The following is a 144,179-nucleotide window of genomic DNA, read 5'->3' on the forward strand; positions in this document are numbered from 1 at the left end:
GCGCTTTGTCTATGTCGTCGTAAAGCTCATACAGCTCATCGTTCCATCGCCTGGGATATTCGCCGTTGCCAACGTGCAAAGGTCCAAAAATCTTCCGCAGAATCTTTCTCTCGAACACTCCAAGCGTCGCTTCATCGGATGTTGTCATCGTCCAAGCTTCTGTGCCATACGTTAGGACGGGCATGCTGAGAGCCTTGTAGAGTGTTAGTTTTGTTCGTCGAGAGAGGACTTCACTGCTCAGTTGCCTACTTAGTCCAAGAAATGGTTTGCAAAGTTCAAAAATGGCGACTTTGACGTCGATGACATGTCCCGCAGCGGCAGGCCTTTTGAATTCAATGAAGAACATCGCAAATCTTTGTTGAACGCAAATCACTGTTGAGAACGGTCGCCAAACGAGTCGTGAATTGGCGGAAGAAATGAACTTCGGTCATAAACCGATTCTTAATCACCTTCTTTCAAAGGGATTTGCCTCACGAACTCAACAAAAAAAAAAACAAAGAAAGTCGACTTCAAATTGCTTCTCAATTGATTGAGATGAGATGAGGAATGGTACCTATACCTCAATATGAAGCAAAGAAAGGAGTGGGTGGCTCCAGGAGATTCGCCAAAGCCGACAGTCTAGCCGGATCTTCATCCAAAGAAGATCATGATATGTGTTTGGTGGGACTGGGAGCGCATGGTGCACTAGGAAATGCTCGAAAAGAATGCCTCGGTCAACAAGAAGCTCTACATTGCGCAGCTACACCGCATCAATGAGGCTATTCAGTTGAAAAGACCTGATCGACATGGTAAAACCATACTCCTTCACGACAACGCTAGGCCCCATGTAGTACAAGTCGACAAATTCGCACTCCAACAGCTCGAATGCGAGGTTCTTCAGCATCCGCCGTATTTTCTGGACCTTGCGACGATCAGGCGTTACCTTCGATAACAAAGAGGTCCTTAAAAACTGGCTCAACACCTTCTCTGACACCAGACTAGGCGATTTTTGGCGGAACGGCGTCAACAAATTGGCGAGAGGTGGAAAGAGGTTACAAACAGCAACGGCGAATATATAATTGATTAACTTATTGATATTATTATTGTTTTTGTTTAAATACAAGTCTTCGGTAAAAATGCTACGAACTTATTCGCCAACTCAATGATTTTTTAAAATGTGGCCAAATTATTGCAGAAATTGACGAAAAAACAATACGATCGAGTCATAACCTCTACTTTGATAAGAAAACTTTAATTACAAATTTGTAATAACTAGGAAAATAATGCACTATATTTGAGTACAGGTGGTTATACATCAACTGTTTGAACGGAAAAATGCCGGATCCAATTCTCTTTATAGCTAAAAGATTAGATAATTTCCGAGTGACCACTCACGCATCATGAAACTTCATGAAAAAGACGACCAGTTTTATCAGATGTGTAGCAAAAAATAATAATAAGTATTCGACAGCTTCAGTTTTTTTTTTTAATAGAGATATTTTGAGTTTAGATGTGCGTAGAATTTCACCCTAAACTGATTTCACATAAATGAGAGTAGCCAGTAACAAATCCCCGTTGGCCGTTTGGTGTGACATTTTTGTCAAACCTATCTCATGTTCAAGCCCAGCGTGTCCTAGAAAATTTTGGAGCTTCATAAAATTGAGAAATCAAGCTCCTTGATACGCTCTACGATCTTCGTTAAGGAAAGGCACATTAATTCTGCCAGGGATGTTAATAATTCGTTCGCCGATACTTTCAAATCAAGTTTTGTTTGTGATGGCATGCCTTCTACGGAGGTTAAATCCTTAATTAATTTTGTATTATTGTCGCTATCAGTTAATGATATTGCTAATAGTACCTACTTCAAAGCTCAAAATCATCAAGATGTCCATTGATATTCTCTCAGTAATTTTGCTAAAAAACCATCCAGCAGTAGATGCTGCTGCACTGGAAACAATATTTAGTAAGTCGTTACAAGGGTAGTGAGCTTATTGGTGCTTGGAAAGTTGCTTCAATAGTGCCAAGTTTTAAAGTGGAGTGCCGCGTGTTAAATCGTGAAAGCTCAAATAATAACAAAACATCCAAATGTAGTTTCGGTTTAACTCGATACAACGTTCAGAACGATCAACCAATTTCTGCATGGACTTTTTTATGTCATCTAAGGGAATGTTCTTTAACACCTGTGTCACGGCTGCTTGAATGGCTGGAATATCAGCATAAAACGCACCTTTCATGGCAGTTTTCAATTTAGGGAACAGAAAATAGTCGCATGGTGATAGATCAGGAGAATACGGAGGGTGGTCGATGACACAAATATGTTTTTGCATCAAAAATTCAAGAACATTTTTGGTTTTGTGAGGTGGTGCATTATCATGCAATAAAAACAGCTGTTTCCCCTCTGGATATTCAGGTCTTACAGGAACAATTATTGGCCACAAACGATATAAAACTTGTAAATAGTATTCTCCATTAATAGTTTGACCTTCTGCAACAAATTCCTTGTGTACGATACCCTTGGAATCGTAGAACGTGATCAACATTGTTTTGGTTCTTGACTTCTGAAAACGCAATTTCTTTGCTTTTGGCTCCCCTTTCGTCTTCCATTCTGCAGATTGACGCTTAGTTTCAGGGTCATATTTGAAGCACCATTTCGTCACCAGTTATGATCGAATCAAGAAAATCTGGATCGTTTTCAGCTTTTGAAATGATGTCTTTACAATGCTCTACACGAGCGATTTTTTGATCTTCATTTAATTGGTGTGAAACAAAGCGTGCACAAACCTTTCTTTTACCCAAATCGTCAGTTAAAATTTTCCAAATAGTACCAGTAGATGAATTTAATTCTTCAGCCAACATTCTTACAGTGAAACTTCCGTCAACAGCAATGATTTCGCGGACTTTTTCCACCAATTCAGCACGATTACTTGCTTGTGGACGACCAGGTCTTTCATCATCATTCACATCTTCATGACCATTTTTAAATCGTTTAAACCAATTATATACATACATATGAACGAGCTAAACAATCATCACCATAAACTTTTTGCATCAATTCGTACGTCTCACTAAATGTTTTTCCAAGTTTAACACAGAATTTAATATTTGCTCTTTGATCCATTGTAGTTTTACGACACAAGCATACTGTCAATAAAAGGCGCGTAACTTTTTAACCTGTCAAACGATTTAGATGAAGCTGGCTGCGGTTGAAAGCTGACGTTTGTACCTTTTCAATATGATTTAAATAAAAAGTTCTGTTATTTATTGAACATACTGTGTATATGCGCTTGAATTGTCTACGACGGCATTTGCGGCCTTGGATGGGCTTATCTTTAATTTAGAATCAACAAAGAAATATTTTCTAGGTCGCAAATAATTTTTAAGGCCTCAGCATGATATGGCCCTCGTTTTATGTCTCAAACAACTAAAAAGTAAAGTCTCAACATTCCCTTGACGTTAAGGACGAAAAGACTTGACTTTGCCTACATGGAGTCACTTCTTCAAGGGTTGAATTACAACTATACCTTTGTGCAGCCGCTTTTAACTAAGTGAATTGCATGGAGTCAGCCTTATTTTCACTACAGGATACTAAGAGTGTGGGCATGTTTGTAAATTTTAAGCCATTAAACTTGTCTATTACGAATTCGACAATTTTACAAACCATAACTTGTCGCTTTCTTGCTATGAATTTTATACAATTTTTTCACGTCACACCAGAGTGATGCACATAAAGGGTGTTTTTTTAGAGGTTAGGTTTTCAAGTTGGCACTACTTTTTTCGTAGATGGTCTTTTTGACAGCTGTCACTTGATTTATGCTCAGTTTGGTTTGCGATTTCATAATGAATAGACTTACACCTGAACAACGTTTGCAAATCGTGCAAATTTATTACGAAAATAATGGTTCGGTTCGCGCGACGCATCGAAGAAAATTTTGTTCAGCGATGAAGCTCACTTTTGGTTGAATGGGTATGTCAATAAGCAAAAATTGTCGCATTTGGAGTGAACATAATCCACAAGCCATTGCTGAGACGCCGTTACATCCTCAAAAAGTCACTGTTTGGTGTGCTCATATTTCTTTAAAAATGAAGCCGGCCATAATGTTACAGTCAATGGAGAGCGCTATAGAGCCATGATTAATGACTTTTTCGTGCCTGAATTGGACGATATTGATGTGGACGACCTTTGGTTCCAACAAGACGGCGCTACATGCTATACAGCCAACGCAACAATCGATTTATTGAAGGAAACTTTTGGTGAGCGCATTATCTCGCGCCGTGGACCTGTGGCGTGGTCTCCAAGATCGTGCGATATAACATCGCTGGACTATTTGTTGTGGGGCTATGTGAAGTCGCTTGTCTACGCAGATAAGCCCGAGACGATTGACGTCTTGGAAGAGAATATTCGGCGCGTTATTGCTGACATACGGCCCCAATTGCTGCAAAAAGTGGTCGAAAATTGGGCCTCTCGGCTGGAATTTATTCGAGCCAGCCGCGGCGGCCACTTGCCCGAAATCATTTTTAAAACATAATGGCGAGCCCTTATCTTTATAATAAAGCTAAATTCTTGGCCATAACATTAAATTATATACGTTTTATTTCATCTTGAAAACCTAACCTCTAAAAAAAACACCCTTTACATACATATTTATGCTGCAGACATATCATATCAGCATATATACATATATGTGTAGTTGTATGCATATATTTGCACCGCATACGTCACTCAAGTCCATTTGCTGAATTAACCTGTTGCAGCAGTGTCAAAGTCACGAGCACCTAAAAGTTAGTGACAGCGTCTCATATACTGCTTACAGCTATACATACTTACATACATATGTACATACAGTAGAACGTGCTTAATTGCACGCCTTGAGAAAGCAAGCAAAATAATGTAATCAAGAGGAAATTCGGTTTAAAAGATTCAAATTTTATACACAGAGTGACTAATAAAACGCAGTACCCAAAAATGCAAAAAATGTTTGCCATTTGAAATTTTTTCGATTAATCTGATTTTTTTTTTAGAGATTAAATAAAATCAGCAGCCACTTTTACGCACTGGAGTCGCCAATCTCAACTCAAAGCGAATTTTTGGTGTGATTCTGGCGGCATGCCTCTTAGTAAATGGACCATGATGAGGTCCAACTCAACGCTTTTGCTAAGCAAGGGACGCTGCTCGTAGGCTCTACCAGCGAAATTTCATATTATTTGAGTTTCTGAACCTCTATATCTTAAGGTCCAAAAATATGTAGAGCAATCGTAAAGAAGCCAGAATAAAAAAAAGGTGCAATTCGCAAAATCCCATTTAAATAAGGTTGCTGAGTTTCGGGAAAGAGTGAGTGCCTTAATACATATATTTTTACATTTCGTGCTCTTTTTACTGGCAAAAGCAAATTCAACTTGCAAGGATCTGATGGGCACCGTTTTGTATGGCGACGGCTCAATTAAGCTCATTTGACAAAGCATAACTTAGCAAGGGGTGGATCGGTAATGATATGGATATGTCTATCTACATTTTGTGCAAGGTATTATGGATCGTTTTCAATATGTTGACATTTTAAAGCAGTCATGTATCAGAAAAAAATGTATAATGCTAACAACAACAACAACAAGATCATTAAGCACAATTCGGAGATTGCCCGAGCTTGGTTTATAGATAATTGTCCTCATGTATTGGATACGCCCTCCCAATCCACAGATCTTAATATTGTACAAACAAATCTGATGGTTTTGCAACACGGGAACAGGCAACATGCAATTGACAATGTGAGAAACATGGGTTTTCTAGATTAATTAATAATGTTCCTCTTTTGTTCTTCTTACAATACATATGTTTATCCTTTGGTATTCTTAAAATATGTTTGGATTTGTTCAGCCCTGTATGATTATTCTTAGAATTTACTTACATATTTTTATTTATTATTTGTGAATGAAATCATTCTTTAACTCGTTCTTGAAACTAAAACAAAAGAAAGAATATTGCGAGGCCAATCAAATCAATAGCACTTACATTTTTTGACTTTTCAATTTGGTCGGGCTCACGATATTATCACTTTTGTGTGAACGCATTAGATCCTCCAACGCGAACACGCACACACATGAGCGCGCAATATTTGTATGGGAAAAGGAAAATGGCTGGTTAGACAAAGTTGACATGTTGGCGGTGGTATTTTCTCCATAATATGTTTGTGCGTTAGTCGCGTATGACAGAGCCTTAAGCGTGTATATTTTATAAGTTCATTTCTGGAAAAATTATATGGATATTTAATGGCTAATCCTTCTTCGTTGAAACTTTTGTACCCGTCAATGTATCTGCTCCATTTATCTCTATTTATTTGTGAGTGTGGTATTTTACTGACCTTATGATGTCATTTTTGTTAATAGTTTTTTGAGTGATGATAGGTGCTGTTGTAGCAAATTTTGCGGCTTCGTCAGCTAGTTCGTTTCCACGGATGCCAACATGACTTGGAATCCACATTATTCTTATCTTAGTAGGGTATTAGATTAATGAATTACTGATCTTTTGAATAGTATGGTTTTTGTGTTGTATGTTAAGCAGTGCTTTTATGGCAGATAATGAGTCAGAGCAAATCAGATGTTTTCCTTTAATTACTTTACACGTATTAAGGGCTCCTAGCAATGCTTGAGTCTCAGCGGTAAAGATAGAGCTATTTTCATCAAGACGAAAGAGTTTTTCAAGTCGGAGGTCGCTACTAATAAATGAAAACGAGGTAGCGTGCTCCGTTTTAGAACCGTCTGTATAAATTAGATTCCAGTTTTGCAATCTGAATTTGGAAACCACTTCCTTAAACGTTGTTATAAAGGCTTGTGGATACTGATGATATCTGGTATGCCAGTCTCGGCATATATATTTTTTATAGGTGTAATGCGAAAAGCTCCTATGCTGTGTCTTGCTGCGGCACCCTTGAGTTTATTGAGTTGTCTTTACGAAGTGTTGCCGTATATAGCGAGACCATAATCAACTTTCGAAAGCACCAAAGCCTCTGTAATATTAATGGCGCTATTAGGATGAGCGCTACTGTGGTATGATGTTAGACATTTAATGAGATTTAATCGATTAACCTTCCTACGGTCTTCGGGTCATTTTTGACCCATTTCAGGAAAAAAATTAAGTTTTTTCAAGAACCAAATTTTTTCAGGACTTGATGTTTCGTGACTTTTTCTAATTTATTATATTTTATATAATAAGCGTAAAATTAAAAAAAAAATAATTTAGGCTCTGTCGCGTAGAAATTTTTATACATCTACGACCCTCGGGTCAAATTTGACCCAAAGTATAAATCAGACGTTATTTGAATTAAATTTATTTGCTAATTGCAAATTTATTGAGTTCACAGTAAACATAAATTTAAAAGCACGTGCTTTGTTTGGTTATTCGACTATTTATTTCGTAACGATGAGTGATAGTGAAAGTGAATTCTCTTTGGCCGCGTTTTCGGATGATGAGGAATCATGCTCTGAATTCGAAGATCATGTTGAGATTGCAGATTCTTCCGACAGTGATTTTAGTGATGACGAAAATTCTCTTGTGGCTTCTGAAATGATGTCGTCAAAAAATGGTCAAATAAACTTTTCAAAAACCCCTCTTATAACAAGTGCCGGAAGAGCTTCAAGAGAAAATATTATCAGCTTGATTCCTGGACTAACGCGTTACTCGTGCTCACGAATTACCGGAAAAGAAGTTTCTAGCATTGAACTATTTTCTCCACCTCCTTTGATACGTACGATATTGACCTACACAAACATTGAGGGAAAACGAATATACGGTGAAGAATGGCTGGATATTGAAAACATCGAACTATTTGCATTTATTGGATTGCTAATATTAGCTGGCGTTTTTCGATCAAGTAATGAAAGCTGTGAAAGTCTTTGGAACCCTGAAACCGGAAGACCAATATTCGCTGCAACTATGCCTTTGAAGACTTTCAAAAAAATTTCGTGAGTGATTAGGTTCGACAACAGGGAAACTCGAAGTGAACGAAGATCGTTGGATAAATTTGCTCCTATACGTGATTTGTGGAATCAATGGGTTGAGATATTACCTAAGCTTTACAATCCAACGGAAAACGTGACCATCGATGAACAATTAGTAGCTTTCAGAGGAAGATGTCCATTCCGCCAGTACATGCCAGCAAAGCCTGCAAAGTATGGAATCAAATTTTGGGTACTTTGTGATTCAACAACGAGCTATGTTTGGAACATCCAACCTTACACTGGCAAGGCAATCGGAAGACCCCCGAAAACAATCAAGGCATGCGTGTTGTTCTTGATTTGATTGAAGGGCTAAAAGGACATAACCTCACAACCGACAATTTTTTCACGTCTTATCAATTGGCACAAAAATTATTGGAGAAACGTATTACGAAACGTATTACAAACCCGAACTACCACCAGACTTAATGAACATAAAAAGAAGACCACTAAATTCATCAATCTTCGCTTTTACCGAACAAACAATTCTCGTTTCGTACATACCTAAGAAGAATAGAGCTGTGATTCTACTTAGCACTCTACACCATGATTCAAAAATTAGTAATCGTCGGGATAAAAAGCCAGAAATAATACTGGACTCCAATAGATGTAAAGGTGGTGTAGACACATTGGACAAAGCTGTAAGCGGTTACACTTGCAAACGAATGACAAAACGGTGGCCTCAAGTAGTGTTTAGTAACATAATCGACATTTGAGCTTATAACGCTTTCGTTTTATTCAAATCCGCCAACCACACCTGGAAAGAGGGCTGTCTTACAAAGCGCCGTTTTTACTTGGAAAACCTTGGTATGCAGCTCGTAACACCCTATATAAAAAAGCGACAAACTTTACCACGAGCATATTTTTCACTTGAAATTGCCAAAAAAATACGAAAGGAGTCTCAACTGGATGCACAACCATCATCATCAGGTCAATTTGGAAACACGTCGGAAAAGAAAATAACTAAAAGAAGTCGATGTCAACTATGCCCAAAAACTGATAACAAAATAGGATTAGTTTGCGACATTTGTAATAAATATATATGTAAACAACATTCTAAAACTATTACTTTGTGTACAAACTGTCTGAAATACTTTATTTCTTTTTTCTTTCATTATTAAATACACTTTTTATTTAAAGTTTTCGTTATTCATGAATATCTTTTTGTTATTGAATAAACGTTTTTGTTAAAGTTTGTATTATTCACATAAAAATAAAATAAAAATTTTCGTAAATATATTAGTATATAAGATTTGTAAACTTATTGTTAGTTTCTTATACAAGAAAGATTCAATAAATAAAGAAAAATGGAAAAAAAAATATATATTAAAAAAAAAATATGATAATGGAATAAATATATTTGGATTTTCATTTTTATTTAACATACCCATTTAATGGAAAAAAAACTAACAGTAAAAATAATCAAAAACCAAGTATAAACCTTGAAAATATAGTATTGGGTCAAATTTGGCCCGAAGTCCGTCCGCGTCAGTTAATTTGAAGACCGTAGGAAGGTTAAATAATGATATTCTTAAGGCTTCTATGTGTGCCGACCACGTATACTTATTATTAAAGACTAATCCTAGAGTCTTTAGTGACCTAACATTTTCTATTTGCTTATTATCTATAACGACATCGCTTAATCTACAGCCAGTCTTCTTACATACATGTAATAGTTTTGTTTTGGGAAATGATATCCGCGAACCAGAGTAATTGCACCAGTCCAAGTTTTCTTGGAAAATCGCCCTTAATCTGTTCTTGAATTCTTCCTCGCTCTTAATTTTTGCTAGCAGGTAAAAGTCATCTGCGTAAATACAATAGTTGAAGCATGGGTATCATTGGGTATAATGCTTGGGTATTGTTTTGTTGATCTGTTCTGTGCCAATTTGAAATAGTATGACTGACAATGGTGAGCCTTGAGGTATACCGTTTTCAAGTGGATAGGTTTTTGTATATATGCCGTTAATCCTAATACGAAACTTTCTGTTTGATAAGAATGAGTGAATATATCTGAGCAATTTTTGTCCTACTTTCCATTCCATCAGTTGATTGAGAATTGCATGCTTCCCAATACGGTCATATGCCCTTTCAAAATCGACTGATAAAATGGATATGTGGTGCCGCCTGGATATGGATTGTGCAATCTGGTTATCAATATGCAGTAGTGCATCTCGATTTATTTTAATATTATAGATTAACAAGAAAATTATTTTCATTATCCTGCAAGAACAGTCAAGTGTTGGAGCAACTGAGCACATAATACCGTAAGCATATATGTGAAGTCATTTCATTACAGATACATACATAAGTATGTAAATTTGTGGGGCAGGTTCATACGCACACATACGCATTCACATACATACAGTGGTACAATCGTAACAAGTTGAAATGAAGTTTTCTCCTCAAATGGCAATCACGACGGAAATGACATCGCAAGTGCGCTGAGCAACAACAATAAAAAACGAGTATTTATGTCGAACCGGTCGCAATTTTAGTGATTTATCCCACAAATTATTATTATCGATATTGCACACATTTTTGTTTTTGCTTTTCGTTTTTGCTATTGCTTTCATGTGCGCCTTTTCAATTTTTCTCATATGAATTTGTGATTTTTTGTGTGGTGCGCGGAAGTTGCAGTTTGTTGGTTATTTAAGAGACAAAGTTGGGCGTTTGCGAAACTGAGGTGGTTAAGTAAAATTCATGTTTTGGAATTTCCATACTCTAATCAATTATCGGAAAAAAATTGCTGTTGTTTATATGCGAATTTTTTCAAGGTCAGTAATAATTGTTTAAATTTTTAATTATATGCATTTGTGCTTTTCGCAAATTAATATTGGGGTTAACTGCATGCCATTTTGGTACTGCGAGTTTTTCTTTATTATTTACATATACGTATATATATATATTAATTGGCGCGTACACTCTATTTGGGTGTTTGGCCGAGCTCCTCCTCCTATTTGTGGTGTACGTATTCATGTTGTTCCACAAATGGTGGGACCAAACGATTTAAGCCGCGTACGAGCTGCAGAAGATTTCTTATGAGAAGCTTTGTCATGACAGAAATACACTCGAAGGTTTGTCTTTGTCTGCCGAGGTGCGACCACTTTTAGGAAACACTTTTTCTATCATTTGGTGTCACGTGTTAGCCCATTCGACTACGGCGGGCGTCAATACATGCATACATAGAATATCGTATAAGCTCACGATTGAATCAAAAAAAAATAACGACTTAACTTTTTAATATTTTTTTTACATTAAAGTTATAAGAGGTTAACTAAGGGGGCGTCCACAAAATACGTGAGATGTTTAAGGGGGGAGGGGGTCGAGTCAAATCTCATCTAATCTTACGTTGGAGAGAGGGGGGTCTCGTCAAATATCACGCAATTTTTTTTCTGATTGAAACAAAAAAAATTATACTATTGTATTTTGGTCCATTATCCAGATTGTACATGCTTAAGATTTAATCTTAAGCGTAATCATAGTATGATTAAGATCATTCACTAATTCGTTCGAAAGAAAATAATTTCATTCATACTTCGACGTTATATGTACACTACTACTGTCAAACCACCATATTTGTTTTATACCAAATAGCTCAATTTAATCTGAATTTACGGTACAGTGTAGCCGTCGTTTGTTTTCGCGCCACTATCAGCCGAACGCGCGACTCGAAGAACAAGAGTACGAGCTGAGTGGCAGCGACACACGGACAGGTTCCAACCTTCTTTGTTTATGCTTGTAAATGTTTTACTCGACTCAGTTCATGCTCTTACTAATTTAAAATGAGCTATGAGATTTTTATAACGCATACGTCAAAAGACACGTCTATAAGGCGAAGAAGTCCTGCCACGACGATGTGATAAAATTATGGAATACTGCGAAGCAAAAATTCCCGAAGAAAGAAGAGTTAATACATCACATTAAACATGAGATTGAACGGCTTCTCAGGGAATCCCCTGAGAGAAAAGTTCGGTCTACTTTAGCATTCCTTCAAAAGGTAGGTTAAATATATATTTTTTTAAGAAAATACTTTTTTTTTTATATAAAGCTTATTTTTACAATTAATAGCATAAAAAAAAACTGAAACAGTGAAATTCTTGATAAAATATGGTAAAATCTTAACTACAAAATATTAGCGCGGTCATTTCCTTCACTGTTTTCACATAATTCAAAATCAGCTTCTTGTGATCAGCGATGATGAGGATGAAGCTATGTCGAACACTACACCATCTAACGTACGTCCCACTCCAGCACAAGATACTATGAAGAAACAGATTGCTAAGCTGCATATGGAGCTTGACCTAAGTGCTGCAGCGCGCGCCGGAGTGATCTGCATATGATTCTTCACCTGCATATGATTCTGCCACCTCCATACCCTATCACTCAGGTTGATAGACGTTTGACAATTTCGGACTTTAAAGATGACGGATTCCTACGGATTCCGCCTACCGATTCAACCGCTGAATGCCTTCATCAGCACGCCTTATGATCTCTATTGCCCAAGTATACGTGATAATTTAGAGAAAAGATGCTGCAGTACATGCGGTATTTACTTCGCATCTATCACAAGAGCTGCAGAGCACAGGCGAGCAGCTCACATTGCACCAGCTAAGCAAACGCGTATGTTCCGCAAAGTGCGACCCTCACGGATTATCACAAGACGAGCTAATGAGTTACTGTGCGCAAGCGTCAACGGCTTAGAGTGGCTAGATCAGAACGAAGTTGAAGGAGCAGATGATTTTACTGAAAATCATATGGACAAGTTGGTCCCAATAGTCTCTCTTGAAACCGCGCATGATTCTCCATGGACTGAATTAGAGTAGATATTCTTGTTTTAATCGCAGTAGTTACGATTTAAGTCTTCTATTGTTAAATTTTTATTACACAAAATTAAAAAAAAACACCTCACGTAATTTATGGACGCCCCCTAAGCCGGTTGAGAAGGTTACAACGTCAGCTTAGTTTATGACTTGTTGAGTTCGGCCTCAAGCTCTAGTCCTGCTTGTCTACAATGCTGACTTCGACATATTTCAATTCCCCGGAGACGTACACTTGCTGCTTTACTCTACGTGAAGAATTCGATCCCAAGTTGTGACCTCATGCTCGAGAACTTTAAATCTCATGAATGTGGAATTTATTTGAAGATGTGTGCTATTGGCAAAATATTAAGTATTTTTATTTAACGCATCATATCTGATTTTCTTTGCCTTCGGACTACGCTTGCTCTGCACTTTCAAATGGAGTCCTTTGAACCGAAGTAGCGAAAATCATCCAAATAGTTTAAATTGTTTTTTACTGAATAAAATGGCATTTAAGTAGTCACCATCTATCATCTACGGATGACAGGAATATTTAAAAACTTATCATCACTGTTTAAATGATTAATTATCACGCAACGTTTTACAACAGGCAACACAAAATGCATGAAGCGTTAATGAATGGATGTCGTAATTTATATTGCAGCCATGACTAAAGATATTAAAAGCATTCAAATAAGTCTAAGTGGCATGAAATGTGATGTAAAATAGAATCAACATGCAAAGTGAAGAGAAAAAATGATCAACGCGACAAACTGCGAAATTGGAACACCACGACAATCGTCTGACCCGATAAAGGCGCGACAGGGGGTCACTTACCTTACTAGGTGCTATTTATTTAAGGTAATACTTATACCACTAAAACGATCATGCAGTACATTTTTTTACTCATGTTTGTATCTGCAGTGAGTTTCATTCAAAGCTAAAACATCAGGTTTACTTTTGTTTGCCATCTTAATGCGCACAAATCGAGCAAACTAAAACATTTCGCAGTCGCATCGTGCAGTGGCAGGGAAGTGGAAGAGGCAACAGATGTGATACAGCTGTTAAAAGGCAGAGACAAAATGCGCAATGTAATGTGTAGCTCTTCTTCTACTATTTGCTCATTTTGCTTTTTCTTTTCTTCATCCATTTGGTCCACTCTTTCGTTTTGCCTGGCTTTGGCGTTGATCAGGTGGTGGACTTTCAAACGAAAGTGAATAAATATTCGTTAACCGCATAGCGCACATGCATACATACATATGCAGATACATTTATGTATGTATTTGGGTATTTACAAAGTAAGCTGTTGGCGAACCTGTACGAATTGAAATCGAAAGTGCACATATGAGCGAGCAACCTATAGCGAAGTCAAATCACTAACTGCTGAGATGGTGTGATGGCGAGCTTAATATGCACCCCGCGAAGAAACGATCACAAGTCCGCGACATTTTTTATATATGGAGAAGATGCGCAACATCGGTACGGGAAAAAAATTATAAAAAATCAAAACGGATTTTTAATCTACTTGAAAGCTACACTTTATTTACTGCTAAAACTTAATAAGCTATAAAACTCCATTTCAATATTTCTAGAAATTCTAATTAAAAATTGTGGAGTTGGGCTGAAAACTTTATGGAAATTTACAAATTTTTGTTTGAAACTTGGATTTATATGGTTTTATTAAAAAATAATGTACAATAAAACAAAAACGGGATCTAGGCTGAAGAACTGCTTCAGGTTATCCCCGAAAGGCTCACTATGGAATCTCAAGCGCCTACCCGCCCGACCCGGATATTTGCAAAGAACGTGTTCAATAGTCTTTTTCTCTGCCGGATGCTCACAGCTTCTGTAATGGGCAATTGACGGAAGCCCAAGCTTCTCCGCATGAGTTCCCATCATCCAGTGACCGGTGATCACCGCTATTTGTTTGGAAATTGAATGGCGTGGAATCCCGGTTTGGATCTGAATCATGGCGTTGTCAGAACTTTGATCGAGGCTTGGCTATCGGAAAAAATGTTAATACTTTCCTTGCTCGCACGTTCCTTAAGGGGGGATTCCCATTTCAAACGCCAAAAAATACGGTTTTTTTACGAATTTTTATTGGGAAAACTATCAGTTGAATCTTTTGGAAAATTTACAGCCATATTTCTTATGCATTATATAAAATCAACTTCAATTTTTGGTCGATTTTCAGGAAAATTGTGGCTTTGACAACGCTCGAGGTGAAATTTCTATGAAAATTCCCGGTCGCTGGCCACCACGATAACTCAGCTCCAGGTTGTCTGAAAGGAAAAATTCAAATGGCATTTTACTCCTTATGAATATAGTTTCAATATGAACTATTGAAAAAATTTTGTTTCGAAAATTAATATAACTGCGTTGGTTGAAAGACAAAGTTTTTTTTTCGCACATTTTTTCCTCGGATTTTTATTTATAAAAAAAAGTCATGCATGTATCTTATTTTCCGTAGTTTATGATAGAGACCGATATTATTTTGAGATTCGTGTCAAATTTGACAGCAATCGACTGAATAGTTCTCGAGATATCATGGCGGCCGTATAGAAAAATGCCGTTTTGAGAAAAACGCATTCGAATATTTATGTGAAAAAAGGTATATATTTAAGACTCACAGCATTTTCGTGTTAATCAGCTGATCCAGGACCATATAGTACTCCCTCTTCCTCTTCAAAAAATTGATTTTGTATCATATGCTGACCCCGACGTAAAATTCGAGCTTCTTTCGTTGCATTAAGGCTCCGCCTGGCACACCTTTGTAGCTCGCGCGCTTTCTTAGTATTATGGAGCGCGCCGAGTTCATTGATCACGCATAACTTCGTAAATTTATCGAATTTTGTCATGAAATTTTGCACAGAGTTTTTTGCAAGTATAATAAACAAGAATCGGTAAAAAAAAAAATCGATTTTTTTAAGCAGATTGGGAGAAAACCCATGCTTCAACTCCCGATTCCATCAAGGAGCCGTGATATCATAGCCCTTCCGAAGAGCTTCCCGCCAAACCAGGCATCCATACGTTAAAATTGATACAACTTGTACATCCACAGGATTAGAAAGCTATACTGACCTTCTTTACACGATTTTCCATGTGTAACTTCCAATGGAGTTTGGAGTCAAGTATCAGTTCAAGATACCTAGCTTTTAATTAAAGCGTGTTTTCTTTATACCCACTTTTTATGTCGGGTATTAGTCTCGCTGTCCATCTACCATACCGTTCAGAGTTCCATCTTGCCTGCCAAAGTGTGAGCGTTTGAACTCTAATATCGGAGAAGCGTGGTACTGGGATTCCTGTGTTTTTTGCCTCCCATCTCCGTTTGCGCTCTTGTGCTAGAATATCTATAGGGATAGTTCCGCTGATAACTAACACCGTTGCTTCAGATACTGTTCTGTATGACAAAGCCACTCTGAGAGCACAGATGCGTTGCACAGATTGCAGAATTTTCCGCCGCCATTGCACCCTTAGCGAATCTGCCCATATTGCGCATACGTATAAGAGAATCGAGTTCGTCGTGTCCACTAAACCAGGTTTGCCATGAGCTTACTTAACATGCCGCTTACTTTGGCAGCTCTTGTAGCAGCATGGTTTATATGCGCCCGGTAGGTTAGCCTTGTGTCTAATTGCACTCCTAGGTACTTGACCACTCTTTTTGTCGATAAAGTGGCATCGAGTACTTGTATGTCTACTCCTAATGGGATACGTCTGTTCGTTAGAAGGATTAGCTCTGTTTTCTATGTGGCCAGCTTTAATCCATGGTCTTCTAGCCATGTCTGAACTCGGATCATCACCTGATTTAACTTCCTTTTGGCTTCGTCAGCGTTTCGGGCGATTATTACAGCTGCAACGTCATCTGTGTATCCCACTAAATGCACATCCTCAGGCATCTCTATTCGAAGGATTTCATCGTATCTTATATTCCAGAGTTCAGGTCCGAGTATTGATCCTTGGGCCGCACCTGCTGTTATTTGTTTGGTCTTACACCCTTCTCGCGTTTCGTATAAGAGCACGCGATTGCTTAGATAGCTGCGAATAATCTTCAATAGATTATTCGGGATCTTGAATTTTACCTTTAAGGTTTCAATTACGTCGTTCCAACTTAAACTGTTGAAAGCATTTCTAATATCCAGTGTGGCTGGTAATACTAAGCGTTTGGAGTATCGATTACCTGTCTGGGCATGTTCTACGATAGCTATTACATCTTGAATGGCTCCTAAGGTAGATCTGCCACTTCTAATACCATGCTGCCTGTCGGAGAGGCCGCCGCTGTTCTCTACGGCTTCGCTAAGCCTATGCTTTATCAGTTTCTCAAAGAGTTTTCCTGCGCTATCCAGCATACGTAACGGTCTATAAGCGGACGCTAATGTTGGGATCTGCAAAATCAATGGGTGTCCTTGCGAAGGAGTTTAATGCTTCTGAGAGTCTTATCCAACGAGTTGACAATAAAAATCTCCGGTATAAATCCTATGTTTGCGCAGAAGACAGTTTATGTCGGAGCAAAGACGAACACGTCTTGTAAACCAAATTAAACACTCTGAGGCGCCTCAGATTTTATGGTTTTAACAAAGACCAAAAGACCAACCGCAGAAATAACCAGAATACTGATAGATATGTTCTAATCTTAAGAAGGTTTCTGTTTTCATACACACAAAATTTCCAGCCGTTGTTATAGAATAGTTTTAGGTGTTGAGAGCAATTGAGAGCATGCTACCACACTTTTTTACTCAAGGATTTCGAGCGAATTCTGCTACATTTATTGAGGCTATTGAGACACTTGTGAAATCCTAGATTGATAGTGTACGTGGTGATAGCCCATACATCTTTCAGCAAAACTCTGCTTCTTCACACGCACCTGTATAATTCTTAGGTGTTTGGCCGAACTTCTCGGGATGCGCGTGTTGATGGAGTTCTACAAAGACCAAATGGTTTTTACCAGAAGCTATTTCAGCACGAAGCCTAGAACTCATATGGCTTTAAGAGCCGAAATCAATAGAGGTGATAGTTTTGCAATCTTTCCGAATAAAACGCGCAATGTTGTGCACAACTTAAGGCATCACTACCTAAATCCCGGATGGCGTGCATCTTTTAGAAGATATTTTGGCCAGCTTCCGGTGTGTATTACTGATGAAGTTCCACAAATAGAGGTAACCACAGCGACTAGCTTTTATGGCAAGCTTCTTCATGGCTGAAATCTTCTCGGAGTTTTGCCATTGCTTGTCGCTATTAGGAAAATTTGTTCTATAATTTCATGTTCCAAGTCTGAAATGGGTTTCGCAACCGGAGTCCATATTAAAACAAAAATATATGTAGGAAATACGCAACACCTTCAGGGAAGAAAATTTATCACAAAGCGACGAGAATTTCGAGCCACTTCAAGCTTGCACTTTATTATAAATACTAAAATTTAATGGGCTATAAAATTCGTTCCAAATGTTTGATTTTAAATTCTGATTAAAAAGTTACTGAAATTAAGGGGGTATTCTAGTCTAGAAATTTAAAAAAATCGAAAATTTTTTTTTTTTCAAAATTTGATAGTTTAACTATATTATTCAAAAATATCTCCCTAAAAGGATTTTTCAAAATTCGAATTATTTCCGAAATTACAACTATTTTAGTGACGCGACAGCTTGACTGGTTTGAGCGGACGCCGAACTTCAAAAGTGTTTTTCTCGAAACTACTTCGTTCGATACGGTCGGCACGATATCTCAAGTTCTAATCAACCGATTTGCTTGAAATTTGTCAAGAATATTCCTTAAATATATCTCTATCGTATGAAGCTCGAAAAACTGGAAATTTCAATTTTTTAATATGTGTAAACAATTCGAGAAAGCTTAAAAATAAGAGAAAAATCGACCTCAATTTTTTGAGTAGCCGCCATTTTATGGAAAATTTTTTTTTTCCGTTTTTTCTGGTTCATACGATAATGACATTCATATTAATTAAGAATTTGTATTTTTTTTTTTTTTTTCAGATGACCACAAGGGTAGAAATCGTGACGACGGGGGCACTGCATTTTTTCCCCCCCTTCCACTTCAAGGACGCATAACTCCATGAAAATTCATTTTTTTTTTGTTTTCAAATTTATTTTGTGTGCTCCTAATATATGAATAAATAAATGATAAAAAAAATGTATCGTAAAAATATCAATAGCTTTTTTTTTTATTCATCGTCAAAAAATGCTCGAAATTCGGGCCTCTAGACTAGAATACCCCCTTAAAGCTTTTTGTATTTTTGAAATCTAGCGTTATATGGAATGTTATTACCCAATTAATTTTCAGTATGAACCGCACCAGAACTAAGGTGATATGGGTACCAAATTTCACTGAGAACTCGATCATACCAGTTCAAATAGAATGAACAAATTTGTGGCACTTCATTCAGTCTAACAGTCTAATTGATAATTCAGGTGTTGATGTGCGTTGATGAGTGTATTTACTTGCATATTACCAATACTTAAGTGCCAATTTAAAATTTGCTCAAAACCAAAAATGTCGCATAGACGGCTGCTCAGCACTTGTAACCTATAAACACCTGCACGCTCCCCGGATTTGCATTCCCCTACACACTACCACAGCTATGAAGGATGTGCAGTTGCATAAATTTGGATTTAAAACTTGATTTGGTGGACAATCGAAAAAATTCGAGTCAAAAAATTCCAATTTGGCCTTACTGCATGACCAAAAAGCTTCAACCAAACCGGAATAGTTGGCAGACGTGAGCCAAGCCGGGTGGCTCTTATAGAAATTGTACAGTTGTTAATAAAAGCAAACAAAACACTAGACATAAAATAAAAACAAACAGAGAGTAAGAGTAAGAGTGAGAGTGAGAATGAGAATTAGAGTGAGTGTGAGAGCACAGTTGAGCAAAGTAGAAAAGCTTTCGCCAATTGTTGGCTGTTGATCGAATCATTCGATGATGGTCATGACGGCGCCGAATGAAAAATGCAGCGAATGAAGACTTTTGGAATTTCGACCAAAGCCAACCGATCATTGGACAAAGTGCAGCCGAGCAATAAACAGACGCGTACGGCAAAATAGCGGCCTGTAAAGTGCCGTGTACGAAAGAAAATGAAAGTGAAAGAGATTTAAAAGCGTGCAGAAAACAAAAATAAATAAAGATAAAGTTAAAAAAAAAAACAAACAAAAGAAAGAAAAAGACAAATGCAACATTAAAAACATAATCGAAGATAAACGAAAGTGTTAAGTGAAAAACAGTGAAGTGTGCGATGCGTTACATATAAGACAAGTTACATTTTTAGCAATTCAAAAACAGAAAAAAACGCGGCGACTGCGCGTAAAGTGTAAAAATATCAAGTAGCCAAAGGAAAACCACGCTTACCTATATAATTTTCCAAGCAGCAAACTAAAAATAACTTACCATAACAATTGCGGAACGTAACATTCGAGAAAAAATACATACAGCGCATGGGAATTTCTTCCGTTAGTGATTTCCTCATTACACCTGCTTCGTAAAACTTTGAGATTTTGAACACAAATTTGCGTGTTCACGTGAAATTACATCAAAAATCAAACATGCAAAACGTACAATTCGACGCGTGCGTAGCGCGTGCGTGACTAAATTGTGGTAGGCCTAGAAAAAGATAGCCAAAAAAGAAACTGTCAATTGTGGAATGAGTCCGATTTAAGGGCAAGGCAACGAAAGCGGAAGAGTACCTGCATACTCACACATATTTATATGTATCATAAAATAACACGGCACAAAGCAAGTGGAGTAAGAAGAGCAAAAAAAATTGCTTCAAATATCCGACGCTAGAAAATTCACTCAATCGTTTGAATATCTCTAGCTATGGCGGAAAGCACTGATCACTTCTAAGCTGTGACAATGTTTGCTTGAATTAAGAAGGTAAGCGCAGAGTGTTCTCCCAAAAAATGTCCAATTATTGAAGATTTCGAAATATAGTTTTTAAGGCGCTTACTTACCAAGTGCAGACAACCTAAACCTTAATTTTTGGCGACAAAATATAAAATAAAACACTTTCATGAACATCAAAATACTTTAGAAGTGCGAACAACTTTATTTATTGGGTATGGAAATAAGTTTCCGTTATGTCTTAGCCAAAGTTACGAATTATTAACAATTAAATAATACATGATTTTATGTGAAGTATGTGCCATTGGAAGCTATAACTTTACTCAATCTTTCAGGTAGCATACGGATTTCTCTGTCGAAAAATTTGAGTTCTTTTGACTTAATCCATTCATTGAGCCAGTTGGCGGTGCTCTCGTAATAAGTGAACCGCTCTCCAATAACGGCTGGCTGCATTGATTGGAACAGAAGGTAATCCGATTTCCCAATTCAGTCCCTCTAAATATTTCTGGACCTATTTAGCAACGTGTGACCTGGCGTTGTCATGCAGCAAAATCAGTTTTTCATGTCTACCGTCCCATTCCGTCGGCTTTTCTTTGAGAGCTCGATTAATTTTAGCTCTCATTAGCTGCAGTCGGTAATGATCGCCAGTGATGGTTTCAGATGGTTCAAGGAGTTCAAATTAGATGACCCTTTTGATCCCATCACTCACGTCGAAATTGCCACTTTAGAAGCGTCGAAACCACTATTTACAAATTGTATTTGATAGAGCGTGATTACCGTAAATATTGACCAATATACGACACGTTTCTGCTGTACTTTTTTTTAAAAGGTAATAATGAAGCATGACTTCCCACAAATGCTGTTTTTTCGGGACGATCGTAGACATCTTTGACTTCAGATAAAAAAGGTTCTTTACCTTCAAATCAATAATACATTACTAGAGCGAATACAAAAATAGTATTAGCAGCGACAGGGTGGAAACTTATTCCCATACCCAATATAAAAACGAAAATCATATATATTGAAATTATTCGGAAATTGTCCAATAAAAAAATAATAACTTAAAGTCATTGAACAGAGAGTTTTGGTGACATCTCTTGGAATATTTGCCCATATTTCTTCAGTTAAAAAGCTAGAGAGAGTCCAGAGGTCTGCACTCATTGGAATCAGTGGGGCGCTTCGAAATACTCCTACTCTGGCGCTTAATGTAATGTTAAATGTGGTACCTATAGACATCGCAGGCAGAATTGCCGCTGCACGTACCGCAATCAGACTTAGGGGCTTGGGCTATAAGCTCAATCTCACATATGGGCACTCAAGCATCCTCAGAAGCTTTGAGTTCATCCCCTCGTCGACGGATCAGTGTGTGCCCTCGCTAAGTCCAAGCGGAACCTTCTCCACCCATATTCCACCAAGGGAGGAGTGGACCGGGGGCAACACTTGGGTACAGGGCCTCGTTAACCTGTTCACGGATGGCGCGAAGCTGGACGATAGGGTTGGAGGAGGAGTATTCTGCAAAGAGCTCCCCATCAAATTCAAATTCAGGCTACCGGATCACTGCAGTGTTTTCCAAGCAGAGGTGGTCGCAATTAAAGAAGTAGCTGACTGGCTACTTACTTGCGTAATAACTATTAAGAAGGTAAATATTTACTCCGATAGCCAAGCGGCTATTAGGGCCCTAGGCTCTAGTATGGTGCATTCGAAGCTGGTCAGGGAATGCCTGGTCTCCCTCTCGATTGCATCAGAATTCTTCGACATAAAGATAATTTGGGTACCTGGTCACAGTGACATTGCAGGAAACTGCGAGCTGGCCAGACGAGGGTCCTGTGAGGTAATGTGCCCGCGAAGGGAGAGGATCGGGATCCACTTGATAGCCTGAGCTCTACTCCTGGAAGGATGGGCTCTGCACCAACTCAGCGAGCGCTGCGCAAGTACACGAACGTGTAGGGTCGCGAAGTCCTCCTGGCCACGTTTGGATAGGAGTTGTTCGAGGGATATCCAGGGGATGACAAAATGTCATCTCTCAAATTTCGTGGGCATCCTCACGAGGCACTATCCGCGAGGTATACATGCCGTGAGACTCGGAATTACTTCGAGTCCTTTTTGCGTCAGCTGTATGGAGGATGAGGTGGAATCATTTCAGCTGCCCAGCTTTCGCGGGACTAAGATTCAAGCGTCTTAGTTCTCACTTCTTTTCTGCGCCTGCTGATATAGCAGGTGTTGATAAGAAAAATCTGATGAACTTCATCAGCAGCATAAAGAGGTTAACACAGCCGCAGACTACTCACCGTTCGTAGTCTACAAGCACTCATATTCCCCATCCCTTCCCTTTCTCCCCTTATTTTTCCTTCACCCTCTTACAATGGTATCACAAAGGATCAACCAAACTTTTTTCGTCCAAGTGGGCTCTACTCTCTGGGCAATCATCACTACCTAACCTAATCTCTTCAATGGCTAATTTTAGATAATTTTTACCACTACTTTGCCGCGTGTGTAATTCTCATTCACACTTGTGAGCCCAATGGGGTTCAGATCTGTGATCTGAGGAGGATAGCGCAATGCCTCTTTTACATTGTAAAGCAACCATTTCCTTACAATTAGTTCAGTATGCTTTGGGTTGTTGTCGTGCATGAAGGTGAACGATGCTGGTAACTATAATTTTTCGACAATTTTGTTAATGCTTTCCTTCAATATTTCTAGATAATTCATTTTAGTCATAGTGTCATCAATAACAAAAAGGGGCCCATTCAATTTACCGTCACTGCCGCCCAACTTACAACATGTCCATGTTTTACAGTACCGACGATTAGCCGGATTGACCACTGTATCTTCCCTTGTGCGAGCATTTGACCTTATCCTATCGTATAATCCTTCTTTATCTTAGTCATATTTGAATTAATTTATGAAACTCTCAAAGTACTACTTTTTCTAAGAAAAGAATGGTTTCCATTATATATTTTCAATATATTAAATACTGTCGACTTGGGTATTTTCCAAATTTCCGCGATTTGGCGCACACTTCCCTCAAGGATGGTATTTCACGAATGGTCTTTTAAATAACTCGATGTTTGCTTATTTACCTTCGGTCTTAAAAATTTGCGACGTCGATGGCAAAATGTAAGAAATAAGACTAAATTTTGCAGTTCTATTATGAAAAAAAAATAACGGAATACTGTACAAAGTTCACTACAATATGCTAAAAAATTAGGAGAAAAAATGGATTTTCCAAAAAATTGCCATTGCCGAAAAATCCTCGCAGCTACCAGATAGATAAAATATGAAAATTTAACTATCATCCGTTATATTTATGTACCTAAAGCAAACACCTTCATTTTAATTTCCTCATTAGTTTTTTAAGTATTTTTTTTTGTTGTTCGTTGTTTCAGGATTTGCTTATAGTGTAGGTTTGAACCATTATGGAATAATTAACCCATTGCTGTACTTGAAAGAGGTTTGATTTATGTTTAAGAATTAAAAAAATTCTCTATACCTTTTTACAATGAAATGGAATATTTTAAATCATTGGAATGGAATGAATATTTATTTTTAACTAATCTAAAACTGTCTTTTTTAGAAACATATTGGACCAGCTTTTTTATCTGTTATGAGCTGGTATTTTGCTAGTTCAAGATCTGACAAAAATTGACATTTCGTAGGACATCGTCCGTGTTAAAAATTGCACTTTCTAACGAGGAAAAAATATACAGAGCACGAACTGGTTGAGCTGAAAAGAGAACTGGTAATATTTTGCTGCACAACTGGTATTTTTCCCTGCAGGGTAGCCATTTCAACTGTGCGAGTTCACATAAACGCATATATACACATACACTTAGGATCACCCACCCAAATATATGTAGAGGAAGTGCAATTGCATGCCTAACTTAACCACCCAATTTAGTGCGGCAAAATTGTGCAAAAAAAAAGAGCGGCACTAAAGATAGGCAAATGTGATCGTGAGCAATACGAGTGTGTTTTCTGCAGAAATAATTTGACGTAACTAATTTGTCGGTTGCATACTTCTTTACTCACTGTTGTGAATAGCAATAAAAGGGAATAAGTTAATTTACGCACTGCTATGGCAGACGTTGCCTCCCAACTAATGAGAAAACTAACTATTGCATTTCGATTTCGATGCTTTGTATGCAAAATGCAGCGAGTGGAAATAATTTGAGTGGGCAATTAAAGCTAAGCAATAAAATTTTGTTATGTGGGTCAGAGAAAGTTTGCGAATTTCGTGAGTTGATGGATGATTTACTATTTTGAACTATGGCAGACGTGAATTATGTTCTGCATAGAAAAAAAGTTAATTAATAATAAAAATATAGAGAGTAGTAACAATCAATACTTGAAAGGTATAAAAAATGCAGACATTTTTTTTTTATTCTACATAAAAAAAAAAATTTATTAAAAAAAAATTTAAAAAAGAATAAAAAATTGTAACAATCATAAAAAAAATTGATTAAAAAAAATTTAAAAAAAAGTATAAAAAATAGTAACAATCAATGCTCGAAAGCTATAAAAAATGCAGGTATTTTTTTATTCTACATAAAAAAACAATAATTAAAAAAAAAATTAAAAAAAAGTATTGTATAAAAAATAGTAAAAATCAATACTAGAAAGGTATAAAAAATGCAGGTATTTTTTATTCTAGGTACATAAAAAAAAATTAAAAAAAAGTATAAAAAATAGTAACAATCAATGCTCGAAAGCTATAAAAAATGCATGCATGTTTTTTATTCTACGTAAAAAAAAATTAATTAAAAAAAAAATTATTTAAAAAAAAAATTAATTAAAAAAACAATTTAAAAAAAGGTTTAAAAATTGTAACAATCAATACTTGAAAGCTATAAAAAATGTTAAAGCAACATAAACAGCATTTTTGATATTTAATTTGAAATATTTGCTCTAACTCACTTTCTAAGGTATTTTCGCGACCTTCTCTACTCGAAAACCATTTGTAGCTATTTTTTATGCACCTCACACCTTATTTGCGTGTCAACGCGTGAGACGCGCGCACATCACACTTTCATAAAAACTACAGCTACACATTATTCACTGCAATATAAATGTTTTATGACTATGAAAGCATGAAGTGGTGGTCATGGTTGTGGCGCATAGCTTTCCATAGAAAGGTTTACTGCCACACCAACCCAGCGAATCATCTCTGATAAACCGTGATGCCATTTAAAAAGCAAGTAATTTCTTTTAAGTGTCTATTATTTTTACGACATCAATAATTATTTGCACAAACTTCGATGTTGCATAACACAAAGCCGAAAATTTTGCTGAGCAACAATGGACAACAATCATCGCTTGTGCTGGGAATTGATGTCAAGTGTTGTGTGACTATGAAGATGACGAGTAGAGGGAGAGAAAGAGAGGGAGAGTAAAAGAGAAAAATGTACAGGAGAAAAATGTGACACACATGTTATTGGCGTTAGTAAATATAGTTGCCAGATTGTTTCGCTGACCCCAATTGAATCTCCGGGAAATCAATTTATTTGTGCATCATTTTTTTTTTTTGCTTCATGAACTGATAACTAAATGCAGCGCTTCAAGCTCTCGAGTGGATATATTATTTTATCATCATTTCTTGTCCGAAACAAAGCGTTATAGTTATTTGTTGTAGTTTTTTGCTATTTGGAATAGTTCAGTAGCTCAATAGTTCACAAACTCGCCCGGACTTTTTCTGTGGGCAACTGCGGGCGACCATAATGGTTATATGATTTCTTCTACGTTATTAATTATAGTATAAAATTTCAGACTTTTCACCCGTTTTTTCAACATTTCTGACGATATTCGTAGCAAATATTGGGTAGCCGAAAAAGTCTTTTCGTATTTTGTCAATAGATGTCCTTGGAGTCATCTATCTCCAGTGCTACCAATCACATTGTGTCATATCATATAGTGTTAGAAAGGTGACATTTTAAGCTTCATTTAACCAAAAAATAATTAAATTCGGAGAAGTTGAAAAAAAGTTATAGCTGTTCAAAAATTAGTGAAAATAATGAAGAAATTCGCTATATTTTGAAATTTTTGTATAAAAAAGGGAAGAATGCCACGCAAATCGCCATTGAAATTTGTGAAGTTTACGGAGACGATGCTGTATCAGTTCGTGTAGCACAACAATGGTTCGTTCGCTTCCGTTCTGGAAATTTCGATGTGAAAGATGCATCTCGCTCCGGTCGATCTGTCGTTGAAAAAGTCGATGAAATTATGGAAAAGATTGACCAGGACCGTCACATAAGCTGCCATGACATCGCCAAGGCACTAAACATTCATCATCAAACGGGTTTGAAGCATTTAAAAAAGGCTGGTTACAAAAAGAAGCTCGATGTTTGAAGAAAAGAAGCATGAATTGTCTGTGAAAAATTTAATGGACCGAATTAACATCTGCGATTCTTTGCTGAAACGAAATGAAATCGAACCATTTATGAAGCGAATGGTACCCGGAGACGAAAAGTGGATCGAATACGACAACAATGTGCGAAAAAGATCATGGTGCAAGGGTGGTGAAGCTCAACAAATGGTCGCAAAGCCAGGATTGACGCCTCGAAAGGTTATGCTGTGTGTTTGGTGGGATTGAAAAGGAATCATCCACTATGAGCTGCTCCAGCCTCCTCGAACGATTGATTCTTCACTTTACTGTCAACAACTGATGAGATTGAAGCAAGCAATCGAAAAAAAACGGCCAGAACTGATCAGCAGAAAGGGCGTCGTCTTCCATCAGGACAACGCTAGGCACAACACACATCTTTGATGACTCGGCAAAAACTGGGAGAGCTTGGCTGGGAAGTTTTGATGCATCCACCATATATCCCTGACCTTGCACCATCCAGAACTCCCTTAATGGAGTAAATTTGGCTTTAAGAGAAGCCTGTGAAAATTACTTGTCGCAGTTTTTCGCCGAGAAACCACAAAAGTTGTATACTGATGGAATAATGTCTCTAGAAGAAAAATGGCAAAAGGTGGTCGACCAAAATGGTACATATTTGGTTTAATAAAGTTCATTATAAATATAAAAAAAATGAGTTGAAGTTTGATTAGAAATACGAAAATACTTTTTCGACTACCCAAAGTATAGCTTTTCTTCTTTAATCTTCTAAATATACATAAGTATATCTCTACATACATATAAGCAAATAGCTTTCGCTGGTTGACTGGCTGCTTGAGGTGGATCAGCAGGTGTCTGACAGGTGTTTATTATACTTGACATATAGTCACACACACCTTATTTGATACAGATACGATTTTTTTGTAAAGTGTTTTATTTTTCATAACTTTACATTTTGCAAAAATGGAAAAAACAGAGTATGCAGAAATTTTATTTATTTTGTTTTATTTCATTTCTCACATGAACTTTTTAAGGTGTGGCAACAGATGGAAGTCGCTAAGTGCAAAATCTGATGAATACGGTGGATATTCCAACGATTCGAATAAATGCTCTTGTGATCAGACAAAATATTGATTACACTGCCCAACGCTTAGAGCTTTTACTTAATCTCCTTCAGTCACTCGACACATTTCCAATACGGTATCCTGTATTTTTTCTACGATTTCCTTCGTTGTTGCTGTTTTGTACGTACTTGACGTGCATTGGTTTCAAGGCCTGCACGACCACGTTTAAGCTCAGCAACCCAATACTCTGACACGTCCATAATAAATGGCTTCTAAACAAGGAATAAACTGAACTGAAGAGTACACCAAAATAACAAAAAAAAAAAATTTTGCCTAGTAACAACGCCTTCTCTAACAACTTTGTAGAGGGTGGGCCATACAGCGTTTGCTTTTTGAACCAGCTATTTTTTTGAGAATGGTAACACAAATAACATGTCAAATGTGTTGATAATTTACTCAAGGGTTTGATATTTACGAAATGGGACGCTATACGCTTCAACAAAATTGGGAAAACCTATTTCCAAAATGGTGAGTCTTCTTCTTCTTTTCTGATGAAGCTCATTTTCACATCGGTTGCTACGTCAATAAGCAAAATTGTCGGATTTGGGGATCAGAAAATCCACATGTTGCTGTAGAGAAGCAAATGCATCCACAACGAGTCACTGTTTGGTGCGGTTTTTGGTCTGGCGGCACCATCGGGCCAATTTTTCGAAAATGAGCGAGGAGCCGCGGTTACAGTAAATGGCGAGCGTTACCGTGACATGCTCAATGAGTTTTTGTTTCCAAAAATTGAAGAGGATGACATGGACGACATTTTGTTTCAACAGGACGGTGCATCTTGTCACACTGCCAAAGTTACACTCGAACTTTTGGCTACCGTTTTTGAAAACCGAATAATCAGCCGAAATTCCGATATCAATTGACCGCCTCGGAGCTGTGATTTAAGCCCGTTGGACTATTTTTTGTGGGGAGCCGTTAAGGACAAATGCTATGCGAACCATCTAGAGACGATTGCGACGATGCCTTAAAACACGAAATCGAAGTTGCCATTCCTGAAATTGGAGCCCAAACAATCGAAAATGTGCTTAAAAATTGGGTTGATCGAATGGCCTACTGTAAAGCCAGTCGTGGCAGTCATTTGAACGATATTATTTTTCATTCATATATGCAATGTTCAATCTTCAAAATAAAAAAGTTTGAAAAAATATTGATTAGTGTTCTTTTTATAGCCGATTCTAAAAGCAAATTTTACATGGCCCACCCTATAATAGGAGCATTTCGAGCATAAAGAGGTTTTAAGATACCAATGTAGAAGAACTGCGAACTACAAAGAGCTCTATCCGGAATATTAAACAAACTGCGCAACTAAGTTCAATAGACAACTCTCAATAGATGCCGCCAGTAGTGTGTGCTAGTCGATTCTAACATAACCTAGACGTCATAAACCAAGCTTAGACATATGGTAAACAAACTGCTTCGACACATTAGTGATTTTGTTTTGGTATCATATACTTTTGGTTTTGTGAAAATGTCTGATTTTGTGCCGAATAATCGTCATTTGCGGGTCGATTTTCCTCTTTCATTCGAAAAAAAACGGTGGCTGAAGCGCATCGAGAGCTACAAAAAGTTTATGGAGATGCGGCTTTAAGTGAAACAACGTGCCGAGATTGGTTTCCTCGCTTCAAAGATGGTAATTTTAATGTTGAGGACCGTCCGCGTGAAGGAAGGCCAAAAACCTTCGAAGACGGAGAATTGGAGGCATTGCTCGATTGTATGCTTAGGGAATGATTCAGAAACAGGGGACTTGGGTTCCTTATGAGTTAAAACCAAGGGAGTTTTCTTCATCACATCGTGACGGGTGATGAAAAATGGATTCATTACAGCAATCCAAAGAAAAGAAAGTCATGGGGACTGCCTGGTCATGCCAAGTTGGTGTTATTTATTATGAACTGTTAAAACCAAGCGAAACCATCACTGGGATCGGTATCGACTTCAATTGATGCGATTGAGCCGAGCACAGCGCGAGAAGCGGCCGCAATACGCGGAGAGGCATGAAAAAGTGATTCTACAGTGACAACGCTCGGTCTCGGCCATATTGTGCCAGATATTACGCCGTCCGATTATCACCTGTCCTATCGATGGCACATGGTCTAGCTGACCAGCAGTTCCATACATATGAAGACATCAAAAAACGGCTTGATCCGCGGATAGCCTCAAAAGATGAACAGTTTTACCGCAACGGTATATGAGATCTTCCAGAAAGATGGGGAAAAGTAGTAGCTAGCGATGGGCAATACTTTCAATGATTCACTTGTCACCATTTTTTTAGAATAAAGTTGTATTTTCATCAAAAAAAAAAACAGCGAGAACTTAGTTGAGCACCTAATACAATATTTTAAAAATATTGTGTGAAAATTTGAAGTGAATCCGGCAAATACTTTTCGAGTTATTCAACAATTATCAAAGTGCGCTCGTGCGTTCCGGAGGCGATAGCAAACCTTTTAATGTCTTTTTCTCAAAACTATGTTTCGTAAACTGGTGATTACTTATATATATATAATTGGCGCGTACACCCTTTTTGGGTGTTTGGCCGAGCTCCTTCTCCTATTTGTGGTGTGCGTCTTGATGTTGTTCCACAAAGGGAGGGGCCTACAGTTTCAAGCCGACTCCGAACGGCAGATATTTTTATGAGGAGCTTTTTCATGGCAGAAATACACTCGGAGGTTTGCCATTGCCTGCCGAGGGGCGACCGCTATTAGAAAAATGTTTTTCTTACTTTTGGTGTTTCACCGAGATTCGAACCTACGTTCTCTCTGTGTATTCCGAATGGTAATCACGCACCAACTTATTCGACTACGGCGGCCGCCCTATTATTCCTGTTAGTAATCTTTATATTTGAGCCAAATTGAAATTCTTCGAATGTGGCACCCCAATATGTGGATTACATTCGATGACGTCATAGATAGAGCCAATCTACGGATGGTGTGCCAAAATCAATCTCCAAAAGATATATTCACCATACCACTCAGCAGTGCGCCGCAGTCTTAATGTGTTTCCAACTTCACCAACCAGAGCCATACTAGCTGAAGCCGGATTCTCCTCCTTAGAAGAAAGGGTAAAGGAAACCACGCTGAAATTGGTCCCCCGCCTAATGAATACAGCAAATTATGTACTATTTAATTGTTTTAAAAACATTTTAACCCACAAGCGGCTGTATAAACAAATATCCGCACTAAGGCGCTGCGCAGCATTCTCCAAAAAATTAGATATTCTGCCTCCGAAAACATGTAACAAACCATCACGTCATCCTTGGTGGATCTTTAATAAATCAGCCATAAACGTTGGCCTACATCAGTATAAAAAGGCCGCAACTAGTCATGAAGTTTACAGAGCTCTATTTCGCGAGCAATTTGAAAAGTATACTCAAGACAACTGGAGCTTCATCTACACAGATGGATCCAAAACCAATAATGTTGCCACATTCGCCGTAGTTTCCAACACAGGATTAATCATATCAGGTGCCTGGCTTTTCGGTGGAACCTCAGTCTTCACAGCCGAAGCACTGGCAATCAAAATTGCTATTGAATATGCAACAAAACAGAAGGGGAAATTCGTAATATGCACAGACCGTTTATCATGCTTGAGTGGACTCCAAAGCGTAAACACCTCCAGTAGTCTAATTCAAAATATTAAAGCACCACTAAATACTCATCATAAAAAGATCAACTTATTATGGGTCCCGGGTCATGCTGGGATCCCAGGTAACGAGGCGGCAGATGCGGCCGCCAAACAAATCCATCTCCAACCCTGCCTTACTTTTGCAACATTTGAAAAACACAATTCGATTAGGACCGTTGCAGCATATATTCAAAGTGAGAAAGATAAGAATTCGAAAGAATTTTCATCCTGGTACAGCAAAGTTAACCCATCAGGACAAAACCCCCACTTTCCAAATAATAACACTCGGAGCCAAACCACTACCTTTATACGGTTACGAACACCTCCTCACAGGGAAACCCAAAAACACATGTCCTTGGTGTGGATCACTTTCCACGGTCCACCACTTACTAGATGAATGCCCCAATCTCCGAAGCCACAGGATCAAAATATTTGGCGACATTAAACCCTCCGCACTTCTTGAAAAAACTTCTTCTGAAAACATTCATAAAATATATAACTTTCTGAAACAATGTATGTCAATAAAGATTATTTAAACTCCATAATTAGAACTAAATCAACACAGGTATTATATACTTAAAGAATGAGTCGTAAGCCCTGGCAGCTAGTACTCCTCTATATTTAGATATAAGCATTTTGATATATCTAATAAATAATAATAATAATAATAATAACCTACGTTCTCTCTGTGAATTCCAAATGGTCACGCTCCAGCCCATTCGGCTACGGCGGCCGCGTTTTGATACTTTTCCCCAAATGGAGGAACCTTCTCTTTTATGACGCCGCCGATCGGCGGTTTTTTCATGGCCGAAATACCATTGCCTGCCGAGGGGCGAGCAATATTAGAGAAACCCTTTACTATAATAGGTAAGAAAATTGAGTAAATGATAAACCCAAAATATTAACTTAAACACATATATTTGTACACCAAATGTACAATTAGCGACAAAAATATTGAAACTGGCCATAAAACTGCGTACATAATTTATATCAGTTCAAAGTCCACAAAGCAAGTATCGTGGGAATAAAATTAACTTGCGTTTATACAGATCTACATATATATGTATGTGTACAAACTCGTATGCAAATACTAAAACAACCACAAGCAATGCAAACCCGTAAAATGACGGTTCAAGTTGAATAGTAGTCACTCGTCATATAACCGGAAAATGTTGGAAAGATGAAAAGTCAAAATATTCATTACTTTACTATTCATCATAAAACTGGCATGAAAAAGAGACAAAAAGGTAATAATTTATAGTCATATTTTCGGTAGACAAAGGGCTACATACTAAAATGGAAATAAGGTTTTTATGCCAAGGCACGTTCGAGGCTGCGGCTCGAGAAATATAAGAAAGTCGTTTCTCGCATTTCTTTTTGGTGCATGCATTGAGTTGTATTTTTTCAAAAGTGATGGATTGATTGAATAAAACAAAACAAAATTTGCATTTTCCTCGAAAATTAAAAATTTGTCAATTTGCCAAAAAACCATCATCCTTACGAATAAAGGACGATTTCGAGTTATACCACCTTGAGCTATATCACCAAAAGTTTCCGGAACAAACGCCAGGTGACGCTCTAAGCCAACTAATTTCAGTTCTATTTTTTTTTTGCTCGGTTGCCACATCTCTGATTAACCCTCCGTTGGACGAGAATTTAACATATTTTTATTACAGCTAACGAATTGAGCTTACAGGTAGCTTCCTAGATTTTATTATTCTACCGATTTAGGGATTTAACCTTTTAAAAAGTATGCTCGAACAGGACGAAAAAAGGCCAGACTCGGGTGTTGGGAAACTGTTTCGGTAATGATACTCTAAAAAACACAGCCGTTTACGAGTGGCATCAATAATTCAGCAGAGACCGTGAGGCCATCCAAGATGACGAACGTAGTGCCACGCCGTTGTAATCGAAAATTGATGAGCACATCAATAAAGCGAAAGAAAAGTTAATCGTTAACCCTAAATTAATCACCAGAAAGCTGGCAGAAGACCTGAACATTGCTATAGATCCGTTCAGGATATTATAGTTAATGATTTGGTTTATCGCCATGTTCACCAAAGACTTGATTTCCAAGGCTGAATCTGGCGCCACATGCATCAAACGCATCATTACTGCAGACGTGGGTTTATGAGCACGACAGCAATCCAGACAGAAGAGTGAGTAGAGAGCTCCGAATGAACAAAGACCAAAACACAAAGCACGACGTTTTCAGTCAAAAAATAAAGCGATGTTCACGGTTTTATGGATTAGAACGGAATTGCACACCACGAATTTTTGCCAAAAGGTCAGACTGTTCAAAAGAACTATTATTTGGTGCAAAAAACAAACGCAGAAAGACAGTTCAGGGCAGTATCTTCACGGTATAACTGGAAACCTGTTTGAATTACAGCCAAATCGGGACTTTCAGCTAACTCAAGATAGCAAAACGGCTGCCAGAACCTCAGTAACCTCATCTGCCCGACACTCAACTTTGCTACACTAATACTCAGAGTTGTTGTGGATGACAAGGGGAGCCCGTACGTACCCTTTGCGAATTATTGTATCAAATACCAAATGACTTAAACCACCAGTGTTTACCTATTCATCAGATTGTTTATTGATTTGTGCATTTGTTAGTTGTCTAATGCGTGAAATTCAATAAAAACCTTAAATCGAGCAAAAGGCACAAGTACTAGATGTGGTCGCACATGCACATACAAGGTGGCGCAAAATTAATTTCGCCATCTTAAGATGTTGAATATTTCAAAGCACTTTGCGTCTTTGAGTTGTTAAAAGCTTAATCAGCCCCAATCGACAGGGTTTTTTGGCCACGCGCTCCAACTTAGCCGTTTTCAATGAATTTTGTGTTCTCGCTTTTACTTTTGGGAGCCAAATAGACTGCTTATATACAGCTTTCTCGCAGTCTTTCGATACAGTCTCGCACAAGATACTAATTCATAAACTTTCTTGGCTTGGTTTACACTTCATCTTTCGGCATTGATTTCAGTTCTATATATAAGGTGGCGCAAAATTAATCACTTTATCCGAAGATTTATAATGATTGCAAATGATGTTGTACCCCAATCAATTTCGACACTTATGAACTAGACAACTGCAGTATACAAACAGGCAAGCAATGGAGTGGGGATAAAGATCAAAATAAAGATTTCTATCATTCAAAATATTTTTCTTCTATTTAGTAAAAGTTATTCAAAAACAAAATTCGATGATTAGTTTTGCGCCACCTTGAATGAAAGTCCAATACAAATTAAAAATTAACAAGGGCTTTAATTAAACTGTGCACACAAGCAAAGCTCCAATGCTGCCAAAAACCATTTCAGAAATCATCAATTAAGTCAAAACACAAAAACGTGTGGCTCAACTTAATACGCCTCTGTGCGGACTAACTTGACTCAAAGCCACGAGTGGGCAGCAACCAAAGTTGCGGCATCAATGTGCGCCAGTTTGTTACCAAACCACTACACACACACACACACACACACACACACACACACACACACACACACACACACACACGAACATGGGTTCGACGGTTGCAACACAACTGCGCCCATAGAAACTAGTCTACATTCATTCATTCATACACACATACATTCACAAAGTGTTCAAAGTGGCAAACGTGTGGCGGCAGTAATTATCAACCACACACCAGGGCCAGGCCATCAACATGCGGACATGGCAGCACAAGCGCCGCATCGCTTTCGATGGCGCGCTCAATGAATGCGGCTGCAACAGCGTCAAACAAAAAACTCAACCACGGGTAGCTGTAATTGTGGAAGACTCAAATAAAATATACCAACGCTGACGCTGTGTTTGTTGCTTTGCCTTTTCTGCAGCTTGAGGCGCTGTTGTGCGAACACATTCGATTCATTGACGCTGCGTTCCATTGTCTGTTGGATTGACGGCCGCCGACTCGATCGTTTGGTAATTTGTTTGTCGCTTTGCTTTGTCTGTGGCTTAGCTAACTAAATAGCTGCCCACTTGTTGACTTTGCGGCTACTGCAGCAGTAATCATTTACGATTTACTCAGTACCAATTGAGACGTTTTGGCATACAGGTCGTATACGTAACCGAAGGCGATTGTAGCGTTTGCAAGCCACACACCCGACGCGCTAATTGCATAAAATTTATTAATTTATTTCGGGTAATAACCAAAAACGAAAAAGTAGAGGTTTATAGTACAACTGAAAATTTATACGAATAATTCCAATAATAAGAGATAAATTACAATTACTAAAACAAAAATGTGTGTTTATATGTGCTGTGATCTATAATTTTTTGTACTGCGTTTTAATACTCGTAACATCAATAAAAAATTAATTGGAATTAGTTAAATTTGTGAGGTGAAAATATCTGGTTTTTGCGGCAATGAAATAATGAATAAGCATTTCTGCAGCATTTGGGGATTCGTATGAGCTGAAGCTGCAAATTTAAAATACACTTGTAATAACAGCACAACTATTGCGGATTAATTAAGACGAAATAATTTTTTTTTTTTTGTTTTGATCAAAAGTAAAATTTTTTCTCCTAGGTGGAAAATTTGGTTTGAATAAACAAAAATAGAGACCTGAAATTTTTGTTTTTAATGCAATTTCAATAATGGCAATAATATTGCGGATTAATTAAGACCAAAAATAATTTATTTTTGGTGATCAAGTGATCAAGTGAAAATTTTAAAATTTGTTTTGCTAGGCGAAAAATTTGGTTTTAGTAATCAAAAATAGTGGCTTTAAACGTTTTTTTTTTTTAAATACAGTTTTAACAGAAAAAATATTGGGGATTAATTAAGACCAGATACTTTATTTTTGGTGATCAAAAGTGAAAATGTACAATATAAGTTTTTTCTCTGAAAATTTGGTTTTAATAATCAAAAATAGAGACTTTAAATGTTTTTTGTGACATTCATGCGATTTTACTTTTTTTCTTCACCAAATGAGAGTAACGAACCCAACAAAAAAACTTTTCCTTACAAGTGCCGAAATTTGGAGTTCTATACAATTCTATGATGCGTCAAATGACAACGCGAGCGATTTTCTTACAAGGGTTTCATCGGGTAAAAAAAGGCCTATTTTCAATATTTTTTTTTATGTAAAAAATTATTTAATTCAAAGTGTTTTCTGTCTTATAGATACATATTTAAAGAATAATTTCGGAAATTATCAAAAAAAAAATATTAACCGTCATTTCCGGTGATCCCTCGAAAAACGGTGCGTCCGCGTTGTCAGCATAACTCCAGACAGGCTCATAAAAATGAAAAAACAAAAATAAGTGCTTTAGTTAAGACCATAAACTCGTGCTTGAACGAAGGAGCGAAAAAAAAGTAAAAATTGGAGTTTTGGCAGACATTTTTCCAAAAAAATGAAAATTTCGGTCAAATTTGCTTGACATTTTGTTTTTTTTTAAATAGTTGTAATTGAAAAAAAAAAAAAAAATCCTTCGTTCAAGCACGAGTAAATTGTATTTCGAAATCCTGTGTAAAATTTCATCAAGATCGGTTGAGTAGTTTTTGAGAACATTTGACAACCGACTTTGAAAACACGTTCCGAGAAAAACGCGTTTAAAGTTTTGAATAACAATAAAAGTGGCTTGGAGCGCACACCTTCCAAAGGCTGTATCTCCGAAACTATTATTCGGATCGACTTGAAAATTTAGGATAATATTCCTGAGATGTTGTAGAAATTAATAAGCCAAAAAAAAATAAATCGATTTTTTGAACCCATGTAACTACTTAACACGTTGGCTGCCACGTATCACCGGTGATCACAAAAAAAAACCTCCCCCAGGTGCCAAGTATCACCGGTGATCACAAAAAAAATCTACCCCCAGGTGCCAAGCAAAAAAAGTCATGTTCCCGTTTGAATTTTAACGAGATATTTTTACCAGGAATAAAAGTCACGCTCCTGACGCGTATGAGCATGTTTTTGTGCTGTGTTCACTGGTGACCACTTGCCGTTTTTTAAAACGATTCTTATTTTTTTTTTGAAATGTGATCACCGGTGATCACATTTCGAACAAGTAAATCAAAATAAATCAGTATTAAACTTGAGTTCATAGCGAGCAGTTGGTTGCAAATTACAGTGAAAAATAGTGAAGTGAAGTTGTGAAGTTATGAATTCCGAGGAAATACGTGATGCGTTGAATTCAATGGAAAATTCCAGTGTTAGTGGTGAGGATTTTAGTCCAGATGAAGATGAGTACATCCCAGATTCAGGCAGTGATACAAGGAGTGATGACAGTATTGATGAAGACCTCGATGTTAGTGCTACAAATGTTAATAATACTGCAGATGAAGAACAGACGGAAACTACGACAGCATGGACCTCGCCTGCTACCGGAGAGACTTTGAAAAATTTCGAAGAATTTACTAATCCACCCCAGGTTTTGCAATATGATGCCGGTACGCCATTTCAATATTAACGAAAGTTTTTGACCGATGAGATATTGGATATTATTGTTGAAGAGACAAATAGGAATGCAAACTCTCAAGTAACTGGCATCGGTACTCGCAGCAGCAGTAGGATGAATATGTGGAAAGATACTGATCGCCAGGAGATCATAGAGTTTCTGGCCATAGTCATGTATATGGGAATGGTAAAATACCCTGCAATAACCGACTATTGGAAACCAAGCACATTGTTCAAAAACGCATTCGTCCCACAAGTTATGGCTCGTAACCGGTTCCAGATCTTGCTCAAATTCATTCACTTCGCAGATAATGCCCAGTCCTCTGAAACAGTGTCAAAAACTTATAAAATGCAAATATCCTGATTTTCGTCAAAGCATTATCCTTTTCATGAGTGGAAAAGATAGCGCTTCAATAGCGCGCTCACCTCCGCAGGGAAACCATTTTTTAATAACGTCGACAGAAGCAACAAAGGATGGTAGGCGCAAGAGACATCGTTGCGGCATGTGCTATTCAGAATTAAAGACGACAAACTCGTCGTCAGTCGCCAGGAAGAAGGCCAAACTAGTGGCAACATATTGCACCCAATGTCGAGGGTCACCATACCTATGTCTTAAACATTTTCAACAACTACATTAAAATTAAAAACAAAAAATATAGTTTTTTCTGTTTCCAGAATTAAATTGAATTTTCTCATTTTTAATTTCGTATTATTTCAAAACTTTGTATTTTACTTTCATAGTATACTTCATACTTTTACTTCATAGTAGTAAGAAGATAAAATATTTTTTCTTTTAAAATAAACTTTCATTTTTCTCAAAACTCCTTCCGTTAGGGTCCCAGCCCATAAAATCTAGGGGCCTAGGCGTGTATCACTGGTGATACATTGGCACCTGGGGGTAGTTTTTTGAAATGATCACCGGTGATACATTGGCACCTGGGGGTAGGTTTTTGAAATGATCACCAGTGATACATTGGCAGCCAACGTGTTAAAAGAAACGGAAAGAAACTCACGTCCAGAATTGAAAAAAAATGATTTTAGTATTTTTTTGAGAATACCTAACTACGGCTAAATAAATGCCCGGAGGACTTCAAACCAAACTAACTATTTTTTTACTGTGTGAAAATTCATAACGTGCGAGTTTCCTAGATATATTTTTAGCTCTAGTTGACGTAGAATATGCCACTTAAGGGACCCTAGTCTGTTAAGTGTATCTATTCCGTGGAACAAATCGCAGTAATACATTCAATAATTAATTACAATTTGTTGTTCAAAATTGGTGTACAAATTTAAAAATGTTCCGCATATGGCGGAGTATAGTCTCTTCCAACGTCTTCTCTCATATGCCTGACTCCTTATTTGACATCAAAAACCAAAACTCTCGCTTTCAGTACGCATACTGTTTGGGAGCGCGTAGAAGTCTTCATTTGAAATTATGTTTGGTGTGTTAGATGACTATAACTTATTCTCTAGTTTAGACAATTTATTTTTGTCTTATTTAGTGTTTATAATTTATCTATGAAAATATAGTTCATTCTCCTACAAAAACTATATAAATTTAAGTTTTAAACTCAGTGAAAATTAAAAACAAAAAAAAAAAAATTTTCATCTCAACTTTTAATCAGAATTTCTAGGAATAATTTTGGTCACACAATTTTGGCATAATGAAGTCGAGGTTTGAAGTAGCTTAAAAAGAGCCTAAAGAGCTTAAAGAAAAATATTACAATAGCTTCTTCTTGATTGGCGCCATAACCACTAAAGCGATTTTGGCCGAGCAGTCGTTGTTTCATCGTCTACTCGCCGTCACCAACGTGCAAAGGCGCAAAAATCTTCCGTAGAAGCTTTCTCTCAAACACTTCAAGCGTCGCTTCATCAGATGTTGTCATCGTACAAGCTTCTACGTCATGCGTTAGAACGGGCATGATGAGAGCCTTGTAGAATGTTAGTTTTGTTCGTCGAGAGAGGACCTTACTACCCAATTACCTACTCGGATAAGAAATATTGAAATACGCATTATAAATCTGAAAAATTATCACCCAATAGACTATAAATTGCCGAACATCTAGCGGCCAACACTAATGTAAATTGCCAAACAAATATGTTATTCTTCTTGAAAACTTATGAAAAATATATTTATATATATAAGGTGAGAAGAAGAACTTCCTAGTAGGTTAGATTTGGCAGCCGCATCGCCGCATCGCATATAGAGACAACGATGCCACTTAGACCACGAAATGGGTCCGTTGTGAGCCGCGAGGGCTGGGCTACATTTTCCTCTCCATACTAAACCATCCTGAGCTTTTGACAAAGCGTTAAAGGTTGTTGATACCTAAAGTGTATAGATTATCTATATTCGTTAAGAAGTAGGATTTTAAAAATCGGTTCCTGCTTCTGGCTAGAGCTGGGCATGTGCAAAAAAGGTGTTGAATTGTTTCTTTTGCATGATTTTCTATGAGGCAATGTCCTGTGAGGGCCCCTACTAAGTTCCTGATTTGAAGTCTACTCAGTTTTATAATAGTCTTGGACAGACGTAAGTTTAGCCTTGGCCATGTTTGCCTAGCAATTTCACAGGTGTTAGCGCTAATCCATCTTTGATTTGCAGAATTGATTAGTGCGTCCTTGATGAGAAGCTTACAAGTTGCGAGAGGTATCTCCATGAAATTACTTATATCTGGCATACAGGTACCTTCTCTTGCAAGTTGGTCTGCCCTACAGTTCCCTGGTATATCTCTGTGGCCTGGAACCCAGCATAAGATTATACGATATTGTTTGGCCATCTCATTTAGAGATTGGCGACAACGTAAGACACTCCTTGATGTTGTTTGGAATGCATCCAGGGCTCGTAGGGCAGCTTGGCTCTGTCTGATAGAATGCAGATATCCGTTGATGATATTCTGTTTATCTTTAGCCATTTTAGGGCTTTATGAATAGCGTTTATTTCCGCTTGAAAAACACTACAGTGATCCGGTTGTTTAAAGGATTCACTAATAGAAAGCTCTTCGCAAAATAACCCTGCTCCTACAAGGGTGTCCATTTTAGACCCGTCCGTGTAGATCTTAACGGGTGTGTTGGGTGTTGGATCTTCTTCAAACCATTCCAGTCTAGAAGGGATTTTCATTAGGAAATTCCTTTTGAAGCAGAGAATGGGAGGGTGATAATCACAGTCACTGGGTGTATCCGTGTAGGAGTCTAAGATGGTTGAATGTCCATGTGTGAAAGTCTTCCATTGTGAGCTCGCTTTGAGCCCTACAGCGGAGCAGGCTGCTGAGTATTTGCAGAAGAGATGTAGGGGTGGCAGATGTAGCATGATATCCAAAGCCATGGATGGCGTGGTTTTCATGACGCCACATATTGCTAATTCCGCTGATCTCTGCACCTTATTCAATAAATTAGAATAGGTTTTTTTCTGCATAGCACACCACCAGACAGCATTTCCATATAGAAGAATGGGTCTGACGACAGCAGTGTAAAGCCAATGAGCAACCTTAGGTTTAATTCCCCAGGTCTTACCTAAAGCTCTCTTAGAGGCATAAAAAGCTAGGTTCGCTTTCCTGACTCTTCCTAGTAAGAAGTAGAGAAATGTTCAACATTCCACAATTCTACAATGGACTTTGAGTGGCAGTTCGAGAATTTAAAAGTACAGAACTTTTTTTCTGAAGTTGGCTTAGTTTTTTCGTATAATCACTCAGTAATGCCGAAGTGGATGAATTTACATAATATGTCATGTGGAATCTAGAAGTTGTGATTAATTTCCTTCCAGCGCTCACACCATTGATGGTTTGATGGTGGCATTAATTCCATGTCGGTATGCAAAAGTATGGGCCAATTATGCCTTTGGCTTTTTCCGGATGTAATGGAGACTTGTGTGATTTCTGAGAACATACACTAGGCTGGGTCGATTTGTGGGGAGGCAAAAAAATCGCCCATTGCTCTGTGAAAATCATATTCTAAGCATCAAAATAAGAAACTTTGCCGAAGGAACCATACCTCTAAAACGAATTCTGATGTCCCCCAATTTGGGTCGAACTTTTTAGTTTCTTTTCTCATGTAAAGGCCAAAAATGGTGATATTTTGAAATTATTGTATGGGGAACCCCCCAGGGGAGTTCCAGGGGTTGTGCCACTGGCATGGGTGGATCGGCCGTCCAAAGTTAATATAGTTGGGGTCGGTCATACATTTGGACTCGATTGGAGCATCTAAATGGGTCAAAGTTGGATTTTTCGTTCGATTTTTCGTCCTGGTGTCTAATCCAACTTATAATAAGAGTAAAATATGCATGAAGTTGAGATATGTATCTCGATTTTCTAGACGTAGACTATGTAGAGAAAATTCAATTAAAATCGGGGCATGTTTAGTACTTTTGGGCGCCGCTTATATGGGGACGACACACTGTGCACCTTTGTGATGCAGGTTGATATGGGTCTCATAAAACAAAGGCAATTGAATCACTTTACTTTATGTGAGTTATGTCAGAAATGAACGAATTGCCATTCTAAGTGACAGTCAGGCAGAACTTATGGCCCTATCGTCCTATGAGATCAAATCCTCATCGATCCTTGAGTGTATCGAGAAACTTAATCTAGTAGGAACGCACAATTTTATCCGGCTATTTGGGTTCCAGAACACAGGGGTATAACTGGGAATGAAATAACGGACGCGTTGGTGAGAGAGGCTGCCGCCTCATCTTTAATAGGATCCGAGTCCTTCCTTGCTATGGGAAAACGCACCAACTGGGAATGAAATAACGGACGCATTGGCGAGAGAGGCTGCCGCCTCATCTTTAATAGGATCCGAGTCCTTCCTTGCTATGGGAGAACGCACCAACTGGGAATGAAATAACGGACGCATTGGCGAGAGAGGATGCCGCCTCACCTTTAATAGGATCCGAGTCCTTCCTTGCTATGGGAGAACGCACCAACAAGGAGTTGCTTAGGAGTAAAGAGCTGGGGCTAAGTGAGGGTGGCTGGCACCAAACTATAGTCATCTGCACATGATCGGGATCTGGTCTACGGGCTTTTGTCTTTTCTGCGACCAATCTCAAGTGGCTCCAATGTACCTTCACCTTTAATGCAGCGCTACAGCGCGGAGGAGGTTGAGATATCTTGGCCAGAAATCTTGCAACCGGCAGAAAGGTACATACGCTCAATCCAATCCAGCTCCATCTTGAGTTTAGAAAGGGAAATGGGTCTGGATGAGGTACTGTGATAAATGGATGGCACAAAAGACCATGAGGTCGTGCAAACCTCATATAGAATCTAATCTAATCATTTTACTTTGATCCACCTCTTACAGGTTCTACTCTGTACTCTGTATGCCTAGACTGATTTTGCCTCTAAAAATGAAATGCTGAGCGCAAATGACCAGTACAACTAACATTTTTTAAGAGGATTTTCACTGGAGCCTGCAAATTTCACTGGCCAACGGAAAACTTTTTTTTCTCAATTGTGTAAAATTGACTCATATTTCCTAAAGCAGCTCATAGCTATTTGTGGATGCGATTGCGTTAAAAAAATGTCGTCTACAGGAATTATCTTTTGTTTTGTAACCAGCCACAAGCTCGTTGACATGAAGTAATGAAGGCAAGCAAGAGTTTGCCGTAAATGGAAATAGAAATTATTTATATTTGCGACGCTAGCCATAAAATCAGAAACACGCAAAAGGAAATGCAAAGAAAATAAGATAAACGGCTGATGTAAAAATGCTGTTGGAAAACTTGGTATTGCAACGATCTGCAATTGCAATGAACGCTCTTCCGCATGTGACGATACATCGAGGAGATAAGCGATTCGACTACAGGAAATTTGCAAAGGAAAGTATGGAAGTGACCAAAACAGCAGCAGCAGCCAACGGAGCCATACGAATGGACGCGATATGGCAATGAACTTGAAAAACATGTTCCTCCAACCATTTCGCAATAAAATAGAAAACATTTGACAAACAAAATAGTGCCGCCGACAAGCCAGCGATAGCCAACAGCCAGAAGATGGCGTAAAAAAATATTTATGCGCAAATATGAGTCCACCAACTGTAGTAAATAATTAGAGACTGCAAGTAAATGAAATAAAACAAAATGTGCAAAAACGATAAAAAAAAATATATTTATTGTACAAACAAATACATTTCAGCTAAACGCAAATGAAAATGAAATTTCACACACACATGAATCTGGCAAGAGAGTGAAAGAAAAATGAGACCACGCATGCGCGCGCGCGCACACAATACAGCGTCGTTTTGTGTGTGTGCGCGTCAAATTGAAACTAGTTCGTTGCCTAAGTCTTTTGTTTACCAGCCGCAGTAACCGCTCCTTGGCTGCATGACGCACGCCGCCGCCTGTGCAAATTGGGCAATCAATAACGCTAATGTTTGCACCAACGGTTTTTATTGTTATTATTATTACACCCTGTTGAGTTAGCTTATTGTTGCTGATGGTCGATGGTCGCTTTTTCATTTATTGTTGGCTCGTTTTTTGTGATTATTTGTTGGTTTGGTTGTTGCGCTGCTCGCCTAAATTAACATACGGCTGTTGAAATATTTACCTATTACTGTTGTTATTGTAGTAGTATTTACTTATTCGCGTTCATTGCAATTTACGCATACATCTTTTGTGTCCTAACTCGACCAACGCTGGTGTTGAGAATTGACAAACTGCAAAGATCAAATCATCTTAACAAACGCACCGCCAAAGGCCCAAATAACGAAACACAAAAAGAAAAAAAAAAATACATTTGGCCTATTTCTGAGGTGTAAATTTTTTTCATGAGGAAATGAGCGCCTATAATAATTTTGCCATTGCATAACAGGACCACCTTCGCGCTCGTTCGTTAGTTTAATGAAATTCAAATTGATTTTAATCATGCAATTGTTTAACGTTAGGAAATTAATTTTTATATGCATTTCTCGGCTATGTTGCCAGCGTTGAAATGTAGTTGAGCGCGTGCACATACACACACCCATACAGTACTAATTAATTAAATATTCATTATATAGCAGGAAAAATCAACGCCTTTGTCTTTGAGTTTCGGCTTAAGTTTCAAATAAAGTTGCACGCGATGTGGATTTGAAAGGAATTCTGATTTTCTTTTGGCCTGCTTCATAAGAATTCGCGGATATAAAATCGTTGCATACAATTAAAAAACCCTACAACCAAATTGGAAATAACTTAATAATAATAAATAAATTGAATAATTAATTAACAATTAAATAACTAATTTGATTGCAAATGAATTTAAAATAATTCTGCGCCTTTATTCATTTGAGTTTCCGCATAACTTGAATAAATTGAAAAGCATAACTTAGACGAAATGTTTTTATAGGATTTTTCAAATTGAAGGAGTGTTTGAGAAAAATGATTTTCTTTGTATCACCAGCTCTTGCCACCTACTACGTCAGTCGATGCATATCTAATGCCTGCAGTTGCGGAAATAAAAATACGGGCACTAAAATAATTGTGGTTTTTCCTAAGTACAGTAATTTATCAAAGCAAAGATTTGGAATATACTGTGGGCAAAAAGTAAGGTGAATTTGGTTGTAAAATGAAAAATCTTTATTTATTCTTTAAATCAATTTCATCCCCTTCAAAATAATCCCCTCTCGATGAAATACATTTATGCCAACGATTTTGCCAATCCCCGAAACATGCCAAATAGTCCATTTCCGGTATAGCCATTAGCACCTTCTTCGATTCAGCTTTTATCTCCTCAATCGACTCGAAACGCGTTCCCCGGAGTGGTCTCTTGAGTTTTGGGAATAGCCAGAAGTCATACGGAGCCAAATCAGGTGGATACGGTGGTTGCGGAATGATATGTGTGGAATTTTTGGCGAAATGGTCACGAAGAACGAGTGCAGTGTGAGACGGTGCATTATCGTGATGCAAAAACCAAGAGTTGTTGGCCCATAATTCTGGTCTTTTTAGACGAATTGATTCATGTAAACGACGCATAACGCTCAAATAATATTCCTTATTAACAGTTTGGCCAGGTGGAAGGAATTCATAGTGCACCACACCACAAAAATCGAAAAAAACTGTCATCATGGCCTTTATTTTTGAACGACTTTGACGTGCTCTTTTCGGTCTGGCCTCGCCTTTAGCACGATATTCACTTGATTGGTCGGTTGTTTCAGGGTCGTAAGCATAAATCCAAGTCTCATCTTCCGTAGTGATGCATTTGAGCTTGTCCTGATAGTCTGAAAGCATTGTTTCACACACATTAAAGCGACAACTTTTTTCCAAGAAATTGAGAGTTTTCGGTACCAAACGAGATTTGACTTTTCGTAGGCACAAATGGTCTTTCAGAATGGTTTTCACAGATCCTTCTGATATTCCGATCATATCAGTAAGGTCTTTAACAGTCAACCGACGATTTTTGAGCACTAACTCCTTCACTTTATTGACGAGTTGGTCATCTGTTGACGTCGATGGTCGTCCGGAGCGCTCCAAGTCATCAATACGTTCTCGACCCTCTTTGAAGTCTTTGTACCACTTATAAACATTTTTCTGCGACATTGTCGAATCACCAAATGCCTTCTGCAACATGTTAAACGTTTCCGCAGTCGAAATTTCATTCCGCCAACAAAATTTGATGGCACTTCTCTGCTCAATCAAATCAGACATTGTAAAAATCGAAAATTGCACTCTTGGTCGTTTGGTAAACACAAGCAAATATATTACTGATAACGACATTCACATGAAAGTTGGGCCAGATGTTATTAACAGTGCTGCCAACTCATGAAAACAATAACTAGAGCGAAATTTTAATCCTGCGAAGTTTGACAAATAAATTCACCTTACTTTTTGCCCACAGTAAATATTCAGTAAACTTTTTCTTCGTGATTGCAACAGGCCCATTTATATTTTTCAAGGCAGATTTTTGGTATTTGCGGGGTTTTTTTTACATCATCATTACAAAAAACATAACACCAAATTATAAATCATTTGTAGGGAAAATATTGTAATACTACATTTTTTTTTTTGTTATTCTCGAGAAACGACGATTCCTTGGCATATACCAAAAATCTGGAGGAGGGTTAAGGTAATCCTTATCCCCAAAGCTGGTAGACGCGGTCATGATACAGCGAAGGATTTCAGATCCATCAGCCTATCCTCCTTCATCCTCAAAACTGGTAGACGCGGTCAAGATACAGCGAAAGATTTCAGACCCATCAGCCTATCCTCCTTCATCCTCAAAACTGGTAGACGCGGTCATGCTACAGCGAAGGATTTCAGATCCATCAGCCTATCCTCCTTCATCCTCAAAACTGGTAGACGCGGTCAAGATACAGCGAAGGATTTCAGATCCATCAGCCTATCCTCCTTCATCCTCAAAACTGGTAGACGCGGTCAAGATACAGCGAAAGATTTCAGACCCATCAGCCTATCCTCCTTCATCCTCAAAACTGGTAGACGCAGTCATGCTACAGCGAAGGATTTCAGATCCATCAACCTATCCTCCTTCATCCTCAAAACTGGTAGACGCGGTCAAGATACAGCGAAAGATTTCAGACCCATCAGCCTATCCTCCTTCATCCTCAAAACTGGTAGACGCGGTCATGCTACACCGAAAGATTTCAGACCCATCAGCCTATCCTCCTTCATCCTCAAAACTGGTAGACGCGGTCAAGATACAGCGAAAGATTTCAGACCCATCAGCCTATCCTCCTTCATCCTCAAAACTGGTAGACGCGGTCATGCTACAGCGAAAGATTTCAGACCCATCAGCCTATCCTCCTTCATCCTCAAAACTCTCGAGTGATTGTTGGATGTATATCTCAGGGAAAAGATTACAGACACAACGATTTCACCATCTCAACACAAGCCTATCTCAAAGGAAAATCCACAGAGACAGCTCTTCATGAGGTTGTAAGTGCGATTGAGAGGAGCATGCAATACAAGCAATACTCACTAGTTGCTTTTCTCGACATAGAGGGGGCTTTCAACAATGTTACCACAAGATCCATAATTGAGGCTCTTAACATGTTAGACACAGACATACTAGGTCTCAACGAATGGATAGAGAACATGCTTAAAACTAGAATAATCATCGGTGAGGTAGGCAGCAGCACGATAAAACGCTCTGTCAACAGGGGAACCCCTCAGGGAGCAGTCTTATCCCCTCTGCTGTGGTTACTAGTCGCCAACAACATTCTTACCAAATTCAACCGAAAGGGAATTAAAGTAGTGGCGTACGCGAACGACATAGTGCTTATGGTTTCAGGAATGTTTCCAACCACAATCAGTGAGATGATGGAAGGAGCTCTGATATTACTCAGCAATTGGGCCACGGACTGTGGTTTAAGTGTAAACCCGAGAAAAACTGAACTGATGCTACGAGTATTCACCAAGAACACCAAGGTGCCCAATTTTAATCTCCCAAAACTAAACGGCGTCAGCCTCACGCTAACCAAACAAGCAAAATACCTAGGTGTTATCCTAGACCCCAAACTTAGCTGGAAGTCCAACGTAGAGTACAGGGTAAAGAAAGCGATAAGCGAAAGTGATATATATCACTTTACACCTGTAAGAGAATGTTGGGAAAAAAATGGGGTCTCCAACCAAAACTATCCAATTGGTCTTACACAGCCATTGTAAGGCCATTACTAACATAAGCGGCACCAGTTTGGTGGCCTGCAACAGAAAGGAAATACAACAAACCTAAGCTGAACAAGATACAAAGGACAGCGTGTATCTTAACTACAGGAGCGCTTAGCACCAGTCCCACTGAAGCGCTCAATGTACTAACACATCTATTGCCATTAGATTTACACATTAAAACAATAGCTACTTGTAGCGCGGTGAGACTCAGAGACATAGGAAGCTGGACAACAAGGTCGTACGGTCACCGTAAGATCCTCCTACAGGGACTCTCGCTGCTCAAAAACGGATCTGACTACACAGTCCCCGACCTCAATTTCAAGAAAGGCTTTACGGTACGTTTTCCACCGAGAACCGATTGGAGCAAAGGAGAGGTGATTGGAAGACACGATATCGAAATTGACACCGATGGTTCTTAGATGAACTGTGGTGTGGGAGCTGGCTTCCATTCGGAGCCACTCAACCAATCTCAGTCAATTCGTCTTCCTGATTATGCCACCGTGTTCCAGGCAGAACTTTTAGCGATCAGAGAAGCATGCAAATCCCTAGAGCTCTACAAGGAAGTTGGTGCAAGAGTAGCTATCTTCTCAGACAGTCAAGCAGCTATTAAGGCATTAGACTCCAACTACATTTCATCCAAACTGGTCTTACAGTGTAGAGAGGAGCTGGAACTGCTCAGCTAATGGCTTGAAATTACTCTGATATGGGTTCCCGGTCATAGGAACATACGGGGTAATGAGATAGGGGATGAGCTAGCAAGAAAAAGTTCGACACTAGACATAGCAGAAGCAGTGGCAGTCTCCACCCCACTGAACACATTAAAAGCATCCATTGCTTCACACTATCATGCTTTAGCCGAAAGAAGATGGAAGCAAATACCTACATGTATTACAACAAAAAACACATGGCCGTCATATAAAATCCAAAGGACGAATGACCTGCTAGGATGTTCTCGGCCAAACATTTCACGCATCACTGCAACCCTTACAGGTCATTCGAAAGTAGGGGATCATGCAGCTAGACTCAATCTACTTTTCAATCCTATCTGCAGAAGCTGTCAAGCGGAAGGGGCGAAGGAAAGTCTTTTCCACTATTTAAGTGAATATCCGGGACTAGCCAGGGCACGACTCCGATCCTTCGGTAAGCCTTTCCTACAGCAAACTAAGGAGAACTCAGACATCGAGATAAAGGATTTGCTGTTATACTTGGACCTCACTAAATGGATCTGACTTTGAAACAAAAAAAAAATACATCATCACACGAGGCAGTGTTAGTAAAACGGCGCTGGTCACTAATTAGGAGAATTTCAGTGGAAATTTTCAACCCCCTCAACAACAACAACAACCTTTTTTATTTCAAGCGCACCTGAGAGTACTGGTGGGTGTATTCATAGGGCACAACACCTGTGATCAGCATATGGCTACCATGGGAATCATTGGCGACCCAATACGGCTATCCTGTCTTGAGAATGAGGACACTGCATAGCATTTTCTGTGTAGCTGTCTGGCGCTTTCTAGAATCAGACTTAGGCTGTTGGGGCGCGATGTACTGTGTATGGATAAGGTGTATACTCTTCCTCTTCGGGATTTCTTAAGATCCATGAGTGAATCCAAAAAATTTGCAGATGAGTGGCCTCAAACCAATTTTTCCGTCTTGTCAACCATCTATCCAGTCTCTTTATCTTCTCTCTCTCCCCACTGTAATCTATCCTGGTGTGGTACAATGGTTTTCCTAACTCAGTGCTCAGACTGGTCCAAACCTCTACAAATCTGATCTATATTTCTTTTATACCTCTTTTATCTCAAATTTCTTCGAGGACCCAATTAAACTAAAGTATACATCTCTATCTTTTTCTTTTGCCTTATCTTAATTTTTATCTTTAACTTGACGTTTATCTTAATTTTTATCATTATCTTTATCTTTATCATTATTTCTATCCCTATCTCTGAATAAACTTTTTTTTTATACCTCGATCTCTATCTCTACCTCTATATCTCAATTTTTTTGGTAGTAGGAGGAAAGCATCGAAAGCCTAGATGGCCATTGTGGGTGCCAGTGTGAGACTTTAAGCCGAAGTAAAACTTCCTCTTGTTCTGCTGCACCAGTTACTGTGGTCTGAGGTCTGCCTTTCGGGCCCATTCCTTCTTACGCTACGCTAAAAGCACGCCATTTTTCTGCCTCGTCGCACTATGCCCTATGAGGATTACTTCTGTTGGGAACACATCGAAAGCGTTAAAGAGTTAATTTCTTTCGTTGTCAAAACAAAGGGCAAATAAATAGAACGCGCCTTGCACTTTCTAGTGCGTCAGGACAGACAGGACAAAAAGGGACGTTTTCTAAAAATGAAAGCGGTGCAAATATTTTTTGAAACATCCATGGCCGCTCAGCAATTGTGTTACATAAAAGTCAATTTTGCCGTGCTTTCTACCAAGCCATTTCGCAATGTCCGGTATTAGATTACAGGACCAGCGACCCTTTGTTGAATGCTCGCAGCGATGTTGCCATTATTTTATGGTATCCTTCCGCTTCTCTTTTTTAACGCTACAAGTCGTCTTCTTCCCCGTTTGGCTTGTACAACCTCTTCACCTTCTTGATGAGCAGATCAACCGTGATTTTTCTCGATATTACGGCTATCGTAACATCGGAAATCATGCGGTAAGTGCTCGCGACTCTTAACGCTCTAAGCCTGTGTGTCGCTTTTACTTCTTCGCATCGGCCCATATCGGTGCTGCATACACTATAACAGACGTGATTACTAAGGAGGGTAACTGACATTTTTCTTTGCGTGGCTCTTCTACATTTGGCATAAGTCTTGATAGAGCACTATGCACTCGTTCTAACTTTGCTGATATCAGCCACTACCGTATGCGCGAAATGGCATCATTGCATTTTATTCTCAGGGGTTCGAGACGTAGACTAACGAGTGTTGCTCCAGTAGGAAGATCGAGTCTCAGCACACCGTCGTACATGGCGTTCCATAGACTCGGTCTCAGTACAGAACCTTGCGGTACGCCGCCTGTCACCTCATACTGTCATAATCCCATCTTCCGTGTCATAGAAGAGGATCCTGTTTTTAAAATAGTCGCCAATAATTCGCAGTAAGTAGCTAGGGACCTTAAATTCTGAGAGTGCACCCATTATGTGTGCCCAGTTCGCCAAGTCTAACGCGTTTTTTATATTTAGCGTTACGATAGCGCAGTATTTTTTGCCAGATCTTCGGCTCTTACCACTTAGCGCTTCGGGTGCAATATCCATTATCGTGTTAATGGCATCCACCGTCGGCCGAGCTTTTTGGAACCCAAACTGGTAAGAGAATAGCCCACCAGGTTTTTTCAGGTGCTCCTGTAGTCAATTGCAGGTTATTTGCTCTAACATTTCCAACATGCACAGTGGACGGTACGATGAGGGTTGGTCAGGTGACTTCCCGGGCTTCAGCAAGAGTACTCACCGCTGTCTTTTCCACATGTCGGGGAAAACGCCTTCTAGGAAACCGTTGCAAAACAGCGTGACAAACAAGTCAAGTCTCACAGGGCTTTATAGTCCTGAATATTTTAGTTGACTCATATCAAAAGTTATCTTCAAGATTTTTCTGAAGATGAAACATAGCGCTAGGCATATCAAGAAGTTGTTCGTGCTACATTGCTTTTAGGCAACCCTATCTGCAGTACCGACGTCCAACCCAATACAGGAAACATGAATACTACACTGACCGCGCTCGTGAATATTTATCCAACCAAATGAGATATCAGCTACTTTTATGATACATAGGAGAGATACTATGGATTAGGGCGGGTAGATTTAAAAATCGCTCATTGCTCTGTGAAAATCGTATTCTAGGGATCAAAATAAGAAACTTTGCCGAAGGAACCATACCTCTAAAACGAGTTCTGATGTCCCCCAATTTGGGTCGAACGAAAAATCCCACTTTGACCCATTTAGAGTGCACCAATCGAGTCCAAATGTATGACCGACCCCCACTAACTTTGGACGGCCGATCCACCCATGCCAGTGGCACACCCCCTGGAACTCCCTTGGGGAGTTCCCCATACAATCATTTCAAAATATCACCATTTTTGGCCTTTACATGAGAAAAGAAACTAAAAAGTTCTACCCAAATTGAGGGACATCAGAATTCGTTTTAGAGGTATGGTTCCTTCGGCAAAGTTTCTTATTTAGCAGTTTTCCATTGAGCAAAATGTGGCTGTGCTTTACCTCAAAAAGGGTTTATTGAAGGAAGGGAGGTGATTTCGATATTGAATGGGGACTTCTCAGTTGACTCCAGATGTATGCAAGGAGTTGGACGTATACTCTTCAATATAATATAATATCAAACATTCGCTTCATTTGAATAAATTATAATATTTCCCACTTTCATATATCCCTTCATTTACATTTGCAAAAGTAATATTTCTTTAATTAAAATTTTCGACTACATTTAATATATTTCACAAGTTACTAAATTCTCGTTTCTCATTTCGTCACAGCTTCCTATATTCCACCACAAAAAATATGGGACAGGAGATATCTCAGCAAAAGAAATGTAGCATTGTTAGACGACACAAATCTCACCAACAAATACCGCAATCTCTCCAACCGCATCCACAACGAGAAACAACGAAAAATCTAAAACCATCCTCTAATTTCACTTCGTGCAACGGCAAATACACTAGACACTCACAGGACTTCACTAGCATCTACGCACCTTCCTCAAGCATATCGACCACGTCCACCAGTTCTACCGGCGACGAGCATTATCGACTCCGCCAAAAATACAATCTGAATAAGCAAACTTACGAAAAATCCCGAGTGGCGAAGAAACTCAGTCTCATCAGTAACAGCACAGATCAAAGCACCAGCACGTGCACCACCTCCACTCCTGCCAACACGTCTACCTACCAGAACACGCAGCAACCAAAAAAAGCGACGATATACGAAAATATTGAACAAAAACCCAGTCATCACAAACGCAAAAATTCTTCGAGCACAGATAGCGGCATTTACTACGCCTCCTGCCATTGCACATCCTCCTTTCTGTCATCTTCAGCCACCTCCACGTCATCGTTGTGCTCAACTAGCGCTTGCGGCTGCTCCACTTCAGTCGAGTCGTCGTCTAACCAATCGCGCACTTCGCTAGATCAAAAGAAAAACTATCTTTGTCGACATTTGTATATAAAATCCTATCTGGATATTTTGGAAGAGGACGAGAAGGCGCGCGCTGAGTTCAAGTCGGCACGACCAGGTGGTATACGCAACTATAAACCGAAGATTTTGGGTGAGACTGCACTGTCGAGCAGTGCACCACACAGCACTGGGTTCAGCATCAGCAGTAGTAATTTGAAGCTACGTGAAAAGTGTAAGGAGGATCCCTGGATTTGACAATTACTGAAAAATGGCATTTGGCACAATGACATCTTTGCTTGGCATGATCCCACTACTGGCGATCGGCATGAACTATTATCGCTACCAAAGCATCGATCCGGAGAACAAAGTGCAGGAGCCGCAAATGGTGAGTAAGTCAATATTTAGACAAAGTACAATTTTTTAATATATATAACCTTTTTTATATCAATCTTAGACGCGTCGCCAATATGACTTTATTGTTGTTGGCGGCGGTTCGGCTGGTGCAGTCATAGCCAATCGCCTATCGGAAGTACGCAACTGGACGGTTCTACTACTCGAAGCTGGCGGCGATGAGACGGAGATATCAGATGTGCCTGCGCTCGCCGGCTACTTACAGCTCACCGAACTAGACTGGAAGTACACAACAACACCTTCGCCCACGCGTCAATACTGTCAAGCTATGAAAGGCGATCGCTGCTTTTGGCCACGTGGCAAAGTGCTCGGCGGTTCCAGCGTACTCAACGCCATGGTGTATGTGCGTGGCTCCAAGAATGACTACAACCACTGGGAGTCGCTCGGCAACCCCGGTTGGGGCTACGAAGACGTGCTTAAATATTTCCTTAAATCGGAAGATGTACGCAACCCCTACCTAGCTAAAACGCCCTATCACGAAACAGGCGGCTATCTAACAGTGCAGGAGTCACCTTGGCGCACACCACTCTCTATAGCTTTTCTGCAAGCCGGCATGGAGATGGGCTACGAGGTGCGTGACATTAACGGAGAACGACAGACCGGCTTCATGCTTACGCAGAGCACCATCCGCAGAGGATCACGTTGCAGCACAGGCAAGGCGTTTATCAGACCAGTGCGTCTACGCAAGAACCTCGATGTTTTGCTGCATGCGCACGCCACCAAAGTGCTGATAGATAAAAACAAACGCGCCATAGGTGTGGAGTTCCTCAAGCATGGCCAAAAGAACGTCGTATTCGTGAGGCGTGAGGTTATCTTGTCTGCCGGTGCATTAAACTCACCGCAACTGCTTATGCTATCGGGCATCGGACCTGCTGATCACCTGCAAGAATATGGCATCAATGTTCTGTCCGACCTGCCAGTTGGCGATAATTTGCAAGACCATGTTGGTTTGGGTGGACTCACCTTCGTTGTGGATGCGCCACTAACAGTTACGCGCACACGCTTCCAAACAATACCGGTCGCAATGGAGTACATTTTGCGCGAGCGCGGACCTATGACGTTCTCCGGTGTAGAGGGTGTCGCTTTTCTAAACACGAAATATCAAGATTCATCTGTAGACTGGCCCGACATACAATTTCATTTTCTACCCAGCTCGATTAATTCGGACGGCGGTGAACAAATACGTAAAATTCTCAATCTACGCGATGGCTTCTACAACACCGTCTACAAACCGCTTCAGAATTCGGAAACTTGGTCTATCTTACCGCTGTTGCTGCGCCCCAAGAGCACTGGCTGGGTCCGGCTTAATTCACGCAATCCTCTACAACAACCCAAACTTATACCAAACTACTTCGCACATCAGGAAGATATCGATGTGCTTGTTGAGGGCATCAAACTAGCCATTAATGTGTCCAACACGCAGGCCTTTCAGCGTTTCGGTTCGCGCCCACACAACATACCGCTGCCCAATTGTCGCCATCACGAGTTCATGTCGGACGCCTATTGGGCCTGTGCCATTAAACAGTTCACATTTACCATTTACCATCCAGCGGGCACGTGCAAAATGGGTCCCAGCTGGGATGCGACCGCCGTGGTGGATCCACGCTTGCGTGTTTATGGTGTGTCTGGACTGCGCGTTGCAGACGCCAGCATAATGCCAACCATAATGAATGGGAATCCCAACGCGCCGGTCATTATGATTGGTGAAAAAGCGGCGGACCTCATAAAGGAGGATTGGGGAGCGCGGCCACCGCGTCGAGATGGATAAGAGGGAGGCCAAGTGGGCAGTTCGTTAATATATTGTACATACATACGTACATGCACGAGTATTTCAAATTAGCACTTTCGTTGTTCAATTTCGAGTTTCGCTAAAGCTTTCGCAAACTATGACTAGTCAATTTTTCTCAAATTTTTATTTTAATTTATTTGTTTTGGCATAAACTAATTTTTATACGAAATTTGCGAAATCATTTATCAGCCGCGTTCAATTGAACAATGTCGTGTATGTTTTATGCCAACTTTCATTTGCTATCATTGTAAATTCATCGCTGCCTACATAACTTCGATAGTACTTTTAAGACATCAAATCTATTTATGTATGTGGATAAGTTAAAAAAAGATTATGATACAACTATTTATTTATTAACTCAGATTGTAAATAAAACTGCAGAAATAAGTTAAATTCGTTTAGTTGTTGTTTTGTTCATCCCTCCTTTCTTATTTATCTTTGTTCCTCCGCCGGCGACTGCGGAATCAGAATATGCATGGATCTGCACACCCTGAACGTCGCTCATCCGGTGGTAGCCTTTATTCTCACAGGAGATAGCGACGGTTTTGTAACCTTTTCTAAGGCAACGAATTTTTGATAGAAGGTTCGGCCGTTTTTCATATTCGCCAGCTACTCAATCCCTTTGCACAAACGTATTTCGGTCTATAGTAGCTTTCTTCGAAAAACCTGAACCTCTCGCGTCTCAGCTGGCGTTGTGGCTGATCGCAGCTATGTAGTGCGATTCTGGCTTTTCGATGCCGAGATGTCCTTGTGAAACTAAATTTTTCCTACAACAAGATGACCATCCGACTTAAAGTTGGATCATTATATAACTAAAACTCTGGAAGCGTGCTTTCGGAACATGCTAGATTTTATTTCGCGTTTTTTGATAAGTGATACCAGTCATGTAGCCCACAAAAATCGGGCAAAATCCCTGAACCGCCACATCGTAAAACATCTCAAAAATTTCCACGGAATTCAAAACACATTTTTCAGCCGAAAAAATAATATTCATCTATACATATATGTAGGATTCTGCTAATCATGAAAGGCAATCCAACTTAGGAAGTCTATTAGTCACAAACGCAAAGATTAAATGGGCCATCAACACTTTTGGTCCTTATAAATCACCTGGACTAGACGGTATACAGTCCTGTGCAAAAAAAACCGGACAGTCTGAAAACTCCATTTTTTGAAGTAGTATGGATTTTATCAAATATGTTTGAATGTGGTTATATTCCATTGGGTTTTTAATACAAAAGTATGAAATAAAATCAATAAATTTCATACGTGTTTTTAATATTTTCATACTTTATTTGTTTTAGCATAGTCAATAGCGAATGTTTTATTATTAGTTTATCCTTATTATATAATCTTACAGCTAATTAATTCAAAACAAAATTAATTATTTCATTACAAATGTTATAATTTGAAGTTTTAATACTTAGTCGCACCGCCTTTCGCCTTAATTACCGCTTTAATACGTCTCGGCATTGATGTAACCAGGGTTTGCAACAATTCCTCCGAAATATCGTTCTGCCAAGTGTCCATTATAATGTTATCCAGGTCAGTTTTGTTCTTCGGCTTTTTTTCAGCTGCCTGCTTCTTTACAATGGCCCAGAGGTTCTCAATTGGGTTTAGGTCGGGACTGTTACCCGGCCATTCCAATTGGACAATTCCGTTTTTTCCCATAAATTCTTTTACCTGCAACAAATAAGGAATAAATCATTGGTTTTTTGATTCGACATTTAAACAAAACACTCGGGAGATTTAACAAAAATCATAACTTACTTTGTGAGATCGGTGGCATGGCGCAGAATCATCCTGAAATATAACGTCCGTTCTTAGAGAATACTGCTCCTCAATGACAGGTATTAAATGCCTATTTAAAATTGAAATGTAAGCATCTCCGTTCACCCGACCATCAATAAGAGTCAGTGCTTTCGTTCCGTCATAGCTGAAGCAGCCCCCATACCATTCTGCCAACTACAGTAGGCAGTATGCATCCAGTTTTATATCCTTCGCCAGATCTGCGCCTCACATGGTGGATACCATCCGATCCAAAGAGGTTAAACTTGGATTCATCCGAAAAAATCACATTCTTCCAGTGCACGACAGTCCAATTTTCATGAGTTTTGGCCCATCGGTATCGTTTTTGACGCATTTTTTCGTTCAAAAACGGCTTTTTTGCGGGATGTCTTCCTACAAAACCGGCATTTATCATTCTCCTACGCACAGTAGATGAATCTATTTCGACGCCAGTTGCATCCAAGAACTCCTTCCTGATGTCTGCCGAAGATTTGAAACGGTCCTGGATATACATCCGCTTAATCATCCGGTCTTCAGCAGGCGACGTCTTTTTTCGTCGTCCAGATCCTTTCTTTCGCTCCGTTGAAGCCGTTTCTGCAAATTTCTTTAAAAAATCGGCAACAGATGATTTGCTGAAGCCTACTTTAGCAGCAATTTGACGGTACGGACAATTTTTGCTATGATAGTGCAATAATTTGCCCCTTAACGACAGCTCCCGTTTGCTTCGATCTTGGCATATTTTTGATATTAACACTTGCCACGTATCAACTATTTCACTTATTGGTTAAATTATGATACAAATTAATTCAAAGCTGTTCTATTTATACACAAAAAAAGCTACTTACCGCCAAGAAGCTTTATACTCAAGCTATAGAAATTTAAATAGGGTAAATTAGTTGTCCGGTTTTTTTTTTGCACAGGACTGTATATCCTGTGGAATTGCAGAGATCACGGGATATTGCCTCACCGTTCATTAAAATCATCATTAGAAGTTGCCTTAACATGGGCTACTTTCCGCTAGGATGGAGAGACAAAAGTCTCCTTCATACCCAAGGCAGGTAGGTCCTCACACACTAACCCCAAAGAATTCAGACCAATTAGTCTTACGTCTTTCCTCCTCAAAATTCTAGAGAGGATAGTGGACGAGTACATACGGGGCGCTATACCAATAAATAAATTCTCCCCGGCGCAGCATGCCTATACCTAGGGGGAAATCTACAGAAACCGCCTTACACTCGCTTGTCGGGTTGGTGGAAAAATGTTTATCAGATAAAGAGTTCGCCATGGTTGCCTTCGTAGATATAGAAGGCGCCTTCAACAATATAAAGGCGAGCGCTATATTAAATGCTTTAGAAGACTTTGGAGTTGAACCACACGTTGTTGCCCTGATAGAAGCAATACTCGTCAGAAGGAAGGTAACGGCAAACTTAGGCAGCACTACCATACGCAGACAGGTCTGCAGAGGCACACCTCAAGGATTTTGGCGGTAAACTCGCTATTGCTGACCCTGGAGAGAGGAGGTTGCCACGTCACTGCATACGCAGATGACCTAACAATTGCTGTTAAAGGCAGATATCCTAACACCCTCATGGACATTCTGCGCTCTAACATCGCCACGCTTAGGAGCTGGACTGAGAGAGGGGACCCGCTATAAATCCCGCAAAAACTGAAATAATTCTCTACACAAGGAAACATAGGCTTCCTATAATCTCCCCGCTGGTCTTCAAGGGTGTGGAGATTCAAGTACTTAGGACTCATATAAGATAGGAAACTCACATGGAATCTAATATTGAGGAAAGAGTAAAAAAGACCAACGTTGCATTATATACTTGCAAAAGAGCGGTCGGTATTAAATTCGGGTTAACACCTCGCGTTACTCATTGGCTATATTCTTCGGTAGTTAGACCAATCTTAATATATGAAATACTTGTATGGTGGCCATCTACTCCAAAGGCGAGTTACGCTAAAATCATGAGTAAGTTCCAAAGAACAGCTCTTTTATGCATCTCTGGTGCTTTAAAGACTTCCCCAAACAAAGCGCTAGAAGTGCAAATCAATTTGCCTGCACTAAATCTCGTAGGAAAAAACGTGGCCGCCGCCTCGGCGCTTAGACTCAAAAGTATGGTGCTATGGAAAGAACGGCGGTTTGGCCACGCCTGTATTTTGCACACTCTGAACAGTCACAAACAAGAAATAGACTATTCTACTCCTAGACTTACCTTCGACAAGCTCTTCAAGACAAATATACCGTCAAGAAGGGAGTCGCAAACACCAAGGTCATGGAGAAGGGGGGAATTAAATTTTTATACAGATGGCTCCAAGCTAGACGATAAAGTTGGGTATGGAGTATTTTCGAAAGAATTAGGGCTGCAGACTACTGCAGCGTCTATCCGGCAGAGGTTCTAGCTATAAAAGAAGTGGCTACATACCCAAATTTGCATGCCGTAACAAAAACGCCTACAAACATATTCTCGGATAGCCAAGCGGCTATTAAATCAATGAATGCGGCTATATTAAGATCAAAGGTTGCACAGGAATGTCGAGCAGCCCTAAAGGATATTAGCGTCGTATTCAAGGTCAGCCTTATTTGCGTTCCGGGGCACAGAGACATTGTGGGAAACTGTAAAGCTGATGAGCTAGCCAGAAAAGGTACTGCTCTTCAACTGCTCAGTGATAATAGTACTATTGGAATACCTTTGGCAAGGAGTAAATTAATAGTAATAAACAACATTATCCAAGAGGCCAATAGATCATGGGAAGAAGAAGATACATGCGTAACGACCAGGCTACTATGACCGCAAATAAACAAGAAAAGAACAAAGGAATTGCTTAGCCTCTTAAGAGAAGATATCTCGAAGGTCGTGGCTTGTGTCACCGGCCACTGGCTATTTGGAAGGCATTCCTTGAGACTAGGAGTATTCTCCCATGAATATTGTAGAAGCTGCAGAGACGAGGAGGAGGAAGAAACAGTAGAGCACTTCCTTTGCAATTGTCCAGCCTTAGCTAAAGTCAGAGCAGGTTGTCTGGGTAAACACTTTTTCAATTCTCTTACAGAACTATCTGGCGCGGGGATTAGACCAAACCTGCGCTTCATAAGAGCCTCAAAATTGTTTCACGAAAGTAAATAAACAAGGTTCCCGTGTCGCACAGTGGTATCACAACGGACCTGTGAAGGTCTAAGTGAGTTGGTCATACGGACCGACTGCCACCACAACCTAACCTAACCTAAGGCCTTCGCCACATTTGAAATGGTGTTTTTTTAAAAGCGTGTAAAACGGAAACAAAAGAAGATTTTTTATTTTTGTTTTCAGTCTTTTATTGTTTGATACATTGTTAAAAAAAATTTTTTTTGCCATATGAGGTTCGTTCAAAAAGTTGTCAGCCTTCAAAAAATGGTTTTCCAAAAAGCGGTGTGTCGCTGGCAACACGGAGTATGGAACTCACAGGTACTTGAAATCAAAAAGACAAAAAGCTTCTTGTTCGTTATGAATGTCGTTATCCTGTGAACTAAGATCTTTAAAACAAAAATTCTACAAAATGGTGGACGTTCGAAGTTGAAAACCCGTTTATCTACGTTTTTTTTTTACTTTAAAGGCCCGAAAAAAATACTAAAAATTTTGTTCCCCGCATGATCGTAGTTCACATTATAACAACAACAATTCTACGTCATTTAAATTTTAATTCATCAAAATCGGTTCAGTAGCACCGGTTAAATCTGTGTCCATTGTACATATGAAGATAATTTTTTGAAGACTAACAACTTTTTGAACAAACCTCGTATTGCCAAAAAAATTTTATCTTTTAACAATGAATCAAGAAATAAAGTACTCAAAACAAAAATAAAAAATCTTTTATCGTTCCGTTTTACATACTTTTAAAGAAACACCCAAAAAAATTCCATTTCAAATAAGGCGAGGACCTTAATATCATTGGCGTCAGATAGATATGCACATTCGGTCATTCTAAAACTTTTGATGGCATTGGGAATTATGCGTTAAAAGAAAATCGCTTTGAATGTAAAAATGCCTCTTTTCCCCATTTTTATAATTTTTAATTTTCAAGTATGGGAATTTCCCACAATCTGGCATCACTGTTTCCAATCAAAAAGCAGCCAGCCACATATCTTGAGTTATATTTTTGTTTCCTGAAACCTGGTGACGTATAGTAGACTACCAGGGCTTAGAGGGTGTTTCGTCCCGTAGGCTAAATTTTACGATTATGTTTTCTAATATCCCTTCCATTGAAATCACCAAACACGAAACGATGGGTTTCAATATCTAAATGAATGAGGCAGTTGTAATTGCTTTCTAGACTATCTAGGGTTGCCAATAGTCGCAGAAATTGTTCTTAGTTGCTAGGTATTCATATAGATTATTGATGGTGTTCGCATAAATGTTGCAATTATTAGTATAATCAACTTCTTTTGTAGAGAATCAATAGTATTTCTGATAAACAAAGTTGAGTTAGAAAAGGTGACTTAAATGCTAATTTTAATTCTCCTACACGATTTTGCCCACTCGTTTTCCGCTGCTGATATGTGTAAATTTCGATATATCTACTTTACATCATCTCCATAATCCCCATTTCCTCATCCTCATAAGAGTTCCATAGCGGTAAGGCTTGAAGAATTTGGGAAATAGTAGTTTGCCACACCACATCGGTCACAGCGTCATCAGATCGGTATACACTAACAAGCCAGCTGAACGAAAATTTTATATGGGTTATATCTCATATGCGCCTCTCACTTGCTTTTCACAGCCCACCAATCACTATTAACTAATCACTATGATTTGATATAGCTCAGATATTAGACTCCAGAGGCATCAAATGACATAAATTACTAGACAAAAGATGAGTGGTTGGCGATAATTTTCCCATTTAATTTGCACTCCATTAAATTTATTAAGTCTGCCAAAAATCTAAGTATTATCTACCCATATTGATTTTTCTCCATGGTGATACAGAATTGACTTCTCTTCTCTCTACAACTATGATATGAGTCACTGCCTTAATAAATTTCGATTATATCGCACAAAGTATAGGCAAAATAGGATTCAAGCCATTACATTTGAAATGTTAAGAAATAAAAAAAAAAAAAATCAGCCGATCAGTCGGGTCGAGGAAGCTAGCACCGCCACAACGTCAAAATCAAAAACTTTTTGTGCCCAATTTATGGGCTATTTATGGGCTAATTTTGGGCCGCAACAAAAATTTTTGGGCTCTTCTCAATCTAGAATCATTGACACTTCAAAGTGGCGGTGCCAGCTGTAAAATAGCCAGCACCGCCACAATGATAACTCGAGAACGGTTGGTCGTAGAAAAATCTCAAGGATATCAGAATTTTGGGCTATTTATGGGCTTTCAAATCCATATAAACAAATTTTTAAAAAGTCACCCTCTCTGCATAAACTGACACCCCCACATGCATATGTCCTGTAAATAATAATGAAAACGACAAACTAAAATTTTTTCACAGCACTATTATCAAAGTTACTTGCTACTCAACACTATTCAGTTGCAAAAAAAAAATTTTTATATTTTTTTGTCATTTTTATTCACGCAAGTTGAGGAGGGGGGTGTTAGTGTACACAGAAAGGGTGGTTTTTATGAATCGCTAACACCAAAAATTGCCATGAAAGTATTAAAAATTATGATTCTTTTTCAGTTCCGGTAAATGGCCATTACACGGGTCTTGTTTTGTGTGGAGATAACTCATGGATAGAGTTTGATGATTTTAATCCCCAACAAAAGCCAAAAAAAATAAAAGACTGTACGTGGCTTCAGCCACATGTAGCCATCTATAAGCTTAAAAAATAAATATTTATTTTAATGAATAGTTTGTTTTTATATTTACTGTATGAAATTATAAAACCTATATGATAATATAGTTTAATTAAAGATATTTAATTTTTTTTTGGATCTCAAAATCAATAAAAAAAACTATATATTTTCGTGTGATTGCGATTTTTTTCTTATCACTATATGACACATCTGTTAGTTTGCCTACAAAAAAGGTTCAATCATCAAATATTAACTCTATTAAATAGGACACTAAAAAAATTACTTCTCCATACAATATTGTCTACTTTATGCGCTGCAACAAAATTTTTTGGACTTGTATAGTTTTCGATTAATTTTCAGTTTTGCATATCAGCTGTGAAATAGCCAACATTGGTACAGCGATAACTCGAGAACGGTTGATCGTTCACTCAACCTTCATTTATAAAAAATTTAAAAAATTTATTAAAAATTATTTTGCATGATACTGCTGTAAAAATTATTTAGTTTGCCATTTTCATTATTATTTACGCGAAAATTGAGTGTGGGTGTTAGTGTACACAGAGGGGGTGGTTTTTTTTTGTTTTGTTTGTATGCATTTGAAAGCCCATAAATAGCCCAAAATTTTGATATGCTTGAGATTTTTCTACGACCAACCGTTCTCGAGTTATCATTGTGGCGGTGCTGGCTATTTTACAGCTGGCACCGCCACTTTGAAGTGTCAATGATTCTAGATTGAGAAGAGCCCAAAAATTTTTGTTGCGGCCCAAAATTAGCCCATAAATAGCCCATAAATTGGGCACAAAAAGTTTTTGATTTTGACGTTGTGGCGGTGCTAGCTTCCTCGACCCCGATCAGTCGCTTTTTCATTATACCATTTTTTCTTGACGATATCGTAAAATACTAAAATGTTGGTATTTCGTTATCGCAAAAACTTATATGAAAGCTAGACATTAGGATGAACGCCATTTCGCCATAACCGAACTTCTTTACATTTTGATTTTCTATGTTCACCCTGTACTAACTGCTACCTCAGATAGCGGCGCACTCTAGCGACAATTAGCTGTATTAGGTGATGCTCAACTTAGGCGTAATGCACACGAAGCGCATTGACATGGACGTTCATTTAAAGCGGCGTACGAATTTAATCGTTTCGTTGTCGCACGCAAATGGAGAACGATGCACGACCCATCAGCAGTACGAATTCGTCAGAGCCGGTTAGCTGCAAATCGCTCAGCCTACAGGCGTTTTCGTTGATACGCGTATCTGGTTTATGATTTTCTGTTGCATTTCTACCATGAAAAAGCTCCTCAAACAAACATCTTTTTATGCAGCCATTAGTTTTCCCACCTAGGAACCACTGGAAAATATATATAAAGCATGTCAAGAATGCGTTTTGACATAGAAAATAAATTCAATTTTCCCACTTCAATAGCAAAAAATAGCACTCATTATTTATCTTTGACTTCTTCTTGTACTGATTCATATTTATTTACAGCATTTTAAGGGAAATATATATTAGTTTTGACATGATACCAAATTAAGAAAACACGTCATATAAGCCATTCCTTTCACTCTTTTTCGTGCTGTCTAAGTCAATTTAAAATAGACAAAGAGATGGTACGACCTTCTTTCATGAGTCCTCCAAGACTTGGCGTACTGTGAATATCTGGTCGACAATTGATTTGCCTGAAATCACACTGATAAGGTCCAATCTGTTGATTCCCGATGGACGTCAGTCAATATAATACTCTGGCCCAGACCTTTTTTTCTTCGGTGTTCAGAAGAGTAGTTCCGCAACTGAAATCGTTTTAGCGGTATACACAGCAAGTAAATTCAATGTTGTTTTATGGATTACTTGTTGGCCTTATGCGCCCAGTGATCGGAGCGGTAGTAATTAATCATCATCATCTTCATATTTGGCTTGAATTCTAATTGAATGATTTGATACTTTAATCGAATTTTTCCACTTCCCATTCATTAAGTACCTTAGGCCGCAAACTTTTCAGCCGGCACTCGTACCTTAGAATAGAGGAAGATATATTTTTTATGATGATGATGAATGAGCGCGTAAAACAAAGTTTCGGCTAACTATCAAGCGATGAACCTCTTCAGTTTTCCAGTTGATAGCGTTGAAAAAAAAATAGCTGAGGAGCTCAGGAGGATAGATAAGTAAATATACTTCTGGCAGCTGATCAACTTAGCATAACAACAAATGAAACTGTCGCGATTTTTTATTTTATAATCCCATCCAATTTATTTAGTGACCAGTTTATCGGGTCATAAAAATTGGTCCAAGAAACTTGAAAAGATATGCAAGTAGTAATAATTTCAATAGGGACTGTAAAGATAAAAAAAATCGCAGCCCATGGGCAAAACCGCAAAAGTATACTTCCACTTATTAGGGGATAATTTTCTTGAATCAAATACTACGCAATGTAAATCACAAAGTAGCATTCCTTTCAATACAATTGCGACCACGTTTCTTCAGGCACCTCTCGCCGCACAATGCGCCATTTCTGCGCCAGAGAGGTCGCCATCGAACTACACTGATCATGCGCTTAAAAATGGTTCATACTCGTATAGTTATGGTTTTCCGGTGATAGGAGTTGATTTAGAGCGTTCGGTGGTAGCGAGCCGTTTAAGCGAAAATTCGTAATGAAAAGTGTTGCTGTGGGAAGTGAACAGGGATCCGCCTCAGGAGTCTTGAGCTTTCAGTTTATACAAGGTGCGCCATCTTTTATGTCGCTATGTAAATGAATAACTTTGTCACGTTTTCGATACGTCAATTCAGTACAATTTCAACCATGGACCGCATACACCGAAACAATCGAAATCGACGCTGTAAAACCCGAAATGCTTGACAAAGTGATGACAAACGCAGAAAAAAGACCGCAGTTTGTGATTGCTAATGTGGTGGCCACTTGATTGATATTGTATTCAAAAAATAGTTTTAATAAATTGTAAATAAATTAGTGCTCGGACGATATGGTGCCGTATTTCGAACGTTCAGTGCGTCCAGTTGACAAAAAAAACCCAGCCTCAGGGCTATGTAATACTCAATAAGTTTACAATTAACAATGGAGAAAAAACGATATATGAGGGTAACGCAGAGTTGGACTTATCCGACTTAAGGGAGTTCACAGAATGCAGTTAGAAGGGTTATTCCAATTTCCTGTGCCCTATCCCAAACCCTGAGATGAGTTCTGGCATGAGATACCAAACTCACGGCAGTACTTCCCAAATAGTCCATACTCGGAAATGGGCTTTTTGCATTTCATTTTGCGACGTTGAAATCCACAGCCTGTGAGATATCTCATGGAGCTCACTGTCTGTGGAAATCTTTCTCATTGAAATTGTATTTTAATAAATTTATTACATTTCTACTTATAACAAGCAAATCTACATCAGCAGCCGTATATGGCTTGTTTCTCCATGGAGATGCTTTTGTTGCACACTCCCGAAAACTCCACTTTCTTGGCCAACCTACTACGGGAACTCTCTATAGCCACGAAAGATGATCGGCACAGTTACCCAGGGAGGCTGGTAGTTGCGGCTGTCTCCATCCTTGCCCAGAAAGGGGACACACTTTAGAGTCAATGGGCAAAGGATGATACAGTTTTTCTGGCTATTTTAAGGGCCCAGTTTGTGGGTATAATAAGTTTTTAATCAGCCGAGCTCGGATCGGCTAGACGATCACAGAGGTAATGTTGAAAAAAGAGCTTCCTTGAACTCACCAAAACGGAAGAGGGGCAAGGATGATGCTCGATGCTTTCAATTTCTTCGTAGTTATGAGAGTTGCCTTCAAACACACTACAACTGGCATGTGCACCCACCCATTAGACTGATCAGACAATGATCAGTGATTATTCCAGTCACATGAGCATATCAAATGAATGAATTACATATTTTTGCCTAGATTTATTGTGATATGCTACGAGATGATTCTACCAATTTTTTTAGATTTTATTTTAAGTAAGGCACGCATGCACTGCGAAAGCTACCTGGTATATTTCAGTGCACTGCCCCCCTTACTGTGTGGGTGGTGGTGGTTTATTGAGCGACTAGCTGGTTTGGAATATGGTTTCAATTGACGAGCTTTTGCAGCAGTGGATTAATTTAGTGCCCGCCTGACTATCGCGAGTTAATACCAATTGAATATAACAGGTGGTGCTAAAGTAATCCTCCTATCAGAAAATGTTATAAATTTTGCGATTGACCCCTAATGTCAGTTCTGTTTTGACATTTGTGTAGTAAACTCATGCGAAATACACGTTAATAAACAACACTGCTCCAGAACGCGGAGTATTGCTGACTATTTATTTGATCGGTCGGTGACTTTGGCACAACGTCAATTTCGTCGCAGATTTCCTCGCCGTCCAACGCCTACTGGTGAAACACTGCGACGTTTAGCCGCTCTCCTCGAAGAGACTGGCACAGGCATGGCAGATCCCGGAGTAGCCGTTCTGCAGAGAATTTTGCTGCTGTAGCCGAAGATGTCATGGAAGCGCCGTCGACATCGACTAGACGACGTGCCACGCAAATGGGTATCAGTCGACGGTCTTTACAGCGAATTTTGGTACAAGATTTGAAGATGTTTCCGTACAAAGTCCAGACGGTGCATCAGCTGTTAGCTGCTCACCGCCAACCGCGTCTAACATACGCTCAAGCCATCCTTAATCACCACCAAGAGGAAGATGATTTTTCATCAAAAATAATCATGAGTGATGAGGCCCATTTCCATCTTAGCGGGTACGTAAATAAGCAAAATTTACACCTTGGGGCACTGAAAATCCGCGTGTAACCCACGAAGAGCCATTACACCCGCTCAAAGTCACTGTATGGTGTGCTTTTTTCGCTGGAGGAGTCATCGGACCTTTTTTCTTCGAAGACGTCGCGTGCCAAACGGTTACTGTGAATGGTGAGCGCTACAGAGCAATGATCAACGAGTTCTTTTTGCCGCAACTTGATGAATTGGGATTGGAAAACATGTGGTTCCAACAGGACGGTGCACGTGCCACAACCGATATGCTGAAGGATGGCGATTTGCACTGGCCAGCAAGATCGCCTGATTTCACCGCTCCAGACTTCTTTTTGTGGGGCTTTTTGAAGTCGCGGGTTTATGTCAACAAGCCTCAGACTCTTGCAGCTCTTAAAGACAATATCCGTCAAGAATGTGAGGACCTATCGCCGGAAGTTTTGGCCAAAGTGATGGAAAATGCCATAAAAAGGGCTCAAATGGCAATCAACTGTGGCGGCGGCCATTTACATGACATCATATTCTCGACTTGATGTAAAAAAAATTAAAAGACCAAATAAAAATAATCCACAAGAAGAATCAAAGTTTTTCATTTTTTTTTAAATTACAGCCAAAAAGTTACTTTCGCGGCACCTTGTACATAGGTGGAGATGGGATGGATCACCCAGAGTGCAGCTTTTCTTACATCTATTGCGGGAGCTCAGCTTGAAAAACGCTACAGTGGCCCGGCAGTAGAACGTTGAGATTATCTGAGAGATCTTGCGAGTGTGTCCCACTGCCTAATTTTTAATTTTGTAATGTCAGTATAAATGGGCGTAGAGTTACCAAACAGGTTTAAGAGGAAATCATATTTCATTTCATTCTTTGAAGGGATTCTGGCGGATAAGCCGATTCGTAAAGTCAGAAGTGTTGTTGTAGGCACTTGAATTTTGCGTAATAGTTATTGAAAATTTCTGAGTGGACGATCTTTGTGACATTCCATTTTTTTAATGCACTGACTCTGACTGCACTACAGCTTCCTTGACATAGGTATAAGTGAACAGACCAGACCCTTTAAACTATTTACTTATAGCAGCGCGACATATTGCACAGATAGTCTAAATTGATCCGACTTTATTTATGTAGCTCAAAGTTACAAACTTTGTACAAAATTTTTAAAAATTCAAACAATTTTCATCAAAATTCCTCAAACTTTTAGTCAGAATTTTGAGGAAAGTTCTGGGTGGGGAGTTTTGTAACCCTTTAAATTTTGGTATAATATTGTGCCAGTTTAATGTTAACGGTCTTATGCACTTTCTCCTACATAACGAATGGTCAAAATTTGTTTCATGTGGAGAAAATATGCTAGAGCACCAAAAATGTTATCAAAAATCAAGGCTCAAAAGTGCCACTTCATACCAAAATTCTATGGGTTATAAAACTGCATAACTGCACAGCAAATTTTTTTATATATTAAATTGTGGAGCAGTTTTTAAACTTAGTTTAGATCGGTAAAAATGGGGGTTTAAACTTAGTTTAACGGGGGAACAAAATTAGACTAGCATTGAAAAATTTGGTTCTAGCTACTAAAGCAAAATGCATAACTTTTCAATAAATTTAAATTACTCCGAAGGCCAAACGCGCCTAAAGATATGCCGTGAATGCACGAAGCTTAGCACACCTTTGAAACGCCAGAGCTGTAGTTAGTCAATTTTTATGTAGGAGCAGCGTTTTTGTTTTGATTAAGCACATGTCGGAATACATACATATAAATATATAAAATTGGTGTAAAATATTTATTTATTTATTTATAATATTGAGAAACAACAATACAATTGTTATTGCACAGAAAAAAAAGAACACTGGCTGCCAGGGCCTTCGGCTCACCGGTATGAAAAAAGTATGTGTGAATATGAAACATTATATAAAAAGTATAGGAAATTACTGAGTTGAGATAGCAGTTAAATTGCTAACAATACGTTACTTAGAGCTATAGCTACAGGGAGTTAAATTACTTTACGAAGATCCGTTAGCGTTAGATATTTGGCAATTTTCTCAATGTTTTCGGGTGTAGTGGTTTTTAAGAGATCAATGGCGTTGTCGCAGTTGAATATGTTGCTTCTGATTGACGTGAACTGTGGACATTCGTTGAGCAGGTGTGTGATGGAGAGTGTTGACGAAGGACAATACTGACATGATGGGGGGCTGATACCAGATACCCTATACGAATGTGTGGCTATGGTATGCCCTAAGCGTAGTCGAACGAAAGCTTTGATATCGTTGCATCGGTATGATGATGGGCACGTGGGTGCTTTTCTATCACCATTAATTTGCGTGTAGTGGTGTCGGATGTATTTCCATTCAATCATTTGTTTTATACGCTGTTGTGAAGAAATTAAATTATGCAAGTCCCTCTTGTCGAGGAACTGAAAAGAGATTAAAGGTTCTTTTCCGGCGAGCTTGGCACGCAGATCTGCTAGTTCATTTCCTGCGATACCCTTATGCCCTGGTACCCACATTATTTTAATTTTGTTATGGGTTGCAATTAACGGATACACGATATGATGTGGTTTTTAATGTTTATGTTTAGAATGGATGCTATAGTCGACATACTGTCAGTGCAAATTATGGTTTTTGATGAAGAGCTAAGTGCACAGTCAATTGCTTTCAATATCGCGATGGCTTCTGCTGTATAGACAGACGAAAATGGCAGTAAGTGTCCCGTTGACATGGTTTCACCACTAGATTTTACAACCGCGAATGATATGTAATCTTCTGATTTTGGTCCGTCAGTGAAAATAAAGCTCCATTCTGGAGGTAAAGGTGCCAAGCATTCGCGGAATAGTTGTTGGTAAATTCTAGGGCAGGTGTTTTCCTTCGGATATTTACTGAGATCTAGAATAAAGGACGACTGTCGTAAAAACCACGGTGGGTGATTATCATTATGCCTGAGTGACGGGCCATTAATTCCTAGTTCTTTAGCATATTCGATGCAAGACGCGATTACAGATTTTCGTCGCAGTGGTCGTTTTAGATTAATGGTGTCAATCACCGTTTCGTGAAGTGTCCTATTATTAGACAAGAACACCTTTGGTATTTGACGTAGAACCATGTGTAAAATAAAATATTTTTAAATTAATTGCGAGTTGATTTCATATAGAAATATTATGCAGAAAATAAATCACAGCGAAATCACGTGACTGTGTTGGATTCGCTGATTAGATGACCCGTAGATGATTAACGAAAACCAAGCACCCGGCTATACGGATGCCATTTTACAGTGCATGTATTGAGTAACCAAATTCTATAATTTACAACCGCCAATATCATTTGCAACACCAAGTCAACGGTAAGCGAAACAGGCTTTCGAAATTTCTGTGCCAGCCACAAACCCACTAAATACCCACAAGCACTTACACACACAGAAGCGCATGTGTGAGCATTGTCAACCTACCGCTATACTCTCCTATTTTACGACCGCAACATAAAATTGTATAGTTGATTCAACTTAAAAAAGCGCAGCGGCGAACATTTACTTGTGAGTTATACTCGTAAATTACCATTACACTGAGGGAAGAGAAGAAATGTCACCTTTCGTTTCAGCAACTGTCATAAGTCCATAAGCTTAATTAGATGGCTATTCGCCCCAGCAGATTATCAGCTCATTGGCGGCTATTCGTGTGTGTGCGCGCTTGTGTGTGACGCACCCGCTGCTTTGCACGTCGTCACCTTGACATGCCTCTGTGACAGTTGTCCACACGTACGCAATGACACTCGATATAACTACTTTTTTGTGTTGTTCACCTTTTTCCGCGCTGGCTTGAATAACTGGGAAGTTGGGTTTGTTTGCAAAACTGTGTTGTAGTTTGAATTTTAATTGGTGTGTAAAGGTGTGAGCGGGAATGAGCGGGAGTGCGACGCTCTGTTGTTAGGTTGGTGGTGTAAAATTAAATTTTAAAGACATCGGGCTTACCTGCAAGCAAGAAAAAAGTGATTGTATAGGTATTAATATAAGATAGAGAAATTTTATTTCTTATGAGAAATATAATATTTTTTTATTTGTTTTGCAAAATGTATTTTTTTTAGTATTAGAGCTCATTATTTGTACCGTTTGCTTCTTCTTCCTCAATTTGAAGTTCGGCACTTAGCCAGTTAATATAATATTTATATACATTTAAACTAAAGCCAAAAGCTAAAAGTCAAGCCATTTTAATCAACAGTTTGTCCAAAGCCAGTGTGCCAACCAAATCAATAGCTGTTTTTAATATCTTTGCACAGTGGATCGCTTCTTACAAGTTCGTGCCCAAAAGCAGCTTAAAGGTATTTTTTTTTTCACTGAAAATTGTGCTAGCATATGTAGGAGAGAAATTTCACTTGTGTTTTTTTTTATTTTAAACTTATTTTTAATAAACTACACTAGTCAACAAACTATCTTGTGCCTACAAACTAAGCTTAGAAAATATGAAAAATTAGCACACATTTCTCGATATTCAGTGTTTAGAAATTCCGTCAGAATTTTCCAGCTGATGGTACAATTTTAGAATTTGACAAATTTATTGATGCCATTTCTTCACCCCATATGGCGAAACTGCTTATATATTTCCTTCGAGTTGACTAAAATTTTGCACATTTATAAATACAGGAATACCAAATTGCTTAACTGATTTAATAAAACAATGAAAACTAAAATCACACCAAACTTGATGTGCATGTTTCATACGAGGTAGGTAGAGGTAGGTAGGATGGCAAGAGTACCCCAGGTACACTACAAGTAGCACTTACGTGCCGTTTTGATACCATAATGTGACCACTACCTGTGAAAGGATTTAGGGAGGAGAGAAAACCGTCTACAGCCATCCAGTGCTGTTGATGTAGCGGAGGAGAGAAAAGGGATCTAGGCTGGAGAATTTCATCAAGCCATCCCCAAAGGGCACGCTAAGGAATCTCAAGCGCCTAGCCACCAAAGCCGGACATTTCCAGAGAAAGTGTTCCACAGTCTCTTTCTCTGCAGGATCCCCACAGCTTCTGCAATAGGGGTTGTACGGAATTCCAAGCTTCTCCGCATGAGTGCCGATCACCCAGTGACCAGTGATCACCGCGATGAGTTTGGAAATTGAATGGCGGGGGGTTCCCATCACCTTAAGCGTTCTGTTTATGTCGTATTGAGGCCATAGTGCTTTTGAAATGGCACACGATGAGACAGACCTCCATCTGTCTTGCGCTTTTCTTAGAAAGAAGTTGTGTAGTTTCCCTTTAACGACGGCCAAGGGGATACCGATGTCAGAGAAGGGGGCAGCTGGAACCGGTTCTGCCGCCCCCTTCCTGGCAAGCTCATCGGCAATTTCATTTCCCTCTATGTTCCTGTGCCCAGGAACCCAGATGAGGGAAATGTTTCCTGCACGTTCGAGACGTTTGAGTTCCTCCTTACAGGAGTTCACGAGAAGAGAGCTGTAATACGGCGACGACAGTGCCTTGATTGCAGCTTGGCTATCGGAAAAAATATTAATGCCTCCCTCCCAACAGCGATCCCGAAACATTTTGCTTGCCTGCAGGATCGCGATGACCTCTGCTTGAAAGACGCTGCTTGTCTCCGGCAGTTTAAAGGAGACCGAAATGCTGCCTGATTTAGAGTAGACCCCCGCTCCCACTCCAGACTCCATTTGGATCCGTCAGTGAAAACAGAGGCATCTATATCCGCACCAACTCTCCCCTCTTTCCAATCTTGCCTGCTCGGAAAGATAGCACTAGCACAACCCTCAAAGCACAGTTTGCAGATGGAGAGGTCGGTGCGAATATCAGAGAAGGAAGGGGAGATCTGCTTCAAGATGCTACTATGTCCTACAGGAAGTTGTCTCCAAAGGCCAATCTCCTTCAGCCTAATAGCACTCCGAGCAGCAATGGATTTCATCTGCAGATCCACAAGAATTAAGTGGAGAATAACGTTGAGCGCAGCAGTGGGACATGTTCTACAGGCACCAGTGATGCCCACACATGCAGTTCTCTGCACTCTCTCTAATTTAGTGGTGTTGTAGCCCTTCTGAAGAGCTACCCACCAAACTAGGCAACCGTAAGACAAAATTGGCAGGACCACTAAGTTGTACATCCAAAGTTCGACACGTGGCTCGAGACCCCATTTTTTGCCGAACATAGATTTACAGGCGTAGAAGGCTATATTGGCCTTCTTAACTCGATTTTCTATGTGCAGCTTCCAGTGGAGCTTGGGGTCAAGTATTACACCAAGATACTTGACTTCAGATGAAAGAGTAAGACACTGGTTGTTAAGTCTAGGAGGCTTAAAAGGTGGAGGCTTGTATTTTCTGGTGAATAGCATCAACCCCGTTTTGTCAGAGTTGACTCTGAGACCGCTACTGGCGGCCCATCTGCTGAGTGTAGCCAGTGCACCTTCTAAAATTTCAGCCATTACTGATGGGAAGGGACCTGAGACTATTAGGACCAAGTCATCGGCATATGCTACCACCTTTACCCCACCCCTGTTTAAGCGAGTTAAAGCTTCATCTACAGCTACTAGCCAAAGAAGAGGCGAGAGGACGCCGCCCTGCGGTGTGCCCCTATGTACGAATCTAGTGATTCTAGCCCCTCCTGCCACCGCATTTATTTCCCTACCACCAAGCAGGGACGAGATCTAGAGGTAGATAGGTCTTTCAACCCCTAGCCTATTTAGAGCCGTGACACTTGACTCCGCTGTAATATTATTAAAGGCGCCCTCTATGTCTATAAAGGCCACCAAAGTGAATTGCTTTCCCTCCAGAGATTTCTCTACAGTTCCTACTACCTCATGTAAGGCTGACTCGGTATATTTCCCTTTCAGGTAAACGTGTTGGGCTGAAGAAAGTCTGGTTTCACAGTGCTCTCGGATGTGATAGTCGATCACTCTTTCAAACACCTTGAGAATAAAGGAGGTAAGACTTATAGGTCTGAAGTCCTTGGTCAGGACGTGGCCCCTCCTTCCTGTCTTAGGAATGAAGACCACTTTGGTTTTCTTCCAGCTAGCAGGAACGTCGTTTAGTTTCATATGAATATATTGGAAAAAAATTAAAATAAAAATAAGTTTAACTACAATAACTTTCAATCATTATTTTATTTTTAATCTTTTACTTTCTTAAGTTTTATAATTTGTAAATTTTAATGCTTTAATAATAAACTTTTGCTTTGCCTATAGCCAGTAAGAATCTTATATTTTCATAGACTAAATTTATATATGAATAAATAAAGAAATGAATAAATAAAGAAATGAATAAATAAAGAAATGAATAAATAAAATTGAAATTAAAAAAAATATTAGCCATTAGCGAAAAATTTAATGTTTATAGTTTAGGAAGCACAAAGTTGCTGAAAATAGCTTATTCATCATTTGAGCTTTCTGAGTTCCGTTCATCAAAAAACAAAACAAAGAATCCAATTTTTATCACTTACATTTTTTACCCAATTTCGATAAATTTCAATAACAACACCTATTCAATGTATAATCGAAACCTTTTTATGCATTTTGTCAAAAAATATCGGGAATTGTTCATTTAAAAAGCGCACATACAGTTGCGGTCAGAATCTTAGTAGTGCTTATGGCTCATTATAAAGTGGCCCTGCGCCATCCACTGTGGAATCCGTTAGACTAAGAAGTCGGCTTCAAGTTATGCAATCACTTGTTAAACTCAAACTGTTGGTTTCGATAATTTTGCATGAAATTGTAGTCAGCGGCAACGGCTTTTTAGTCAAGTCAAAATCTTAGTAGTGTGTGAAAAAGTGTGTGAAAAATTAATATTATCGCGACTATCTTTGTGAAAATTAATATTATCGCGACTATCTTTGTGAAAATTAAAAAAACGGTGAGATAAGTTTATTTAATTGATGCTAATGGCCAATCATTCGGCAATGAAAAATTGCACACCCGAGAAACGCGCCCTCACAAAAAAATTGATTGCTAATGGAAAAACTTATGTGGAAGTGCAAAATATCATTGGTTGCTCACCAACAATGGTACGTAATGCCATCAAGTATAAACCAAGTGGCAAAAAGCGTGGAAGAAAGCTAGCAATGTCGGCAAGAGAAGTTAAGTCTATCGTCAGATACTCAAAGCAGTTTCCATTTGCGGCTGCTACTGAGATAAAAGAGACCTTAAAAGTGTCTTCGAGCGTTGAGACTGTTCGTCGGCGTTTGCGTGAGCACGACCTGGGTGCCCCACAGAAAAGTACCGTTGTTGACAAAAACGTTTTATGGTCGGACGAGTCGAAGATTGTCTTATATGGTGGAAAGGGATCACAGCAACATGTAAGATGACCACCTAACACCGAATGCCAAATTATACAACAAAAACAATAAAGCATGGTGGTTCTAGCTTATGGTCTGGTCATGATTTTCTTGGCTAGGCGTGGGCGAACCATTCATTGGGTTAAGGAAATGATGACTGGCGCTTCATATGTTGATATACTCAAGGACATTATGCTGCCATATGCCAGATACGAGATTCCGCTTGTTTGGACGTGCCAGCAAGACAACGACCCCAAACACACGTGCAAAGTTGCTAAAAGATGGTTTGAGGTAAGTCAGATCAACGTAATGGAATGGCCGCCACAGTCACTAGACATAAACCCCCTTGAAAATTTGTGGGTTGATGTCAAGGAGTCAGTAGCCCAACGCAAGCCAACATCTAATACGCAACTATGGGAAGCTGTAAAGAGCGCATGTGAGTCGATTTCGATTGAAAGATGCCAAAAACTTGTGGACTCAATGCAACGCCGTTGTGCTGCAATTCTAAAGGGTTATGCAACAAAATACTAATTTAAATACTAAACAAAACCCCATATAAAAATAAAAATAAAATCACCACCGCATAAAAGTTTTGTCAAAATTCTTCGTACAATTTGTTACACTACTAAGTTTTTGACCGCTCAAAATTCGCTGCGGTTTTCCTAAATATAATTCTACCTTACTGAAATAAGATTAACGTTGGATTTTTTTGGGATTTGTTTTGTTTGACATTTGAGCTATAAGAGGGGAAAACCACAATTTTTTATAAAAGCGATTACACGCACTTTTTTAACCCATTCCATTTTAAGTATGTGCACTACTAAGATTTTCACCGCAGCTGTATGTCTAAATTTTTTTTGCTGGAATATTGGTACAACTGTCCTTTGTATTGTCCCAGAGTTTGAGCGTGATCTGTCAATTAGCTTGTTTTTCTCATTTAATTATATCTGTCAACCGCAGTTGTGTTCTGCGATTTTCACTGTGGATAAACTTAGCGAACAAAGAATTTGTCTTACATTTTGTGGTTTGAAGAATTTGTCTTAAATTTCGGCATTTCGTGTGCCGAATCTTTGAAAATGTTGCAGAAAGCCTATGGCGAGTGGTATAAGGATTTTGCCGAGAAATCGTGGAAGATTTGTCCCGATCTGGTCGCCCGTCAACGTCTGCAATGGATGAAAATGTCAACAAAGTCAAGGAAATGGTGCTGGAAAACCATCATTTAAATTTGAGGGAGGTAGCTCGTGACCTTAGCGTGTCTCACGAATCAAGTCGCAACATTTTACACTATCAATTGGGCATGAGACGCGTGGCTGCCCGACTCGTTCCAAGAGAGTTGAGTTTCTTTAAAAAGGTAGCTGAAGAGACATGCTTGATGATTTTGGACCCAACGTGCATCGAGGGCTTCATAACAGGTGCTGAGACGTGGGTATATGAGTTTGGCATGTAAATCAGTCAACAGGCGGCTGAATGGCGCTATCCACATGAGACGAACTCAAAAAATCACGTCAATGTTGGTCAAAAGTGAAAGTCATGCTACTCGTTTTCCTTTATTCCAAATGGTTCTACGGTAAATAGAGAATATTATTTGGAAGTTATGCGACGTTTGAGAGAGAATATGCTTAGGAAAACTTCCCAAATTATTTTTAGGAGAGATAAAGACAAGTTCCTCATGTGGCATCACAAAGGGCTATGAGCCTCAGTGTGTCCCATAGTGAACAGCAAACGCTTCAAAATAACCCAACCTAAGGGTCAAAGGCCATCTGCAGACTGAAACACAATGGGAAACGGCCCATGTCCGACATTGAAACACAGAGAAGGCATGGACGTCGATCCAACGATTCTCTCCATGCCCCTTGACCCCATGCCAAGAGTCGTACTTGAAAAGAGATACAGTGTAGTGCTACCAGAGGCTCAGCTGTGGAACGACTCAGAAAATGAGCCCGGCAAACACTTTTTTTGCATTTTTACGGATGGCTCCAGGACCGAGCATGGCTCCGGCTCTGTGGTCTACGTAGAATCCAGCGGGACAAAACTGCACTTTGCTCTTGGAATGCATGCATCTGTGTTTCAAGCGGAGGTGTATGCAGTTCAAGAAGCGATGAACTTTGTTGTGGAAAAACGATGGAGAGGCAGATCTATTTGTGCCTGCAGCGACAGCCAAACTGCGCTTATGGCCTTAGACAGCCCTCCAACCACATCAGGGGTAGTCAAGTCCTGTAAATCCAGGCTGAACTATGTCGGTAGACAGCCAGCCAGCTTCTTTGGCCCAGAGCCCGTTTTGCCACTCCCTTCTGCGGCCATCACAGCCACGGTTAGCAAATGGGTAACTACCATCCACAAGCGAGCTTGGCAGGCTGAGAGAGGCTGCAGATGGTCTAAACTGATGTTACCTGTCATGTCCGATCGACTGTCTCAAACCCTTCTGTCATTAAGCAGAGGGGAGTGCAGACGGCTGGTTGGACTGATGACGGACCACTTTCTGTGGGCAAAGCACATGGAAAGGTTGGGCATCTCAGACAGTGTACTCTGCCCAGCTTGTAAAGAGGAGGATGAGACGGCGGACCACTTCCTGTGTGTCTGCCCCGCCTTTGCTCGAATCAGGTTTGAGGTCTTTGGCACTGATGTGTTAAGAAGCGACCATCTTGGCTCCTTGGCACCACAAGATCTACTCAGATTTCTTCGGAGATCGGGTAGATTTAAAGAAAATTTAAAGGGAATCCAAGTGTAGTACAATGGACTTAATTAATGTCTGAGTGCTGCACTTACTAGTTGTCCCGACAAAAAGAAAAAAAAAAGGGTCAAAGGTTATATCTTCAAAATATTAAAAACTTTATAGTTTACAAAATTTTGAAATGATTTCGGAATCGTTGTGAAGGTAACACGACAGAAAACCTTTGGTTTTATGTCCAAAAGATCTGTAAAAACGAGTTAACATTATAAAAATTAGCCTTTTATTTAAAATATTATTTGAGTCAACATTGTTTTCTGCCTCTTCCCCATCAAAGTCTTGTTCACCATCAAGTTCGTCTTTGAGCAAGTTTTTCTTTAGCCACCCATATACTCGTACATATATCAGCTATCATGATGTGTAAGTTTTCTCCCTTTTTCCGAATCACCATTGGAATATAAATTTCGTAAGGCTTTGACATTTTGAGCATAGATGTAGCATTAAATTCTACTTACAATTACTTGGCCACTACACTTTTTCCCTTTTCTAATAAAGTAAATTCATGAAAATCAGCTTTTGAGAACTCGCTTGCATTAGGCGGCCCACTCTGCTTCGTTTGCGATTCCTGTTAGCTAACAACTCTTCTTATAATAATGTCGATTACTGCATTTACGGACACAAAAAGTCAAAAGTTAAATGCGCGATCACCACTAACGATCACTGATCACCAGCTTCGCAAAAAATTAAAAGCAGCACCGGTAAATTGGTTGACCACTTAGTGAATCACGATCCAATCAAGCGTAGAATTCAATGACGTTATTAATCGATCAAATGGTGCGGCACACTAATCAAGGGATTAAGGAGAAAAGTTTCAGTAAATCCAATTTTCACCAAGACTTGTGCTGCATGAAGCAGAGTTGTATATGGGTAATTACTCATGATTGTGAAGTTAAACGCCACAGGTCTACAGTTCCACGATCAATGACTTTAATGATCGCATCCGAGAGGGAAGGTGGAAAGACAAAGATGTGGAAACGAAATACAGGTGTACTTTAACAATACTATGTAATCAAAGAGGCATTGCCCAAGTATTTTATATGTACATAAAAATATTGCCGTCATATATTTCGGAAGCCTGCCTCTAACCTCCAAAATCCAAAACATACGAATCAGGCATTATTCTTCTGAAAATTGAGATTTAATTATGCAGAGGCGAATCTGCCTCAAAAGCCACATAACCACCTTTGACGACAAAAATTTGGACATTATTAGAGTGCCAGTTCAATATTTTGTTATGCCGCGCATTTGTTACATGGAGAAAAAAAAATTATAAAACAACAACGAGATTTATCAGCAACTTAAGACTTGCACTTAAGAATTCATTTAAAAGCTATACTACATGGTCCAATAAGTTCATAAGGTGAGAGGGTAAAAACAATTTTTTCAACCAAAATTCATTTTATTCTTCAACATAGGCCCCTTCTAGGGCGATACACTTTTCCCAACGTTCCTCTAACATTTTGATGCTTTTCGAATAAATGATCGATAGAAGTTCCTTCAAAATACGCATCTGTTTACTATTCAACTTCTTCATTCGATCGAAATCTCTTTCCCTGAAGCCATCTCTTCAAGTTTGGAAACAGCCGATAGTCCCTGGAGGCCAAATCTGGAGAATACGGTGGATGGGGAAGCAATTCATAGTGCAATTCGTGCAATTTTACTATGACAATCATTGATTTGTGAGTCGGTGCATTGTCTTGGTGGAACAACACTTTTTCTTTGCTAAGGAAAGGCCGCCCCTCTTCCTGGTTTCGCCGTTCAAACGGTCCAACAAGCTGCTATAATACTCGCCGGTGACCGTTTTACCCTTTTCAAGATAGTCGATGAAGATTACACCGCAAGCATCCCAAAAAATGCTAGCCAAGATCTTTTCAGCCGATTGTTGCGTCTTCGGACGTTTTGGTCGGCTTTGGCCGGCTTCCAACCACTCTGCCGACTGTTTATTCGACTGTGGCGTGTAGTGGTGGATCCATGTTTCGTCCATTGTTATGAATCGACGCAAAAAGTCGCTTGGATTGCGGCGAAACAGCTCCAAGCAATGCTCAGAATCCATTATTCGTTGTTGTTTTTGGTTGATTGTGAGAAAACGCGGCTTCCGACTAACTTTTCACCACCCAAATGTTCATGCAAAATCGTTTCTACTGACCCTTTCGATATGCTTACGGCCTCTGCTACCTCGCGCACTTTCACTTTACGATCATTCAGAATGATACGATGGATTTTTTTGATGTTTTCTGGAACAACTGCTTCATTTGGACGTCCTGAACGCGCTGCGTCCTCAGTGCCCGTACGACCGCATCTAAATTCACGAAACCATCGTTCAACGGTTCCGATCGACGGAGCGGAGTCCGAATAATACTTCCGTAGCCATTGGTGTGTTTCCACAGTGTTTTTTTTTAATAAAAAAAAAACAGTGTTTTATCAAACGAAATTCTTTTGAATCCATTTTTTTTCACAAAACAAAAAGTAGCTTCACTTAAACGACTGTAACTCACATACTAATCGGCAAAATGTCATGAAAATTTGACAAGTAGCTCCTAAAGGGCGGTTCTCACTAAATACCATATGCTTTTGATATTGACGCCGCCATCTATGCCTCACCTTATGAACTTATTGGACCATGTAGTAAGACCGCATATCAAAATTTTTTCTAGTTATTCTTTATTAGGTGGAAACAGGTGACTGCTAATCGGAAAGAATATACTCAGAAGCTTTGGCTGACAGACACCGCTATTAGACGGGCATTCTCCTTGGGCGAACTTTTTTCCCTATACCAAGTCTTAGGTATCGAAACAAATTACAATCTTTTGAGCGGACAGAAGTTTATTGATGACGAGAATCCGCCCAAGGGAGGTTACACTGTATTTTTTAAGCGGAAGTCTACGCAACAGAAAGATGCGCTCACTTTGACCTCAAACGCAATTAAAACAACAAAAGCATAGCTATCTTTACTGGCTGGGCATCAATCAAGGCTCTCAACTCCTTCTAGAGTACATCCAAACTTGCGCTGGCATGTCTTGATAAGCTGAATAGCTGAGACCAGAACTACCAGGTACGTATTCGTTGGACTTCAGGGCATCCACGAATTAATGGGAACGAAATGGCATATAAATTAAACAGGATGGTCTCCCATTATAAAGTATATAGAACCAGAGCTTAATTTTTTTCTAAATTTCGAGCAAAAACAAAAATGATGAGCATTCAGGCAAAAACAGAGGAACTAAAAAAAAAACATAAATAAAAAAACAATAGAAATAAAAAGAAAACAATAAAAATACAAACAAACAGAAAAATGAACAAAATTGTCATTTGTCGCGCGCTGTACATGGGTATATAAAAAGTAAATATAATCGTGCCGCAACCTTAATTCAAACTTCGTTTTGTCAGATTTTCGTTATAAAAAAAAAAAACTAAAAAACACGCTTTTTTGCTAATCGAACTAAAAAGTAGAAAATAAAAAATAGTTTAAAAAACTAAATAAAAAATAGTTTAAAAAACTAAAAAACACGCTTTTATTGCTAATCGAACTAAAAAGTATAAAATAAATTTTAATGACAAAGAGACCTATAATGAAGTAATATCACTTGAACGATCAGTCATAGTCAACTACCTCAGAACAGAATTATAACAAAAATTAAGATACAAATAGAGTAATTCAAATTAGAGTTAAAAGCGTGGGATGCATTTTGCTTCACTTTCATAACCCTCTGTACATAGGTAGTTGCCAATAGAATGATTGTAATATTTACTATATCAAGCATCCCACGCTTTTAACTCTAATTTGAATTATTCTATTTGTAGCTTAATTTTTGTTATAATTCTGTTCTGAGGTAGTTGACTATGACTGATCGTTCGATACGCTATTACTTCATTATAGGTCTCTTTGTCATTAAAATTTATTTTCTACTTTTTAGTTCGATTAGCAATAAAAGCGTGTTTTTTTAGTTTTTTAAACTATTTTTTATTTAGTTTTTTAAACTATTTTTTATTTTCTACTTTTTAGTTCGATTAGCAAAAAAGCGTGTTTTTTAGTTTTTTTTTTAAACTATTTTTTATTATGAATGAAAATTATTGTTATCATTGCAGTCAGTGAATTAATGATTCGATATATTCGTGTTATATAATATTTAATTCCTTTCTTATCGACTGTGAGTCTAAAGCTATGCAGTTATCGGCCGTGATAAAGAAGTAATCGAAGAACTTATTTCGTGGAGGGAGCCTGAGAAACTGATTTACAAGAATAAAAAAAGATTTTTCATTTTACAACCAAATTCACCTTACTTTTTGCCCACAGGTAAAAAAAAGAAAATATTAATCCTGGCAATCCTAATAAGGATAATGGAAAAATTTTATCAAATTATTGCATTGTCATCGGTCCTTGATAGGTGTGCAAAATTTCAAGTCGATCAGATGTTTAGAAGCCAGTGAAAATTAAGCTCAAAGATTCCGTTACATACATACATACATACATACATACATACATACATACATACATACATACATACATACATACATACATACAACCCGACCTAATAAAAGTGTGTTAATAAAACAGATACGTAAATACCAAAACAATACAAGCTCAAAATATGGTAAAAATCTACTATCGGCGCTCGAACTCACAAATATTTTTTTGCAAAAGGTGCGCATGCGCAATATTTACATTTTGTTTGAATCTCCATTTATGTTTGTGTGTGTATATTACACAAACATGTAAATGAAAACGGCACTTTGCACTACTAATGAAACTTTTAATGCCTAATATCGCATATCAAAAAATTCTAATAATTTAAATCATTTGTGAACTGCGTTGCCACGCAGCGCATTTTCTATATCACGACTGAGTCACATGGGTGAACAGAGTAAGAGTCTAAGAGTCATAGGATTTTCAAGAAAGTAAAATAAAAATGATAATTTTTGGATAAAATGAAGGAACTGAAGTTCTGTCTGTTGTCGATGGTTATACTTCACAGAACAGCGCCCTATTTTACAAGTTTAGACAATTCTTGTATTCATATTTTTTTTTTTTTTTTTTATAAATATATAGTTTATAAAAAATAAAAAAATAAATAATTGGCGAGCACACTTCTGTTAGGTGTTTGGCCGAGCTCCTCCACGTATTTGTGGTGTGCGTCTTGATGTTGTTTCACAAATGGAGGGACCTACAGTTTCAAGCCGACTCCGAGCGGCAGATATTTTTATGAGGAGCTTTTTCATGGCAGAAATACACTCGGAGGTTTGCCATTGCCTGCCGAGGGGCGACCGCTATTAGAAAAATGTTTTTTTTTATAAATTTATAAATTTTGCTTTCACCGAAATTCGAACCAACGACCTCTCTGTGAGTTCCGAATGGTAATCACGCACCAACCCATTCGGCTACGGCGGCCGTGGTTATAAAGGGTGGTTGAAATTTCAATTTGAAACATGGAAAGATACACAATCAAGCAGCGCGTTAAAGTTATTCAGGCTTATTATGAAAACGGGCAACAGTGAATGACCAATTTTCGAAGAAAATCATCTTCAGTGATGAGGCACAGTTTCACCTCAGTGGACTCGTCGTAGGCGAATGATAACCCAAGAGTGATTGCCGAAAAACCAGTGCACCCACAAAGAGAGACTGTTTGGTGCGGTTTATGGGCCGGCGGCATCATTGGGCCGTATTTTTTCCAAAATGAGGCCGGTCAGGCAGTTACTATGAATAGTGTTCGCTATCGTGAGATGATAACGCACTTTTTATGGCCCGAATTGAAAGATATGGATGTGAACGATATGTGGTTTCAACAGCACGGTGCCACTTGCCACACAGCTAACAAAACAATGGCTCTTTTGCGCCATTGATGGTCGAATAATCTCACGTCGCGGCGATGTCAATTGGCCGCCAATATCATATGATTTGACACCGTTGGATTTCTTTCTTTGGGATTATTTGAAAGAAAAGGTGCACGTCGATAAGCCAGTAACAATTCAGGATGAGATAATTTTGCACATTAATGGCATAGAACCTCAATTATGCCTCAGCGTCATCGAAAATTTGGACCATCGGATGGAGGTGTGCAGCCGAGGCCGCGGCGGCCATTTGGCCGATATTTTGTTCCATACGTAATTGAGGGGTGACCGCTATTAGAAAAATGTTTTTCTTAATTTTGGAGTTTCACCGAGTTAAAAAAAAAAATTCAAAATAAATAAAAATTTAATAAATACTCAAAACTGTGCAAAATTTCGCGCTGCGGTTATTGTGCACACAGATTTACATATTTTAAGTAGTTTTTGCTGATTTGCTCACGCAAACTCTTCTTGAACGAACAGAAATTTTGGCTGTGGCAACGCTGCTTCCTATTTTTACCTTTAGTGGTTTACGATGCATTGTTAATAAATGTCTGTGTGTTAGTGATATACCAACAACGCGGCAACGAGAAATCGACAGTAAAGCTGATATATGGATGCGAGTGCGTGCGCGTGTGCGAGATGAATGAAATCAAAGCGCTTAGATAACTTCGCATAGGAAGAAGCAGTGTATGGAACGAGACGCACAACAGTAATAATAAGCAGATGTCGAACGCACCAAACAATACGGCAGACAACTGTCAATGGGGTGACCATCCAGACAAAGGAAGCGGATAAACGGCAGTCACTGACTTTTTGTTTTGTTTTGTTTTTTTTTTTGCACCATCTCCAATGCCTGGGAATTTGGGTCATTAAACGATGCATTTTCTGTTTGCCACCTGAGTACCTGAGTGACTGAGTACGCATGCGCCCAGCATCGTCAACTATATAACGGCTTTACAATGTGGGCAATGCGACGTAATAGCAACAACAACTATAACAATACAACACATACATATGTATGGCGAAATTTGAGCTGCCGACATAATAATTACAACAACAACTACTTATGTGTGTAGCGCATGGCAGATTTTCGTACGTGCGTTTACTCACAACCACATCGATAGCAGATAACTTGAAGCAAAATAGCAGAGCATGGAATGAATGGAGCGCAAAGCGATAACGAATAGCAGACCTAAAGCAGTGAAAGACCTATTGGGTGATGAGAAGCTAAAAATGTATGCCGAAAATCGCGCGCTAAATCGAAAATGCGCTGTGACCCAGTTAAGCGCTTGTGGGTGCTGGCTTCACTGCTTCCATATGCATTGACTACTCGATAAAAAGCCGGTTCAATTTGGCACACACACTTGTTGCGCTTGTCTCAAATTATACGAGGGTTGCTATTTGAGTATTTGGTTTGAGGAATCAAGCATTTGCCGTGTAGAAAGTTGTATGCAGAATAACTCTTGAAGTTGATGAATTTCAACAAAAATTGTTTCAACAAGATAATGAATCAGTTCGAAAAATCTAAATATTTGATAACCAAGCACATCAACAGAGAAAAGCACGATGGCCAATTCCGAAATGTTCAAAACAATTCATTTAATAGACGTTTTCCTAAATGTCCAAATGCGTAGGGAAAATCACTTTTCGCCACGATAACAAGAGCTCTAACGCAGTAGGTCAAACAACTCTATATGCAATTTTGTTTTTTTGTTTGTTTTTAACTGAATCAAAGAGCCCACCAGCACGTGTGGTAGTTCATGGCAACTAGAAACACTAAGTGAAACTAGGAGGGTTGGATCTCATTAACAATATTTCCCTTACCCAGCGGAAAAATGTTGCTATTTGCAGTTAATTTTTTATAGAACCTTTCCATATCTAACAAAAAAAAGTTTACACAGTGGAAACACTTTGTTGTTTTGTAGGTATCAGCAGTGCACCAACGGTTCTTATGAGATTTATTACTGAACACCTTGATGTAGCCGACAGTTCCCGCTATACCTGGTCCCATAAATGGCTCTGCTCCAATCGGTCACTCCAGGGAACACTTTGTTGTTTTGTAGGTATCAGCAGTGCACCAACGGTTCTTATGAGATTTATTACTGATCACCTTGATGTAGCCGACAGTACCCGCTATACCTGGTCCCATAAATGGCTCTGCTCCAATCGGTCACTCCAAGGAACCGTAGTTCGTCTGCTTATAAGCCAGTTCGTTGCATTTAGCACCACAAGATCTCGGCCCCCATCAGTGTACATCCTGATTCTTCTTTGCAATGGAGCTTCGCATCAACTTATATACTTCAACTATTTTCGAAGAGCGGTTACGAGCGGTTTCTAAGGCCTTTAGAGCAGCTTGCTTGTCACTACGGGCTCTGACTTTAATACCTCGCCAACTTTCACCAGTTATCCAGTCTGGTAATTTAAGTATGACAAAGAATTCCGATGGAAAGACCGTTGTCATCATACGAAAAGCTGCCTTTCAGCTTCAGTACTATTTTCAAACTTGAAGCCGTCGATGCAGAATGTTCTTACCGAGCTTCTGAGGACAATGTATGGATATCTCCATTACTCTCTTGTAGAAAACCTAACGATTTGCGTTTGTTTCAAAAGAGATTCCAGGTCTCATTTTGCCAGTAGGTGTCAAAAACAGAGGATACTACTCTGACAACTTTTCGAAAAACTCCATGTGTGCGGAACTCCGATCGTCTGCCATCATCCATAAAAATGTTTATCTTCATCTCAACGTGAGTTTCCTTGTAAGATTCATTATATCTCGAGTTATCCTCAGATAATTCAGTGACACCGAAAGACTGCGACTAACGGCTCTAATAAAGGTTGCGACCTCCCAGTTTCCTTTCCGCGTGCATAAGACTAGGGTTGTATTGCTGTGATTGATAACAAGTCTCTGTATAGTACACCATTCATCAATCCTATTCTTGGCCAAGTCTCACTGAGGGACTTTCCTGACAGCGCACAAACATCGCGAAAGAGAGCAGGTCGTAAGCCCGTTTTTAATTCACTTACGTGTCAAGAGTTGGTTCACCATTTCTCCAATTTTATCGAGATGGGAATATGACTCGGAATTTTCGATCTAAACAGATGTCTTTAGCCATTGAGTAAGAAATCTGGTATTCAAGTTCAGACTTCCTATTTCTGATAAGTTCAGATACAACTCTGAGTCCGTTTAAGTGCATCTTTGTAGTTGATTAGTTAAGCTCGCGTATGTTTGTTCTATTATCACTCGCTCATCCTCAGACTGCGCCAATAACTTTTCATAGCAATCATCTGGCACTCCAAATGCTCTCTGTTGCCCTCGCTGCTGTGAATATTCAGCGGAGAGATAAACTGGACTTCAGCCACCAATACATAATTTTCCATCCACAACATCCACATACTCGTTACAGGAGATTCGCACCTTACGACAAGTAACCGTTTTTGTTGCATAATTCCAAAAGGTGAATAGTAGACCTCGTAAGCCCTACGGCTCTCTAAGACTCAAAGCAATAAATACTACGTATACAAAGCTGATGTCTGAGCTATCACAGTTTGCCTGGAGGCAGTTACGTCAACACAGAATGTCTATGCACAATTTTCATAACATTTTATTTTTTTAATATTTCAATTATTACCGAAAAATAAAATTAGCGAAATTGGCACAGAGAAGCTTTGATTTTTTTTGCAATCACACTCGTATTTCAATTATTGTGCCAATTGAGTATTTTTTGATATTTATAATTTGTTTTCTATGTTATTATTGAATAATTTTTATATTTCTGGGGTAGCTTGAAATTTATTGGCATTTTTATTGTCCTACTGTTTTGTTGTCGATTTCGGACCATACAAATGTTTACATGTATTTTAGCGTCTTATATTTGCAACTTGACTAAGCAAAGTTATACCAGCAAACAAAAAGTAGAGTGAAGCAATGGATGGCTCTCCTCTCCAAGCGTGGACGTGTAAAAATTAAGTTGGGCACAGCAAACGCTTCAAAAAATGCAAGGCGGTGAATAAATTTAAATTTCCTTTAGATGGCTTTAAGTATGCAGAGAATTCGAGACTCTAGGGCTAGGGCAGAGAATTCGAGACTTCTAGGCTATCAGGCTCTCAGCAGCATTAACGCTTTAAAGAAATTATTTTCAATTGAATGTGTAACTGAAACTAGGAACTGAAAAAAAAAAATTCACTCTATGTATTAATATTTTTATTATGTAATATTTTTAAGAGCGATAGACATTTCCTTTTAAAGCCAAGTAGCAAGATTATTTATTCCTTGATTTGACGAATATCTGGGAACCTTCGGTTTCTGAATGCTTGTTTTATGAAACTTAAAATAAAAACTTAGAACATAACGAACAAATTATGCAGCCAATAAACTACCTGGGCAGAGCACTGCCAAAGTACAGTGGATTGTGCTAGATTGGATCAACTCAGGAAGCGCTTGGCGCATACCTTTCATACAAGAGTTTAAACGAGTTTCTCCAGGTAATCAATCCACAAATTGAAGCATGGAGTTCTTACCCAGGCGTCCTTTAAAAATACAAGAGATGTGCAGCTCTATTCTGCAGTGAAGACTCGTAGAAAATAGATAGTTTCGGAACTAGCAAATGTATCCGCGTCAGGTAGTGAAGTTAAAGAGCACTTTAAAGTTAGAAATAGTTTATCGGCTCGCTTGGTAATACTCACTCTATGGCCCTTTGTTTGATTGTAGCAAATCTGATTCACACGAAATATTCTGAACCGATAATTGAACATTAAAAATTTGATAAAAAATCTGGATGAGAGTAAACTCAAACTTCTGCACCGAGCTCTATAAATTGGCAGAAGATGATGATCAAAATTTATTGGTTGAAGGGCGAAACGAGTGAAACTTCGTTGTGCTCTTACGATTCTATAGAAATTGTGAAATCAATTGGATCCCAAAATAATGATTTTTTTTTTGTATTCAAACTTTCATTGAACCAAAACAATAAACATTGCTTTTCTAGTATCTAGTATCTTTAAAGTAGTTCTTTAAGTCTCCCCCATAGCGCGACAGAAAATCTTTATTTAAATAAACCTTAGGAATTATATTTATATTTAGTTGATGTTATTAAGAAAAGAAAAAACAGAATCCAACACCACCTCTAAATCCGAAAATTAACTGAAAACAGATGAGTCAACATAAGGAAAGGTATAAGCTATGCCAAACATATGGAGTTCCAAAGAAGGTCATGTGGAAATTTGTATTGGTATAAAGAGATATGTGCCTATTCAGCATTTTTATTTAAAAAAATGTCATAAATCTTATTATTCGGTTCTTATTGAATCTCTTGGACTCAAAAGTTTTTCCCTGATTATTCAGAATAAACATAATCCTCTCGACCATACTTGAGAAATACTGTAGAAATACTCAGTGGGAAACCTAACCTCTAACCCCTAAGGAGTTCCCAAAATTATATTGTGTGTAACAGTATCAAAGGATTGTAAAAACTCGGAATGGTCAGCCAAGACACATCCCTTGAAATAACTTCGGTGTAACAGCTAATTATTATTATTTTTTTTTTTGTTCTTGGGATTTGCTGGTTGGAATGTCACTGTGCCCTGTTTCTTTATTGTTGCTTTATTTGTTTGTTTATATTATCATTGAAATGTTGACAATCCAAAAGCCAAATTGCAAAAACAAAATACATGTAGTTGTTGTTTTTCTGGCGAACTCGCCTTCTGTGAATTCGCCTTGTATATTGCCTACTTAAATCCACTTGACTGATGAGGAGCTATTATTCCTTTGATAGAAATATATAATTTTTCTTTAATCGCGTTTTAGAAATACCACCAGTAATGAAAGCGTGAAAATTGCGATTAAGATTCTTAAGAATTTAATATACTTGAAGCTAAAAAGAAAAATTAATTGATTGGAAATATCAGTCTGTAAAGTATTTTGAGTTTCATTCGGCATGGAATTTTTAAAAATCAAATATCTTCAGTTTTTAATTTTTTTTAATATTTTAGGTTACGAGGGGTGCCTTTTATATGTCGGGATTTGGCAACCCTGGTGTTGCAATCTGACAACTGACAGCTATATCGCAAAGTTTGACATTTTTTGGCTTTTACGTACTCAGAACGTTTTGAAATACCACCGCTATTTGTGTTGTTTACAGTAACTTAAAAGATTCATCTCGGTCCAAAAATGGAATTAAATCGTGAACATTTTCGTGCGATTATTTTTTACAATTTTCGACGTGGATTAACTCAGCAACATTGCATGGATGAACTTAATTTATTTTTTGGCGATGAAGCTCCATCAAGGACCAGTGTTTATCGATGGTATGGTGAATTCAATCGTGGTCGTAGTTCACTCCAAGACGAATTTCGTGAAGGTCGTCCAAAATCAGTTGTTGTTCCGAAACCATTGATGCTGTGCGCGAACTGATATTGCCAGATCGTCATGTGACCTATCGTGAGATTGAGGCAATCTTAGGCATTAGTGAGACCGCATACATTCAATATTGCATAAACATTTGACTGTCAAAAAAATTTGTTCGCGTTGGATCACACACAATTTGTCAATCGCTCAAAAAACAAAGCTCGTGTCGATTGGTCGAAGCAAATGCTCAAAAAATACGATCGCGGGGCTTCGAACACGTCTATGACATCGTGAAAGGTGATGAATCATGGATTTACGCGTATGAGCCCGAAAGGAAACAGCAGTCGACTGTATGGGTGTTTCAAGATGAGCCAAATCCAACAAAAGTTGTTCGCGCACGAAGCACTTCCAAGCAAATGGTCGCCTGTTTTTTCGGAAAAACTGGAACTGTCGCAACCGTACCACTAGAACAACGCAGAACAGTAAATTGTGAGTGGTACACAACCATTTGTTTGCCAGTTGTCTTCCAAGAAATTAGGAAAACCAATCGCCAAAGACGGATCACTCTTCACAAGGACAATGCGAGCTCTCACACATCGGCTCAAACAACTGCATTTTTGAGCACCCAAAACATCGAATTAATGGGTCATCCGCCGTATAGTCCTGACTTGGCACCGAATGACTTCTTTTTATTCCCGTACGTACAAAACAAACTGAGAGGTCAACGTTTTTCGCCACCTGAAGAAGCGGTTGCGGCATTCAGAATGCATGTTTTGGAGGTACCTCATTCAGAGTGGCAAAAGTGCTTCGACAATTGGTTCAAACGCATGCAAAAGTGTATAGATCTTCATGGAGAATATTTTGAAAAACAATAAAGTGATTTTCGATGATTAAAATTTTTTTTTGTCCTCTAAGCCCGAAATATAAAAGGCACCCCCCGTATATTGCCTACTTAAGTCCACTTGACTGATGAGGATCTATTATTCCTTTGATAGAAATATATAATTTTTCTTTAATCGCGTTTTAGAAATACCACCAGTAATGAAAGCGTGAAAATGGAGATTAAGATTCTTAAGAATTTTAATATAGTTGAAGCTAAAGAAAAATTAATTGATTGGAAATATCGGTCTGTAAAGTATTTTGAGTTTCATTCGGTATGGAATTTTTAAAAATCAAATATCTTCGGTTTTTAATTTTTTTTTTTAAATATTTTAGGTTATTTTATTACCTTTTAAGCAAACAATTTTTTATTTTTTTCTGAAATGTTTTTTAATATTATTGGGAAAGTTATGGAAATCCGACATGGGATTACTTAGCATAGTATCAACTATTAATGAAAAAAAATCAGAAAAAAATCTGAGAGGGTTTTTTCAAAAATTACAAGAAAAGTTTTTCCAAAAAATTTTGAATGAGAAAAATTATATGTTCGACAATTCCAAAATAATTCCATCACTTGGCACGGAATCATTCATACTCGTTTAACCAACTTGACTAGGTATATAGGTTAGGTTAGGTTGAAGCGGTTGTCCTGTGGGACACACTCAGGCTCATAGCCCATTGTGGTGCCGCGTGGGGAGATTGTCCCTATCTCTCGTAAAACCAGTGTGTTTTTCAAAAATTTTAAAATATCACTGATTTCTATAGAACTGAGGTCTTCTAATTCATTAAAAAATTGTCTACCCAGAATAGTACACCTGCGTCTGGATAGAGCAGGGCAGTGGCACAGTAGGTGCAAGATTGTCTCTTCCTGGTCCTCATCTAGACAACTTCTACAGAAGTCATGTGTTTGGCAGTGCCCCTTTATGACTGAGATCAATGTGCTAAGACTGTGTTTATTTTGGCTTAGCACAGATTCTGTGCGTTTAGCATTTAGAGTCGGTCACAGTTGACGGGCGATTTTGCAGGTGGTTTCATTACGCCATCTTTCGTTTGCTTCTTTACAATTTTTCCAAGGATAAGTAGCTTACATGTTTGTAAGGTTATCCCTATGTCATTATCTATGTGCTCGTCAGACAATTTAGTGCCGAATCTTGCTAGTTCATCGGATCTACAGTTACCCTCAATGTCGCGATGGCCAGGAACCCATGTTACTTTTAGGTGAAATGACTTAGCCATCTCGTTAAGAGATGTGCGGCATTTCATGGCTACCTTGGAGGTTGTCGACTGTTTTGTGAGGGATTTTATCGCCGCTTGGCTATCAGTGAAAATGTAGATATCATTTCCGGATATAGCATCACACTGTATCAGTGTCGCGGCTTTTATTATTGCCATCAGTTCAGCCTGAAAGACACTACAGTAGTCGGGGAGCCGAAAACTGAAGGAGATCCCCAGATGTTCGGAATATACACCTCCGCCCACTCTGCCCTCGAGCTTTGATCCATCTGTGTATACATGGATGGACTCGCCCTGTCTCACGTCGTCCCGTTCCCACTCTTCCCTTGAGGGTAGGAGGGTCGTGAACGATGTAATGGAGGGAGTGCATAGTCCACCAGTCCGGGAAGCCCCAAAGTGCCAGCCAGGATTTTACCGTGACCATAATCCGTGTTTGACCACTTGTTTAGAGTATTCAGCCTTATTGCCGCACTGCGTGCGTTATATATTGCCTGCAGATCTACCGGAAGGAGGTTTAATGTCGCATATAATGCTTTCGATGGTGTGGTTGATATGGCACCGGTTATCAGAACAGATGCTAGTCTTTGCACCTTGTCAAGTTTCTTGATGTTTACACCCTTCTGAAGGGCACCCCACCATATTACAATACCATAGTAGAGAATTGGCCTAACCACTTCTGTGTCGAGCCAATGTATCATTCTGGGTTACAATCCGCATTCCTTTCCAATAAGCCTTCCGCAGGAGTACATTGCGGTCATAGCTTTACGTGCTCTGTCTGCGACTGTGAGCCCCCAATTTAGTTTCCTATCTAGTATAAGTCCTAGATATTTTGCCCTTTCTATTACTCTACATAAGTGGTTTCCCTCCTAGGAATATAGGTATATATATATATATATGTATATGATACTTCTCACTGCAAAATTTCGTCTTTAAATTCCAATTTATTTATCTATATTATTTATAAGTATATTAATTAAAAAAATTTAATTTCCTCAGCACATAACTTTTCAAATTTTTTTCCTCACTTTCGTTTGTTGGGTAAACGCTAGGGTCGCCTTACGTTCCATCTCACCCGCCCCCCCACTCGCTTGCTTTCAACGAATGTGCCATGCGACGCTTTCTGCTACTGATTTCGTTTAGGCGGTATGTCCGTCGGTAATCGATAAACCAAATTACAGATTACTGGCTGCAATTACATGTACGACAACAATTGTTTCGTTGGCTTTATGTATTTTCACAATGTTATTGTTGTTATACATTGTGTGTATTTGTTGTTATTTACAGCTTGTGGCTTAGTGTTAAAACTAGTGTTAAACTCAATTACTGAAATGGAAAAGCGTGGCAATTGTGACAATCTATAATCGTGGCCAAGCAGCCATTATTGGAAAAAATGGGACAAATTTTATTAAACTGAAAATATGCAGCGCCGCCAAATGAGTGTTGACAGCAATAAATATGACTTGAAAGTGGAAAATGTCCGTTGTATACAGTTGAAGGGTTAAAAAGTATGGTTTTTAGGGACTCATTTTAATTTTTTTATAACTGAACAAGAAATTAATTTATGATTTATAAAAAACTAGCGCGAGGGTTTGCTGGCGCATAAGAGGAAACACTTTTATTAAAATACTTGCCAACATTAGATTTTAAAGTATGTATGCATGTATGTACATTAGGCCGGGTCGATTTGTGGGGAGGCAAAAAAATCGCCAATTGCTCTGTGAGAATCATATTCTAGGGATCAAAATAAGTAACTTTGCCGAAGGCACCATACCACTAAAACGAATTCTGCTTCAACACTTCGCTCTATGAACTTTGCGAACGATTTTTTTTTTTTTCAAGTAAACTTCCACATTTCCACAATTTGGAAGCGCTGTTCTGACTTTAAACGATTCATGACGACTTGCCAAGCCTTACTAAACAGAAATGTTAGCACAGTTTACCATTCTCAGCTATCGTACCATAGTTATCGATACTGATAGTTCTCATGCAGCTAAAAAACACCTAATATACGCTCTGATGTGTAATATTTGTAGAAAAATGGATTCATCTGACAGCCATTTAAATTAGCATTAAATAGACAAACTTTTTAAATTTATTTTTTTATAAGAAGTGAGCAAAGTAGAACTCATTTCAAACAAAAATTATTGTTTTTTTTTTTACTAAGTAGTTCATTGTTAAAATCAAAGTCTTAATCTACAAATACTTCAACATTAATCGATAGTCATTAATCTAATCTTGAAAATATCTTAAAATTTCAAATTTGAAGTTTACTGCAGGCGTTATTTTTGTTTTAACTTAGCGCCAGAATGTGAAAAATTTAATTGAAAGTAATAGTAAATTCAATCACGGAAATAAACCGCTTAACAACTTTTTATTCAAAAATTTTAGATTTATTAAAAATGCCGATAACCAAACGCGCTGTACATACACGAACGAATGTATCCATTCAAAATATTGTAAAAATGTCAGACTTCCTGTTCATACAATTTTTCGAAGCACTACAAATCAACTCAATACCTATGGCTTTAAATCAAAAACAATACATAAATACATATGTATATATGTATGTGCATGTGGCTGGGTAACGGCATTTCAGCAATTCGCAGTCGTACATTATTGTTATTTAACCGGAGCATAACAAATTAGGTAGGTTTGCAAGGGAGGAGGAGGCAAGAGAAGAAGCGAAAAGCAAATAAGAGGAAACAAATATGTGGGTACACTATGAGCATCGATATTTTTAGTTTAGGGTTGACAAAACGCTCACAAACTATTCGCATAACACAGATATGGGAAATGGAAAGAAAGAAACTCGTAAGCGATGAGATTTAGTGTAGCTCACAAGTACGACATCCAACAAATTTGCTTAATTGAATATAACATTTTTTTGTAGTAGCTTGTCTTTTCGAACTTCTAGAAACACTTTTTCTCACAACAAGAGGAATATGTCCCTACCAACTTCCCGTAGAAGGCGGTCGCCGTAGCCGAATGTAACCAACTTCTACAATTACGCCGGGTCAATACCTGACAGAATGCAAAGGGGGGAACCGTTAATCGGCTCTCGGCGAATTTGAAGAAATCAGCTAATTCGCTGACATAACAGGGGTTATGACAGCGGTTTGTTTACGACAGAGGTTGACAAAAACTGAGATTGTGTTGGTGATATACGAAAAAATCACCGCATCCATTGCTCAAGTTATTCTTTTGCCGTCGGAACAACGACTAATTGGATTAGTGTAGGAACACGTGTGAAATGAACGCGCACAATTGTGCTGTCAAGTCTCTCATGACGTAGAAACAGACGTCCAAAGCTGCTTTCACAATTTTTCTTCGGATGTCCAATTCTTGTAATCTATCATTCAATCAGTGTGTCAAAATCACTGAGAGCTAAGTAGCGATACCGCTACAACGACGCATTCGATCAATAATGTTAGCCACTGTACTCATATATACATATACAGTGTCTCACAAAAGTACTTGGAAATATTTTTTCTCGGTTATAAAATATCTGAAACTCCTTTCAATTTTTATTTATTGCTCACAACTAATTCATTTTCAGTTCGTTGTGGTCTAAGCTTTAATTTAAATGTAAAAAAATAAAGTAAATATAAATGATATAAATATAAAAGCAAAAGCGTGAGTAAATAATGCATTAACTTGAAAAATATGTGAATTCATGTTGCAAAAGTATTCGGAAAATTAATTCCAGACATACCTACATATAATTCATGGTGCTTTTAACTAATAGCGTATCCTTTCATTTTAATAACTTCTCTGAATCTATTCTGCATTGAGAAAACCAACTTTCGAGTTCTCACAGCTGATATCGCTGCCTCTTCTTAAAGGCTGCCCATGACGTAATTTTGTATTTCCGAATGGCAGGCTCCAAATCTGCTCGATCGGGTTTAGATTCGGCGACTAAGGTGGTATTTCCGAAATATTCGGGATGTTACATATATAATATCCAAAGCTTAGTAATTTAAGCAGCATGGTTTGGGGCTTTTCAGGCCTTCTTGATCGCTGTTCTAAATTTAACGAATCCTTCTGCAAAACGCTGTGGATCGTTAAAATGCGTCTTTTTATAGAATTTGATATCTCTTTAAATGTTTTTCCTCCATTTCGTAAATTAAATATTTTTCTTTCCTCCAGAGGAGTTTTCTTTGACTTTCTGCCCACATTTTAAATAACTTCTCCTATTTTAAGTGAAAACTAAAGAAACCATCGAAATTTACTAAAAGAGTGAAATTCTACCAACAGCGATCTATGCAGAGCCTACTATATTACGATTTAAAATTCTAAAAACTTATTACTATTATTTTTTTGTTTTTGAGATGTTTAATTTTTTTTTCAAGAGAAAGCTGCGTGTTTATATGTATTAATAACTGAGTTTTTGAATGTGAACCCGAGATAAAATAATCCTTTTTTTTTGGACTTTCTATATAATAAGAAAATTAGATATCCGAATACTTTCGTGAGTCACTGTACGGCATGTCGCTAAATGCATTAAACGACTCTGCAGTTTTGAGTATAAAAATTGATTTATGGGAAATTATATTTATATTAGTCATATGCAACTATAATTAATGAGACATTAAAAACAATGGATAAAAACACAATCGATTTTTATAGCATTGTTTGTGGCAGATCAACCATAATTTCAGGGGGATCAAACAAAGCAAAAAAATGGCAACTAAAACAGACTTATTTTTTTGACATCACGCAAACAAGCAAAGTTGCAAAGAAACATTTGAATGGATGGAAATGCAATACGAACTTTGCACCAAGGAGTGCCGCTGAGGTACATACTTCAATTAATAGTAGTAAACAAACCTACATAAAAATATACCAATGTGCCACCGGCTCAAGCTCAGCCCCTTTGTTATTGTCATTTATTGCCATCACAGTTGCAAGGCGGCAGGCAGGCAGGCGGTCTTAATGACGTCGATTTTGTTTCTTTTCTCTTTTATGCATTTGTCATTAGCCTTTCTCCAGTATTTATTTCTTCCATTCCATTGGTATTACGTTTTTTTTATTGCAACTTTTATTTCATTTTATAAACCGTCCCACTCTCAACGAGCGATGGTTATAGTTTTTTGTATTGATGTTAGCCTGCCGCCTGTGTAACAGCGTGCGACAGTAAAAGTTATCTAGCAAAATTTTCATCTGCACGTGAAATTATAGATTTTATAAAGTATGGCTGTGTACTAAGCATTCAACATGTCACAATATCAAAGAGTAAGTATGTAGTAATATTTAAAATATTTTTTTTTATTAGTCCCTTGAATGTTTGAAGTCCTTTGAAATTTTGATGCACATCGGATAGCAAAAAAGCTGATTCTTGTCGCACGGTGTAATTTTTATGCGATTTTTTTCCGTCAGTTTTAAGTTTACATCTATCTATAGGAGGACGTCCAGTTAGCGATAAAATAAATCGTCCGATACTAGTGTATGTACCTATGTATGTATTGTAGCTGGAGATGGTATGCCGCTCTTTTTATTTTTTTTTTTACTATGATCGACATGCTTGTTTTCATGCCTATTTCATATTGTTTTGCTAGTTTTTTTTTTTAATATCGTGAAATCCCTGCATTTTTCAATATCAACAAACCCGAGATTAGCTGATATGAATACCCGAAAAGTAATTTAATTTGTTTTTAAGTTAAAGTGTAGGCCGCAGTAGCCGAAGGGTTTGGTGTATGATGGTAATATAATTGTGGGGGCCCCACTGACTGCTCTTAATGAAATTATAAGCGATTTCTGAAGCCGTTCCATATCTTGAGAAAGCGCCAACTTTAGCTTATCGGTGATTTTTCCGTATCTATAACTTTAAAGTACCTTCTAAAGCTTCCATAAATCATCTACACTTTAAACCATCGCAAGTAGCAGGGCTCGAATTCTTTTGTATATTTGAATTATTGTTTGTTTTTTTAAGAATTACTTCATTATACAATTTTTCTGATCAAATGAGATGATATTCGGAAATCAGCTAGATCTGTGAAAAGGCAAAAGCTGTCTCGCTAAATCAAATACATTTTTTGAGCAATGGTAAGTGGATTGCCGTTCGATCGGATCGCATCCTAAACAAAGTAGATGCATTGCTAGTCTCGTAACATAAAATTTTGCACTTTTGAAAATCAGTTATTTCATTCGCCTATCATACGTATGAAATTCTCTACAGGCTTATGAACTGTTTGAAAGAAAGGCAGCCGCAATCCAGGCTGCTTAAATACTCGTAATAATTAATAATTTAGTCGCACCATGTGATTTTGTTTCATTCGACAGTTAATAATAAATCTCACAACTTTTGCTTTCTTCGTGAACTGCACCCTATTATTTGTTATCATCTTGACTTAGAAGCAAATGAAGCCGCTCCTTTTATAATAGATGGTGGACATTCTGTATGACGAAAAACGAAAATGAGCTGATATCGCAGGAACTTCGGGGGGTTAGAAGTCTACAAAGCGGTAGTTCGGTCACTGGGTGCATTTTGAAAATTCAATGCATTTTAAATAAACAGAAGCTTTTCGAGAGATCGATTAAGCCTAGTTCGTGTATTTTAACTACAGACTAATTTCCTAAGCGATCCTTTACTGGGTGTTTTCCCAAAAATGGAAGGCCCTACAGTACCAACGTGTCATCTCTGAACGGCAGATCGTTTTTTTATTAGGAGGTTTTTCGTAGCAGACATACACTTGATTGCTATTGTTTGCCGTGGAACGACCGCTACTCAAAAAAACTTTTTCTACCATTTGTTGATTCATTTCGGATATTCGAACCTAAGCACTACCGAACGGTAGTTACGCACCAACTCATTGAGCTCAGAATCGTTATTGTACGACGGCCATGTGTTTTTTGTTGTAATACATGTAGTTAACTGCTTCCATCTTCTTTCGGCTAAAGCATGATAGTGTGAAGCAATGGATGCTTTTATTGTGTTTAGTGGGGTGGAGACTGCTAGCTCATCCGCTATCTCATTACCTCGTTTGTTCCTATGGCCGGGAACCCATATCAGAATAATTTCAAGCCAATGACAAAGTAATTCTTTACACTGTAAGACTAGTTTGGATGAAATGGAGTCGGAGTCTAAGGCCTTGATAGCTGCTTAACTGTCTGAAAAGATAGCCACTCTTGCACCAACTTCCTTGTAGAGTTTTAATGATTTGCATTCTTCTCTGATCGCTGAATGGTCAGGAAGTCAAATTGACTGAGATAGGTTGAGTGGTTCCGAATGGAAGCCAGCTCCCACACCACAGTTTATCTTAGAACCGTCAGTGTAGATTTCAATGTCGTATCTTCCAATCACCTTCCCTTTGCTCCTTTCGGCTCTCGGTGGAAAATGTACCGTAAAGTCTTTCTTGAAGTTAAGATTGAGGACTGTGTAGTCTGATCTGTTATTGAGCAGCGAGGGTTCCTGTAGGAGACTATGTTTTGTCGAAAAGCCATTATTATGACAGAAAGTCGCGAGTTTTCTAGCAGTTTTTTTTTTAATTAAAATTTAGTGCACATCTGTTTCGGTTAACGGAATTACAGAACTACCCCACCGACATTTTGTGGTGTAATTGAAAACATGGGCTTGGGCTCTCTTCGATTTAAGCAGAATCGCGAGTCATGTAAAACAACAATCAATCTGCTTTGATTGTCTTTGAAGTGCTACGTTTAGCAATTTTGTTACCATCCGGCTTGGCGATTTTGATTGGCCGCCTCGGACTTGTTATCTGACACGTTATACTTCTATATGCGGGATGCTCTCGAAAATATTTGTTATGTTTACAAAGTAAAAATGGGTGAGGTTCTTAAGGGGACAGATACCTGTAAACGGCCATATTTTCCCTGATTTTCATTAAAATTATTTAAAATGAAGAAGTCAATATATTTTTTTATATTAAAATAAAATAAATTATAATTTTTTTTTATGTTAATCATTTATAATGGCGAATGTACACTCAATTCTTCTAGGAAGGTCGCAGCGGGGCTTCTCAATAGGCGGGCATTGTAGCATCGGCGTCAGTGCCTGAATACAAAAAACCAAACATTTTTTTGTTTATTAATGCCATAATTTCTATATGAATTAAACAAAAATGGAAAGAAGAAAAATTCGCGGAATAAACTGCTTCAAAAATAAAAGATGAATTTTGGGGCGAATTTTCCTAGAATTTTTGCTTCGAAAAAATTATTTTTTCGAAAAATTATCGAATTGTAAATTCACATAGAAAGTAATATCATAAAAAAGATATGTGCGAAATTTCAGGGAGATCGGTCAATAACTTTTCGAGTTATCGTGTACGCCAATTCGAAAAATATAATTTTGAGCAAAACGCGTCTTAAGTTTGAATACATAAAAATTCCTCTCCGAGCGTTCGAACGCAAAGAACAGAGTCGTCACGGTTGACAATCTATAATATAAGAAATACTTAAATTTACGTTCTAAAATTAACTAAAGGAGTAAACTAACTAAAGGATTATATTAAACTTAAAGGATTATATTAGCATTTTATAAAAAAAAAAAATTTTTTTCGAAATTTCCATCTGGTCCATTTTGGAGAGCAAGGTGAGGACTACAAAATATGCCAGTATGGATGCGTTGAAAAAAGCGATTATACGAGAATGGGCCAAAACACCTCAGGATCACATTCGTGCAGCATGCAACTCAGTTTTTGACCGTTTGAAGGCTATAGTCAAGGCAAAAGTTGGTCATATCGAGCTAAAGTGAATGTATGTTAAAATTGTAATCATTTTTGAACAATTTTGTCTTTGAAATCAATAAAAACTAATATCACACAAAAAAGTTATGGTGTTTTGAATAGGTAACACTTCATATCGTTCACCCTGTATATTATAACACCGTTGTAGTAAATGAGTGATAAGAAGGTAGTTTTTTCAAGGCACAGATCGCACTGGCCTAAAAGTTAAAATGGTGACATTTCGAAGAGCTTAGAGTCGAACCCCAGCTTTAATGTTTAGTTCCAGATGAAAAGTATCACAGGGTGAAAACTTAAAGGTTCCGTGGTTAGTAATCAAGCACCCTGTATAAGCAATCTCTTAACTACGCCGCCTGCCGAAAGACGAACACTTTAAAAATATATTCCTTTTTTTAATTTGTATATTCCATTTCATATAAGTGGGATCGATTACACATCTTTTAACGCAAAAGTCAGTGGTAAGCTTGGATCTGGCACTATTTGCCAAAATTAAAACAAATTATATCCTTTATATACCCAACCTCAAATAGTAAGAGTCATATTTTTTATTTTTTTATAAAAGTGGTAAAAATGCAACAACTGCTGCTGCAGAAATAAACACTGTTCACGGAGAGAATGCCGTGAGTGTAAGGACTGCGCAAAAGTGGTTTTCAAAATTCCGAAGTAGTAACTGCGACGTGAAGGATGCCCAGCGCGCTGGTCGTCCTGAAGTCTTTAACTCCGACGCCTTGCTCGAACTCGTGGAAGCTGAGCCAAATTTCACAATCGATATGATAGCTCAGAGGTTAAATTCATTGCATGGAACCGTTCACAGGCACTTGGTTTGTTTGGGAAAGGTTTCAAAGCTGGGAAAATGGGTTCCGCATAGACTTTCCGTGGCCAACCTTCAACAGAGAATGAATGTGTGTTCTCAGCTGCTGCAACGGCTTGAAAATTAAAGTTTTTTGAACCGTATCGTTCCTGGTGATGAAAAATGGGTCCTTTACAATAATCCTGTTCGCAAACGTCAATGGTCAGATAAAGATGAAACACCAGATCCGACCCCTAGAGATGGCCTTCACCTCAAGAAGATTCTCCAGTCTATTTGGTGGGATAAGGCCGGTATTGTTTATTATGAACTTTTGGAACCAAACCAGACGATAACTGCTGATTATTATTCCCATCAGCTATCAAACCTGAATGAGGCACTTAAAAAAATCGACCGTCTTTAGTGAATAGACACAAAGTTTTGTTTAACCACGACAACGCAAGAACTCATACCGCAAGGCAAACATTAGGCAAACTGAACGAGCTTAGATGGGAGCTAATGCCGCATGCACCATACTCTCCGGATATTGCACCTTGTGATTATCACCTTTTCCGTGGACTTCAATCCCATATGAGTAACAAGAATTACTCCTCAAAAGAAGCTATAAAAAAGGATATCGAAGCGTATTTTGGCTCCGAGGACAAACAATTTTTTTCAGCAGGGAATTCAAAATTTGTCTAAACGTTGGGAAGACATAGTAAATAATGAAGAAAAATATATTATTGATTAATAAATACTTTAAACATCTTTTTTATTCAATTTAAAACCACCTTTAAAAAACGCACGAACTTATGGACTGACCTGATATTTTCGAACCCTACGTTTTTTTGTAATGTGATAATGATAAAAGCAAGCTGAGAAGGATTAAAGATTAAGCAGCACTTTTTCAAATCTTTCGAAATTATAGAATTTCTGTGGATTACTGTTAGGAGCTTAAAATACTTCCGCATACATCCGTCAAGTTTTTAAGTCAGCTGCACATTTTGAGTTGCCTTGATGCAGTATAGTAAGCAACCTTAAATAAGGCCTACTCAGTCGAGTTGCGCCCTTTCTACTTAAGGGGCATCCAAGAAGCTAATTGTCTTAGGGCCATTAACTCTCGCTGGCCACTATACGTGACACTGCAGTCTTCGCTATCACGTCATGAAACTGGTATTTCGTTTTTGCGAGCTGGCCGATGAGACACCAGAGCACATCCTCTGTGAATTGGCAGCTCTCGCGAAATGAAGACTCGCTTACCTAGATGAGTCTGGATCCATTGGTAATATGAAACAAAGACCAAAACAAAAGAGTTCAATTACAGGCTCACGATCAAGCACAGTGGACCACATGAGAGCTCACAATGCATTACGGCTCAATAAAATTGAAACTAACTAGCCCCTTCCAATGCAAGCAAGCCCCTTCCAATAATTCCGATATCAGCGGAACAGCCAATGAAACTCCCTTGCCAGTTTAAAGGCAACTTAGATATTAGCCTTTATGTTGCTATATTGACTACCTGAGAATATAAAAATAAATCCATCTCTCGTATCTTTCAGAAGGTTTACGCTGCACAGGTTACACTGATACACTGTAGGCATAGAGAATTTTTTGCGAAGTTAACATATTAACACTTGTTTGCTTGTACTTCATGGTGAATGATGAATGATGAAAAGAAAATTTACGCTGAAGTGACTCTTCTTCCTGTAGAGAAAGAGACTATGGAACACTTTCTCTGCAAATGTCCGGCTCTGGCGGCTAGGCGCTTGAGATTCCTTAGCGTGCCCTTTGGGGATGACTTGATGAAATTCTCCAGCCTAGATCCCTTTTCTCTCCTCCGCTACATCAACAGCACTGGATGGCTGTAGACGGTTTTCTCTCCTCCCTAAATCCTTTCACAGGTAGTGGTCCACATTATGGTATCAAAACGGCACGTAAGTGATACTTGTAGTGTACCTGGGGTACTCTTGCCATCCTACCTACCTACCTACCTACTCTTCTTCTTGATTGGCGCGATTTCGGTCGATTAGTTAACCAAAGTGCGCCAATCGTTTCTTTATCGTGCTAACCACCGGCGGTTGGAAACGCCAAGTGAAGCCAAGTCCTTCTCCAGCTGAAAAGGTCGAGCCAAGGAGCACCAGGAGATTTGGTTGCTCCTAAAACACTCAGGCTAAAAAGCCCATTGTCCACCTGATCTTTCTAACGTAGAAGAGGCATTCCTCTTCTTCTGCTAACATCAGCCGGTGCCGCATCGAGTACTTTCTATGCCGGGACGTTTGTATCCATTCGGACGACTTGACCTAGTCAACGCAGTCACTGGATCTTTATTCGCAGTGATTACTAAGCCTTTCATACAAATACCGATAATTGTTTGCTTTGCCTCTCCTTGAAATCCATTAATAAATAATGTTAATATACATTTGCGAAATTTTCCTAACATTGATCTTTGAATTTTCGCAGCCGTTCCGAGACACTGTTAATTGCAATCTCACACCCGTAAATTTATTGTGTGTTGACAAATTTGGAAAATAATTGCAAAACTCAAATCCAAATCAACACCCCAAGCGCATTTACAGTAGTTATTTCGGTTTTATTAACACAACCTTGACACATATTCAACCAATTCATACATACTCGTACAAATAATTTGTACATATGTGGGTACATTTTAGTGCAGCAACTAATGGCCTGCGGTTAAGTGGCCCAAAATGGGCGAAATGCCAAATGTTACTGACCAAACAACGAAAATGGTAAGGCAAATAAAAAAAGACAAGTGATAAACGCGAAGACATGGCAATCAAATGAAAAAAATTAAATTAAATAAAAAAAAAACCAGTGGTTTACAAACGCCGGGCAAGTTGTGATGTGTTTGCCGAGTTGGTGAAGTGCGATGACGTGACGCACAGTGAGTACGACGTGTTAAATGCACACATACATACCCAAATTAAAGGTGACATGCCGATTTACAGTAATTGCACTAAAAGCCACAACCAGTGAGTTTCTGCGGTAATAAATTTGATTAAATTTTGTATTAAAATGTCTTTTTAAAATCAAGCGCTCGTTTAAACTCTCTTTTATTCTCTCTTTAGTGGTAATTTCATGGCAGTTATAAATAATTTTAGCGGCTGTTGATGCAAAAAAAAAAATTCAGGAAGCCAAACAGGTGAATAGAAACATAGTTAGGGGCGCCTTGGGTATGAAATGTCAAATGAAGGCAATTAAGCCTGCTTAAGGTGATGATCTTTAAGTTAATAGACATTTTAGCTTTGCTTTGACAGTTGCAAACCAACGCTTGCTGATAAAACTAAGTACATGAACTTTTTTTTGTTGCTTTCTGGTATAAACTTGAATTATGCCACCTTTCAAGAGAAAAACTTTCGCATCAATGGTTTTTCAGTGATTTCCACTTTTTCACCAAATCTTTAAAACAGTCTATTTTTAATACTGTAATTAAGTGTATAAGAGCTTTTAAAATGTAAGGAAGTAGATTTAGAAATTTTAGTACATTTTGAAGCAAATCATGGTGCTGATGGCAGTATAAATTTTGGTTTTTTAAGTTAATGTGTCAGCCTGTGATTTAGAAGAAGAGAATTGTTGTCATCGTTGAACTTTTTTTTTTTTTTTTTTTTTTTTTTTTGTTTTGTAATTACACTGTAAATCTTATAGTTTCATCGGTTCCATTATTATATTTCTAGAAAAACTTTCTGGTTGAGTTTCCTTTTATAAAGGCGTAGAAGAGAGACAGGGTAGATCATCGACTGCTAAATCAACAGTGGAATAGGACTAGGGCTTTCCCTAAAGTATTCAAAGTATGTCTCTGGTACTTATCTTTCCCAGCAACTTCCAAGCGATGATTACTTGGAATAAGAAAATCTATTGAGTACGCAGAAAAAACTGCGAAGTAGTACAAAAAGTATGCGTGCTTTCAGTACTCTTATCGCTGGCATCGCCAACGACACATTTCAGAATAGCCAATGATGGAAAGTTATGTTGAAATCAGTGCAGGAATCAATAAACATCTCACACGTTCACGACATAGAAATATACAAGATGACGAGAGGGCGAACTGAGCAAAGCTGGAGTTGTTTTTAGTGAATCCGAATTTGGCATACTACGCTTTTTACAAGGATTAATTAAAAGAGACCTGTAATGGCAATTCAAAAGTGCGGCTGAAACGGAAGCACATCAAAATCGTGCCTCACGCGGACCTAGATTGCATTAAAAGATTTTAAGTATTTATTAAAATTATTTACAGTACAGGAAACAAATCTGCTCTCTTGTCAGCTCTAAGCGTCTACACCTCTCATAATTAATGTGCCCAGTCAAACTCCCCTTACAATGTATACTTGCATGGCATGCGGTGTGCAGGGTTTGATTGAAAAGTAATGAGCCTTCCCGCGCGGAGCGTCTGCCAAGCGATTAACCGAATCGGCTGGTGGGGGAAAATGATCGTTGGACCTTCCCCTTCCACTAGAAACCGGTCCCAGTTCGCTGGCAACAGCGGTGCAGTCAACATCGCCCCGCGCGTGAAAGCTGTTTTAAAAGTGTGTTAGGATTTTGCAGTGGCGAAAATGCAGCGATCGTTGGAGCAACGTTACTCGATCAAATTTTGCGTAAAGCTAAACAAAACGAGTACCGAAACCATTGGGCTACTCAAGGAGGCTTACTGTAAACGCGGCATTTTACAAAGAAGTGCTCCTTCGGCTGAAGAATCGTGTCGCCCGGGTTCGGCCCGACCTCGTCAACAATTGGACCCTTCATTACGACAATGCGCCTTCCTCTGCACCTCTGCATTGGCCCAGATGGGAGTTCCGGTGCTTCCCCACCCTCCCTACAGCCCAGACCTGTCCCCTCCGGACTTCTTCTTGTTCCCGCGCCTGAAAAAAAAAGCTGAAGGAAAGGCGTTTCGACTCCATCGAGGCGATCCAAAAAGCTGTGACAGCCGCATTGAACGCGATTCCAGCGGTTGAGTTTAAAAAAGGTTTCTTGCAGTGGAAGGACCGCTACCAGCGGTGTATTGACGCTCAAGGGTCCTATTTTGAGGAATATTAGTTGTATAAGCCAAAAGGTTTAATAAAACTGCTTAAAAAAAATAAGGCTCATTACTTTTCAATAAAACCCTGTATGTTAATAATAATAAGCGTCATATCATTAAGACATTAAATGAAATTAATGACTAAAAAAGACGAAGTACTTCAAATCGAAAAAAATTGATATTTGTATTGATGTTTTTTTAAATAAAAATGTGTTAAATGAAAATTACATTTGAGTGCAAAATAGAAACCACGTGGTACGCCTGAGCGGCCTATTGGTTGGCTAAATCTGTACTGATGGGGAAACCGACGATTACGAGGCCATCCTGGCGCGCTACCAAACGCTGGAATGAGTGTTGGTTATCTAACTCTACTGACAATTAATTTTATATTTTTTTATTGTTCATGTAAGTCAAACAAATTGTAAATATATTTTACGTTAAAATGGTTGAGAAACAGTATCCACTCCTATAGTAAAGAAAAAGAAATATTAGGACATCTTTTAACCAAAACAAATCGATTTTTCGCAATTTCTGCAGTAGTCTAATCTCTTAACCAAATGCGATTAAAAAACTGGAGTGTTGGCATAGGGAGATATAAAATTTAAATAATTACCATAAACTAACAATTATACCCGGATAAGCCGCAGGTGTCATAGTATGTACAGAAATATTTATATTGACTGCCACCAACTTTGCAGAAGTCAACTTTCGCACTTGAGGAAAGCACACAAAATACATTTGGAATGTATACGCAACTAGGGCAACGGCGCTCATTACGTCACTACTTCTGTCGCTGTATATGTATGTGTGGGCATGTATGTGCTTACGGCACCTACCTAAAGTATTCATTTCCACGCAGCCAAAGCGAGATGCTTCAGCCCAATTTTCAACGCAGCTGAATGTATGAAGCAACTATTCATTTTTCATTTCTTTGCCTGCCTTTACGGCAAGTCAGTGGCCCAGTGTGCTTACGTATGAGTATGTATGTATGTATGTTTGTATCATGTATACATGCCTGTACTTTCAATTTTCATTTGCATCTTCATGTGGTGATGACTGCTTCTCTTCGCTGCCTGACTGACTGACTGACTGGCTCACTGTGAGACCGGGCCTTCGCAGCCCCGCATCCCCACTGCTCGTATGCTTCTTTCATTTGTTTTAGGAGTTTTTCTGTTGATTTTACTTTCAGTGAGTGCCGATTGCTTGCAACGTTGTTTTTGATATAATATTATCTGCTTGCCGTGCTTCTGTGTTGTTTTTAGGCAAATACTGTTTAAGCGTACCTTTCTTATTGCTTTCAGTTATTACGTTAGTAAATTTGTATTGCTTGCAATACACCGTCACCGCGAGCATTAGAGGCGGTGGAAATAAAAACGCCAATTTTTCACATAAGAAAAATCGAGATTTTCCATGGATTTAGTTCAGCGGCTTGATTCAAATTAATTAAGCTAATCTCATTGAGTTAATTAAATCTTTTTTTTTTTATATAATCAATAAAATTTAATCAGGTTTGAAATAATTTAAATGCAGTTAATTTTAATTAAACAGAATTTATTTTAACGTACGTTCAATTTAGCCAAGGATGCTTGACTTTACATCACCTATGGCGGATTGCTGGGAGTAATGGCAACAAACTCCCTTTTTTTCAAAGGAGATGGAGCCTGTCATACACTTGATGCTGCGATGGTTGCTATTTATATTTCTGATTTTATAGTGGAGAAATAAACATCGGTGGTTGAAAACGGGTTTATTCATTTTCAAATTATTAAAATATACACTTTTGCATTCGTTTGAACCAATTTTCGAAGCACTTTGCCCAGTCGCGTTTCCAGGGTGTTTTTTTACCGCAAAGTGATTATGCAAAATCTTATTGAGGGTCGTCATTTTTTTGGCGGTGAGGTTGGGTTAAAAATGTCTTCGCACCATATAGTAACCGTCGCTACTACGTGTGTGGTGATTCCACTAAAAATATCCCCCCTCTTCTCTTGGATTTTCCCCTTGACTCCGGAACTGCTTCCGTATTGCTTCGAGGTAGAGGGCCAAGACGGCGTCCTAAGAAGGACACTTACTCACTCACCCTGCGTTCAGGGTCGCCTGTTTTGAGAAACCTATGCTCAATGCTCTTCAGCATAACTTTCCCTTTCGCGCTTCATTTTTCGGATAATATCCTCCACAAAATTTTTGACGGCATTCCATTTTTCTTCGTCTATCATCATTTTCTCGATAATTTCTTCAGGTGTAAATACACCAATAGCTCGTTGCAGACCTGCTCTCTCTACATTCCACCTCTCGCATTTAAAGAAGGTGTGCTCCGCATTATCATACTCAGTACCTCCATATATGCAGTTTGGTTGGCTCACTTTTCCCATTCGCCACAAATACTTGCGAAAGGACCCATGTCCGGAAAAAAACTGTGTGAGGTAATAGTTAACCTCACCGTGCTTTCTTCCTACCCACTAATTTTGGGTCGGGTATTAGTCTCGCTGTCCATCTACCATACCGTTCAGAGTTCCACCTTGCCTGCCAAAGTGTGAGCGTTTGAACTCTAATATCGGAGAAGCGTGGTACTGGGATTCCTGTGTTTTTTGCCTTCCATCTCCGTTTGCGCTCTTGTGCTAGAATATCTATAGGGATGGTTCCGCTGATAACTAACACCGCTGCTTCAGATACTGTTCTGTATGACGAAGCCACTCTGAGAGCACAGGTGCGTTGCACAGATTGCAGAATTGTCCGCCGGCATTGCATCCTTAGCGAATCTGCCCATACCTATTCGCATACGTATAAGAGAATCGAGTTCGTTGTGTCCATTAAAAGTTTTCGCTTGTTCTGCGTTGGACCTCCAAGGTTTGCCATGAGCTTACTTAACATGCCGCTTACTTTGGCAGCTCTTGTGGCAGCATGGTTTAAATGCGCCTAGTAGGTTAGCCTTGTGTCTAATTGCACTCCTAGGTACTTGACCACTCTTTTTGTCGATAAAGTGGCATCGACTACTTGTATGTCTACTTCTAATGGGATACGTCTGTTCATTAGAAGGATTAGCTCTGTTTTCTCTGTGGCCAGCTTTAATTCATGGTGTTCTAGCCATCTCTGAACTCGGATCATCACCTGATTTATCTTCCTTTTGGCTTCGTCAGTATTTCGGGCGATTATTACACCTGCAATGTCATCTGCGTATCCCACTAAATGCACATCCTCAGGCATCTCTATTGAAAGGATTTCATCGTAGCTTATATTCCAGAGTTCAGGTCCGAGTATTGATATTTGGGCCGCACCTGCTGTTATTTGTTTGGTCTTACACCCTTCTCGCGTTTCGCATAAGGGCACGCGATTGCTTAGATAGCTGCGAATAATCTTCAATAGATTATTCGGGATCTCAACATAAACTGTTGAAAGCATTTCTAATATCCAGTGTGGCTAGTAATACTAAGCGTTTGGAGTATCGATTACCTGCCTGGGCATGTTCTACGCTAGCTATTACATCTTGGATGGCTCCTAAGGTAGATCTGCCACTTCTAAAACCATGCTGCCTGTTGGAGAGGCCGCCGCTGTTCTCTACGACTTCGCTAAGCCTATGCTTTATCAGTTTCTCAAAGAGTTTTTCTGCGCTATCCAGCATACATAACGGTCTATAAGCGCACGCTAATGTTGGGTCTCCCTTTCCCTTACTGATTAGTACTAGTTTTGGTTTTTTCCATATTTCTGGAAAAATTCCTTCTTTTAGGCATGCGTTCTACATGTTTAGCAGCAAAAAAGGGCGTTCGATTGCCAATGGTTTCAATATTTCTGCAACTATGCCATCAGGTCCTGGCGCTTTATTGCATTTCATTGCTTTTGCAGCATCCATAAGTTCTTCTTCTGTGAATGGGACAGGTTCCGTTGTTTCATACTCGAGTTCTTCCCTCTCAGCACAATGTGTTGGGAAGAGTGTGTTGACTAGTTTGCTTACCATTTCGGTTTCCATATCAGCAGCAGGGGATTTGGCCCCTAGCTTTTTTATAACGATTTTGTTGCCCAACCCCCATGGGTTATTGTTTAGATCGTTACGTAGCTCTTCCCATTTGTCTTTTTTGCTTTGGCTTATAACTTTCCTCAATTCTTTTCTGCTCTTTTTGTATTCTTCGGATTCCGTTATCGCCGGGCCCAATCTTCTGGCTCTAGCATACTTTCTACGGTCGTCATACTAATGCTCAAGGATGTCTTAGTCACACGATACGTGACATAATGATGACTCTCAATCAATTCACGCACTGAATTGATATTTTCTGGCACAATAACTGATTTTGGATGACCATCCCGAAATTCGTCGATGAGCGAACAGCGATCGTGAGAAAATTCATTCTACGAGTTTTCTATGTTGCTAAAGAAAGAAACTGCGCCTTTGGTTATAAAACATTCTTATGCCTGGAAAATACTAGCGAAATCAGCTAGGAGCACACCTAAAATCCACACTGTGTCTCGTAGCCGTTTGTAGGTAAAGATTTTAAGCAAACATATTGAATCGCACAAGTTTTCGGTGCAGAAAGGAGCTAAAAGGACTACGAGAACTGTATATTGATAGTATCAGTAGAGATGTGTAAGAGAGAAGCAGGTTTAGCAGTTAGTAGAAGCTATCACCAAGGAGTGTGCAAAGGGCAGATCTGCTCGCTATTCCAGAAGCAGGCCGTTGCCAGATGGACTAAGACGGATACCTGCTAAATAACTATACAAACGTGGCGCAATTTCAACAAATCCAGAACTGGCGAGTTGCTAAGAAAATCACGATCACACATATTCAAAATTACGTCAACAATTACCGGCCACTGGCCTTTGCGAGACAGTGCCAGAAAGATCGGATGGCCGTACAACGATAGATGCGGAGGTTGCAATCAAGAAGAATGTAAAGAAACAGTCTTTCACTACCTGTGTTAGGGCCAGTTCTGGGTGCGCTATGACATAGAATGGTGGGAGAATTCTCAATGGTTAACTTGAAAGAATTTACAGAAAAGAAAATATACGGCATAAGTAGATTATAGTCAAATCAAGATGGTTCGACTAATAAAAAGGTTTTGCATCATGCTAATTGGGTCTGGGCTGTCTCATTCAGGCAACACCTCCCCTACTACCACCAGCAATACCTCACAACTTCTTTTAGAGCCTCTGAGTGATCACCGCGCAGAGAGCGGCAGGCACGATCAACATACAACATTCCTTATGATCTAGTTACAAAAATAGAATTGTCGTCGCGTCATGCAGCTACTTCGATAACAAATTTCGTATTTTCTTTGCCATTGTCGAACATCGGGTCAACTTTTCTAAATATTTAATTTGCTGGTGCTATTGAAGTATCGTTAAGTATTCCACTATTGCTCCTTAAAAGATGTATAGTCTCGCTCACCAGCGCCAACAGCGAGGTAAAAGGTGTATCAGCTGATTCGCCAAGACCGCAACCATTTTGTGATCTCAGCTGGTACACTTCACTTCCAGTAAGCTACGTACTATGACCACTAGATATTCAGGACGGTTTAAATATTGGAATGCGTTGAGCGCTTTAGACAAGCAAACTTTGTTCGATCAATTTCAGTAGAAAGAACTTAGATCAGTTGAATAATTATCTCACTGACCCAATTCGGTTAGCATCTGCGACGTATGGGTGTGTCTACTGCAAGAGTGCGACGATTAGAACTCTCAATACATTTTATGCGAATGTGTGGCATTGGTGGGATCTATATCGTTATTCTTTAAAAAAATGTATAGCTGGTTCTGAAACTGTTACGTGAATTACGTTGATCAAAGAACTCTGTTGAGTCTTAAAGAGGGAGTCTTTTGTAGGCGAGTGTCATAATATCGCGACTTAAACGCACTTCTAGGTCGCAGTGCCTAAAGTAGCAGTAATGAAAACTTTATTAAAGCCTTGGACATTTCTGTGTGCTTGTAACCAAAAATATTCATGTACAGCCATCGATAAAATCCCATGCACCCCTAATGATTAACCATTTTGCCATATGATATCCTCTTAATTTAACTTAAATTACTTTTCAATAAAAAAAACGTTTATTCTTTAAAAAACCTAGTTGCAGTAAAGTTTCAAACTTTGTACGAAGCTCAGAAAAATTTATAAAATGTTCATCATAATTTTAATCAGAATTTTTAGAAAACTTTTCAGTATGCAACTTTATAGCTCATTCAATATTACTATAATAAAGTGAACACTTTTTTCATCCGTGGCCTTGTACTCGTTTTGATTTCGCGGGATTTTTACGTTGCTGGTCCCAAACCCAGCGCGCAACCAGCTATCCTGGGTTGCTTTGCCTTTTCACATTAGCTCGCTCTCGAACCGGTGTTCGGAAGCTCCAGCAGCTTCGTTGACTGGGTAATGTCATCTGAATGGACGCTCCGGCGCTGAAAGTATTTGATGCTATACCAGCAGGTGGTAGCAGAGGATGAGGAACGCCTCCTCTGCGTTGGAAAGATCAGGTGGAGAAGGACTTGGCTTCACTTGGTGTGCCCAACTGGCGCCGGTTAGCACGAGAAAGAAACGATTGGCGCGTTTTGCTAAACTCGACTAAAATCGGATAAGCGGTTACCACACCAATCACGAAGAAGAAGAAAGGGCGGTAAAACTTGTGTTGATTAAAAAAATAATTATTGATGGTGCTATGCATATTCTTCTGCATAAGACACATTTCTTATATGGATACTCAACATTTTTTTTAATAATGATTAAAAAGCCGGACATTTTCATAACTTCTTGTGTAATTCGTACAAAGTTTGGAATCTTCATTCATATGGACTTCGTTAATAAATTAACTATATTTTCACTGAAAATTAGTTGAAATTAAATTTTAAAAAATAATTGTAAAAAATTTTTAACAACAACTTTTCACGCCAACCAAATTAATCATTTTTGAAACATACAAAATAAACTTCACCAAGCTGAACACTTTATGCTAACAACGTCAACAGTCTGCCGTCGGAGCGCCCAACTAACCAACTAATCAACTAACCAATGCGCCTGCGTACTTGGGTATTTTCACGTACGCATAAAAAACTATACCCGCAAGAAAATTTATTGTAATCGAAGTTGCGAAAATCCTCACGCTTGGATCAAATTAATGAATGCGCATACAAATAATGAATAATTTTCGATACCGATGAAGTGGGTCACACGCAATGGGGTTTATGTGTTTGTTGAGAAGATCAACTTTCCAAGCTATGCATTTCTCGCATTTCCCGCAGATTACATAATTTATTTTTCTTAAATTGTAAAGGTGAAATAATTATTAAGGGTTTGTGTATCGCGTCACGACGACGCTACCTGAATTTCTGTCTGTTTTTTTATCACAAATCTCAGTACAATACAGCGTTCCATATATTTTTGGTGGTATTATAATCTGAAAATAATTGCAAATTGCATATGAGCCACTGCAGTCCAGCACAAAGTGGCACCATGACTGTGCCGATTATGCAGACCTGCGCATTTCCTTGAAAAATATCAAAAGTACTTTAATGAAGTAAATTTCGCGGCTGATGGAAACGGTGGTTTGGTCCATTGCTCGACCTACCTCATACCACTACCACAGATAAGAAGCAACTCTATGTGCCTAACATAAAGACACGCTGCAGTGCACTACGAGCTTAAAGCTGGCCAAATGCAGCAGCTGTTGACGTAATCAAAGGTCGTTGCAGTTTCGTTGAGGTTTTCATGCACAGAAAAGTGAAAATTTAAACAATTTTTCTAAGGAAAACTGTGAGCGAGTGCAGCCGGTCCCGGTTGGCAATTTAGTGTAGCCGCAGTGGTATTACAAAATGATTACAAGTGCTAATTTTGCTAATTACACTACAACGCAATGAGAAAATGTGCTTGCCGGTTGTTTGGACTTGTGTGTCAGACTTGTTGCTTTGTTACATTCGAGCAAGCTGAGTTGTGTTTTATTCATTTTTACTCTTTGCTTTTCATACGCTTACGACTCAATATAAAATACAATGGAGAAGCAGTTATATATAACCAACGCTTACCTTATGAGTAGAGTACGAAATACCGCTGCCAAGTAACTATCACGAAATATTTTGTAAAATCCAGCGTTGTGCATTAAAATTGCATTGGTTAACTGCTAATCAGAAATAGACATACCAGTGCAGGTGTTAAACATCACGCAATGTGATTGATGCTGACCGAGAGTTGAGAGAATACAGAAGGTTCCGTATACGCACGATAACTCTACTTGGCGTTCATTAAACTTGACAGAATCATATCGCACCCTAAATACAAAAGGGTCACAACTCAAAATTTTCCACACTCGAGCTTGACTTGTTTACAGTAGCACAGAAAACAAACTATGTGACATATCACGCTGAAATTCGCCTTGTAAGCTTATAACAGTCCTACCAAAAAACAAAAAATTTATTTTTGCCATGTGTCATCCGCGGACCGTTTTATTGATAACGTCTCGTTCATATTTGAGCAGAAGGGACATTTTGAGTTGTGACCCTTTTGTATTTAGGGTGCGATATGTTGATGATATTTATCAAAAGCCGAATAGCCAAAGCTGTTGCGGTAATTGGTGCTCTGCAATCAATTTGGAACGCATCACACATTTCACGGCGCACAAAACTGCGAATTTTCAACTTCAATGTAAAGTCGACTCCACTTTATGGTTGCGAAACGTGGAATGCGACGTCAGCTGACACAAGTTCATTACAAGTTTTAGTAAACAGATGCCTTCGAAAAATTCTTAAAATATTCTTCCCAAATATTGTCTCGAATGCTGGCTTGTGGGCTAGAATCAGCAGAAGCCAATACTATTAGAGATCCCGAAGAGAAAATGGGGCTGGACTGGCCATGTTCTACGCAGAGGAAATGGCGCTGGATTGGCCATGTTCTACACACAGGAAATGGTGATCTAACAAGGGGCGCCATTCATTGGAACGCCCAAGGAAGCCGCAGAAGTGGAAGACCAGTGAATACCTGGAGACGACTGCTGAAGTCAGAAACCCGCGCCATGCAGCTTAGCTAGAATGAAGTGAAGAGATTGGCGCATAACAGTCTCGAATGGAAAAATTCGTTGTGACCCTATGTTCCACACTGGAACTAAAGGAATTTATGGTGATGATTATACAGGGTCCGCCATATAACTTTACGGAATTAAAAATGCTATAAAAAAGAAGCTACTCAATATTTTTCCAAACTGTTTTTTTTTTTATTTTGAAGTACAATCCTTTCGGTTAATGATGGAACACAACTTCATTCATATGGCTGCCTCGGCTAGCCATGCACCATCCCATACGATCGGTCCAATTTTTCAACACATTTTCGATTGTATGCGGCTGTATTTCAGCTATGACATCGCGTATGTTGGTCTTCAGTGCATCAATTGTTGCTGGTTTGTTGGCATAACACTGGTCTTTGACGGCACCCCAAAGATAATAATCCAACGGCGTCAAATCGCAGCTCCGAGGCGGCCAAACGGTATCAGAATTTCGGATGATAATGCGATCTTCGAAGACAGTGCGCAAAAGATTGATCGTAGCATTCGCTGTGTAGCAAGTAGCCATGATTTTCAAAGTAATGTCGCAATATTTCCCAGCGTTCTTTGAGCGTATACACAACCATTTTCGTTCAGCGGAAGAATAAAACTAATTTTCTGTCGAATCAGATGACAGCTAAGTGTTACCATTCTTCAAATAATATCTAGTTCAAATCCGTAACGATAGATGGCGGGCCCTGTACATGTATATATTTTTTCAATTCGGCACTTCTCTTCTCGCTTTTTCTCTAGACTCTGCTCACTTGACGAAAAATTAGCATGTAAAAGCAACAACAAAGTTATCCAGCAAGATTCGCTGCTAGCGGGTATAACTCACTATTTTCAATGCTGCCAACTCTATTTCTAGAGAATTTCATTAGACTGCATTTATACAGGGAGACTTTTAGTGCATCAACTTTGCAAATTCTCTTTTGGTGTTGTCCGTCGTGTTCATATGCCTTGAAATTTTTGGTATACAGTTAATAACAGCATTGAGAAGAACGAGAACACAAAGGGTGTTGACAGAGTACGATCATGACAAGTAACGAGCAACAAATGTTTACCTGTGTGAACGCGGCCTTACTAATTTTTGTTTGTGACAAGTCCGAACAGAAAACTGTCAAACTTTCTACTAAAACTTAGAAGGAAAGACATTCGGTTGATGGTCGGCATCATTACAGGACATACCCCATGGGGTCAGCATATGACCACCATTGGAATCATCGAGGACCCGGTATGATTGCCATGCTTGGACGAGGCGGATAGCACTGAGCACTTTCTCTATGAGTGTCCTGCCTTTGCTAGAGCACGGCTACGAGTATTGGGTTCCGATGTCATGAGAATGAGTATTATTCGTTCTCTATTATAATTATGTATGTATCTATAGATCGACTTGCGCCCTAAACGCATAACCCGAGCGTAACCACATTTGAAACACGAACTGGATACCTTACCGGGATGGTCATAGGCTAAAAAATATTTTGATATATATAGGGGGCGTGGCACCTCCCATACAAATGGAATTTTTAACAGTCCGTATTTCTGGAAGTATTTACGTTAGCCTACTGAAATTTGGGAAGGGGTTATATGAGGTTAATCCCTAACACCTCCAAGAAAACTGAGAAAAAATGAAAAAGGGGGCTTGGCACCTCCCATATAAATGCAATATTTCATTGTCCATATCTCCGGAAGTATTTGGGCTAGACAACTGAAATTTCGTAAGAGATTATTTAAGGTTAATACCTAACACCTGCATGAAAACTGGTGATAGCTAGAAATGGGGCGTCACACCTCCTTTACAAATGGGATTTTTCATACTGCATATCACTGGACGCATTTATGGTAGAATACCAAAAATTGGTAAAAAGTTTAATGAAGTTAATATTTAGTACCCCTAGAAAAAATATGAGCTTAGAGAAAAATGGGGGTTAGACCATTTGATATAGAAATGAATTTATATTATCAACGATAGAGGTATTGCTGAATTGAATGCATTCTCTTATTGGTAAAATATGTTTGCAAATATGTGAATAAGGGAAGCGACATGGCAGTTCTGGGAATAACTAACGCTAATGATGAAATAACGCAATTCCAAATGGGACGATACATTAACAGCAATGAAGCAGTTTGGCGCATACTCGGCTTTTCAATCCACGAGAGGTATTCACCAGTTGTTCAGCTGTCAGTTCACCTTGAGAATGGTCAGCGTATGTATTTTACCGAGGCGAACGCGTTGGCACGAGCTTTAAATCCACCCGACACTACATTGACTGCTTTTTTCAAGTTGTGTCAGTATGACAGTTTTGCCAGAACATTGCTGTATGTGGAAGTTCCTAAGTTGTATACCTGGAATTCCTCCAAAAAAGAATTCATAAAGAGAAAACAAGGCGCAATTGTGTCCGGTACAGAAGCTCGCCAAGGAGACTCTCTAGGACGTGTTTATACAATCCATCCAAGTAACGCTGAGTGCTTCTACCTAAGGCTATTGCTATACAAAGTTAAATGACCGGTGTCCTTTCAAGCTTTGCGAGCTGTGGATGGGGTATTATGTTCCACGTATCGACAAGCTTGCCAACATTTAGGTCTACTGGAAAACGATAATCACTGGGAAATTACATTATCTGAAGCTGGACTGTCATGCCTTCCTTCGCAGCTTCGCAGCTTATTGGCAATAATATTGACAACCTGCTCGCCATCAGATCCAAAAGCACTATGGGAAAATCACAAAGATAACCTTAGTGAAGACTACATGAGAGCAGCACGAGCTGCAAACGATAATACAAACCTGAACTGCTCTTTGCAAATTTACAACCAAGCGCTAATCGACATAGAAAATATGTATATGTATTTCAATTAATAGCAAATCCTTGGAGCATTTGGGATTACCTTCTTCCGTTCGAGACAGAATCGATTTGGCCGACAAAGATATCTCCCGGGAGATGAATTACGATATCGAGGCTCTTCGTACTTTTATAAGCAAAAGCAAACCTCTTTTGGTTACGGATCAAAAAGTCGCATACGAAACTATTCAAGGAATGATTATTGAAAATAAGGGAGGATTGATTTTTTGGATGCGCCTGGAAGAACCGGCAAAACATTTCTGCTTAATTTGATATTGGCTGATGTAAGATAAAGGAAAGAAATCGCTGTGGCAGTTGCTTCTTCAGGAATAGCGGCTACCCTTTTGTGTGGCGGACGAACAGCTCACTCAGCTTTTAAGTTACCACTGTCTATGCAAATATCTGACACACCGATGTGCAATTTAAGCAAAAACTCGGTCAAGGTAGGGTTCTAAAGACATGTAAGCTAATCGTGTGGGATGAGTGCACAATGGCCCATAAAAAGTCGCTGGAAGCTTTAGACCGATCTCTGAGAGACTTGAGAGGTAATGATCAACCCATGGGTGGTGCCTTACTCTTACTGGCAGGGGATTTTCGACAAATTCTTCTAGTTATTCCTAAAGGAACCGCCGCAGATGAAGTGAATGCCTGGTTAAAATCGTCATACCTATGGGACTACGTTCAAAAATTGACTCTTTCTACAAATATGAGAGCACATTTGGGAGGAGATGCTTCAGCAGAAGTTTTTTCTGAACAACTACTTACAATAGGCAATGGAAAAATACCAGTTTCTTTACCCCAAATTTAATTTCTTTTCCTCCAGGTTTTTGTCAACTTATGTTATCAGTCGATGCTTTGATAGAAAGGGTATTTCCAAATATTTCAGCCAATCACACAAACTATAGATGGCTTCGAGAAAGGGCAATTTTGGCACCTAAAAATGACGATGTAAATGTCATTAATTCCAAAATTCAAGAAATACCACCAGGAACTGTCACAACTTATCATTCCATTGACACAGTCATCGAAGAATCCCAGGCTGTTCATTATCCCGTTGAGTTTCTTAACTTCTTGGACCCATCAGGAATTCCTCCTCATCGACTGATGCTTAAAAAGGGGGCCATGCTAATTATGCTGCGTAATTTGGATCCTCCACGTTTATGCAATGGCACAAGGCTAATCATCACGAAACTTTTACCGAATGTTATAGAAGCTATGGTTTTATCAGGAAATTTTGAAAACCACAAAGTTTTCACACCAAGAATTCCAATGATACCGACGGATATGCCTTTCAATTTTAAACGCCTCCAATTTCCTATTAGACTGGCTTTCGCAATGTCCATAAATAAAGCTCAGGGACAATCATTAGCTGTAGCAGTAGTCAATCTAACCAACTCAAGTTTTACCCATGGCCAATTATATGTAGCCTGCTCCAGAGTTGGCGCACCGAAAAACCTTTTTATATTATTTATACTCAAAACAATATAACAAAAAATGTCGTATATCCGATCGTTTTAAATAATACCTAAACTGACTTGAAAAAGTTAAAGTTGTTTCATTTACATTGCATACTTTTTGATAGGAATGTGAGGTGAAACCCACGGGTATAAGCTAGTTATCTATAACATTGATTGTTATAAACAAAAAAATTCTTCTGTTATCCAGTATTTTAAGTTGATTGCAAGTGTTACAGTCTAATACTCGAAATATTACTGTAGCCCTGACAGTGGCTCTGTATTAAAATGAGCAGCTGGTAATATATCCATAAATCTAGTTTAATAACATAATCTATTGTAAGACATGTAAACGTTTCCGTAAACTTAAATGTTCGCTCATATCAAAATTTGTCCCTAATTGCTAACTTATTCCAGAAATGAGCGATAAAAATGCCGTGAAATGTGCCGAATTTCATATGGAATGTGGCGAAACGAGTTGTACATTTGGATCAAACAAGCAACTCATGCTATGGGTATACATACATACATACATACATGCATACATACATACATGCATACATACACATACACACACACACATACATATACACGAATTTTTAGATGCAATATGGGACCATGAAGCATACGATTTTTAACGTGCAATCAACGAATCACTGCCTGGGTAGTGGAGTGATTGTTGTGTGTCGTCATCGATCGCTTGTAAAAAATGAGGCAAGCTACACCATAACAACAACAATAGTACATATCGCGCAGAAAGCACAAATGCCGTCGCTAAATTCCACATTGCAAATATTTTGCAGACTTTGAACGCAAACTCCATAGCTGGTGCCGTTGAGTTGTTCATTTTGCGCTTTCGTTTTGTTTTGCTAGGTGTGCGAAATGCAAAGCAAAGAAGTAGAGAAAAATGAAAGAAATGTTTTGTAAACTGATTATTCAAAAACAAAAACCACAAGCAGTGCAACACTTCAAACAAGCAGCAACAGCAGCAGCAGTTTCGGCGGGATTTTGTACGATAAACCACCATCGAACTTGCGGCACGGCTTTGTTGATGTTTTCTACTTCGTTTGAGTGCAGGTTCGATTGTGCGCATTGCGCATGCGCCACCAGCTGATTGGAGTTGTGCTGTGCTACAGCTGGTGGGCAAGTTGGAGCGTTAAAGCTGTGCGCTGACGACAGTTCGAAACGAACAGGCGCACGTGGATGGTCTCAACGCGCACAAGACAGCGGTAGCGAAAAGGGATTTAACGGTGTTCGGGAGTAATTTTTTTTTTGCATTCTTTGTAAGTGCTGCGAATTGGTTGATAGGATGTGTATGTTTAAAATAAAATAAATTTTTGTGATAAAAAAAAGGTTATGAATTCTTATGTGCGCTAAAATGATTATTATTTTTGATGAAATACATAATTAAATTATGAAATAATAGCAATAATTACATACAACTTTTTTACAAAATTTAATAAAAATAGTTGGACTTCAATTTTGCATTTTCAAGCGTCGCTAAATAGTACAAGAAAATTTCAAAGCCAAGAGAGATCTCGTCTTGATTCGTGAATTAAATTACAAATATTCAAAATGTTAAGCAATTTTAAAAGATAAGATAAAATAAGTAATTTTTATAAATTTGGTTGTTTACAATAAGAGGAAATTTCGTTAAAAATCGCGAATAAGTGCCTCAAATTTGACTTAGTGCGTGAGATAGTTTATTAAAAATTAACAATAAACGTGTTTGAGGATTTTAAATATATTTTTGAAGAATTGGCTTTAGTGCGCTAATTAAATTATAAATATTAAAAAAATACATTAAAATATTAAAAACATAAATTAAAAATATTTAAAACATAAATTAAAAATATTTAAAACATAAATTAAAAATATTAAAAACATAAAAATATAAAAAAATAAATAAACTTATTAAAATTAATTGAAATTCCTTTTCAAATGCGATTGTAATTGAATTAAAAACCTTTAGCATTTAAATATAAAAACAAAATTTAAATAAAAACTATGACTATAAAAAAAACTAAAATTTAAATAAATATAATAATTTTTTTTTTATTTCACAAAATTATAATATTTTTATAATAATTCCTGTGTTTCAAGTCACTTTCAACGAAATTACAAATAAAAATGAAATATAACAATAAAAATACTTATAAAATATAAAGGAAAAGGTTGAAATCATTTTTGTAATTTTTCAAAATATTTTCGGAATAAAAAATTTTGAATTTTTTATTGTTTAAAATTGTTAAAAAATATAATTGTAATGAGAACTTTTTTAATGCAAAGCTTGTACTCGTTTGTTTCAATTGAATAAAAATACTAAAATAACTCATTGAAGAAAATTTGTTGATGTTTTTAAAAATACTAAAATAACTCATTGAAGAAAATTTTGTGATGTTTTAGATGTTATTTAGATTCACAATTTTAAGACAAACAATTTAATTAATTTTCCTTTTTCTACATTTGCTATATCATAGTTATGAGTGATTTTTTTTTTAATTAGAAATTATAGTTTTTTGTTGCAATTAAATAAGTAAAATATTAAAAGGGTAATAAAATAGCTCGCTGAGCCTAATTTTTGCGATTTTTCAAATTTAAAAGATTATTAGAAGATGCAAAAGAAAAGTTAAATTAGTTTATTAAATTAAAATAAAATTTATTAAATTGAAATTTGATTAAATTGAAAATTAAGTAAAAATAAAATTAATTAAATTGAAAATTAAGTAAAAATAAAATTAATTACATTGAGAATTAATTAAATTGAAAATTAAGTAAAAATAAAATTAATTAAATTGGAAATTAAGTAAAAATAAAATTAATTACATTGGAAATTAAGTAAATATAAAATAATTACATTGAAAACTAATTAAATTGGAAATTAAGTAAAAATAAAATTAATTAAATTGAAAATTAAGTAAAAATAAAATTAAAAATTAAATTTGACCTAAAATTAATTAAATTGAAAGTTAAGTAAAAATAAAATTAATTAAATTGAAAATTAAGTAAAAATAAAATTAATTAAATTAAAATTAAGTAAAAATAAAATTAATTACATTGAAAATTAATTAAATTCAAAATTAAGTAAAACTAAAATTAATTAAATTGGAAATATAGTAAAAATAAAATTAAAAATTAAATTTGACCTAAAATTAATTAAATTGAAAATTAAGTAAAACTAAAATTAACTAAATTGGAAATATAATAAAAATCAAGTTAAAAATTTAAAATAGAGTAAATTGTATTTTTTTAATTTAATTATTATGAGAAAATTGTCGCTTACTTCAAATAAAACTCCTAATTGAAGTTCATTTTTTTTCATTTTTTAAGTAATACTTTATTTATTTATATAACCATCAGTTGTTAAAAAAATTTAAGAAAAATGCGAGTTTGTTTTATTTGTCAATTGAAAAATTAAAAAAACGACTGAATAAGAATAATAAGATTTAGCGCCTATCCAAGAGTTAATTCAATTAAAACAGTTAAAAATTAAAAAAAAAAATATCAATAACTATCATACAAATAAAAATATAAATATTAATACAAATACAAAAATAAATATAAAATAAAATAAACAATAATAAAATAAAATATAAAAATAATATAAATATAAACCACAAAAAATGTTAGAAAAAACAAAAAAAAATTATAACATTAAACAAAAATGTATAGATAATATATAAAAATCAAATAAAATAATTTAAAAATAAATATTTTTTTTAAATTAAATAACCTAAAAAGAACCGAAAATACCATTTTGTGAGAAGTAAATTGAAAATATTTTTAAATTATACTAATAAAATATATTGTTACAAATACTTAGCGCGCTTTTTACTTTTAAAATTGTGACAATGACGAGTTCACTAAATTAAAAAAAAGTCTATAAATTTTTTTTCGATTTAAAAATTTTTTCGAGTGCTGTGCGTCATTTTGAATCAAACAATATTCTTCCCCATTGCAGATTAAGAATGTATTTTAAAAGAGAAATTGCAAAATATTCATAAATAAATGCAGTGAAAATATACATAAAAAAAAAAAACAAAGTTTACAAAACAAAACCTACAAATATTCAAGTGTGACCTACATCCGCCATTGCGTCTTTAAAGCAGCTAAACCGTATTCTCATTCAGCAACGTTCCGGCTGGCAAGTCCATCTTCGGTGTTGAACTCGTTTGTGCATCAGCAGCAAGTACAACAAAAACATAAAAACTAACCCCGCTCAGGACGAGTTTTGTGTGCCACTTGCTTGTGTTCATAGCCAAGCAGCCACTTGTATATGTGAACACTGTCCAGATAATATCGAAAATAAGCAACAAATGTGTTAAGCCAAAAAGCAACAAAGAAAATAGCAGCAGCAACAACAGCAAAAACGTCTATATCAAACAGTAAGTCTCCAGCAAAGCCAGTTGAAACCTACCTGAAACTCGAACTAACGCACGCCGCTGGGCAGCACTCACACACAGTAAATACTATTGTAATACATATAAAATTATATTTATGATTGCTAAAAACCTTGTAAAATCTCATGAATTTGCAATTTTGTAATATTTCCCATAGGCACGCGAAAATTTCTCAATCGGCAACTGTTGCAGGTTGGTTATTGTTTTTTCTAAATAAGTTTTTCAAAACATTCCTTTCGCTTTACTGTATCAGCAATGACAATATTTAGTCTCAGTCTCAGCATTTGCATGGCTCGGCTCAGAAGTTACAGAAGGAAATCAAATATTTGTATATACGAGTACTCTGTAAAATATTTCTTGTGATTGTGCAAATTTTTCATTGCATTTTCAATTTTCATTCATTTTCATTTACATGCATTATTTTCCACTCCTTGCTTTGGCCCACTGAGCTGTTGAACGCATAGTAAATCTTGCGCATAAAAACACGCAGTGATCAAATGGGTAGGCGCATATACACTCGAACATATGCATGCTATGTAAATATGTAAACATACACTTAGCTAAAAATACCTACAATTTCTTTGTAAGTTGGGAATCGTGCTGTTCAGAGACGGGCATGCATTGGATATGTGTTTAGGTTGTCTGCTTTTACATAAACTTACTACGTCTATGCATTTGCACATGTATTCACATACGTTTACTTGAATTTGCATATATTATATTTTCCACAACCATCTCAAGCCGCAGTTACAGTCATGAAATACGCCGCTTAAAGGGGGAAACTTTTTGAACTCCACAGCGGTAATCCATTCCATTCCAAACAAAAGACTTAAGAAACATACCGACAAGCTTGCAGAAATTTATCTCATTATATATGTATATATATATATAATTGGCGCGTACACCCTTTTTGGGTGTTTGGCCGAGCTCCTCCTCCTATTTGTGGTGTGCGTCTTGATGTTGTTCTATAAATGGAAGAACCTATAGTTTCAAGCCGACTCCGAACGGCAGATATTTTTTTAGGAGGAGCTTTTTCATGGCAGAAATACACTCGGAGGTTTGCCATTGCCTGCCGAGGGGCGACCGCTATTAGAAAAATGCTTTTCTTAGTTTTGGCGTTTCACCGAGATTCGAACCGACGTTCTCTCTGTGAATTGCGAATGGTAGTCACGCACCAACCCATTCGGCTACGGCGGCCGCTAAATTTATCTCATTACTCTAGCGTTTATTATGCCCATATTTGCCTGCAATATCGACTATTTTTGCGCCAATTTGCATCGATACTGAGCCATATAAGAATTGCACACGATTCATTGACGCCAGCGGCAATGGGTAAAAATACTTAATCACGCTGCGTGTGCGAAGTGAAAATGAAAGGAAATTGTTTAGTTAATTGCCGCGAAGCCAAGCAGTCGTAACTAACATAATGGAAAAAATTTTAGTACAATATGGCAAAGCATTTCAAATAGAAAAACATAAAAATTATATAAAATAAATCCCATCAATTGAAATAAAATAATATTATAATTCAGACCAGAGCTCAGTGCATTGAGTGAGCCCAGTACGGATTTCAAACAAATTTCCCAGCTGAAAGCATTCGGTGTATTGTATTCACTGTTGCCAGATTCAAAGTTTTAACTTTTAATTAATGTTTTGAGACAAGCGGTTTTCTTTTTAAATTACTTCATATTTAGTACAAATTAAAGTTTTTCCAGAATTTTAGATTTGAACAAATAAACTAAAATATCTGATTTTTTTTAATTACTTACAATAAAAAATCCCAAGCCAATTTCAATATATTATATAAATAAAACCAAAATAAAATAAATAAAGTAAAAAAAAATAATTAATTAAAAAAATTTATATTTAATTAATTTATTCATTAATTTATAAATTTTTTTTAAACTAATTATTATTTTTACTTTAATTAATACTTAAATAATTTATTAATTAATTTACTTATTTAATCTTATAAAAACGGCCAACGTAGCTGAATGGGTTGGAGAGTGACTACCATTCAGAGTTCAGAGAAAACGTAGGGTCAAATCTCGGTGGAAGACCAAAATTAAGAAAAAGTTTTTTCTAATAGCGGTCGACCCTCGACAGGCAATGGCCAACCTCCGAGTGTATTTCTGTGGGCAAAAAGTAAGGTGAATTTGGTTGTAAAATGAAACATCTTTATTTATTCTTGTAAATCAATTTCATCCCCTTCAAAATAATCCCCTCTCGATGAAATACACTTATGCCAACGATTTTTCCAATCCCCGAAACATGCCAAATATGTAGTCCATTTCCGGAATAGCCATCAGCACCATCTTCGATTCAGCTTTTATCTCCTCAATCGTCTCGAAACGCGTTCCCCGGAGTGGTCTCTTGAGTTTTGGGAATAGCCAGAAGTCACACGGAGCCAAATCAGGCGAATACGGTGGTTGCGGAACGATATGCGTGGAATTTTTGGCGAAATGGTCACGAAGAACGAGTGCAGTGTGAGACGGTGCATTATCGTGATGCAAAAACCAAGAGTTGTTGGCCCATAATTTTGGGCTTTTTAGACTAATTGCTTCACGTAAACGACGCATAACGCTCAAATAATATTCCTTATTAACAGTTTGGCCAGGTGGAAGGAATTCATAGTGCACCACACCACGAAAATCGAAAAAAACTGTCATCATAACCTTTATTTTTGAACGACTTAGAGTGCTCTTTTCGGTCTGGCCTCGCCTTTAGCACGATATTCACTTGATTGGTCGGTTGTTTCAGGGTCGTAAGCATAAATCCAAGTCTCATCTCCCGTAAGGATGCATTTGAGCATGTTCTGATAGTCTGAAAGCATTGTTTCACACACATCAACGCGACGACTTTTTTCCAAGAAATTGAGAGTTTTCGGTACCAAACGAGATTTGACTTTTCGTAGGCCCAAATGGTCTTTCAAAATGGTTTTCACAGATGCTTCTGATATTCCGATCATATCAGTAAGGTCTTTCACAGTCAACCGACGATTTTTGAGCACTAACTCCTTCACTTTATTGACGTGTTGGTCATCTGTTGACGTCGATAGTCGTCCGGAGCGCTCCAAGTCATCAACACGTTCTCGACCCTCTTTGAACTCTTTGTACCACTTTTAAACATTTTTCTGCGACATGGTCGAATCACCAAATGCCTTCTGCAACATGCTAAACGTTTCCGCAGCCGAAATTTCATTCCGCAAACAAAATTTGATGGCACTTCGCTGCTTAATCAAATCAGACATTGTAAAAATCGAAAAATGCTCTCTTGGTCCTTTGGTAAACACAAGCGTAAATATGTTGCTGATAATGACATTCACATGAAAGTTGGCCCAGATGTTATTAACAGTGCTGCCAACTCATGAAAAAAATAACTAAAGCGAAATTTTAATCCCGCGAAGTTTGACAAATAAATTCACCTTACTTTTTGCCCACAGTATTATATATACCTATATAAACTAGTTCTAAAGTATAGAAAACACTTGAAAAGCGGAGAAATTATCCGCCGCTGTGTTTTTTTTTTTTTGTCAAAAAGAACTTACATTTTGCTCTGTTATCGTTTTTTGAAAATGAATCACTTGCACTTTAATTCTGATTTTCACCCAAATGCACAAAAGTGAGGTTTTTTCGAAATATTATAAAATCATAGACAATTTTTTTGCGTTTTATTATTGCTAAATATTATATATATTTGATGGATTAAAATAGTTTGAATTATTTTATAATACTTAATTTGGAAATAAAATTTAATCAAAACCGATATGCGGTAAAGGGTTAAGAAAAAAATTATTTAGATCGCACTAAATTTGAGGTATCGAATCAAATATATACAAAAATTAAGAAAACAATAATATTCTAGGTCCGATGTACCATCCTAAACTCTTGTTAAAAAAAATTTTTTTTTGAGATGCAAGAAAATATACAAAAATACCCTATTTTCACATATTACAATTTTGTTAGATAGAAAAATCATTCCATTATTTATCGCATACGATTTCTATTATCAATTTGCTTCTAACGATTTCCGACACTGTAAGGCTGAAGGTGCCTCCATTTGTAGAACAGCAACAATATGCACAACACAAATTGGAGGAGGAGATCGGCCAAACACCTAACCAAAGATGGTTAAGGCACCGGTGACTTTAAGCCACTTCAGGACGGCAGACGGGCTTCAAGTATTTTTTCTGTCAAAAATTTGCTCGGAGCATTACCAATTGTCTGCCAATAGGCGGACTGCTATTAGAGAAAACTGACTATAATTTGTTGTTTCGATGGACATCTAATTCAGAACTAACCGAATGATAGACACACACAAATCCCATCGTCTACTACGGACGTCTTCAAAACTATAAACGCTGAGCAGCCGTTTTTCATGAATATATTCTATTTGACCCAGTGTAAGTGTCACTGACATCTTGCCACCAGTAAATCGCGGTAATTTCAGCCACTTAGATACCTTGAGCCCCCTCCTGTAATTCAGGGTTCAAGTTTAAAGTTAATTGCCATGGCAACGGCTATTAGTGTCACCAAAGCAATTTTGTGTGAGATTTTACCTGTGTTTTTTTTTTTGACAATTTTAAATAAACAACGCAGCACGCGTGAATATTTGTTCGTCCGAATATATACCTGCCAGCCAACACATTTGATGTCACTCATTAAAGTAAACATTTGCAGAGCGTTTTAGGTTGTTAAATTGCCATGAAATCGATCATAATCCATAAACATAATCAAGTATACCCTTTAGGAAAAACTGGGGATAGTGAAATTGTCTACTTCATTGCAGATATAATTATGGTAAATTGAAATTCTGGGGCAAATGATTGAAGTGAAATTATGAGTTCGCCGGATTCTATCAAAGCAAATTTATAATGTGGTTTCCATAAAAACGCAGCAATGAACGAAAGTTGTGTAGAGCAATCCCAAGTAAAGTTGAAATTTTAGTGGAATAGTCAAAATAAGTAGTAGTTTGGCCATCAGCAACAACTGATACTGGATAAAATTGCACGAATCAAGCACCAGTTCGGTTCTAGCGAGGAAAATTAGCATTCTCTAGAATAACCAGGAGCACAATCCACCAGTTGAATGCGTCGAAAAGAAAGGAAAACCGAAGTACTGAAGCCACTAAAGGGTCACCATTCGGTATGCGTGAATTTCCTTGCTGGTTATTTAGAATATAAAATTGGGCGCGATTTATACGTATAGGTACCCCGCGACAAAACAATAGCGTATCTACAGTTTGACTTATTTTGGTCATTTTTATTTTTCCCTTGAATGTTCATTATTTTTATATAAAAGTATAATTATTTAACAAAAAAGCACTATGAATCTAATTTTTTAATTTTGGTCAAAAATTAGGGGAATTTCATAATATTTTCATTCAATTTACACGGCTTGAATTACATTGTTAACAAATATAAAATAAAATTTATAAAGTTTTATAACTTCAACGGAATTTTCTACTAATTCAAACTAATCTACATTAGTAAGCAGACAAACGGCATTTTCCAACGCACGCATTTGAATATAACTCCAAAAGTTTATGGAATTCCACTATGAAACTTTCATGGTGCACTGAGCATAGTCTGAAATGATCTGAGCATAGTCATTAAAATGGGAAAAAGCTCCGAGGGGAAAATTTTTCAAAGCTGACAAAAAAATATTACACTGGAACATTTTTTTTTTTTGTGAACATTTTTAAAAATGTTTAATAAGCACATGTATTTTATCCTAAAAGCTAGTACTAACTTCACAGCCATAAAATTTCACCAACAATATGCATTTGGCTTCCCGTGAAATATTGCTAGCAACATTGACTGTCCAATGAGAAGAAACGTCAAATTTATGAGCAACGCCCCAGAAGCAATTGGTTAGTTTTGGTTAAGAAAGGATTTACAAAAAAAATTAATACACATACATTAGGGCGGGTCGATTTAAAAATCGCTCATTGCTCTGGGTACATCAGAATTCGTTTTAGAGGTATGGTTCCTTCGGCAAAGTTTCTTATTTTGATCCTTAGAATATGATTTTCACAGAGCAATGGGCGATTTTTTTGCCTCCCCGCAAATCGACCCGGCCTAACATACATACATACTCGTATATGTATCTTGGCGTAAGAATATAAAGAAGAGTTACATGCACTCTTGAGAAGACATTTCACTTAAAAATGTCATACCTTCAGAGTACTCAAACTCAGGCGCTTCACTGGCAAACGAAATGGCAGTTTTCGCTCAATTTTAAATAACATTTTCTGCATTTTAAATAGGTGTGAGAAAATGTTGCTAGCATCATGTTATTGGTATGTTGCACAGTGTTTTCACGGTGTGAACTTAGTATTACTTTCTTGTGAGAGGCATGCGAAATTTCACGCAAACCATTTCGTATAGATTTTGACAGTCATTTCACGTGGAACGCGAGCTTAGTACAATGCGATGCATAAAAAAATAAAAATAGGAGAAATAAAAAAAATTGAATTTAAAAAATAAAAATAAACAACCAAATTAAAATATAAAAAAAAAAAAATTAAAAAATATAAAATAATTTAAAGTAAAAAAAAAATAAAAAATAAAAAATAATTTAAAGTAAAAAAAAATAAAAAATAATTTAAAATAAAAAAAATTAAAAACTCAAAACAACATTTATAAATATTTTAAAAAATTGAAAAACTCAAAATTGTAAATTTTCTTTTCAAACTTTTTCGTTTACTTCTTTTTGTACTAAAACTTCAAATAAAACAATTTTCAGAAAAATTAAATACCATGTCCCACATACTTCCGTCAAGGGCTAATTAGTTTGATTCGCATGAAAGTTGAAAGTAGCTTTCAAATGTGCGATATTTTTTTATGCGGAGAAAATACAAAATATCGTCAAGGAAAAAAATTATCAAAACTGAACGAAAATTTGAAGCGATTTCAAATTTGCACTTTGTTACACTCAAATATAATGAGTTATAGAACTGCGTACCCAGACTTTTTTAAGAAATTCTGATTACAAACTTTGAAATTTTGATAAAAATTGATCAAACCAAAACAGAAATTGGTTTCATTAAGAAAAAATAAAAATAATTGAATAATTGCCCTGTTACACTTCTGTTAGGTGTTTGGCCAAACTCCTCCTCCTCGATTTTTCAAATAATTTTTTTTAACGGCTGCGTTATCCTGTAGATTATTCATCAACTTCTAATACATTTTTTATAAATTTTTTTAGCTAATACTTTTCTCAGGAACATTTTTTTGAAGAGCTCCTTTTTTCCGACTGCGACACCCTATAAATAAGTTATCAATCTTTAATAATTTTTTTTAAATAGTATTTTTATCAAAAAAGAATTTTGTTAAGGCTCTCCTATTTTCGTCAATTTTTCTTTTAAGGACTCAGGCACCTTATCAACCTTTAATAAACGTATTATTAATTTTTTAACTAACATTTTTATAAAAAACAGTTTGTAAGTGTTTCTATTTGCCTAATCTTTCCTTTTAACGACTGCGTTACCCTGTAGATAATTTATCCACCTTTAATAACTGTTTTATAAATATTTTAAGTGCTCCTATTTCCCAAATTTTTTTTAACGGCTGCGTCACCCTGTAGAAAATTTATCAACATTTTATACATTTTAAAGAATACTTTTATTAAAAATAATTTTTTTAAGTACTCTTATTTTCCAAAATGTTTCTTTATCGGCTGTGTCACTCTGTAGATAATTTATCAACCTTTAGGAAATGTTCTTTAAAGCTTTTGACTCATATCTTTCACCAAAAGAAAAAAAATTTAATGCTCTTATTTGCCTAAATTTTTTTTTTTTTTAACAGCGGCGTCTCCCTGTCGGTCATTTGTTAAGCTTCATGTGAAAAAGTTCCATTTCTAATATTTTCGGATTAATTTAAATGCCATCAGTTGGGACTTACTCCTTAACAAATTGCCCGGTCGCAGCTTAGCGTATGCCGGCAGTCACCTCAACCCATTGCCATCTAAGCTTTGGCTAACTATTATTAGTTTTCGAAAGAAGGATCCCGTAAATAATAGTTGCATCACAAAATAAAAACCATTTTTTGCCAACCTTTTAGTTAATAAATCCAAAAATTTGTAGACAAAGGCTTTACGGCTTTTGCTGTCACTGTATTGTGCGTCTTAATGTTGTTCCACAAATTGGCTTCCCAAGTTCAGGTTTTTCCTGCAGGCTTTCTAGTTATACACATAAGTATGGGTGTATGTGTATTTGACTGCTGCTGTCAGCTCATATCAATCAGATATCAAATGTCATTTAAGATAGCATTGTCTATTAACCTACCAAAAAATAAAAAATGAATACAGTGACCTGAAACTGTCTTTTTGCACTACTGATGAGTTCATTTTAAGTTTTACATAAATGACTACTTCGACAAGTTACTTGTTGTAATTGTAAACAGACATGGATTTATTTTCCCAAAAAAAAAAATAATAAAATTAAATTAAAATAAAGAATCAATAATAATAATAACAACAACACTTAACAACACAACACATGGATTTAATATTAAACACAAAAAATCTACAGAACACAGAATAAACCACTTACTATATATGGATGGCATTAATCTATACGCGTCAACACAGGCCCAGTTAAAGAACCTACTTAAAAGCACAGAAGAATTTTCAACAGATATAAGAATGCAATCCGGAATAAGTAAATCTAAAGCACAACCCGTGGAGAGAGGAAGATGGGTAGAAGCACAAACAGAAAAAATTGGTAATCAAATCATAGACAATTTACAAGAAAACGAAGCCTATAAATATTTGGACTTAAAACAAAGCATCAAACTAGACCATACAACTATTAAAGGGTTATACGCAGTTATGAAGCAAATAAAAGACGGGTTGTCAGGGATTTATCCTGAAGAAACTTCAGAATATTTTAATTTGAAAATTTTTGGCGGTTATAAAAGCATCCTTCAAGAACGTAACAAAATTTTTTATTTATGAAAATGTTGATTATAAAGCACGCTGCAGGCGATTTCCGGAACCTCCTTTAAAAAAAGACGATTTACGGTGTACATCGTAACTCAGGATTGGATTATCTGAAATCAAAAAACCAAACAAATTTTGTTAATATATTAGATTATCTAGTAATTAATCGTTCGGCTAATCAAAATAGTTAATTTTCACAAAATGGCAGCTTTTAAAAGAAATGATTTCGATTTTTACGTTAAAATTTGGCTGTAAATTGATTATAAAATGGAAAATAAGTATCAGATTTACAAAGGGAACGATTAATTACTAGAAAATGTATCTTTAAAGATTGAGTTAAAACGGTTGACCGATCAAACAAGCCGTTTTCGAGATATCGTGTACACCGACTTGAAAAATGCCGTTTTGAAAAAAACACGTTTAAAGTTTCAATACCTACCTTAAAACGTGCCGAGGCATCTCTACATATTTAGGTATAACTCCGAAAGTATTGCTTAGATCTACTTCAAATTTCGTGCGTATACTTTTGAATATATGTACATTACAAAAATGCAATAAAAAAAATCGATTTTTTTGAAAGTCATAACTGCGTATAACCCCTTAAAAAACAACTTGCAACACACACATGAAAAACGTCTCAAACAAATCCTTAAAACATATTTGAATTCCAAAAGTCTTACCAAAGCCATAAATAACGCAATCCCCATAATACCATACTCATTTGGGATCATACGTTGATCTAACACAGATCTCAACAACATAGAAATAGCAACTAGAAAACAGATGATTACGAGGAATTACAATACCAAGAACAGAAGGAGGCAGATGCGTTATAGACATTCACAACTCGCACAACAATCAAATAAATAATCTGAAATATTTTTTTCCGAAACCAAACATCTAATTTACATAGAGCAATAGTTATAGCAGGCAAAAACTTTTCCCCACTAAACCTTCACAACACAGACCATATAATAACATGTACAACAATAGATGAAAAAAAGCAATTTGATAGACATTTATAGTACACATAATGCGAGACCAACGTTGGCCACAACAACAGCTACACCTTGCTACAAAAAGGAGAACTTTATACTGAAACTGAGGGATTTGGATAATGTTATCCTCACCAAAAACTACCAAAAATACATTTTGAAAGATCCCAACATCTCAGATGATAAATGGCGCAGATTCCAAATACACACAGAAACGATAGACCACATAATTACAGGATGTCCTGTACTTGCCGATACCCCGAATACACAGAAAGGCATAATATAGTGGGGGGAGTAGCATGTGACGATAATAATAATAATAAATAAGTAAATAAAATAAAAACAAAAAGTAAATAATTAAATTGAAAAAAAAAAAAATTAGAAAAGTAAAACAAATAAATATAAATAAAAACAAAACGGAACTTATTTTATTTATTTCTTTCTTTCTAAAAAAAAAACAAAAACCAAATAATAATAGTTAATAAATAAAATAAAATAACAAAATAAATAGAAAAAAATTAATAAAATAAATAAATACATATCGCTCATTTACTTCAACAGTATTATAACTCAAAAAACAAGATTTTTTAGTTAAATGCGAAAAAATGTGCTCAATATCATGGTTAGTATTGTATAAAAAAGTATTTGTGATTAGTACAATAGAAAATTGAGCGCGTGAGATGAAAATGTGCCGTTATTCCACTTGGTGCGACAACGGCATCGACACATTTCAGTATAACTTCAGTCGTCGTCGTGTAAAGATTATTAGTTTTTCCGAAAAAACGATATATTTTGAATTACAGCGATTTATTTGAAAAGGTAGTTATATTTTTCGTGTTGCTAATTTTCATGTAAACTATATTATTTCGCGTTGTGACTGTACTGCTGAAAAATGTTAGTTCCTCATAATTTGCGCAATACAATATGTGACGTTGTTGTTGAAAACAAATTAATTACGTAATTAGATATTTTGCTTTGTGACGTTTTCTTCGTAAAAAAATGGGCTCTGTAGAAATAGCGATTTTGTTTTAATAAAAAATATGTCATTATTTACGGAAATTGTATCCGCTATAATGTAAAACAACTTCCAATAACGCAAAATGATACGCTATTGCTGATAATAAATGACGAATTTCGACTTTTTTAGCAATGTTTTGTTTGGGACGAATCCAATGGAAAACGTGGAGTTAACGAATTAGGAACATACGTTTTTGAATACATTAAAAGTTTGGTAAAGACTGATGAAGATGAAATAATATTTTATTCCGATAATTGTGCTGGACAACAGAAAAACAAGTTCATGGTTGCCTTGTATTTATACGCCGTTCGCTACTTGGGTATAAAGTCCATCACCCACAAGTACCTCATCAAAGGCCATACCCAAAACGAAGGTAACTCAGCACATTCCCTTATTGAGAGAGCAACTAAACGAATCCTTAAAAGTGGTCCAGTATACACCACAGACTCATTCATTACTATAATTCGATCAGCAAAGAAAACAGGCCACCCATTCTTAGTGCAAGAAATGTCTTATGGAGACTTCTTTGACATCAAATTACTCTCTAATGACATGGGTCCATTGAATATGGGAGAAATTAAACTCTCCTAAGTGAAAATCTTGAAGGTTCCCCGAGAGTCACCCAACTCTGTGCTTTTCAAAACATCATCCGCTGAGGAGAAGTTCAGAGAAGCCACTATAATCAAATCGAAGAAGAAACATAGCATATCGATTGATTTACAACAAGCCTACCACTCCAAAATCGGAATTCCTAATAATAAAAGAGAAGATATCAACGAATTAATTAAAAAGAACTTGATTCCACGTTTTTATCAAGAATTTTATAGCAATTTGTGATTAAATTTTCTCTGTATTTTCCTGTACTTATTATTAGTACCATTTTTAAAAACTGAAAATGAAGTTCATATAAAAATATGTTTTAATGCTATGAATTTTTGTATTTTATTTTTGTTTCAGTTAAAAAACCTCGTTCATATAAAAATATGTTCTAATGCTATGAACTTTTCTATTTAATTTATGTTTTAGTTAAAAAACTTCGGAAAGAAAATTTCTAAATGTAAAAATATTGTATTTTATTTCTCAACAATAATGACACATTTACTTTATGACGGAGAAATTTCTATATTTTTTCAGAAAGAATGACATAATTCAAAGCAGAAAAGTTTTTGTTCAAGAAAAAGTAGCAAATCGCTCATTTCGGTCGAATTTTCTTCTATAATGTATACTACATATGACATATCACTAGTTTGCGACTTTAGCATTTATTTAACCCACAAAAGAAACCTGAAATCTATAAATTGCTTTCCTGAATAATTTTGGTTTTTGAGTTATGACACTATTGAAGTAAATGAGCGATATGTAGAACAATAAAATAAATAAATAAATAAAATAATACAATAAATAAAAATACATAAAATAAACAAAACTAGAGAACCTAATAAAAAATGTATTCAAAAAAAATAATAATAAATATATAAAAATTTAAATTATTTAAAAAAAAAAAATAGAAAATAATTAATAAAATAAATAAATACATGGAACAAAAACACACAAAATAAATAAAAACAGGAAAACCTAATAAAAAATGTATTCACTTTCTTTCTTTCTTTCTCAAATAATAATAAATAAATAAAATAACAACAAAAAATAAATTAATTATTAAAAAAACAAAAAAAGAAAAAAATTATTAAAATAAATAAATACATAGAACAATAACACATAAAATAAATAAATAAAATAATACAATAAATAAAACAAGAAAACAAGAAAACCTAATAAAAAATGCATTCATTTTATTTCTTTCTTTCTCAAAAGAAAAAAAATAATAATAAATAAATATATAAATAAATTAAAATAAAAACAAAAAATAAATAAATAAATTTGACCTAACAAAGGTATGGCGTCTTTAGCTTCCGTCAAATGCGTTCGGGTTGATTGTGACAAATCATATTTTTGCATTTATTTGCTTAAAACTAACAGTCAATCTAATAAAATTAATTTTAAGTAACATTCACTTAAAATAAATGGCACTAAGTCAAAAAATACTTAAGGGATTTCACCCACTGTAAAAATTCCAAAATATATGTTTTCTTTGTTAAAAAAAGATACTTTTAAACCAAAAATTTCTAACTGAATAATTAAGGTGGCCACTGAGAAATTAAAACAATTTTTTGATTACTTAAACGGGTTAAGGTAGGGAAAATGTCTAAATAGTTCCACTTTGAATTCTGGCGCAGGCAAGTCCAATGGGCAATCTGATGCTTATTAAACAAAAAAATATTAAACTATATTAGCTATTCTCGAAACTAAATTTTTCAAGCTGCCCAGACTCATAACTCAAACAAATTATGACCGATGGCTTCCATAATCATTTGCTTTCCCTTTCATAATGTGAAATGCTATATTTTTGACAATTTCTTTAAAAGAGGCTCATTTTTGTGGTTATCACAATCTTTATTTTACATGAGCACAACCCCCCCGCAACACGTTACACACTTATATTGGAAGCACACTGGATACATACAACTACATATACATATATGTAAATATAGAAGTGCTGGCTGTTCAGAGGAAAATACGCATTTCGAAGTGGCACTCAACTTTTGAATTGCATATTCATAATTACATTCTGCAAGGAAGTACGGCAGGATTTATAGCTTTTTTCACAAACAATTTTCGGCTGCTCTTTTTTGAAAATTGTAAAAAAATTCTCAAAAAATCAATTTTTCAAAAATATCACACGTTGTTCTATAGCTATTGGCATTTTTATCATAATAAATTAATAATCGCTTGTCAATGAAAAAGTCTGGAAAGGAAAGTTGGGCCGTCTTAAAAAAATATTTCAAGCAGATCAATGCAAAGATGTGCAATCAAAAACCGTTTTTTACATTTTATTTATTTCCATAAGAAATGTAAAAATGATATGACTATTTTCTGCGCCAACACAAAGATCTCATACCTGAACATTTACTGCTTCCTCGCCCAACTGCTCGTACATGTCTTTCCTTTACTTTAGTTTGTAGACTCACAGAACCAATAAATTGCGCGTTTCAGCACGATAAAAAATAGAAATAAATAAAAAATTTTCGACGAATAAGCATTGATGGGAAATGTCCCGCTTGCTTTTTAATTTTTATAAAAGTAAATTTTCCTGTGGCAAGCCCTGAAATTTTATACGCAAACACACCTTAAAAGCAAAAAATATTTGCAGGTGCTATACATATATACATACGAGTATATATGGTTTAATTTACAATTTAAACAAAAATATGTCCTGTTTGTGAAAGCGAAAACAAAAACAAAAAAAGCTAAAAAAAAACACAAATGTCATGAGGAGCGGCATTATTACTATGACATTAGAAGAAATTTGCAAATTAATTTGAATTAGAAGAGAATTGATGTTCATAAAAGGAGGGGCACCTGAGTCTGATATGGAATTACTGAATAACTTTGACAATTTTATTTGCGCAGTGGCGGTTCTAGCGAGGTGAGATTATTACTAATAGGAAATTTTAAATCTCACTGTATGTCTTATACACAACAGGCAGAGAACGTTAATGTATAGAGAAGTCTCAATGACAGGAACGTATGGAATTTCGAGGGGTACTCGTTTTGCGCACGGGATACACCACAGCAACATTTTTCACCAAAAGTTAACAGTAAGGGGCTGAATTATGTAAATTTAGCAGCAGTCGATAAGAATTTGTTGGTGATTAGAAGCAAAGAATGTTAGGTAGCTTTTTAATATGACCTGTATATTTGAATTTTTCCAAATCATCCAAAATTATATATGTACATATGTTATGTCTGTCTGTCTGTCTGGTGTCTGTAAAACTTTGTTAATTCCCTTCAACTGAATCAAAATCCTCTATAGAAAACGCTTCATTATCAGGCGCACAGGAAGATGGCACATGCAAATGTAAATTTGTGAATTTATATACACATAGTAGAAAAAGTCTGCGTTCACCTATGCAAATATTCTTTGCATTAGAAAAAGTTCAAAACAATAAATATTTCAGAATTTTTTTTTAATGAGTTTTATCAAGTTCACTTAAACGTAACTATCACACATATTTCGCTACCAATAACAAAGTCAAATTTAAAATGAGATCACATAAAATTAAAAAGGCCATTCAAACTAAACGGAAAAAGTTTGCGTTCACTTCAATAATAATAAAATAAAAGGCTTAAGATCATAGAAATGTTTTAAAATTAATAGCTAGTTGGATATCCCCGGCTTTTTATGACTTCTAGGAGGCGTCTTTTCATTGATCCAACTAGGTTGGCTGTTATTTCTGGACTTATGGGTTCCCATTCCTCTTTAAGCGCGTTCTTAAGCATTTCCTTTGCTAGTTATTGTACGCTCTCGTATTTTTTTTTTCTAGAACGTCCCATAAGTGCTCAATGGGGTTAAGGTCAGGTGATTGTGGGGGTGTGCGAAGTTGTTTTGGAACATTATACAACAACCACAACCCAACAATCTCTGCTGTGTGTTTCGGGTCGTTGTCCTGTTGGAAAACAAATCTTTCACCGAGTCCCAGTTTGATTGCACTTTCTCTCAAATTCGTTTTTAAAATATCGAGATAATCATGTCTGTTCATTATCGACTCAAAAAACTGCATATTTCCAACGCCCGAACTAGCCATACACCCCCATATCATGGCCCCTCCTCCCCCATGCTTTACCGTAGGTACCAGATTTTGCTTTCCAAGTGCCGTTCCGTTTTTCCTCCAAATAATTTTACGACTTTTTATCCCGAAAATGCAAAACTTGCCCTCATCTGAAAAAATCACACTATTCCAAAACTCAGGTGGCTTGTTTACGTATTCCTTGGCGAAAGCCATCCGCTTAAGTCGATTTACTCGCGATATGAAGGGTTTTTTTCGGGCCACTCTGCCGTGAAATCCGATTATTTTTCGAATTTTTCTTACTGTATCTGGATGTACTTTCTTTTGGTATTTTACTTCTATGTCTTTTGAAATTCGGCTTGCTGTTAGTCGTGGATTAGAATTCACAAGAATAGTTATGTTGCGTTCTTCTCTTTCCGTCAGTTTTTTTGGACGCCCAGAACGAGGCTTAGACTCCAAACAATTCGTTTGCTTGAAGTTGTTTATCACTCTTTGGACCGAGGAGTATTGCCTCCCAGCAATTTTCGCGATTTCCCGATAGCTCATACTATTTTGCCACAAGCTTACAATGATTTTCCTTTCACCAATATCTATTTCTTTTCGCCTTTGGTCCATAGTAACAAAAAATGTATTTCTAATATCAATTTTTCCCTCTTTAGATTTGTTCTTAACCGCGTCAACTACATGAAAGATTTAAAATTTAATTTAACGTAATTGCCATGCAAATAATCGTCACTATTCGAAATGAACGCACACTTTTTCTGCTTAGCCTATTTAAGTAACTGTACTACAAACCCGTTATCTGAACACGACGCAGCTCAAACTCCAAAAAATTTTGTTCATAACCTCTATGAATAATTTTCTTTGAAATAAGTGAAAAGAAATAACTGAGAGTTTTAAGATAAACACGTTAAATTATTTTAATACTTTATAACAGTGGTTGAACGCAGACTTTTTCTACCATGTGTACATTTGCGCATATGTATATGCTGTGTGTATGTGTGCTCACCAGCCACAGCTCAAGATAAAACGGTACAACTTCTCAAGAAATCCAGCGCGCATTCAAAGGCGCAGCGCACATTCATGGGCACAGCATTGTTTGTACAGTAACCTTGACATGTTTACAGGCACCTACAAATGCTCTGATTTCAGAGTAAGTTTCTAACTTTGCAGATATATGCATAGGTTTTGTGCACTTTTTATCAATTCAATTACATACGCAAAGTAATCTACTAATTACCTATTTGCCTACTATCAGTTAACATAAAATAATTGTTTCCAAATTTTCTCTTAGTATTAAAATATTCGAATCAGACCTTTTTTTTAAGCTACTTGTTTTCTTCTGCAACTTACTGTATGCTCATGCGCGCACATGACGCACAGCAGCTGCGGCTGTCGAGCATTTAGAAAGACATATTTACATACATATATTGATGCATACATATGTACGATGCCGCGGGCACTCGACTTGACAAAAATTGAAGATTTATCAAATATTGGCAAATAATTCTACGCGAAATATTCCAATATTGACTATTTTCGAATTGTCGAGAAAATTGGCATATGGGCGGCTCGTTTTATGAATGAAAGTACTTGCTTTTAGAACTATGAGCTCGAATTTATCAATGAATTTTTTGATGATGAGTTTTTGTTGCACAGTACAATAGTTGAAACTGTTCGGCGCCGCCGCGACTGTTCAGCGCTATGGCAACTAGAATGATGGCCGCTACGCCTGCGTCTATGACTGCATTTTGTTCTTGTAGTCGCTAGGCATAGAATTTTAGCTTTGAACGAATAAAGTGAGTGCCCTGAGTGTGCGGTTGTATGCACATGCCTATGTGTATATTAATAAGCATTGTTTTGCTTGAATTCAATTCACATATTTATATTTGCATATGCCATCTTCCTGTGTGCCTGGTAATGAAGCGTTTTGTATACAGAATTTATTGATTTGATCAATTGATATATATATAGATAGGTATAGTTAGGGATCAAGTGTGCATATACGCACATGCACACACGTCGATGCATATGCAGAAGAAGTTGTTTTAGCATTTGCAGGAATTCGATCATTCGAATATTTACACCCTAAATATTGCATGAAATATGATAAGGCGATGCTCGTGAGGTAGGTCATGTTGCTTCAGTGCACACATACATATATATTTAATAAAGATGCAATTGAACTTAGTTGTCCCATATATGCAAATACGTTTCTTTGAAGTTTTCCTTTATTTATTTTAATCTTTTATACTATCTAGAAAATGCATACATACAAATGTATGTATATTATTATTCCCTGTAAAAAAATGTAAATTGAAAAAAATTTGGTTTGCCAAAGGAGAGAACGTTCTCTGCAACAGGCATCTCTAATCGGCTTAGGCGCGTTTAGAAAGTTTCTCGACCATTGCACTCCGTTCACTCCCATTTTCAGAACCTTTGCCATCGTAGGGTGCAAGATGAACTTAAAAACACCTCAAAGCAGAAGATCCATCCAGTCTTCTCTTGTTGTTGTATCATTTCTGAGATTGATTGTCATCCACTTCTTAATAAAATTCCATTTAATGGTCCTTACAGGAAACTCGGACGGTCTTCGGCATCGCTAAAATAGTTGTCTTCGAAATCAGAATTTATTGAAACATTTTGACAAGTTCCGTTTTGAATTTTGAAAAACTAACCTCAGATTCATAATCAGTGACACCAAAAACTCTCACATCGAATGGTTATATTTAAATTCGTTCGCCGTATTGGATGTGAAATGCTTAATTTTGAAAAACTAACTAACTAATCTTGCTTGTTCCGGTAAGC

At 37.6% G+C, this 144,179-nt stretch overlaps 2 protein-coding genes across 2 annotated transcripts; both read left to right on the forward strand.

Moving 5' to 3' along the window:
- The first annotated feature begins 19,631 nt into the window (after positions 1–19,631).
- On the forward strand, positions 19,632–54,051 carry LOC128858715 (uncharacterized). The gene is made up of 2 exons (XM_054095193.1): positions 19,632–20,637; positions 53,160–54,051. Exon 2 carries the CDS (start codon positions 53,185–53,187, stop codon positions 54,049–54,051), a length of 867 nt encoding a protein of 288 aa, XP_053951168.1. The 5' UTR covers positions 19,632–20,637; positions 53,160–53,184.
- Positions 54,052–54,064: 13 nt separating this feature from the next.
- LOC128858714 (glucose dehydrogenase [FAD, quinone]) lies at positions 54,065–56,383 on the forward strand. The gene is made up of 2 exons (XM_054095192.1): positions 54,065–54,181; positions 54,251–56,383. The coding sequence occupies exons 1-2, from the start codon at positions 54,065–54,067 to the stop codon at positions 55,973–55,975; spliced, it is 1,842 nt and encodes a 613-aa protein (XP_053951167.1). The 3' UTR covers positions 55,976–56,383.
- Positions 56,384–144,179: the final 87,796 nt, after the last annotated feature.

This window comes from Anastrepha ludens, chromosome 3 (assembly GCF_028408465.1).
Source record: "Anastrepha ludens isolate Willacy chromosome 3, idAnaLude1.1, whole genome shotgun sequence".
Taxonomy (NCBI): Eukaryota; Metazoa; Arthropoda; class Insecta; order Diptera; family Tephritidae; genus Anastrepha; species Anastrepha ludens.

What these genes read in the sequence shown, in the direction of transcription:
- LOC128858715 (XM_054095193.1), top strand. Translation starts at nt 53,185, where the DNA reads ATGGGACAGGAGATATCTCAGCAAAAGAAATGTAGCATTGTTAGACGA.
- LOC128858714 (XM_054095192.1), top strand. Translation starts at nt 54,065, where the DNA reads ATGGCATTTGGCACAATGACATCTTTGCTTGGCATGATCCCACTACTG. An exon ending in AAGTGCAGGAGCCGCAAATG is followed by an intron (nt 54,182 to 54,250) that starts GTGAGTAAGTCA and finishes TATCAATCTTAG; the next exon opens with ACGCGTCGCCAATATGACTT.